The following is a 121,896-nucleotide window of genomic DNA, read 5'->3' as shown; positions in this document are numbered from 1 at the left end:
CATTTAAATTAAATGTTCAATAAACACCCAATTCCTTATCTCCCACTCTTTCTTTAATAATAAAAAGCCAAAAACTTTGGGTAATAACACACAACTTGAATTGGGAATGTAAACAATGAAATTCGGGAATTTTAAAATTACCTTCTCTATAGCAGTGTTAAGTAAGTGATGTTGCACATATGCCTTATATGAAGACTTATATTTATGAAATTCTGAATGTGCAAGGGTTTGAAATATAATATGAACTAGATGAGATTATCTCATTAGGGCTTCTGTTATGGAATTATTAGGAAAACAGGTCCCATGTGATCCTGTATCTAGGGCTCTTACGTAAGAGAGAACCAAGTAGATTTATCTTCTCTTATCTGACTGCTTCTATGCATTGTATAAGCTTTGTAAGATCAGCTTTATATTTTCATTATATTTTTCATTTACATTTGTAAATTAGCCTCTGTACTTAAATAATAATGCTTTCACCTGTACAACACCTTTTATTGGATAATCTCAAAGTCTTTTATATGTGTTAATTATTTAAGCCTCAACACTCTGCCAGGTAGACAAGTATCATTACCATCTCTGTCATACAGAAGAAGAAACTGAAGTGTAGAGAGAGAGATGAAGTGATTTGCACAAGGTCACCTAGCAAGTTGGTTGCAGAGCTTGCAATAGAACCTGCATTCGCAGGTGCTAAATGTTAGCCCATGCCAATTATAATGAAATGCAAAATTAAATAGAGTATTATTTACTGCCCAATTTTTTTTGCTGCACACATCGGAGGTTGAGAAGAGAAAAGCCACACGATTCCACACTTCTTTGGGTTTGGTTTACAAGGGGATGTGGCAGAGAATCAAGCAGGGAAGGAAGGCTGCATCTCATCTACTTTGCTCAGCTGATCATAAGTTACGATCAGCTGGGAGAAACAGGGAGAGGATGTAAAAAATGTCTTAAAAGCAGAGAGGCAGGCATGCTAGGATATTCTTCATGAATGAAAAAAGCAGTAGGAACCGAGAAATAAATGGATCAGATATATAGGGATAGACTGTAGTAGAGGTACAAAAACATTAATAGCTGTAAAAAGAAAAGGAGTACTTGTGGCACCTTAGAGACTAATGAATTTATTTGAGCATGAGCTTTGGTGAGCTACAGGTCACTTCACTGGATGCGTTCAGTGGAAAATACAGTGGGGAGATTTATATACATAGAGAACATGAAACAATGGGTGTTACCATACCCACTATAACGAGAGTGATCAGGTAAGGTGACCAATTACCAGCAGGAGAGCTGGGGGGGGGCACGGGCGGGGAACCTTTTGTAGTGATAATCAGTAATGCTGCCATTTCCAGCAGTTGACAAGAACGTTCTGAGGAACCGGGGGGAGGAGGGAATAAACATGGGGAAATAGTTTTATTTTGTGTAACGACCCATCCACTCCCAGTCTTTATTCAAGCCTAAATTAATTGTATCCAGTTTGCAAATTAATTCCAATTCAGCAGTCTCTTCTTGGAGTCTGTTTTTGAAGTTTTTTTGCTGAAGAATTGCCACTTTTAGGTCTGTAATCGAGCGACCAAAGAGATTGAAGTGTTCTCCGACTGTTTTTTTAATGTTATAATTCTGGACGTCTGATTTGTGTCCATTTATTCTTCTATGTAGAGACTGTCCAGTTTGGCCAATGTACATGGCAGAGGGGCACTGCTGGCACATGATGGCATATATCACATTGGTAGATGTGCAGGTGAACGAGCCTCTGATAGTGTGGCTGATGTGATTAGGCCCTATGATGGTGTCCCCTGACTAGATATGTGGACACAGTTGGCAATGGGCTTTGTTGCAAGGATAGGTTCCTGGGTTAGTGGTTCTGTTGTGTGGTTGCTGGTGAGTATTTGCTTCAGGTTGGGGGGCTGTCTGTAAGCAAGGACTGGCCTGTCTCCCAAGATCTGTGAGAGTGATGAGTCGTCCTTCAGAATAGGTTGTAGATCCTTGATCATGCGCTGGAGAGGTTTTAGTTGGAGGCTGAAGGTGATGGCTGGTGGCGTTCTGTTGTTTTCTTTGTTGGGCCTGTCCTGTAGTAGGTAACTTCTGGGTACTCTTCTGGCTCTGTCAATTTGTTTCTTCACTTCAGCAGGTGGGTATTGTAGTTGTAAGATTGCTTGGTAGAGATCTTGTAGGTGTTTGTCTGAGGGGTTGGAGCAAATGCAGTTGTATCATAGAGCTTGGCTGTGGACAATGGATCGTGTGGTGTGGTCTGGATGAAAGCTGGAGGCATAGTAGGTAGGCATAGAGGCATTCCAGTATAGGGTGGTGGTTATGTGACCATCGCTTATTAGCACCATAGTGTCCAGGAAGTGGATCTCGTGTGGACTAGTCCAGGCTGAGGTTGATGGTGGGATGGAAATTGTTGAAATCATGGTGGAATTCCTCAAGGGCTTCTTTTCCATGGGTCCAGATGATGAAGATGTCATCAATGTAGTGCAAGTAGAGTAGGGACGTTAGGGAACAAGAGCTAAGGAAGTGTTGTTCTAAGTCAGCCATAAAAATGTTGGCATACTGTGGAGCCATGCGGGTACCCATAGCAGTGCCGCTGATTTGAAGGTATACATTTGTCCCCAAATGTGAAATAGGTATGGGTGAGGACAAAGTCACAAAGTTCAGCCACCAGGTTTGCCGTGATATTATCAGGGATACTGTTCCTGACGGCTTGAGGCTTGAATAAAGACTGGAAGTGGATGGGTCATGACACAAAGTAAAACTATTTCCCCATGTTTATTCCCCGCCTCCCCCACCCCCACCCCCACTGTTCCTCAGACGTTCTTGTCAACTGCTGGAAATGGCCCACCTTGATTATCACTACAAAAGGTCCCCCCCCCGCCCTGGCTCTCCTGCGGGTAATAGCTCACCTTACCAAGCTTATGCTCACGGCTGCTACTCTGAAACCTCAAATAAATTTGTTAGTCTCTAAGGTGCCACAAGTATTCCTTTTCTTTGTGCAGATACAGACTAGCACAGCTGCTACTCTGAAACCTGTCCTTAATAGCTGTGTGGTCTAATGGCCAGTGCATAGGGGCTAGGTAGTCAGGATTTCTGGTTTCTGTGTTCAGATCTGTCACTGTCTCATTATGTGATTTAGGACAACGTAGTCTCCCATTTACCCCATCTGTGCAATGGCTATAAATAATGCTTACCTCTTCATTAATTAATGTTTGTGAAGCACTTGTAGATCCTCTGATCAAGGATGCCATAGAAAGGCAAGTTATTTTGCAAATTCCTCCAGTATGGCTCCAGTGGAGCTGAATTCTGCATGAACAATGTGCAAATATAACTGAGAAAGGGCTTTTGGAACTTGCATAACGTAAGGCTATTGGCTGTTCCCATGAGTTCTAGATTGTGGAATATTAAGTGCATCTTTGTTTGGGATGCTGTGGGAGGGTCTTTTCTTTACTTTCTGAAAAGGAAGTTGGAAGGATGACAGGCCCTAGCTTCATTACGGGCTGCTCAAAGAGAAGAAAGAGGCACAAAGAGAAACAAAGCATTTCCAGAATCTAGGGAAGACAGTGGTCAACTTAGATATACAGTAGAGGTGACTATGTTCATGGCACTAGCTTCTTTTTTCAAGAATACAGCAGAATAAGATCTAGTGTGTTATGACTGATGATATTTGCTTGACTGGATACTTTTAAAGGCCTGTTTGCTTGCTCCATACAGTTGCATTTCTTTATTCTTGCAGATCAAGAAGCTTAAACTGAATTAATTAGGCTTCCTCCTGGTGTGAAGGTAAATGCATGTTCTAAAATCCATAGAGGGTATCTCCAGTGGGTAGTTTGACTCCCCCCATAAAATGTGAGTCATGAATAACTAGTAATCTGCACTGAGACAGTTGCTATGCCTTGATGAATGGAAGAGTATGTTTCTGCACTGTAGGGGTAGCCCGGTGTTCAGATTATCAGAGGTTGTATGGGCAATAGAACTCTACATAGACTTAACCCAGTTCCTCATGATCTCTGTCAGAGGGATTGTGGGTAGCAGGGAACATCATTATAAATCTCTGGAATTCGCACTAAGTTACAACTATTTTAGAAAGCGGGATTCTTCAGCATAGTGGATAGACTCCAGGAGATATTGCCCAGCTATGGTTACTTTCAGTCAAGCTGATTGTGAAATGTCTGACCAAAATAGCAAAAAATTAATTTGGAGCCCATGTCCTAATTGACAAACATCCTATTCTCAGAGTCTAGGGAATTTGCACCTACTTACACAATTACTGAGTGATCTAGATAAAGCCTGGCACCCTTGTGGAGATAGTGCCCAGAGTAACTAGGTCAAATCTTTCTATTTCCAGAAGAGAACCAGCCCAGGTGAGTGCCCTGGACAAGTGTCTCTTTACCTGCATGATCCTAGGAATTGTAACTCCTTTTAAAGTTAATGGGAGTTTTCCCATTGATTTCTGTAGGAGGAGGATTGTTTCTGCTCCTTCTGTAACCAATGGCAAAACTTTCATCATGGTTAATAGTTCAGGAATAGGCCCCTACTCAGGAGCATGTGACAAAGCTCTTCCTATAGCTAAATGTAAAGCCCAGGACTTCCTTGCTGATGAATTTGCTTGTCCAGAATGTATCTAAGCAGAAGTGAGACGTTAACACATTTGGCTGTTCCTGTTCAGACTTGTGATTCATTTGAATGTTCTCTTCTTTCTAGTCATAGATTAGTCAGGTTTATTCTTCGTTGGTTCTCTTGGGTAACTGCCAGACCGTTAGCTCCCCTACTCTGGAGTAAGGATCTATTGAGCAATGTATCCTTCAGTGATAGATACTCAACCTGCAGTTCCTGTAGTCCGGTATTCAACTCTCCTCTTCTGTCTATCTAAACTGCAGCACAGCATCCTGGGAGACGATGCCTATTTAAAACAAAGACCCACTCCAGTGAAATCCAAGGTCCTGAGTCTGCTATGCATGGGACTCTGGTTCGCTTCAGTGGGAGTGTTGCAAGCTGAGAGTTCGAGTTATCCCCATGGTACCTGAGTGCCTCACAAACATTCATGAATTTATCCTCATCACACCCCTGTGAGGTAGGGACATATCATCCTCCCCATTTTACATTTGGCAGATAAATGGGTATATAGTTTTGCCACTAAAACAATGCAAAATTCCCATTGATTTCAATGGAACCTGCAGGCCCTGTGTGTTGTGCCCAGGGACGGGTGGCAGAGCCAGGAACAGAGTTCATGTCAGCTGACTCCCCAAAATCACCTGCTTCACTACAAAGCCTTCCATGTTACTGCCATGGTTTTATTTTACAGGTCTGCTTTTCTGGTGGCACTTTGATTGGATTTAACAGCCAAGAACCACATTTTTTAAAAGGTATTAGGTGCCTAATGATACAAATAGACACCTAGTGGGAGTTTACAAAAGCACCTAGTTGTCTAACTCCAATGGGAGTCAGCATGGGTGGTGTGTGACTGGTTGGCTTGGGTAGGCTAGCCCCAGCCCCACCCCTTCTGCCTAAGGCCACCAGCCCCGCCCCAGCGCCAGGTGGGCAGCGCAGCCCCAGCCCAAGCTGGGGGCCACAGCACAGGGGAAGATGAGCAGCAGAGTTGGGCCAGGAGGGGGATTAGGGGCGGAATGTGGACTGGGCCGTGCCTCGCTGTCTGGGGAGGCTCAGCCTCCCCCAGCCTATGATACCCACCACAAGTGTTCCCTCTAATTTTTTATGTCCATGTGCAAAATGAAATTTGCTATGTGCATCAATGTGGAGGTGATGTGTGGTGGGGGGTTTGGAGTGCGGGAGGGGGCTTGGAGGTAGGGGCTAGGGCAGAGGGTTGGGTTGTGTGTGGGGGGGTGAAGGTTCTGGCAGGGGTGTGGGCTCTGGGGTGGGGCTGGGGATGAGGGGTACTTTTTCAAATCCTATGATGCACCTATCTTTGTCTTTAGGCACCTAAATACCTTCAACAAGGTAACCTTTAACCTTTAATCTAGTCCCAGGAGGCTGTGTAGGTCTTAAGGTTTGGTTAGGTCTGGTACATTGGCTGTATCCTTGGTAGTACTCTCCTTTCTACTTGTACACATGCATAAAAAGTAAATTAAAACAGGCTATACTTTCTCTTAGTTGGCTTTGCTGGTTTGCTTTCACAATGTCCAGTGTTCCTTGGTATGCTTTGTTGCATGAATTTCCTTGCTGTGTTTATTTTATAGACTGTACAGGCTGGAGCTTGAATTCTAGGGAGTTTGCTGAGCGCAGAAGTTGTTTGAATGAGACCACCTCTAAATTCCTGTATGTTTTATGTGTGGTCATTCTCTCTCTCTCTCTGTATTTAGGGGCCCATCACCATGGCACCTCTCCTTCTCCTGCTCCATTAAAGATCCCACGGCACTTTTCTTAAGAGCTGGATTTTGTCCCACTGCCCTTGGCTACCAACTCCCCCACCTCTTCCATTGCTGCTCCTGCTAAATTGGTTAGTCTCTAAGGTGCCACAAGTGCTCCTTTTCTTTTTGCTAAGGGGCTGATACCTACTCCCCAGAGGTGGCCGCATTTCTATATCTGGGATTGTGGCGACTTTAGGGGGCTGGGCCCACTTGCAGGAGGAGCGGCTCCCCTGGATGCTGGGGCTGCCCCATGAGTCCCGTGGGCAGGACTAGGGCCGGGCCGGGCCCGCCCTCTCTCCCTGTCTTGGGGCCGGCGGCAGCGGGACCCTGTGCACTGCTGCTCCCGGCCGGCGGGTGCTGCTGTGGCTGCGGCTGCGCCTCGGCCTCTCCCCGCGTCCTGGGCTCGGCGGTATAAGGCTGGGAGCCGGCCGGCGGGCGGGAGCTCCGGGTCCGAGGCGGGAGGAGCCGGGCTGCGCTGCGGGGACTCCCTGCAACACCCCCCGTCCCTCCGGTCCCCTCTACCCGCAGCGGCGGGGAGCCCCAGGGCGGGCCGCCAGGCAGCCGGCCTTCCCCCGCCGGAGGGAGGGACCTGGGCGAGCCCTTCTCCGGCAGAGAGGAACCGGCTTCTCCGGGGCGCGGGCTGCTCCCGTCATCTCTGCAGCGGGCGGCCCCCGCGGCTTCTGCCCCTTCCCTCCGCCGGCCCGTCTGTCCCCGGGGGCTGCTGCTGTGCCCTCCCGCAGCTCGGGGGAGGGTGTCTCGCACTGCGCTGGGTTCTGCGGGGCTCGGCTTTCCTGCCTGCAGGCTCTGCCGCTCCCCGGGCCAGCGTCCGGCCCGGTTCTGGTCTCGGGAGTTGTTTTATTTTTTTAAATCCACTTTCCAGGGGAAGACTGGAGCGGTCTGTTGGTGGCTCTGTCCCCTCCTCCCCTTCCCTCCCCTCGCGCTTGCTTGTCCTCTGCAGCGGCCCCTTTGCACCCCCCATGAAGCCCTCGGGGGCAGACTTCCTCTGAAATAGCCGGGCTCTCTTGGAGGGCAAGGGAAAGATGCAGGCGAAAGGCTCCCGTGGTGCCCCTTCCCTCCGCGCTTTGCCCTTTTTGTTCATTGTGGCAGCCCTCCTAGGGCTGCTGCCCTTGCTTCACAGCCATGGCTTGCAGCCTAATCCGATGCTGGCCTCTGAGCCACCCCACCACTACCCAGCAGTTATCAGTGGAAGTGAACCTGGGGACTTCACTGCAGCCCCTCTGGATGTCTCCCAGGAGATTCGCCCTCTGACCAACCACACCAGCACTGGGCACGCCAAGTACCGGAAAGCCTTCCCTGTCCTGGGCATTGACTACACCCATGTGCGGATACCGTTTGAGATCTCGCTCTGGATACTGCTGGCATGCCTCATGAAACTGGGTATGTTGGCACCACTTCTCTGCATGCGGTGTGGGTGGAGGGTATGTATACAGTGCCCAAACTTGCAGGCTTAGGAGTTGGGACTCCTGAGTTCTCTTCCTGATGAGTATCCCTGTGATTTCGGGGAAATTGCTCAACCTTTCTATGCTTTCCACTCTGTAAAATGGATATAAAACTTGCTTCATAGGGGTCTTGTAAGATTTATTGGTAAAGGTCTGAGATCCGTGAATGAAATATGGTATAGAAGTAGCAACTGTTGACCATTCTGTTACAAAGAAATTCAGATGGATCACTTCTGTTTCCTTTTACAGCTGAACCTCCCTATTGAGGAAGGATGGTCCAGTGGTTAGGGCGCTAGCCTGCAACTTGGGAGACCTGGGTTTAGTTCCTTGTCCTACCACAGACCGCCTGTGAGATCTTGAGCTAGGCACTTAGTTTCTCGGTGCCTCAGTTCCCCACCTGTACGATAGGGATAATTGCACTTCCCCTCTCTCAGGTGTGTTGTGAGATAAATATATTAATGATTGTGAGGTACTCTAAAAGTTGGGGCGTATAAGTACCTAGATACCCTGGAGAGATGAGTATCCCAAACCGGGTCTGAGGTACTGAGGTTCTGACGGAAAATCTCTCAGAACTTCTGCAGCAGGATTAATACCAGTTGAATTCTCCAGAATGTGACGTGAGCACACTTGGTCCTATTGCATGCCTAGATTTCAAAGCTGGCTTTTGACTCTCAGTGTAGAGGTCAAACTGGCCGCTCTCCAACTTGTGATGTCTGTTTATATTCTGTCTTCATGCCAAGAGTGCAGATGAAGCGTCTGCCTGTTCCTGTTTTGGATGGTCATGGGCAGAAGGAGGAGACCTGCATTTCCTTTATTTTGTTCCTGACTCTTACCATTAATTATTTAAAACCTAACACCTCTAGAGGCTCTTCTGTAGTGCTCTGTAACTTGCTGAATCTTACACCAGGCTCCTATCAGACTCTGAGAGCTAAAAGAAAGATTGGTGCTTGTGCTGGGAAATCTCATGGCTGGCTGTATCTGCCCTGGTTCTGGTGTAACAGACCCCAAGCACTGGACTGATAATTCAGGGCAAACTGCTGATTGCTGCCTGAGATTATAGAAATGTCTTCTCCTCCCCCGCCCCAAAGTTGGTGTGGAAAGGGAGTGTCTGTGTAGACATGAACAGCTTTTAATACTTTCCTGTGGGCCTCTCAACTTTTTGTTTGAATCTAGGGATATAAGTGTTAATCTTTAGGCCCAGAAGACAGAGTGGTTAGAGCAGGTATTGAATCGGGACTCCTGGCTTCTGTCTTCACCCCTAACTCTGACACAAGCTGGGCAAGTCTTTTTAAGTGCTCTTAAATATCCTTAGAAGAAGGTGCCAGACAAATAAGCAATACCGTTGCTTTTCTCTTCGTAGCCATAGTCCCCTCTCAGCTGGCACGTGTTCCATATGTTAAGTAACGTGTAGTAACTGATTTCAGTTACTACACTGCATTTACAGTCTTCCTTACCTCTGTTGGGTGGAATAACGAGGAGTCCGGTGGCACCTTAAAGGCTAATAGATTTATTTGGGGATAAGCTTTCATGGGTAAAATACCCACTTCAGTTGCATCTGAAGAAGTGGGTTTTTTACCCACGGAAGCTTATGCCCAAATAAATCTGTTAGTCTTTAAGGTGTCACCGTACTCCTCGTAGTCTGTATCCACAAGAACAAACACGGCTACCCCTCTGATGCTCTATTGGGTGGGGAAATCAGAAACCTGTATGTGCTGGTAGAAGCCGGGGCAGGGGAGGTTGCTGTTTGTTCTGGCCTTTAGCCACACACAACCCGGTTTCAGTCCTGTTAGTGTGTCTCGAGGCATGCTTTGTGGTTGGTGTGCAAGATGTGAAACTGGTGTTCGCAGGTGAAAAGCACCAGGACAGGCAGCAGAAATACCCTGTAAGGAAATATGATGTGCTGAGGGTGGGAAATGGGGTTAGGAAATTTCTAATTTCCAGTAGGTTTGCTGGCTGCCTTCTTTTGTGAGCATCTTCATTTGTCCGAGTGATCTGTAGTGGCTATGCAGAGGCTGCGACAGGGCAGTTTCTGCAGAACTCTACATTGTGGGTTAGGGCTGTTTGTGCTGTTTTAAGGATGTTTTTAGTCAGTAGCAGAGCCTGTCGCTTCTCACACATCGAAGGGATTGTGAGAGTCTGGGGTACATGTTTTAGGAGGAGAACCAGTCTTGCAGCTTTTCAAGGGTGTCTGAGAACCCATTGCAGGTAACTGAGGTGTACTGTGGAGTGCTGGGGGGACAGCATATACCGCAGCCTAGGTTACCTCACTCCTGTTAGGAATTCTAGCTGTAGAGCAAAGATAGAACATCCTCTTCCATCCCCTTCCTCTTCCTTATTTCCAAGGCTTTTGATGCTGGGTCAGATAACTGTCTTAGTGTGTTTCTGGGTCTTAGCTCATAGTTCCCGTTTTCATCCCTTAAACTAGTGGTTTAACCATATAATCCAATGTCTTCCAAATGAATGAGTTGCTAAGATCATTGCTGTGGTTGTACCTGTTAGAGCAACCTGGCATCTGGGGCCCCCTGGGAGGCCGCGAGCAGGTTTCAGGGCGTCCGCCAAGCAGAACCAGTGCTAGACTTGCTGGGGCCCAGGGCAGAAAGCTAAAGTCCCACTGCATGGAGCTGAAGCCTGAGGCCCTGAGAAACTTAGCTTCACAGTGCCCCCTGTGGCATGGAGCCCTGGGCATTGCCCTGCTTGCTACCCCCTAACTCTGGTCCTGACTTTTATAGTTGCTGTGGCACAGGTGGGCTGTGGAGTTTTTATAGCACGTTTGGAGGGCGCCTCAGAAAGTAAAAGGTTGAGAACCCTTCTGTTAGGGAACATGTCCCTGCTTCTGGGAGGAGCATGCTTACTGGCAGTAGCTTACTCTTCACTCCTTGTGCCACCCCTATAGCTCATGGTGTTCTGGCTGTGTAATTCAGTCTTCAGACAGATAGGCAAATCTGTAATTGTGGGGGCTGATACAAATCAATGCAGTGGAATCTAAAATGACAGGACTTGGGAGTTCCAGGTTTGATTAACCAGACCAAGGATTTATCCTCCAAACCTTTCATGCTTGCTTTCCCCACAGAGCCTAATATGAAGTGAGGGCAGGATCGGAATAGCTAATAGCAATAATGCTTAGCGCTGTATATAGTTCTCTTTATTTTCAAAGCCCTTTGCAAACTTTGACTTATACCTGTGAGAGCCCTGGGTGGTGGGTAAAAATATTCCTGCTATTTTACAGATAGAGAAACCGGTGCAGAGAGTTTGACTTGCCCACAACCACACAGGGAGACGCTCCGGGAGCTGGGATTACAACTCAGGAGCTTCTGTTTTCTAGTTCTGGGTTTAGTCCATTGGACCAGGCTGCCTCTCAACTGAGGCAGGGAGTTGGTGATTGAACAGCTAGTCTGAATAATCATGCCTGGGCTATTGCAGAGCTCCGGGGGACAGGATTAAAATCCTGTGAAGTGCTGTTCTGGATATCTATAACTGGCGGCAATATGGACGGGCTGCCAGTGGGAAAGAAGCTGAAGAGCTTGGGGTAAAAATTAATGGGCCGTTATCACGGTCAACAGACCTCAGCTATTCTGTCACATTCCTCAATCTCCCCCCCCCCCCCTTCCTGATTTTAAAAACTCCTCTCTTAAAGGAGTCCCTTGGGGAATCTTTGTATGGTGGTTTAATCTGTGCCGAGCCAGCATTGCAGGAGCCTCAGCGTCCTAGTTGCTTGGCCTACCAGCCCAGTCTTGAGGCAACCGATTCCTTGGAATCTCAGGCCCATGCACATTGGCTGACCTTGGCGTGCTCTTCTTGTGCCGTGCTTCAAAGAGCAGCTATCTTGCAAATTTCAGTTACCTGCCAGCTTGTGAGAATGTAACCGGCACTAGAAATGAGTGCTAGTGTAACACAAACACACTTGTGGCCGTGATCTCCACCAGCCATGGAGCACCTGAGGCTAGGACTGATGCTGACTTATTTATTAATTAAGAGGCATTTTAAGATAGAATGCTCAGTGAAATGCACCGGAATAGGCTGTGGGGATGTAAGTTGAAACACCTTTTAGGTCCCATTGAACATGCGGGAAATGTGTTGTAACAGTTTCTCTTCACTTGTCTAGATGGAACCATACCATGGTTTAACCATAATAGATTTTGGAAGCGTTACACCCGTTATCTTCATTTGGGAGCTTGGTTATATGGAATTAGTTGTATTAGTGGAAACTGAATTATTGTAACATAATTTGCCATGTGGCGAGTTCAGTTGTGTAGATGGCCTTTGATCACCACCCACTCAGGAGGAGATGGGGGTAGCAAAGCTTCTAACCAGCAATTCTGCCGTGTAAAGAATCCTCCATCTGTGTGAAGCAGGCACAGATGATTTCCCCTGGCTTTCGCACTGAGTATCTGGTAGGGCATTTGGGGTAGAAATTTTAAAACTGTTGCTCACATGGCCTCACTGAAGACAAAAATGGATTCTTGTGCTGTTGATTCACCTTCTCTCCCACTCACCCTTTCATTTTCTTTCACGTTTCTCCTAGGTCTTTCTTTACCCCCTGCCTGCTTACAATGCTGTTAGCTAATGTTCTCTTAGTGCAGCATCAGTTGGTAGTACTAGAACCGCCTGTGACTTCAGAACTCAAGGTTAGAGAGAGGGAGCTGACCTTCAGCGCCAATGCCCCAGGAGACAGGCATGTAGTTCAGACATAAATAAATATCTCCCATTTCCACTGAAATGGAAAGAATGCGCAAGGAATGCAAATAAAGACTTACTAACGAATTGCAGTAATAGTGTCATGGCGTCTCTTTTCAGTGCCAGTCTATAGCAGAATAGCCCAGAGACTGGCAGTCAGGCTTTTCCTCTACCACAGATTTGCTGTTTGGCCGTGGGTAAGTCACTTCACCTGTGTGCCACACTTTCCCCACCTGAGCAGTAAAAATACGTTGCAGGAGTGTTGAGGTTTAACTGTGTCAATCAAGCACTTGGAGACCCCCGTTCTGTTTTATAGAAGTGCAAAATATTACTGCCCTGTGTTGGGAATTGTCCGGGTTCAAGGTGTGGCAGCATGTCAGATCCTTTCTCTCTAAGCCTTCCATGTTGCACTGAAGAAGGCTTTGGATGTGAGCTTACAAAACTTTTGATCCTGCTCCTGGGAGCATCTTTGTCCAAGTCACCTTGCAGGTCTAGAGGGCAGCAGGAGTTACGGCCTTTCGCGCCTCTTCTAAGACGTAGCTCAATGACAGTCAAGCTGTACTCTGTGGGGTGATGCTTAGATGTCTCCTCCATGCTGAGAGTCCCTGGGAGGCAGTACCTGTTGTTGGGTATGCTCTTCCACCTTGTCTTTCTCCCTCTAGCATGTGAGACCTTAAATCACTAGCTGATGCAGCCCTCCTGTTTGGTTGGAGCCTGTTATAATTACTGAGTCATCGCTGGTTTTTCTTCACAGCACTTGGTCTTTCTGAACGTCTGGGTCAGGGTTGTCTGGTCCACAACAACCGCTACACCAGCCTGTCTCTTCAGAGCAGCAGACATCAACCAATACTTCAAAAATATCCATGTAATTGTTAGCTACGTTAAATTAGCTGTAAAGTGATCTGAGCTGAGCATCTATTATTTGGAAAAATAACACTTTGCAGGCTTTCCTCCTGTTCCATGTAGACCTATAGACCCCGTGTTATGGATAATAGTCAGTGTGCTGTAGTGGAATTAAAGACGTTTCTGATGTCTGTTAGGCTAGGCTTCTTGGCCCATTTACAATATGCAGGACGAGATCTATTTCAGTAATCCTATGTTACTGTCTCAGAAATGTCACTAACTTCAGCAGACCGCTTCCTGCAATGGCATCTGATTCCTGCAGCCAAATATTCAGTGCTCTTTTTAATTCCTTTTCAAAGTGCCACATGCACACCTATGACACTGTAACAATGAATAAAAAGGAAGGAGGTTCCTGCCCCAAAGAACTTGCAATTTGAGCTAGGAAAAGGACAACAAAGTGACAAAACACAAGTGGAGTTAGAGGGGGATAGGGTAAAAGATCACAGGATATTTTTGTTAGAGCAACCAACAAGACCGGTATATTTTTGCAATGGATGGGCTTTTCAAAAGTACCTAAATCTCCCACTGTCCATGATTCTAAGGCTCCTAAGTCACATAGGTGCTCTTAACAATTTTACCCTTTGGTTCCACATACCTAAGCCGCTTCTGGAAATGGGACTTGAGCACTTTTGAAAAGCCCACACATTATGAGAAGAGGACCCAACAAGACGTGTGTATTGGTATTTATTGTATCTTAGGATTTTTCAGTGTCTAAGGTTTGAGGATGAGATACCACAGTGGGGAGTGTGGTACAGATACCTACCATGGCATAAGAGGCTGGAGTAGAAACCAGTGTGGGAGAAGTTTGGCTGAAAGACATGAATCAAGAGAAGAATGAGGCTGCATAGTGCGTAGGAGTGGGGAAGGTATTCTGGGCCTGAGGGCAGGCATGCCAGAAGCCACCTACTCACAGGTGGGAGGAGACCCGGGACATTCTGAGGCATGGCAGAGCTTATGCCGTGCAGGCGTGGGGAGCTTTCACTGTTACTGGACTCTGAAACCAAAGATCCAAGAAATGCATCTAGTGACCAGTTTTCTGTCTTCAGACGAGCTCTCCTCATCATGACAGTAACACAGGTTTCTTTAAGAAGGTATCAGTCTTATTCCTAGAAGAATTACTCTTCCTAGAAGAATTTAGGGAGCTGCTCTGAATGTCACCACAAGCTTCTGACCAGGTTGGAAGCAGAGCTGGTTTGCTTGTCAGTGGAATGGTGAGCAATAAAAGAACTGAAGCACAAATTGCTCATGTTGTTGTATTGGCTGAACCAATAAGAGTATCCAGAAAGGAGGCAGGAAATGTGACCAGTGAACAGCAAGCCAACTGCTGCCATGATGCCTATAAGGGACTCGCCGACTGGCCAGAAACTTGAGAGAAAAGTAGTTGGAGACAGTGATACCTACTTAATTGTATGTTTATCCCTCTCCACCATTTTTGTTTGCTCTTGCCCTTGCAGGGCCCCACTGTTTGTCTAGTGAGGCTCTTGGTGGCAGGGGAGTTTGTCCCCATTGACTCCAATGGAGCAAGGCTGATTTACACTAGCTGGGGATCTGGCCCCATTGAAACCGGGACAGGTACATGTCAGAAGGGGCTGGACTCCATAAATTGGCCCTTGCTTAGTTTTAGAACTACCACGTTTGCCATGGGGCCCCTTTGGTTAGAAAGACCCAAACCAGGTTCACTTTGAGATTCCTTGTGCATCCTCGGCAGATTGTTGGAGCCTGGGGGTCTCATCCTGGTCTCGTGGGTAAAGCACAGACTGGGGATCAGGAGAGCTGCGTTCTGTGCCAGCTTGGCTGATTCCCTGTTTCCCCATCTGGACAATCAGGATAATACATTTTCTGCCTGGGTATTGAGGCTTGATTCATGAACATGAGTAAATTAATTCTGAGGTTCTTGTCTGGCTGGTGCTATAGAAGTGCAAATTATTCTTAATTATAATAAACACTCTTTTCAGAAGCAACCGTGTTGGTCTTTCTCGCTTCCTTATCTGTGAGTGATCCTAATGCACACAGCTATTTCTTTCCTGCCTTTTCATACAGTTTGCCAGCGTGACTGAGGTTTGAAAAGGAGATTGGCCATGGCCTTTTTTCTTTTGCTTGTCTGTGTGCTGCTGGAGCCTGGACAGAAGAACGATCCAAACAGTTTCCTTGAGGGAACTGAAGAAAGTACTAATGCAATTAGGGTGTGAGCGGTGAAAAATTCCTCACATGAAATATGGGTTGTTTACAGAGTGGGAAGAACATGAGCAAGTGTGTAAATGTATCCTGTACCCCCCTGGAGAGCACTCCTCAGGGAGCCCTAGTGTCTGCTAAAATATAATCCTTATCAGGCTACACCTCAAGACCACTCAGAAACTGAAGCTAGTGTGGAATGTCCTAGCCTGAAGCTTCCTCTTAATGAACAGGTTGAGGGCAAGTCACAAAACTGCCCAAGGATCTACACTCCCTCCCAGTACGTTTCTGGGTGGAATTCAAGGTGTTGGTATTAACCTATAAAGCCGTAAATGATTCAGGGTTGTGGTTACTAGGGTCACAATAAAGGTAATTAACTGTTGGACCAACTTACCTTGGGACATGGCAGATTCTCAGTCACTTGCAGTCTTTAAACCAAGACTAGATATCTTTAGATATGCTATTGCTCAAACAGAAGTGACAGGTTTGAAGCAGAAATTATTGGATGGGGTTCTTTGGCCTGCATTATGCAGGAGGCCAACCAAGATGACTATAATTCTCTTCTGGCTTTAAAAACTATGAATCTGAGATCTTCTGCCCTACTGCCACAACTGTGATCATCAAAGGCACTTGCGCTAGCATTCCCTAGCAAGTTAACCACTGTTTGAGTGCTGGTAGGTACACTCCAGATAGCATCTCTAAACATGGTGGGTCAGGGTATGAAGGCCAGATTAAGTGGAGAATGGAGCAGAGGGGAAATACCAGTTATCTATTGGCACCAGTACTGAGGGAGGTAATGCTGTTCTCATTGGATTGTAAGTAGGTAGAGATCTTGGATGCTGAAGAAATAATCTTCTTTCAGAGGACCCACTTTTTTCATTTAAGCAAAACAGAAATTCAGCAAGTGTTTTGTTACTGTGTTGAAAAATAGGCTTGCCTTACTGTAACCCATTCCCCCCTGAAACACATCCCTTCCTGGTGTGAAGCTATAGACTTCTCCATAGGAGAGTGGCCCCAAAATGCTTTCGGTAATGTGGTAAGTTCTGAATCTTGTGAATGTAGCTGGTCCAGTGGCTCGGTGAATGGATTGTGGGTACTGAGGGAGGAAACGTTAGAAGCAAACGATAATGAGGAATGAATTACCGCACCAGTGTTGTAAACATTGGATTCTTTCACTCCCCGAGGCTTAATTTGTTCAAATAAAAACTGAAATCCATCAGGAATATACTGTGAGAATGCAGCCTTACTGAGTCTACTTTATGTAGCACTAGTTAAGGAAGTACTCCCCTTCTCCAACCGGTCCCTATGAAAAGGCCTTAAGCACTTGTTTCTTATCTCTTAGGGCAGGGGTGGCCAACCTGGGGCTCTGGGGCTGCATGTGGCTCTTCCGAAGTTAATAGGCAGCTCTTTGCCTAGACACCGACTCCGGGGCTGGAGCTACAGATGCCAACTTTCCAGTGCGCCAGGGGGGGGCGCTCACTGCTCCACCCCTGGCTCTGCCCCAGGCCCCCACTCCTTCCAGCACCCTTGCTCCTCCCCACTTCCCACCAGAGCCTCCTGCACACAGCAAAACAGCTGATCGCAGTGGGAAGGGAGGGGGAGGGGGAGGCACTGGTGGGCGGGGCCACTAGTGGGTGGGAGGCCCTGTGGGGGAGCTAATGGGGGGCTGTTGACTTATTACTGTGGATCTTTGGCAATGTACGTTGGTAGATTCTGGCTCTTTCTCAGGCTCAGGTTGGCCACCCCCATTTTAGGGCCTGAATCTGCTTCTGTTGATTTCAAAGGGATCATAGGGAAAGGCTCCCAACAAGCCCACTTTAGGTACACCAAAGTGAGGAAAACACCCCTTAAAGGAGCAGGGAGGTCTTGACTGTTGACTGACTTTGGAAGCCCAGGATGTGGTCTGCACCCTGCTGTGGTACATTAGGCATGTTGCTTATCCTCCTTGCCTACACGACCGTGTGCTGTACTGTGTTCATGCTGGCATGCGAATGCCTTTCAGTACTGTAGTAACCCCTGTGACTAGCATCACTCATGTGTATAACCACACAGAGCTATATGTTAGAGAAGGCATGGTCAAATAAATGCACCTTGCACTTAGAGCAGAGAGGATGGTAAGGTTTGTGATGGTACTTAGTTCCTATGGGAGTTCATTCCACAGTCTTGGTCTGGCTACTGAGGAAACCCATGTAGTGCCTCCATTTTCCTCCTCTGTAAGATGGATATATTATTTACAGGGCCTTTGCGGCAATTGATATTTGTAAAGTGCTTTGAGATCCTCAGGTGGAAAGTCCAACAAATGCAAAGTATTATTCATAACTAGAAGAAAACAAATGCATTTCCCTCAATTAGGAGTGACTCTCAGGCATCACAGCATCCAGTCTTCTGTGTCACCAGGTAGGCGGTGAAAGTTGCAGTACAATAAGCTCCTGGGGACAGCTCTTGTATTCCCTTTAATGGTGGAAAAAAATAATTTTGCTAGCTTTACCAAGCCCACGAGGGACATGTTTGCTAGAGAAAAATCCTTTCTGCTAATCTGCAGTGGGATTTTTTTTTTCCAGTCTCAGAAATATTCCCAAATTGGCAGTCACTTTTCTGCCATACTAAATCTTAGCGGCAGACCCAAGTGAAGTGGCAGTTTATGAGCCTGATGCATGAGGTTCCAGCAGCACAAACCTCACTGGCATACTCTTACGCAAATATAAAAAAAGGAAATGAAGGTCTTTCTCTTTGGGAGGCCTCTTTCCATTGCAATCTGAATTCCTTTGGGTTTGAAACTTTAATTCTTTTTTGCATAACCCAAAGACTAAATGAATGGAGCCAGTAGTGATTCTGCAGGTCACCTGTGTGTGAAACTGAACTGGCTCTCTCCTAGGATATGTGTGTACCGCAATCATGACGTGTGAATGAACGCACCTTGAGCCAACATACCCAAGTTAATCTAGCTGGCTCAGGTCCAAAACCAGTGAAGACACGTCAGCGCAAGCATCAGCGCAGCCTAGCCCTGCAAGAAATCGTCCAGGGTTCCCGGCAGGTTTGTACAGCTCATGCAGCTGCAGCATCATTGTTCCAGGACCCAGGCCAGCTTGGGTATGTCCATTAGAGCTGCAGTCGTACCCTGTGATTGCAGTATAGACATTCCCTCCAGTGTGTGCTGCTGGGGATGACTCCAGGGGGCTGGTTCTGTATCGTAGCTCCTAGGAGCCCCCAGTCATGGGCCAGAACCCTGTTGTGCTAGGCACTGTACAAACACAGAACAAACAGACAGTCCCTAACCCAAACAACTTACCATCTAAGTATAAGACAAGAAACAACAGAGGGGTACAGACAGTCTGATGGGGGTGGGGGAGTACAAGGAAAGAATGAGACAATATTTGTCTGCATGATAACGGTTAATTCTGTGTCTGAATACAGCTCTAAAGACTGACCACTGCAAGGTCCCATATACCCCTCCTCCCCCCCCCGCGCCCCCCCTCCCCCCCGTGGGAGTATAGTGTGTTAGGGATTTCTGTAGGTATAGCCTGCAAAACTGCCTCTGTCGCCATTACTGTAAATGGCTCAAGAAACGGCAAGTGATGTTAGATGCTGATGTGGAATGTACCAAGTGTCTCTCGTCTCCCAGAAAGCCAAGGACCAACATGCATTGCCAATTGTGCTATTTGGTTTTTGGTCTGGGAAGCTACAGGAATATTTCCATTGTGATTCCCACCATTCCTACTCAGAGGGTAATAGTGCAGGGTGGTGGGGAGACCAATGGACTATTTCCCTAGAAGCTTTGTTGTCCACACCCTCCCACTCTCCCTCAGGACTTGGTAAATATGTCTTTCTAATCTGAGACGAGCAGTTGTGCTCTTTGACTTGGTGAGTTTATTTATGGCCTATTAATATGACTGATGCAAGTCTTATGATCCTATTAACCATTTAGGAGGCTTCACTAAGGCACAGCAGGCAGGCCTTTCTCACGATTGTAACCTGTGTTGTGCAATAAAAGACAAGAGGCCAGGAAGTGGTAATAATTCCTTTAAAAGGAGGAATAATTGGACCACCTTATTCTGTAGCTGTGTATGGAATGGTGACTGTCAAAAATCAGCCTTAGCATCCAGCGTTCCATAGCTGTTTAATGATTGTGTTAAAAGCTGCATCGTGGTGACCTTATGCATCTATAAAGGTTGGATAACTTGCACAATTTTTATTATAAAACTCCCACAAACTGCAGCCAACTATGCTAAATGATCCCTCCTAGCCTGGTTATTTGTGGCATTTGGCGCGTGTTGCTACAGTTGAAATCTGGGAAAAATGTGTGGGTCATGTCTAAAGCCTTTGCTGTACCATCATGTACCCCAACTGACATAGTTAAACCAGTTCAAAAACTGTATGTAGGGTTTTAAACAGTTTTAAACAGTTTTGCTAATCTCAGTTTGTGTGTTGGGAGTAGGCTTGGGGGACTGTGTCTGTAATGTAAATATAATTTAGTGAGGGCTATGACTTTACAATATCTGCTGTAGGAACATGAGCCTGCTTGGGTCTGACTCCTATGTTCTGTCCAACCCAGTGTCCTATCTCCAGCAGTGGAAAGAACTAGAAGCTACAAACAAAGGTGCAAGAAACCCTGTCTTGGAGCATTCTGTGATAAGGTGGCTATGGGAGAAGTTTCTTCTGAACACCAGACAGTTGGTAATGGGCTTATGTCTTGAAGAATTAAGTATCTGCATTTCCCACCCCACCAACAGCTGTGATCCTCTCCAAATTAGATGGAAATGTTCTTCTCCCTGTCTGGCCAGGGCACATCTCTGGGTGACAATTGAGACTGTCACGGTAGGGTTTTAGTTCCATATTGGCAAGTGGAAACTGCCTAGTATCTTTTTCCCTCCAGAGGTTGGCTTTTCTTCTGGTTGAAGGTGAGGTATTATGTAAACATAGGATTGGGGCCAAGAACTGCTGATTTCTAATGCTGGTTCCAATGCCAGCTCACTCTGTGGCCCTGGGTGAGTCACTTAACCTCGCTGTTTCATTTCCCCATCTGTAAAAAGGGAATGAATATCTACTCCACAGGGGAGTAACTGATTTGTTAATGGCAGGTTTCAGAGTAGCAGCCATGTTAGTCTGTATTCGCAAAAAGAAAAGGAGGACTTGTGGCACCTTAGAGACTAACCAATTTATTTGAGCATAAGCTTTCGTGAGCTAGCTGTAGCTAACGAAAGCTTATGCTCAAATAAAATTGATTTGTTAATGACAGGTTTCAGAGTCTGTCAAGTGCTCTGAAGAGGAGATGTGTGTAAACGCTTCGTGTTGCTTTAGTTCTCCCTGCCCTGAAAAATGAACAGAAATGTCTTGTGGAGTCTCCTGTTGGCAGATTATTTGATGGTGATCTAGGGTAACTCACGGAAATGTTGTCTCCTCTGTAAGCTGATCCTGGACTCTGTGTACTGCCTGACTTGTTCAACTCGCTAAATCAGTGCTGTTGAGACAAAGGTGCTATTCAAATAGTGACCAGGGCTGGCCTTGCATACGTGGGGGTGGTGAATATCCCAGCTGCACTGACGGTGGTAGTGTACTATCATCTCGTGGAGTTCGAGCACTGTAGGCTGGCTAATGGGAGCCCTGTACCAACTTGCAGCTGTCCAGCTAGTTCAGAAGGCCCTAGTTTCTCAGTTAGGGTCAGAGTGGCTGTTTCTGTGACTCAAGGCATAAGTGCTGACTGTCTGCTCTGTGTACATCTCTGTGTCAGATGACCGGGTCATGAGTTTAATCTTCTCCACGCACGCGGCTTATGTTTATCTCTTTCATCCCTCTGCTTTATCAGCCCCCTCCAGAGTCCGTTTCCTTGCCCCAAGAAGGGGTAAGCGAGCGGGTGAAAGGAGCGGGTGGTCTTGGTTTGTACTATAGCTTATTTGCCAAATCATAAGCAGTTAATTTAGGGAGGATTTAATGTTAAACCAGGTCTGGGAGGAAGTAAGGAAGGCCCCAATAATGAGCCTTCCTCCTCGCCAAGGAGACAAACAGCATGTTTGCTCTCTGAAGCCACTTCTAAAATGGTTTTATGTGGCTAGAAGAGCAATGACGTAGGCCTGATCTAAACCCTGCTCTGGTAGAGGATGGAGCAATGAGGTTCAGTCGTCCCCCCCCCCCCCGTGTCTTCCCTCCCCCGGTGTGGACTTGGGTTAGCTGAAATCTATTACACATCGATTTAAGCTAAAATAACTTCAGACCCTCTTAAAAACTGTGTGTAGCTGAGTTGGTAAGTAAACAAGTCAGGCTCTTTATGGTCTCCTGCAGGAGACGGTGCACCAAATGTGGTTCTGTGAGCTGCTCACCTCTGCAGCTCTTGGAGAAGTGTTTGAGTAACTGATCCGTCCAAATTCATTCATTACTTTGGAGGCAGGGGACCAAGGAAGCAGTCAGACTGTCCCTGGACTGTTTAGAGACATTAGCTGGTCTGGATGAGCAGCTGCCTATGTCAGGATAATAAAGTTAATTGGTGGAAACTTAGGTGCCTGTTTAGTGCTGGCCTAGAAATTTGCAGGCTTGTAAGAACAAACCACAAGTAAGATTTGCTGTCTGGTTTCCAGTGTGGGTGGAAATGGTTTTTGTTTAGTTTGTTTTTTAATTGTCTGCTATACTCTGCAGTTATCTGACTTCAGGGCCAATGCTTTATAGAGGGCTGGATGGCAGGGACAGCAATCAATCCGAAGAACTCCCTCACTCTTTAGTTTTAAACAGGAAATCTGTTTGTGTGGTGCTTTTTGACTTAGTAGTCACTAGATGTAAGATTTGATGGAGGAAAGGAAGTGAGGAGCTTGGACACTCAACGTTCCATTATTGCACTGAACTTGCTGGTCTCTAATAGCAGATCCTTTTCTCCAATACCCTTACCGTTGCTGAGTAGCTAGAACAGCAGACTAAAAATCCTAACTCTTGGATTCTGTTTCTGTCCTTGCCTTTGACCTCCTGCATGACACTGCGTAAGTCACTGTGCCTCAATTTCCCCATTGATGGAGATGGATATAGTTGGTGTTAGACTTAATTAACATTTGTTAACCACTGAGAGCCCTTCGTCTGTCTTCAGCACCTTCTGTCTGAGGATCTCAATGTCCTTGACAAACAACAAAAACTTCAGCCATGCAACATCCTTGAAGATGGGCAGGTATTAGCCCTATTTCAGGATGAGACACAAAGAGTCTCAAACCAGGTGGCATAGCTGGAATAAGAACCCAGAACTCCTGTCTCCGAGTCCTGTGCTTTAACTGCAAGACCATCTTGCTTCTTCGGATGAAGGTTGCTGTATGTTGTGGTTGGATCCTGGAAAGCTGCCAAGTATTGTTCCATCTCATCTGGGCACAACAGCCAGTTAATCCTTTGGTGGCTTTAGAAACAGAAATACAGTATCTATCTACAGTATCTAGGCACTTGTACTGCACCCATCACCATGGTACCTGAGTGCCTTTTACTGTTCCTTCAGCTGGAGGGATAGCTGCACCCTAGGGGTTACTGGAGACAGCTGGAAAGCAAATCACTCTTGGTTTGACTTTTGCCAGTTCTAGAGATCAAGAAAGTGTATACACTTCACATGTGAGGCTTTAAACATACGGAGCTAGAGTTTATAGTGTTAGGTGTAATGGATGGAGCGTGGGAATAGTCGACTTGGCCCTCTCGTCCTAGCATATCCCGCTGTTGGAAAAGGTCACAGCCACCATGTGTGTTGCAAGTGACTGATGACAAGTTACAAATTAAACACTGGTTCCCCCCCTCCGCCCTCCCCAGCTTCTGGCTTTCCATTTGAGGGGGCTCTTGGGCATGTGGCTGTTCAGCAGAAGGCCTCTCTGGCCTGAATTCTAAGAAATCAATCTCTCTGGCCTATACTAAAAGAAGCTTATGTACACTAACTTTTTTTGTTCCATCCACCCCAGCAGGACTGCCTTCCAGGGCATCTGTCAGGGCTGATTCCCCACTCTGGCACTTCGAGTGCAGAAGGTGGGGGCCTGCAAGGATTCTAAAAATTAATACTGGACACTCCAGGCTTGTATTAAACTCCCAAGGTTACAGCTTTTCTCTGACCTTGGATGGGTAGATGCTGCCACCACCCAAGTGCAGAACCCCTTGAGAGTCCAGGAAGGAGCACTTGGGAATTCCTTCCTCAAGCCCTTTCAGCCACCCCCACCCCTCCTCTGGGGAAGAGCAGAGAAGGGGGCGGGGCGGGGGGGAATCAGCTGTTGCCACCAGCTAATTAAACAACATGTGCACAAACTTCTTAAGACACAAAAATCCAATTCTGTTCTTAAAGGTAAATTTTATTGACCAAAAAAAGGGAGAAAATATATCTGGGAACTCAGGCTATTGCTTTAAAAGAGCAACTACAAGGATTAAGCACCAAGAATAGCTTTCTTGAGGTCCAGTTTAAAGGTTACAAGCAAAACAAAAGCACCTGGCGTTAGAACAGAGGAATCCACAAGCCCTAACGAAATAAAAGGAATAAACCTAATTGCGTCTTCCCAGACATTTCCTGATCTACTTACATATCTGGGGTTTTAAATGAGTAGTTTCTAGGTATGATACTGATGATTTCTTCATACCTGGCCCAAACTCTTACAGCATAGTTGCTGCCCTGTCCGCCTCTCCCCAGGAGAACTACAGACAGACAAAAGGGGAGTCTTGTTTCAATTTTAAAAAGTTCTAGCCTTCCCATTGGCTCTTTTGGGCAGGTGCCCTCTCACTTCCTTTTACCTATGAATAGCAGTGACCCTTTATAGGTAGAGCAATTGGAGAACAGCTACTAAGAGGGATTTTATAGCTGCTGGCTGGGTGGGTGTCCATAAAAGGGAGCTACCCCAACCCAGTTTCATTTATCACAGCATCTATCTGTTGCTGGTAGGGATTTCTTTCTTGGCTGGTTGACTGACCTTGTCTGCAGCATTCTTCTGTCAGCCTCTAGTCTCCGTCCGTGTTGAGACTTACAGCATGGCTACACTTGCAGATGTAGAGGGCTTTGAGTTAAACCAGCCTTCGCAGAGTGCAGTAGGGAAAGCGCTGCAATCTGTCCACACTGACAGCTACAAGCACACTGGCTTGGCCATATTAGCAGCTGTTGGAATGGCCAGAGAGAGCAGTGCATTGTGGTAGCTATCCCAGCATGCAAGCGGCTGCAACGTGCTTTTCAAATGGGGGTGGGAGGTGAAGTGTGACAGGGAGTGTGTTTTGTATGTATGTGGGAGGGGAGAGAGTGGGTTTTTGGGGGGTTGAGAGCATGTCAGCATGCTGTCTTGTAAGTTCAGACAGCAGCAGACCCCCTCTCTCCCACCCCCCCTCAGCATTCCACAGTAATGGTTGCTCTGTCTCAGAGCAGATAAGCAGCGGGCTGTCAGAAACGGAGCTTTCAAAGGACATATCTGCATTCCTGCAGCGATTCCAAAACAATGAGAAGAGTGGCCACTTGACTTAAGGGGATTATGGGACATTTCTGGAGGCTGATCAGAGCGCAGTAATGCAACACCTCATTCACATTGACACCCGGGCGTTTCAGCCAAGGGGCACCAAGTGTTAATCTTCTCGCCGAGGTGGAGCACCAGGAGCACTCTTGCCGTGGAGTCAGAGCGCTCTGTGTGCCTTGCCAGTGTGGATGGGTAGTGAGCTAGGGTGCCTGAGGCTGCTTCAATGCACTCTTCCTCGCAAGTGTAGCCAAGTCCTCAGCTCTGTTACCACAGATGAAATGGAGCCTCCCACCCAAACTCTGAGGCCAAACGCTAAATGAATGATTCCTGGGCTCATAGACGTTCTGTTCAGCACCAAAGCTTCTCCAGCCTTCTAGCGGCTTTTAAAATGCCTTAATCTCACAGCCTTTTAAGGAAAAGATCAGAGTACCTTGTTTAATTGTACATTTTTTCTGTGGTTACATCATTGTTTTCATCCTAAAGAATCCCAAAGTCCTGTACAAAATATACGCAATGCCATTGAAATTCAGCTGCTTTTGGGGTTGGAGGGCTGCCGCCAGGCAGACAAGCAGTATGCAACATCCTGAATTGAGAATGGGATGGGGGATTTTGGTCATGGATGCATGGGTAAACCTCTACCAGCGGATCTTTAGTATTCACAGATAGCACATACTCCTAAGATTTCATCTAATAGAACAGCTCACAGAAATTGCCTACATCTCAGTGTATCTTCCTCAGAAGGACAATGGACTGATTCAATTCTGCTGAGATTTGAGCCTGTTCCTCCAGGGAATAAAGATATTTTGGAACTGATGCTGGGAGCTCAAAAGGCTCGGTTGCACTAGAGAATTGGTGTCACAAGAACCTACAGTACCTATAACACCTCTCACATCTGTACTCAGCCCTGTTTACATTGCATTTGCTCTGAGTAAGGTTCATCTTTGCACTCTTTGTTGGATTGCTGCACCATTGCAGTGTCACTTTGGACATTTTGTTCAGCTGCATCGCTGCAATTGGTCCTCCCAACACCGTTCCAGAATGCCTCTCCCATGACCTCTGATCATGGCTGCATGCTCTAGAACATAGTAGATGTTTCACTTGCAAAATAAAAGCCTTAATGCTACACATGTATTTCTAAACATATACAATTGATATGTGTGAAACTTGAGAGTTTGCCTTTTACAAGGAGAAAACTGGACAAAGCAGTGGATAGTGGTCTTGTGCCGGGAACGGTGTGATAAGTACACACAATGCAGAGCAGTTGGGATGCTGCGTATGGACAGAGTTTACCTGAAATGGTATGAGCACCGCTGTGGGCACCTGGCAGTGTTGTAGCTCGCAGGGTGAAATGGTGCAGTTTCCCAGGCTCTTAAGCTTTGCATAGTCCTGTGCTAAATTTTTCTATTAAAAATTATCCACCTTCGCAACTGCTGGTGGGAGTGATATAATCGACGGGACTCCAAATCTGGCAGTGGCTGTATGCTATAGAGCTACTCTGAGCGATAGTAGACAACGTGGGGCTTAAAATGCCCAGTAGCTGCCTTTGAGCCCTATGTACACCAGTTCTCCCATTGGTGGAGCTGCATCCAGTGATAAAAACGGGCAGGAAATCTGAGCCAAAAATTCCTTGGTGAAGACAAGGCCCTTGTGATGGAGATGTGGACCAGATGCACCCTGCCCTGAAGCTGTAGCAGGGAGTGATTTCCTATGGCTCAATAATAGTGTGAGGAGTCAGCTTTTAATGTGTTGGAACAGAGACTCTTGTCTTATTGACTCAGCCATGGTCCCGCAGGCTTTTTGCTCTCAAAAAAAATGGCAAGGAGATTGGCACTCCTCCTAGGGGGCTTGTGTTGCTCTGAAAGGGGAAGATCGGCAGCCTGTACCCATTTCCTTCTGTCTAGATGGCTTGACCTTCCTCAGCGCCCAGTGAAATTCAACTGTTTAAAGACACAATCTGCCTATTCCAGCTATTGCTCGTCCCTGTGGCCTTTGCTCATTCTGGCAGCTGGAATTCGTCAAAAGCTCTGAATAACTGTTCCTTTCACATGCCTCGGGGGTGGGGAGTACATTTCTTTGGGTGGCTGGGTTACAGTAATCTACAGGAGTTCTCTCCTGTTCTGCGGTAGGTCTAAAGCTTGGACTCATTCATAGCATGAGGGGCTGGCGTGATATGATTAACATTCTTTATCTTCTGCAAAGTGACTGGGTCTGGGCAGGTCGCTTTCTCATGTGGGTTTGGTTTCTTGTAGGCGGTAAGACTGTCATGTAAGTGTGTGTGAAGTTAAACTGTATCAGGTACCTGTTAATCTGCTAATATGGGAAATGCAGCTTCCTTTAATCCATTAGCAGCTTTGTTTGCAGTAATACAAGAAGGTGTGAAAAGCAAGGGAACGTTTTATTGTTAAGGTGGGATCTCTGGGTGAGCACATTTGTGGACTTTTTGTTTTTTATTCCAGGAAGGAGTGGTGAGAGACCCAAATGAAAGAGAGGAAAAGATCATACTTTGGGGAGCTGGCAACAAATCTTCCTAGCTATTAAACAGAAAACACAATTGCATTCTCCTTTGTTGGTACCTTCCAGAGACATTCTTTTGAATTCAGTGCAAAGGCAAGACATGCCTGGTAGCTTTGGTCACGGCAAACCAGCTGGACACTTAATGTTAGCCTGGGTGGGTTTCCACTCTGTATTCAATGTTGTGAGCTCAAAGCTCAGCCAGGGTAAATCAGCCAGGGATCTGGCTCTGTGTGAGAAAAGAGAGCCCAAGGTCTGTACGTGAGCTAAATGGGAAGGTTGTCTCCTAGAGGTCTCAGTCCAGATCTAAGTTACACTGGCCAATGTGTCTTTCCTAGACTTTAGTCCAGTGCCCCATTCCGGTGTTAAGAGCTGTTTAATGAAGTTCATCAGGCAGCAATTCTGCAGACAGGGCTACCGCCAAGTATTTTTCCCTTCACCCACCCAAATCATCTGTTGGTCTGAATGTCATCAAATGAGGCTGATGTATACAATGCCCACCATTTGCAGACTGCAAATGGCTAGAAACTACAAACCAGGATGTTGACGCTAGTAGATCTTACCTAGCTACTGAAAGGGCCCACTGCATGCGGCGGTTCAGTGAGTTCACCATTTAGCTGATTGAATCTGGATGAAATAACAATTGCTGCTTAAAGAAAAGGAGTACTTGTGGCACCTTAGAGACTAACCAATTTATTTGAGCATAAGCTTTAGTGAGCTACAGCTCACTTCATCGGATGCATCACTTGCATCTGATGAAGTGAGCTGTAGCTCACGAAAGCTTATGCTCAGATAAATTGGTTAGTCTCTAAGGTGCCACAAGTCCTCCTTTTCTTTTTGCGAATACAGACTAACACGGCTGCTACTCTGAAATTGCTGCTTAGCAGCCTAGGTCAAAGTCCAAGGGCGTTAGGGAAAATTTGGATGGAGATTGCATCCTTCTGTCTGAGGGAGCCATAGGACTTTTTTTTTCTTTTCTTTTCTTTTCCTACTCCTCCCACCCCCTCAACGAGGCTTTTTGTGTTGATTCTGGCTCCAGAGCCTTTGATTGGTACTTTCTCTTGCCCCTCAACTAATGTCAGTGTTTTTGGAGGAGCAAACAGCCTGGCTCCAGCCCTCATATCGCCCTGGGGAAGGAGAGCTGCAGTGGGGGGAGAAGCCAAGAAGTTTGGAGGTGGGGGAAAGCGCGTATGTGATGGCTTCCCAAGATGATGTGGTATGGGGCTCATCCCTCTTTAAATCTCAGTTTTGGGGATGGGGCAGGTGATTGAGTGGCCTAATGTGGTTTAACAAATATAATTTAAGTGTTAAGGCCTTAACTGCAGGGTGGACATGAGCATTGGTTTTGGTCTATTGTTAGGTGTAAACCACTAGCTGTTTAGTTTCCTCAGGGCATGTCTAATCTCTGTCTCTACCCCAAAGCATCTAGGTTACTGCTGACTGCCTGGTGCTGCTGGGGTTGCATGAGCCCTAGGTCTTCCTTTGGCTTTTATTTTTCATTTCGGTGGGCTGGTTGGTCCCATTTGCCCCCCTGCCTACTGGGGGCTCTGTGAGGGATGTGGATTTTTGAGGTAGAACTCTATTAAAGCACCTGGGTATAACATTCCATAATGTCATAGGAAGCACTTTTGAATTCATAGCCATGCCTGTGTCTGGGGAAGATTAGCTAGGGGGCAGGGGATGCCTTTCAACTGACCTTTTCCAGGATCCTCTCCCCGGAGTGAAGGAGGACCCTGGAAACTCACTCAGTGTCTGGATAAATGAGTAACTGGAGGGCAGGGTTAGGGAACGGCTCTCCACCTAGCCAGGAGAGGAAGTAGTTGAGGAAGTAGCTAACTAGGAATCGGCTTTCCCTCCTCCACATGATGATCGGATGCTAGCCATGAGCTAGTAGATTAGTCTCAGATGCTTATTCCACAAACCCTCACTCCAAAATGCACAGATATACAGGATTTTAATTGAGTAATCTCTCGCATTTCAGTGGATCTCAAGGCACTCGTAAACACTAATTAAGCCTCGCAGCTCTGGGAAGTGGCAGTATTCTTATGGTGATACATGGGAAAACAGAAATGAAGTCACTGTACCCTTGGAATCAGTCAGTCAGTGGGAATAGTACTCAGGAGGAGTCCTGACTCCCAGACCCATACTCTACCTGCCAAAGACCATTCCTTCCCCCGTTGTATGACAAGTTGCTCAACAGGAGTAAAGAAATGTGTGCAATCAGAGGCGTCACCCAGCTTAGTGCTTGTCTGTCCTGCCTAGCCCAGAAACCATGTGTTCTCTCCTAGTCCGTTCAGAAAAAGAAGGTACCAGTCTAGCGGCAACTCCCCACCCCCACTCTATCCTCTGCCTTTTTAAGTTCATAGCTGGACATAGTCTGGTGGAAATTGTCTTTTCCTAATGCTGGGCAAAAAATTTAGTTGGCAAGCTCTTCGGGGAAACAGGTGCACTGGTTAGTTCATCGGGGAGCAGGCCCCTTTCATTAAGCTGGTATAGAAGTGGTAGGGGGAGTTTAAATGGGCGTGGAATACAGTGGTCTTCAAAGGGCCAACTGAAGGATGAGAGAGGACGCTGGGATTCGTAGGTGGTGGATGTAGCAGGACTGCAGCTGGATTAGGTACGTAGTTACTGTGGCAACGGAGGCTGGCCATATAAGTACCAAAATTAGGATAACTGTATTAAAAGGGGATCACGCTTGCTCCCCTGTTAAGCAGCCACAGGCATCTAGTGACTGGATCACAGTTTATCCACCTCCTAGAGTGACTCTGGTGTCAACACAGTCAATTGTACAGCTGCGCTGATCCTTTTTGTATAGGGGAGCAAGAACCTGTCAATCCCTCTGAAAGCAGTAAATAACACTGGGGGAGGGTGTTCCGTCTGGCTGCTGAAATGCATATACGTTTCAGCACTTAACCCCTCAGTCGAGTCTAGAAAGAGCAGCATCCTTGTTCATAGTCTCTTACTGCTGCTCTTTGGATGGGGTTGACCTGCCAGCTGTAGCCTCTTAAAGCGTTATGTTTCAGAGTAGCAGTCTTGTTAGTCTGTATCTGCAAAAAGAACAGGAGTACTTGTGGCACCCTCAAGTACTCCTGTTTGTTTTTTTTTCTCTCTAAAGAGTTAAGGTAGCCCTGTTGCGAAGACTCTTGGGTTGCACAGAGACCTGAGGTGTGTCTATCTTGCTGGAGCAAGTTATCTGCAGTGTCCTTCAGAAGGGCAGCCCCAACTGAGCATGCTCCGCTCCCCTCCTGTGTTAATCTATTTTCCAGCTGTTCGTGGCTTCCCCCCTGTGCTGTGTTAGGAACAGCAATGGGTCTAGTTCCATGGTGTAGCTCCGGTGAGGTGGGAGCCACAGGGTTTTGTTGGGAGTATCGCTTCCTTGCAAATAGCTGGTCTGCTCTAGGAGCTGCAGTTTTGCTGCAGACTTAACTTTTTGCTCTTCGTTCTGTGCTGTATGCATCAGCTGGCTGAGCAGAGACTGGAGGAGGGAACTGCGTTTCTCCTTTAAAACTGCATCCAGACTATCCTCCCATCAGGGGGCTAAGGGCAGCACAATCCTAGTTATAACAGCAAAGGAATAACCACAGTTAATAATTGGGAGGAGTAGGGGGGATCCTCTCTTTGAGGTCTTCCACTTTTGGTTTGGAACTTGATGACCCGGGGGTTTTAGTGTCATCCAGAAGTCACACAAAAGAGCAACATCTTCCTGTCCTTGGTATTCAGTCCTCTCTGAAAAGGGCTATTGCTGTAAAATATCTGACCTACTGAAAAGCAGCATGGGCTGGTGGGCTGAGCATCAGGATTTCCTGGGTTCTATTCCCCACTCTGACCCTGAGTCATTGTATGGTCGTGGGCAAGATACTTCCCCCCTCTCTGTGCCTCAGTTTCTCCCGTTCTGGGAAAGCAGAACGGTAACTCATAAGATGTGTCTGGAGATGGAAGTGTGTTCCCTGCAATAATAGTGGGGCATGTTATTAAGAGCACTGAGTTTAGAGAACCTAATTTTAATGACAGGTTTCAGACAATTTTAGTGGTGACTGGCTGCAGATGGCAATGGAAATTGTTCCAAATTTTGGAAGTCTGTCTACAGCCTATGTTGCCTTTCGAGAGAGAGGATAATCCAGTGGTTTACACTCTGTGACTTCGCTCCACATTGCTAGAGTGTTGGGAGGATAAACCTACTGTGTGAGGCTTTCAGATGCTATGCTAATGGAGGCCAGATAAGTACCATAGGTGGACAGATCTACTGAGAAGCGCTCTCTCTGCTCAAGCCCTGCAGTTTTTGGCAAAGGACATTGTTACAGTGCCCTGTAATCCCAACGTGCCTGACTGTAATGTAGACAGGGTGCTGTGTGTGGGAGAGGAGGATATTAAACTGTGAAAAGGTGCTGGCTCCCCATCCATGGGATCACAATTAGAGTTCTAGTGAAGTGAGGTTTCCAGTCTGGAGTTCCACTGTCCTAGACTCCTCTCTGTTCAGAAAACTGGAGTAAAATTCCCATGGCCCTTCATCTTCTGCTCAGGTGAGGGTCTGCTCTGCTGCAATGGACATAGTATTCTAGCCCTCTGTAACTCCAGTGGGAGCAGGATCAAGCCCTGATTTACCTGTGGATCTTTCTCCCTCTTCTCCCATGCTCCCAATATTTGCTCGTAGTCGGAGGATGCTCCCAAAGGTATGATATCAAAGGAAGCTCTTGAGCTTTCAAGCAACTTGCCCTTAGCTGTAGGGGATGCTCCCTTTCCTTTGTGGCTGATGGTAGGACATCCAATTATGGACATTGTCCTGTTAGTGAAACCCGTGCTGCTGTCCTCCTGCATTGTTGTCTGTGAGCACTTGGGAGCTTGAGATAGAAAAGGGAGGGTTACAAGGTAGTTAATGGGTTATATCTGAGACTCTTCATTGGACTTGGCTGGAGAGTCCAGGCTCTTAGAAACTCTAGGGCTGAAGCCATGTGCCTGACTGATACCCCATTGCGCCATGGTATGGATGGCAGTCATCAAAGCTGTCTGATTTGCAGGATCCTCATGGCGCTGGGGCAACAGCCTATGCTGGGGATGAGCCATCTTGCTTGCAGTCATCCTTCCCAATGCAGAGAGGCAGACTGGCTCCGGCTCTGTTCCGGTTCAGTTGGGCAACAACACATGTAAATGCAAATGTTAGCATGGGAAGTTGGCATTCTCTGGCTCCTCTCCCATCCCTCTTTGTTTCAAGACATTGGTTTTATGGGACTTGGAATCGAACAAAAGCAGAGAGAATATATGAAGTGCTTTTTCCTCCCTCGTTTCTTAATCTTTTCCATTAGAGGAGGGATGGTGACTGTGGGGCCCTGGCATATGCATTCTGCCTGCCTAAAATTCCTGGGCAGCTTCACTGGGACAGTGTGCTCTTCGCTGCTGAAATGTATGTAGGAACCAGACCTGTAGTCCCTCTAGTACACTGTCCTGTCTCTGACAGTGGCCAATACCAGATGCTTCAGAGGAAGGTGCAAGAAACCCCAGAAGGCACAATCTCTGTTACTTGCCATGAGAGGGAACTTCTTCTGAACCCCAGGCAGTTAGGGACTAGTGCCCGCCCGGTGTGATTTTATGCTATCTGACATAGTTGTGGATGTTTTTAAGAATAGACTTGTGAGTAATCCTCTTTTAAAACCTACCAAACTGTTAATCCCAATTAGACCTTGTGGCAGAGTTACACAGGGTAATTATGCATCATGTAAAACAGAGGTTTTGCTTTTATTAGTTAAAAACTTGCTGCTTTTCAATTTCATTGGACTCCTTGTTCTTGTACAGCACTGTGAGAGGATAGACACCCCCGTCTATATTTCTCTACAATGTCCATGCAGTGTTGCTGTCACACAGCTGCTATTTTCCAACCCAGAGGTGGTACCATTTCAATGGTGGGTGAACTGATTCCTAGATATACCATAGCTAATCAGCAGTAAAACACGTTGGAATTAATGACATAGTATCAGTTACTGTTACTGAGCTGTCTGCTGGGATTCCACCAAAAGAGTTGCTTTGGAAGTTAAGGTAGGAAATCTAGGTATTTCATAGAATCATAAAACTGGAAGGGACCTCGAGAGGTCATCTAGTCCAGTCCCCTGCACTCAAGGCAGGACTAAGTATTATCTAGACCATCGCTGACAGGTGTTTGTCCATCCTGCTCTTAAAAATCCCCAATGATGGAGATTCCACAACCTCCCTAGGCAATTTATTCCAGTGCTTAACCACTCTGACAATTAGGAATTTTTTCCTAATGTCCAACCTAAACTGCCCTTGCTGCAATTTAAGCCCATTGCTTCTTGTCTTGTCCTCAGAGATTAAGAAGAATGTTTCTCCCCCCTCCTTGTACATTCTGGAACTTTTTCTGCTTCAGCCATAATATTTAGCATCCAGCCTCTTTTGCAACCTCTTCCTGCTCAGTCTGTTGCCAGATCTGACCTGTTCCATGGCACTGGATGGATTCTTTTCAATTTGATGAGTAGCTATAATCCAGGCTATCGCTGTCAGCACCCCAAGAGACAGCACATGTCCTGCTAGATCACAATCCTGATGCTGCGTCTGACTGTGGCTGGCAAGCTGTTCGTGCATCAGTGGGTGGTGAAGGAAAAAAATAAATGATCCAAACACTGTCCATGGATGGGGTAGGAGAGTGCACAAAGAATACCTTCGAGACCGCCCCTCCATGGGCAACTATGTACAACCAGATTGCCTTTAGAGAAAGGAAGCCTGGCCCAGTGGTTAGGCCTAAGACTTGGGAGATCTGGGTTCAATTCCCTGTTCCATCATACACTTCCTGTGTGACCTTGGGCAAGTCACCCAGGCCTAGAGCCACAAAGGTCTTCCACTGAATTCAGAAGTTAGGAAACTTAAATACCTTTGTGGATATGGGCCTCAGTCTCTCTATGCCTAAGTTCCCCATCTGTAAAATGGGGATAATAGCACCTCTGTGTCCTACAAGGGCATTCAGAGTAGCAGCCATGTTAGTCTGTATTGGCCACCGAATTTTCCACCAAATGCATCCAATGAAGTGAGCTGTCGCTCACGAAAGCTTATGCTCAAATAAATTTGTTAGCCTCTAAGGTGCCACAAGTCCTCCTTTTCTTTTTACAAGGGCATTGTAAGGGTTAAAGATTATGGAGCGCTTAGAGATCTACTGATCAATAATAAATACCACCAAGCCTCAATAGCACTTTTATCTTAGCTGCAGTGGTACAAATGTTAGCTCTAGTTAAAAGATCACCTCCCATCACCATCACTCACCTCCTGCTATAGTGAGGGGCCAGTTTATGATGGTGTCCACTGTTAGCAAGCCTGACTAAAAAGCGTGAGATCCGTTTTTCATTCTTCACCCCCCATTTCTTCTCTTGTGTCACCTGGTTTGGACTCAGCCCGAATGTAGCTTCTGATTAGAAAGTTTGAGGAAAACTCAGCATAACCATTTTCAGAGTCATTAGGGAGTAAAGAAAGCGGGCATTGGCGGACATCAAGCAGCTGCATAATGCTGATGTTGCTAGCTGCAGCCATTGAACATGGCTCGTTTAACCTTATTCTCGGTGCCAAAGGGAAAACGCCCCATGCCGTTCTGTCGAAAAGCAGATCAGTCTTGCTAAAGTGATTTTATTAATATTTATACAGCGCTCCATCTTCAGATGTCAAAGCGCTTTACCAGGGAGCTAGGCTCCACTCCTGCAGTAGGTAGCACACAAGTGGGCTTCTCCCGTGGGCCTTTGCATAAGCAGAAGATCCCTCACTGCTAGTCTGTCCACATGTGAGCAAGTGTAGGTGCAAGGCCTTAGTCATAAACATTTTTAAATTGAGTGCTTGGACTTGCTCAGTAGAGCTGCTTCTGTTTGCCTTTCAGTGGCAGGCTGACAGTAAATCTGTTTAGAACATGGGGCGTCTATGGAAACTCATCAGCGTGGGCTATGTCTTCACTGCAACACATAGCCAACTCAGCGTAAGAGCACACCCATCTATCTCAATGCAAAATCCTAGCGGAGAGACAAGGCACAGCTAGTTTATTACATTGACTAGTTACATCGAGGCAAGTGCCAGGTTGGGAATGTGTAGGGTTGAGCTTGACTAACCACACAGGTAAAAACTACCTGTCCCTTGCCTCCATTAAGGTTTTACATTGAGAATGATCTTGAGTTACCAATCTCAGTGTAAAATCCACACCTTTTTTGCAGCGACAGTCCAGCCTCTGAGGTGTCCTTAATTGCTTAAAAGATCATAAATTTTAGGTGTGAGGCATTTAAGGGCAAGAAGAGATTATGCTGCATTCAGTTTTCCCTGAAGTGAATGTTGAGAATTCTGGTTGGGAACTTGAATAAATTAGGGTCTGCCTTAACCGTAACCTGACCACATTGCATCTGGGTAATGGTTTCTCTGTCTGCCTCCTTCAATGTGTCTTTAACTTCTGTTTGCCCATATGTGCCGGAACACATGCAGGATGTGACATGGCCAAGTCAGTGTTTTAATAGAAACCTCTATCTTTTGGATTTCCTTTTCCTTGATTGTTTGATTTCTCAGCACTAATGTTGACTCAGCTTTCTTGCATTTGATAGTTTTTATGGCATTTGACGTGTCTGATAGCAAGAGTCATTAGCCCCAGAGATTTTTTCCCCCCCTGCAGCGTTCTGCCAGCAGCCTAAATGAGCTTCATGCACTCCTGTGTAAGCTGGCTTGCTGTTAATGCTCCTAGCTCATTAGCAAATGAAGGCTGTTTACTCTTCTCAGGCATCCTGTGTGAGTCATTTTGTAATAACGCTGCTCTGCCTGAGGAGATCCTTCCCATCTGGGATTTTTCCTATGGAGACTTCCAAAAATAAAATAAATCATAGAATCATAGAATATCAGGGTTGGAAGGGACCTCAGGAAGTCATCTACTCCAACCCCCTGCTCAAAGCAGGACCAATCCCCAACTAAATCATCCCAGCCAGGGCTTTGTCAAGCCTGACCTTAAAAATATCTAAGGAAGGAGATTCCACCACCTCCCTAGGTAACCCATTCCAGTGCTTCACCACCCTCCTAGTGTCCACCACCTTCCTAATATCCAACCTAAACCTCCCCCACTGCAACTTGAGACCTTGTTGTGTCATCAGCTACCACTGAGAACAGTCTAGATCCATCCTCTTTGGAACCCCCTTTCAGGTAGTTGAAAGCAGCTATCAAATCCCCCCTCATTCTTCTCTTCCGCAGACTAAACAATCCCAGTTCCCTCAGCCTCTCCTCATAAGTCATGTGTTCCAGTCCCCTAATCATTTTTATTGCCCTCCGCTGGACTCTTTCCAATTTTTCCGCATCCTTCTTGTAGTGTGGGGCCCAAAACTGGACACAGTACTCCAGATGAGGCCTCACCAATGTCAAATAGAGGGGAATGATCATGTCCCTTGATCTGCTGGCAATGCCCCTACGTATACATCCCAAAATGCCATTGGCCTTCTTGCCAACAAGGGCGCACTGTTGACTCATATTCATCTTCTCGTCCACTGTAACCCCTAGGTCCTTTTCTGCCGAACTGCTGCCGAGCCATTCGGTCCCTAGTCAGTAGCGGTGCATGGGATTCTTCCGTCCTAAGTGCAGGACTCTGCACTTGTCCTTGTTGAACCTCATCAGATTTCTTTTGGCCCAATCCTCCAATTTGTCTAGGTCCCTCTGTATCCTATCCCTACCCTCCAGCATATCTACCTCTCCTCCCAGTTTAGTGTCATCTGCAAACTTGCTGAGGGTGCAATCCACATCATCCTCCAGATCATTTATGAAGATATTGAACAAAACTGGCTTCTGCCCTGTGCTGCAGCAAAAAATGATTTACTTCTGAAATCAGGACACCAAGGAGCAGCAATGGTCTCTAATGTCAGTTTCGTTCATTTGAAATAGGCTGCTGGAATCAGCTTTTTTGGGGCTGGGACCATCTTCCTGTTTGTACAGTGCCTGTCATCATGGGGCCCTGGTCCATGACTGGGGCTCCTAGATACTACCACAATACAAATAATCAGTGCTTAATTTTGTGCCAGGGCTTGGCCATTAGTAGCCCCAGCACCGCTGGGCTTGCCACCTCTGTTATGAAAGTGTAAATAAAGAAAAAAAAAGGCCTGAACCCTGACATGTCTTTCATTACAAATTAAGCACTGCAAATAATTAATATTTTACCTGAACTAGATATGCCCAATTCCATATGCTGATATCCATGTGCGTCATACATCTAGATTTGCCCGAGATCAGCATTAACCTGGGCCAGGTATTAAATTTGGATTGTTAAAATAAATAGAGCCCTGACTTGATTTGTTATGTGGCATTTTACAGCCAGTTCCATGTCTTTCTCTTACCCTATTTTGTGCTTCCATAGCTTACATCCCAGAGGGTCCCAAAGCACTGACCACGCATTGTACAGACAGGGCTAGGCTTCAGCAGGGGCTGAAGAGCACACAACACAACAGTTTAGAGCAGGAAGTGAAGAACACGCGATCCATTTGAAATCGCAGGAGGATTGGAGAGCAGCAAAACAGCATCTGTGTGCCCCAGTGAACCCATGCTGGGTTCAGCCCTGAGATGACAAATAGCTTGTATAACCCTTATGCAACACCGTCAGCAGTTGAGCAAGCCCATGCGTTCTGTAATTTTCCCACGTGGAAACTACCAGGCCATCCATGCAATGCTAGACTGCTCATGTTCCCCTGAAGGGAGCAGAGATCTAAATTGTTGTTCAGTCCTGGGAGGCTGGAAGAGAATTGGCGTTGAAGCCCAGGGCTGTGTTCTGGACAGAAGCTATTGGTAGCAGAGCAGGTTCTGCATTCTCCTCTGCTGGTTTTTAAGGTCAGGCGTGACAAAGCCCTGGCTGGGATGATTTCACTGGGAATGGGTCCTGCTTCGAGCAGGGGGTTGGACTAGATGACCTTCTGGGGTCCCTTCCAACCCTGAGATTCTATGATTCTAATGAGCTCTGCCGGACAAAGCAGCTGGAGTTAGTGATTCTGTCCTTTGTATGTCGCAGATGTATCACACTCCCACCTGCGCCGTACAGCACACAGAGCTTGAGAGAAGACAAGAGCTTCTAATGAGGCAGGGGGAGGTTCCCTTGGTAACAGCAATGAGCAAATGATGTGAATGGGTGCTGGGGAACCTTATCTCTGGTGTCCTGTGCCTGCTTCACTTAATGGGAGAAAGATGTACATAATTTTCTCTTGAACGATCCCCACCCAGCTGGGAGGTGAGGATGCTGCAAGGTTTTATAAAGCCTGCTCTAGTCGTTTTAATATTGGATTAGCCTCTGCCTTTCAGAGGGTGGCAGTCCTTAGGCTTCAGAGTAGCAGCCGTGTTAGTCTGTATCCACAGAAAGAAAAGGAGGACTTGTGGCACCTTAGAGACTAACAAATTTATTTGAGCATAAGCTTTTGTGAGCTACAGCTCACTTCATTGGATGCTTAGGCAGGGAATCCTGTTCCAATGGGATGATAATCAGAAGGCCAATTGTCACCTTTCGCCTCCTGCCCAAGAAACACCTTGGCGCTCTTCACTGCATGAACGAGGCCCTGCATGCTTCGCAAAGCTCTTCTGGCGAGCTTGCTGCTTGGCACATGCTATTGGCGTAAACTGTACCGGAAAGCTGCCTTGCCCCAGCTGATATGGCTGCTTAGCCCTTGAGGAGCAATCTGCCTCTGCAGAGTTCCTCTGGAATAAATCCTCAACCCTCGCAGCTTCACTCAGAGGGTCCAGGCAGGTAAATACTATCCCCGCTTTACAGATGGGGAAACCGAGGCACGCAGACACATGACTTGCCCAGAGTCTCACAGGAAGTCGGTGTCGGAGGTGGGGTTAGAAGTGAGGTGGTGTTAGAACTTTGGCCTTGCTTGTGTGCCACAAGCCTGCACTGCAAGGGCCGTTCTCTCCCACTCACTGCCCTGTCTCTCCTTTCTCACATCCGGCCTGGGGCAGTCTGAGGGTGGGTGTGCTCTCCATTCCAGCAGTGGGTACGCTGCTGCCATTACTGTCTGTTTTTTACCCCCTCTCCTCCCTGCGATGAGCTGGTCTAATGCTCCTTGCTTTCCGTCGTTGGCGGGCTGAGGCTGGTAATTGTCTCCATGGGATCACAGCAGTAGCCCGGTAGAAGTAAGCTTTCATGCGCTCTTTAAGAAGAGAAGAAGGTGGGGAGTGAGTGTGTTGAAATTCAGCGAGATCAAAGGCCTAATTAATGTGCAGCCCATGTAAGTTTATTTTTAGGGCTTCACAGAAAGGCTGTAGATGTTTAATTGGCACTGGCACATGGATTCTCCAGATTAATGGAATCCTGAGAGCGAAAGAGACAAAGTGAGAGACACTGAATTGCTGGGGGGAGAGGATATTATTCAATCCTTGAACATATTTAGCAAGTGACACCTGACTGACTCACTGTGGATTTCTTGCAATGCCTGTAGCTTAAGCCATGATCTGGCTAGGGCTGATGTGCATTGGATCAGAGTTTCTCAACGAAGGTCTGTGGACCGGTGCCAGTCCATGGGAGCCTCCTTGCTGCTCCCTGAGATTTTCCTGACACGGTTTAGGAAGGCAGCAAGCTGGTCCCTGGTATCAAAAAGGTTGAGGAACACTAATATCCTATGCAGTGGAAATACAAACCTTTTCAATCCTCTGCTTTAACGCCTCTCCTGGGAAACAGACACGTGTATTAAAGAGCGACACGACTTCGGGTAAGTGAGAGATGTGGCTGTGTCTGGTAGTGGCAACGGAAGCGCCAAAAGCCGTGTGTCCTGTAACTAGCCGGGTCAGGGACCCGGGTATACTCCACTGCTACCCCTGCTTTTTGTGCAAGGCAGAAACCAGGTTGGGATTTTAGCCTTCAAGCCCCAGAGCCTGGTTTGCAAAGGTCCGATCATCCGCAGCTCCAGTCAGTTCCTGAGGGTGTGTCTGGGCTGCAAGTCTCAGAGCCTGGGTCAGCTAACTTGGGCTTGGGGGACTCAGGCTGCAGCTTTAAAAATAGCAGTGCAGACATGTGGGCTTCTGCTGGAGCCCAGGCTCTGAGACCCTTCGCCCCTTATGGGGTCTCGGAGCCCCAGCTCCAGCCTGAGCCCAAATGTTTGCACCGCAATTTTGTGGGTCTTTTACTACTGTGTAGACAAATTCCAATAGCGCATCACCTTGGGAGGGGCCTGTTTCCTAGGGTGGGAGGCTGAAGCCAGTTTAGTCTTCATGGTTGCATTTCTGCCATATTTTACTGCCTCAGTGTGCCTAATATAAGAGCTGAATGATTCCCCCCACTCCTCCCTCGGTTGCCCGCTAGCAGACGCGAAAGGCAGGGGATGCTTTTTCCTCCTCTCCAGATCCTCCACCACCTTCCGTCCCCTTCAGACTCTTAGATTGTATGTGACAATGGCAGGTCTGGTGCATGGTGATTAATTGCAGCTGGCTAACAGTAATTCCACTGGATGTGCCTTCTTGGCAGCTGGTGCCAGAGGTAACCGCATGGATCAGGGGACTAGCAATGGGGTTAAGAGCCTCTGTCCTCCAGGTCTCTGGTTAAAAACCAGGGCTGTAGTGACCAGATGACTGTCTGGCCTGTGTGACATGAATGAGACAATGGCCAAATATCCACCTCACGCAGATTTACTGTAACTGGCACCCCTGGGTCCCCTCACTGGCTTCAGCAGAGGCCATGGACTGAATGGGCTGAATAGACCGAACTTCCCCCTCACGGATGGACAGTTCCACACTTGCATGTGCTTCAGATTTGAGGCTCATGGGCAGGGCAGGAAGTTTGCGCGGCCGCAACCTTTGCCTTCACTATTCTGTTCTCTGGGGCTGTCAACCCTACGTTTTCTCCCAGCGCGAAAATTCCCCCATTTAAAAAACGTCCCTTGGTGCTAATGCCTGTCTCTCACATCCCCCGCCCTCCCACCCCCCCAAAAATATCGCCAATGCGCTGGGGCTGCTTCCTCCGACTAAGGCACTCTAACAGGTGGGGGTGTGCAGGAGCCCCTCCCCGAGGAGCAGCCAGTTGGCACTGGTGCGATGGTCGTTCTGGGCCGAGCCCCCTGAGAAAGGAAGCCGGAGTGTTACGCATTTTTCCTTCCCTCCTTCGTTGAGCCGTAACTCTGTCTGAGCCGTAACTCTGTCTGTCTGCAAATGCCCCTTCTGCTGTTAGAGCTTTGCAGCATCACAAACCCCCTCGTTCAGCCCAGAGCCCAACCCCAGACTGGCTAGTTTCACGTCGTGGGTATGGAAATAACCCCTGCCCCATGTCGGAGCTCTGCAGCCACTCCCTCGCTGTGCAGAGGTAGCAGTTTGGAGGTGGTGGAAGCCAACATGATTCTAAATCTATTTCCGTCCTTTAGGCCTGTTCATTGTAAATCCTATTAACCTGGGGGTACATGATTCAGTCTAGTGATCAGAGCAAACTGCTGACTCACTGCTTGACCGTCAGCCGTGTGTTCGAATTTGTGCCTTAGCCGTCCCAGCACCAAAATCGGGTGACAGCAGCGGGATGTTACTGCGGAGCAGAGGCTGTGTCAGCTCCGCATTCCCAGGTGAACTAGGCACTTGCCATCCAGATCTGCGTTTGCGCACGCCGCAAGATGCTTGCGTTGCACGGTTGGCTTGGAAGGCAGGAAGCCCCGTCTGCCTGATCCACAAGCTGCAGATGTCCTCTTCCCTGTGCCTGGCTTGCTAGTTCACCTTGCAGCTAGGGCACCTGCAGAGATGAAGCTGGGTTGGGTTTTGTTTCCCTCCCTTAGGCAGGTGTTAAAAATGTTACTAGTCTCTCTCTGCTACCTTAATTATTACTTTGAAAAGCCTATCAGATGTCTGCTAGCCAGAGAACTAAACCTGCTCCTGGAGAGGAGAAGGGTCCTGAGATCCATGACAGGAGTCTGTCCCAAGGCTCCGGCTCTCATATCTGTCTCTGACAGGTAGGGGGTGGATAAATTTCAAGTCCCTCTCTGTAGCCACCTGTAGGTTCCCCATTTTGGCCCCCAGAGGGGACAATGTGTCCTCTTTTTCTCCCCCACCCCTCTGGGGCCCTTTAGCCCGAAAGGCTCCTGCATCCTGCAGGGCGTGCTATTTTTTTTTCTTGAAACTTTAGGTGATGAGGTGTGGGGAGAAGAAAGGGGGTGAAGGGGGGTCATCCTCCCCCCATGATAAGCCCTCTGAATATAACAGAACTGACCAGAGCCTTGTTAGCTTTCCTCAAGCAACCGCAAGGTGAAACCATGGGCAGTACCAGAAGCACTGGGGCTGTGTCTCTGCAGATTCAAGAGGAAAGCATTATGCTGGTTCTCATTTGGAAAGTTATCTTTGCAGCCGTGTAAGAGCTGCAACTTCTTATATATTTATTTGTAGTGCATGGGCCAGGACCCCATTGTGCTAGGCTCTGTACAAACATACAACAAAAAGATGTCCCCTGTCCCAAAGAGCTTTCAATCCATGTAGAAAATCTAGGTTCAACGATTGATAACTTAGACCCCTTCCTTCACTGGGGAAAGCTTCCTGTTTGCCACGTCACCAAGAACAGATGGTACAGCCACGAGCTCGGAAGAATGAAATGGCCAAGCTGCTAACAAAAGGATGGGATTTCTCATTTAAAATCCGCCCCTGTTCCAGGAAACTGGAGGGTAGCATATGTGCCTCGCGTCTTAAAAATAAAGCACTGGGTAAAACCTAGGGAATTGCATCAGTATCTGGAAACTTGGTTGAAATGATGGTTTAAAATAGGATTATAAAACACCTCTCTGGAGCACTGGTTGGATCTGGTGTAATGATTCCTACACCAGCAGAAGGGTGTGCTGGGTCTAGGCATATAGTGAGCTCGCATCCTGCCCTTCTTCCCCTATGCCCCAAGGTGAGGATGAGTTCGCAAGTTAAAAACAAGTCCCCGACTCAGCTCCCAAAACAAAGGAGTAACCCTGGTCCATGAGGATGTGTTGCCAAGTTCTTCATGTCGAGCGACCTTCCCATCTCTATGGTGGAAGGAGCTGGATGTTTCAGCTAGTTTCTGCTGCAGAGGGAAGGCTAAGGAGCTGCTCTGACTGGCCTCAAAAGAGCGGTGGATCTGCCTCTGAGTCAGTGGCCAGTGTCTGTGCTAGAGGTGATGGGCTCCTTGAGTAGGAGACTGGCAGCCAGGGGTATTAAGGGTGTGTTGCAAAAGCCAACTTGTGCTGGCCTAGTGTCCTTCGTAGCAGCATTGTGTGGGCAGCGTACTCTCCACCAGGGGCATATTTGGGTATAAGCTTTGTAGGTCTGATGAGCAGAGCTGTAGCAGTCAGCAGCTTGAGCCCTTCAGACTAGCAGTGGTGGAGTGTGGGGCAGCGCTGGGGTGGCCGTAAAGCCACGCCATTAACAGCTGCTACTGCCCGTGGAAGTTCATAGCTTCTTCTGTTCCCTGGCCTGGAAATGAACAACAAAGATCTGCCGGGTCATCTTAGTCCATCACCCTCCTATCTGAGCCGCTCACGTACATTTGTCTGCAGCTCTAAGGTACGGCAGTGCTAATATCCCCATTTTACAGCTGAGGCACAGAGATGAAGTGACATGCCCGAGGTGTCTGAGTCGGTGGCAGAGTAGGGAATAGACTCCAGGTCTCCTGGGTCCCAAGCCAGTGCCTTAGCCACAAGACCACCCTTCCTTTAATCAGCAAACACATGTCTCAGTTGTTTGATGCTCACTGTCATAGGGGCGGGCTGCCTGTTGTAACATGGCTGCAACTGTCTTCTCTCACCTAGGTTTCCATGTGATTCCCTCTGTGTCCAGCATCGTGCCGGAGAGCTGCCTCCTCATCGTGGTGGGGCTGCTGGTTGGGGGACTCATCAAGGGGGTCGGGGAGAGTCCCCCAATCCTGAAGTCGGACATCTTCTTCCTCTTCCTCCTCCCGCCCATCATCTTGGATGCCGGCTACTTCCTGCCCCTGCGCCAGTTCACGGAGAACCTGGGGACCATCTTGATCTTTGCAGTGGTGGGGACGCTCTGGAACGCCTTTTTCCTGGGCGGGCTGATGTATGCCGTGTGCCAGATCAGCGGCACTGGCCTGGGTCACATCAGCCTGCTGGCCAACCTGCTCTTCGGCAGCATCATCTCGGCAGTGGACCCGGTGGCGGTGCTGGCTGTCTTTGAGGAGATCCACATCAATGAGCTCCTGCACATCCTGGTGTTTGGGGAATCCTTGCTGAATGACGCCGTCACTGTGGTGAGTGAAGCACGTGTCAAGCTGCTTGTAAGGCCCTGGGTTTGCTCTGGTGGCAGAGCTCCCTCGAGGGCAGCAGAGTCTAGACTGGAGGGCAGCGTGGATATGATTGGATTAGATCAGTGGTTTCTAAACTGGGGTTCGCAAAATGTTACAGGGGTTCTGGGGGGGGGGAATGGCAAACAGAGCTGTCCCTAGGGACCCTGGACAGCCTGGGGCCAGCAGCCCAGGGCCCCTGGACTTCCAAGAGCTAAGCAGATCAAAGCAAGCATATCATCACACTGAGGAGATTTTAAATTTCAAGACTCCTTATAAGAAATGGAAAGGGAGGGGGATATTTTTTGCTGTTTTTAAAATTAAATAGGCAGCTGGTGGTATTTTTAAAATTATTATGAAGAACAAGTTTAAGCTTTGTTTTAATGTGCGTCGGACTGCTCAAGACCCGAATGCTTCTGTTGGAGGAACTCTTTGATTTGGCTTCTTAAATACCTTCATGCTGTTTCACATCTGATATTCCTGGATGAAACATAAGAGCCTTGTCTTCTAACAGGCTTATTCCAAGTCATACAAGCTATGAAAGTGAGATTGTGGAAGAGTTTTGTCATTTTCATAATGTAATAAAAATACTGTAATGATAATAATAAATAGTGTGTAATAAGCATGTCATAAAAACAAATTTTATATTTCCAAGATCACTGTTTTTTATAATTTATACTCTGGTAAAGGAGAAAATCCCTGGAAATACTCATTTTTAGGAGAGGATTTGTGAGACTTGACATTTTAGTGAAAGGGGTTCACAGGTTGTTAAAGTTTGGGAACCACTGGATTAGATGCTTTGCTTGCTAAACCCTGGCATATGACTTGCACTAACTTAGATCTCCCCTTAGACTCTGGCTTGGAAGTGGATGGGGGGGGTTAGCCTGGGGTGTGTCTTGCAGCTTGTGTAGAGGTGCTGAAGCTTGCTGTGCTCTAGCTAGCTAGTGAGCAGTGAGGATGTGGTGGTGCAAACTTCTGTGCAGGCTGCACAAGTGAGTGCATACGGGGAGGGGAGGGTGTCAAGTGAGCTTGTGCAGTCTGTGCCACCAGGTCCTCACTGCTGTGTGCTGCAAATCTGGTGTAGACATAGCCTGAGTTACATGTGGGTGATGATACTATTAGCCCATCCATAGGGCTTATCTGGAGATCTCGGGTAAAGCATGTCGGGTGCGGAGGGGACTGGGTAAGTGAGTTGCCTGAGGTCAGTGTCGGGGCAGGAGTAGAATTCGGGTCTCCACTGGTAGGGCTGTATGCGTAAAGTGCCTAACCCAGCATGGCCCTGACCCACAGCTGGGGCTCCTTGGTGCTGTGATAATAGCAATCATTAATAGTAGTGTCCCCCACAACTTCCGCTCCCATTACACACCTCTCTGCACTGATTCCTGGCAGCGCTGATGCGCTCTGGTCGGGGTGAGTGGGCAGCGGATGGGGGCAGCTGGGTTGCTGGGATCTTCTGCTGTATGGTGGAAGTGATACATCTATCCCTCTCTGCGGGCTGCAGCTGGGCTGGAGAGGAGCCAGACCGGAAACCGCCTCTGATACACACGCTGTCACTTGGTAATGAAGCAACCCAGCTACACTGTCTCCCACCCTACCCCAAAGGTTCCTCAAGCTGGAGTTTGCTTGACTATTTTTAACTCCTGTTTCTTTGCATAAAGTTGTACAGTTCCTCCCTGGACCCCAGTCTGAGCAGGGCCTGATGTGAGCCTTTCACTGCCCAGGGCAGCAGCGTCTTCTCTCCTTTCCTATCCCCATCCTGTAGCCTGCTCTGACCTCTTCATCTGGATAGGTCAACACTGCCTGGGATTGGTGGGCTTTTTGTATTGGTTTAAACTTGAGAGAGGACATGCCTGGTTTAGAGCACTCAGCCAAGCCTCAAATTCCTCCCTCCCACACAGTGCTGGAAGATTTATTTTAATGTCTCTAGAAAACTCTGCTGATAAGGGCCAAACTGCAAGCCTGGCTAAACTCTCCCACAAGGTCAAGGGGTGACCTGCTTTGCTGTGTGCTGCTGCCTGGATAGGCAGCCCTGGGAAAACCTCTCCCAGGGCTGGGCTGTGCGTGGGCTCAGAGGCCCAGCTTAGCTGGTGCAGGTTTATTCTATGCGCTCGGGTCTCACCCATCTAGCCCGAGCTCCCCAGCAGATTGCCTGTGTACTCCTTGCCCCAGGGGATAGGCTGGGCTTGCTGGTGGGAACAGGAGTCGAGCCGCAGAAGATCTTAGTGCCGGTTGATCATGGGAGAGAAGGGAAGGGTGTGGGGATGTTTAACACTGACCGAAGGGGGTAAATATTTGGAAACCATTCAGCAGTTTGCTACATGTATAGGCATCAAAGCTCACCTGGGACTTGGCATTCGGCTCCGAAGCGTTTCTGGGACCAGACCGTCCGTCCTTGGGGGCTAGCCATAAAAAGTGGTCTGCGAGGATCATTCAGGGGACTGGCCAGGCTGGAGAACTAAGGTATCTCCGAGTCCCTTCAAACAGGATATTCTGAAACCAGGGTCGGAGCCAGTTCTGACACCTGCCATCACTAGAGAACCGGTGTCAGAGCTCCTGGCTGTGGAGATCTGCCTCCGGTCAGCATACCCATGTCTGTGGCAACATGGGTGCTAATCCTGGAGCGAAATCAGTGTCTGAGTTGTTCAGTTCCAGGGGATAAGCTGGGCTCAGCTGCTGCTTGGGCATGGGACATGGTTCTGTAAATAAGCTGAGAATGTGCTGCATTGCTGAGCCCTAGAAATCTGGGTCTGCTCTTGCTCTTGGCAACAGAAAGCCCTCGATGCACCACCCACGCACGCTCCCGCCTTGCGTTAGGTGTGGCGTGCAAAGAACATTTCAGGGGCCTTCGGTTGTGTGGAGGAAGCGTGGCACCAGTCATGGCCTGTGCATCCGTCAGAACGTGAGGTCTGCCGTGGCCTCTGGACCAGGGATGAGAGTCTGGGGAGACTCTTGCCTTCCGATTGCAAGAGCATTCTAGCAACCGCTTAACTCTGCATTTGCAAGAGACTGCATTTGCATCCTTTCTGGGGGTCTCTCAGGATGAGCCAGCGGTTAGGCCTGTTAAAGGAGGCTTCACTTTCACTTTCAACATTTAGTTTTATACAGAACCGTGTGCATGGCCCCTTACGAGCTTCCATAGCTCTGCCTGCCTGCCGCTTGCCATGTGCACACACCCAGGGAGCCTATCTGCCCTGCCCTTCCCTGCAGCCTGGGCAAAGTCTGGACCTGGGGCAGTAAAGGGATCACGGGCCAACTGTCTGCTGGGCCTGGGTTGCTGTGTTTTTGCAGTGCTGGTCATTGCCTTTGTTCTCTTGCAGCCGGCCCTGCAGCAGGTGGGCAGGCGCGGGAAAGGAATGGGGTTTGCTGACCCACCCTGGGCTAGGCTGGGCGTATGAGATTTCTGGCCCTTCCTGTATTGGGGAAGGGCCTCCAGCTCTGCAGATAGCAACTTGTCTAACAGGTTTATCCCTTTGTTGGGTGCCCAGGTGCGGCTGACTGACTGGAGGGCGGGATCATGGCTCTCTTCCATCCCCAGTTTATGCAGGGCAGAACCAGCCCCTCCCAGGGGGACCTGTTCGGCTGCTGCAATCATTGCGCTTAAGAAGCCTTCCCTCCAGAAAGTTGTTTTAAGAGCCCAGTTCTGAATAAACAGCTCGACCTTTCAGGAGAAGAGGCTGTAAAACTGCAGCCCAGTGCCATGGAAACTGGCGGAGGAGCGTCGCCAAGCAATAGAAAGGAAAGAATTATCAGGATGCTCTAGCTAAGTGGAAGCTGGGGTCTACATCCTGACTGATGCTGTACCCACCCTGGCTATCAGCATGATTGCCCCACACCTGTGTCCCAGGTGTGAAATGAAAGAAAAGGGATCTGCGTTAGCCTGGCCCCTGGGCTGCTCTAGAGCACTGAGCAAGGAGGTTGGCTATAGATGGGTGACTGTGATGGAAGGCTCTTGGGGGCAGGGTTAAGGTCCCGTGGGGCTAAGCTACACCCTGGCCCTGAGGGGGTTGTGTAGATAGAGACCTGAAGAGGAAGAGACTGGCCTTTACTGTAATCTTCGGGGCAATAGTCTCTTCTGGCGAGATGCGGACGCTTCCCCACAAGCCTGCGGCAGGGAAGCAAAAGCAGCGTCCCAGGAATGAAGTAGGGCTCTGGGCCTGGGTGTTTCCAAGGGAAATCCCGGTCCAAGGGCTGGCTGTGAGAGTGCAGGCGTTGGCTTGCCTCGGTGTCTAGAGGTTAGTGCTACAGACAGCAGAACGCCTCCCCCTTCCTTGTAATCTTCTGTGCTCCTTTTGGGTACAATGGCTCTTACTGTATGTCCCTTCTGTCCGCTTCAGAGCGTGGGCTGCTCAACAGCCTACCAAGGGTGATGAGGAAACTGATGGGCAAGCAAAGAGAGAGGAGTCGTGCCTGTCCCGCTGTCTGCCCAAGACTCTCTGCCCCACAGGCTCTTAACTGCTCTTGCTAGGTCGTGGGGAAGGCACCAGCTCTTTGCGTGCATGGCGGCCTGGTGGTAAAGTGCTGTTCCAGGGCGAATGCTGCAGCTGACGGTGCTTAGCCCATTGCTCTGCTGCGGCTGACACAGTACTTGGAGCTGAATCCTGTAGCCCTGAAAGTCATCTCGGCTATGCTGGGTTTGGCTCATGGATCAGCCACAGTGTGCAATGAACTAACCAGGCAACCTTGTGCCTGCAGCCAGATAGCCGAACTTGAGCAGGGATTCTTGGATTTTGATGGTCTTCCACTTGCTGTTACAGTGTGCAGCCCACAGGAGCTTCTGACTTTTCAATCTCCATAGCCCGGGGGGACCCCACCCTTAATCTGTCTTGTCCGTTTTAGACTGCGAGCAGGGCCTCTGTCTCACTGTGCTAGGAGCTGTACAGACACAAGGAGGCCTGTGTTGCAGTTGGCGCTTCTGGGCCCTCCTGGGATACAATGAAGTGAGCTGTAGCTTATGCTCAAATAAATTGGTTAGTCTCTAAGGTGCCACAAGTCCTCCTTTTCTTTAAACAATAAGAGCTACGAGGCTTGCTTTGGAGAGCCATGCTCCCTGCAGGCAGGGTGCTGAGATCAAGGGAAGCACCAGCGAATCAGAAGGGAAGGGAGCCCGTAGGGCTGGTTTCCCCCCTACCCTTTCCCAGCTGCTGCGTCCCTAGGGGTGTTGGTGTGTCGCACGCAGCCGAGCGCCACTTGCTTTTGCATTTGATTTGATTGAACAAATATTCCAGGACAGCAGTTACCAAAGGGTTTGCGCACAGCAGGGCGGGTGCTGGCTATGGAACCAGGGGCTTCGCTATGTTTCCTTGCCATGTCAGAGACTAATGCTTAGTCCCTTTGATGCAGATCTTGTGTTGGCAGCCTCTGATCAGAGCTCCCCCCAGGGGGAGAGCCCACCCTCCCTGCGCTTCACAGGAGCATGGCTGGCTGCTTGAAATCGCCCCAACTCTCTCGCCCTCCCCTCCCTTTCCAGGTGCTCTACCACCTCTTCGAAGAGTATGCCAACTTCGAGCAGGTGACCGTTCTTGACATCATCCTGGGCTTCCTCAGCTTCTTTGTGGTGTCCCTGGGCGGCATCTTCGTCGGCGTGATCTATGGAGTCATTGCCGCCTTCACCTCCCGCTTCACCTCCCACATCCGCGTCATTGAGCCCCTCTTCGTCTTCCTCTACAGCTACATGGCGTACCTGTCGGCCGAGCTCTTCCACCTCTCCGGCATCATGGCGTGAGTACGGGCTGGGCAGGACCGTCACGGTCAGCGCGCTGATCTGCTCTCTGCCCGGGCTTAGTTATCTGGGTTGAGCTGCGTTTGGCCTGGCCTGCACTAGAAAACTAGGTCAGCATAACGAAGTCACTTGGGTGTGAAAAATCCACCCCACCCCCCCGAGCAACAACCGTAAGTCCCTGGGTCAACAGTGGGGTTCTTCCTTTGACCAGGCTACCTCAGAGAGGTGGGTTATTTACAGTGCTGGGAGAGACCTATGCCGGCGTAGGTAGTGTCTAATACTAGAGCAGTGCAGCTGGGCCACTGGAGTGTTTTAAGTGTATACGCACCCTAGTGACATAACTAGGGATGTAACAGTGGTCACGCTGGATCAGACCCCTGATCCATCTAAGCCAGCATCCATTCTCTGATGGCGGCTTCACAGGAGGGTGGAAGAAATCCTGCAGTAGGCAGCTAAGGGATAATCTGCCCTTGGGGAAATCTCCTCCTGACCCCTGTTAGAGCTTGTGTTAACCTGACACAGCAGGTTATGATCCCTCACAGCGTGCTCTAGGGTTTCCTGCAATAGCTCCAGATCGTCTTGTTCTCTGCAGAAACCTCCAGTCCCTCTTTGAATCAGGCCATGTTCTTGGCCCCAGTGATACCTGCTATGCGCTTGCCCCAGTTGATTCTGCTAGTGCAGGGCCCTAGCATAGACTTGCTGAGCTGGGGAAAGCCTGTGTTATTTCAGTGCAATGCACCGACATCAGGGGTTTGCACTACAGCAGCGATCCTCAAACTGCGATCGGGACTTCATTTTAATGGGGTTGCCAGGTCTCACTTAGACTTACTGGGGCTCGGGGCTGAAGCTGAGGGATTCGGCCCTGGGCGATGGGGCTCAGGTTACAGACCCCCTGGCTTGGGCCAAAGCCCTTGGGCTTCAGCTTTGACCCCTTCCCCACCCAGGGCAGTGGGGCTCTGGCTTTGGCTCCCCAACCCGGGCAGTGGAAATCAGGCAGACTTGGGCTTCACTCTCCCCTCCTGGAGTCAGATAGTAATTTTTATTGTCCAAAGGGGATCGCAGTACAATGAAGTTTGAGAGCCCCTGACCTAGAGGAACTGAACTGGAAATAGGGTGAGGGTGGTTAACCATTAGAGCAATTTACGGATCCTCCCTTCCTGGCAATTCTTAATTCAAGATTGGGGATTTCTCTAAGGCCTGCTGTAGTTCAAACAGGAAGTAATTCTGGGAAGTCTCAGACTAGTGACCATCGATTCCAAGGCCGGAAGGGACTGCTACGAACTGTATCACCATGATTAACCGAGTGCGAATTTCCTGTTCGTCAGTCGGGCCTACGGTGGTCACCAGCAAGAGCCAAACCCTGCAGAGGATCAGAGGCTTTTTCAGGGTTTTAAATTGCATGGGGACAGGAATTCAAATGTCCATCATGTTAGTTCCAGAAGTGGAAACTGTCCTGGAGAGTGAACTTGAGGACGGACCACTTAATTCCTTCTCAGCAGTAATCTTGTTCTGCACTCAGGTAGCACTGTCATCAGAAGGCCTCCAGGCATGTTAGATGGGGAAACTGAGGCATAAGAGAAGTCTTTCTCAAGCTCACACCAATCAAAGCTAGCAATAGAACCCAGCCTCTTGCTCCAGCGACTCTAGCTCTGTGGCAGGCCTGTAACAATAGGCATGGTCAGTTTTGCTGCTCCATTCCTACCCGTGGACGGATGCTGAGCCCCTTAGAGTACATCTACACTGCGAACCCGCGGCAGCGAATCTCAGAGCCCAGGTCAATTGACTGGGAATGTAGGGCTAAAAATAGCAGTGTAGACCTTTGAGCTGGGGCTGGAGCCCAGACCCTGACATCCTGCCAGCGGGGAGGGTCTCAGAGCCCAGGCTGCAGCCTGAAAGTCTATGGTGCAGTTTTATAGCCCTGCAGCCCAAGCCTTGTGCCCCGAGAGTCAGCTGACTCGGGCTAGCTGTGGCCGTGCTGTGAGTCTTTTATTGCAGCTTAGCCCGTACCTTTAGTGATCCTGGAGAACCTGAAGAGTTTGCTTTTACTGCAGGTGGCTTGAGCTCTCGTTGTGTTACACACACTAAGGCTGCTTCTGCAACCTCTCCTGCCCTGCCCTTGGGGCTAGAGAGAGGCCTTGCCGCCTCCTTCCCCTGCCTGTCACTCCTGCTGTGAATGGAGCCTTATCAGCTGCATTGTGGGCCTGGTGAGTCACTGCAGTGCTTTGTTGCCAGAGAGGCCAGCATGCCAGATGCAGCATGCTGGGCACTCTGCTAACAAAGCACCTCTGCCTGGCAGGGCTGAATTCCAGCACCAGCCTGTGTCCAGTCAAGTTCCTGAGCCGTGCCCTGCCCGGGAACTCCTCTCCTGCTTTCCTTGGTGGCTCCAAGTAGCTGCAGGTGGGTCCCGGACTCCGGCCCCACCTGCACTGGTGTTTGTCCTTCAGGCTGTGCAGCGCTGCCTTTCTCTTATCGGGTCTCTGCTGACTGGCTGAGCTGTGATAAGCCAGAGAAGCCCTAAGGTGCCGCTGAGGCCAGTGCTGCTCCCAGGGCAAGGAGCTGATGGACAATCCTGCTGGGTGCTGGTTTCCATGGGTGTATTAAGTCCTCTCCCCTCCTCCTCCTCCTCCCTGCAGGCTCATCGCCTCCGGCGTGGTCATGCGCCCTTACGTGGAGGCGAACATCTCCCACAAGTCCCACACCACCATCAAGTACTTCCTGAAGATGTGGAGCAGCGTCAGTGAGACCCTGATCTTCATCTTCCTGGGGGTCTCCACCGTGGCCGGCAACCACTACTGGAACTGGACCTTCATCATCAGCACGCTGATCTTCTGCCTCATCGCCAGGGTGTTAGGTGAGGTGCTAGGGCCTTGGGGACTGCCCCTTCTGGTGGGGTCGCTCTCACGCAAAACCCCCGGAGCTGGAGAGCAGCGGTACTGCCATGTGAAGCTGGCTCCTCTCGGAGCCCTAGATAGGGGCTGTTGCTATTCTTGTCCTCGCTAGGTAGAGCACGTTGCTGGAAGGCTGCAGTTGTCTGGTTTCTAGGGAGCATGCAGCACTGCGGAGGGGGGCTGGGAGGAGCCTTTATTGGGGCTTCTGGCAGTGCCAGGCTGCATTCGCGCCCCAGCACTTCGCCTCTGGAGGGCTGGGTTCCAGCCTGCCTCGGGTCACAGGCTGAACCAGGCTAGGGGCCAGACTGGTCCCTAGACGCCACTTTCCCCCTGTTAGGAAGATCCCACCCAGTGCTCTCCCTTGGGTGAACTGAGCACTGGATTGACTCCCCTGGAGCCCAAAGGGGCCTGTGCATATCCACAGAACAGGAGCGCACGCCCCGTCGCCATTCCCTTCTCTGACACTGCCTCTGACCTGGGCTACAGAGCCCCCCTGGGGGAGGCTGCTTAGCCTGCGTGGCCCCTTCCAGCCCTCAGGCAAGGGACAGTTGGGATTTTCCTTTGTAGACACTTGTCCATGGGGAACTGGACTGAGACCTGCCCTGCCCAAGCCCTGAGCAGCCTCCAAGTGGGGGTATCTGGCTACTGCCAGCCTGGGCTGGGCTCAGACCCGTGACAGGTTCTAGCACAGGCTGTACCAGACAATATGCTGCGTCTAGAGGCCGGGGACTAAGATGGTTAGAGCTTGGGGGTTGCAAGCCAAGATTTGGGATGGGGGAGAGGGACCCTCACAGAGCATGGGGGTTCTAGCAGTGTCAGCCTTTTGCTTTCACTGGAGCGCTCTGTGTTTCACCCCTTCCCCCAATGGAAATGGTTTGTGCTGCATGTGACCGGTTCTGCTGATGGAATAACATGGCTGGTATCTGTCAGGGGCTGACCGGCGGGGTGGGACGTGTGTGTGTGAATGTGACTCTGCTTGTGTAACCTGGAGGAGGTCTGTTCTGTCCTCCCTGCTTGCTCTCTAGGTGTCCTGGGCCTCACCTGGTTCATCAATAAATTCCGCATTGTAAAACTGACCCCAAAGGACCAGTTCATCATTGCCTACGGTGGCCTGAGAGGGGCCATTGCTTTCTCGCTGGGTTACCTCCTGGATTACAAGCACTTTGACATGAGAGACATGTTCCTCACAGCCATCATCACGGTCATCTTCTTCACGGTCTTCGTGCAGGTAGGTGGAACTCCCCTTCCTGGCCTTGGTGCATAGCCAGGTACCCTGACAATGTGATGATAGGAGTCAGTCAGGAATGTTGTTTCCCTGGCACTTCTGGCTGAGGAGCAGATGTTGGGGTCCATGGCTGCTGTCAAGGATGAGCTGTGGGACAGCCCAGCGACCCACCCTGGCAAGGAACTCTGGACGTTCCTCACTCTGCTGTTGACTCACTCCATGACTGTGGGCAGATCCCTCCCACTCTCTGTGCCTCCGCTGCCCTGTCTGTAGAATGGGGTAGTGACACTTGTCTGCCTTTGTCCAGCTCTTCGTGATCGCTGGCTGCGAAACGCCACGTGTGCTGAAGATTTGTCCCTTTGTGAGCTTCGTGATTCTCAGCAGCTTTCAAAGGTCATGATAAGTCCCGAGTGACTCCAGCCGCTGCCTGGCATCACCTCTGTGCTTCGGTGTCTATTATAAGGAAAGGTCCCCCTATAATGTCAGCCTCCTGGGGACCAACCGTGGGATTCCCATGGCACAAAGGGACAGGAGGGTGGCTTGCACCTCACAGACAGAGGGGTACGACCCAGCTAGAAAATATACGGCCTGATTCTTATCTCCAGTAGTGACAGTCCTAGGCCTTGGAGGAGGTAGAAGGGACCTGGAGTGCCTGGGTCCATAGTGTCATGTAACAGGACTGACTCCAGAGGGCAGGGTTTGCTCCAGGGTAAGGATGGTGCCACCACCAGGGTTGATGCCAGTGCTTCACGCTCTCAGCTGGGTGAGGGTTCTCACGGGGGTATAATCTCCTCCCTAGGGGATGACCATTCGCCCCCTGGTGGATCTGCTGGCTGTGAAGAAGAAGCAAGAGACGAAACGCTCCATCAATGAAGAGATTCACACCCAGGTAATGGCTCTCCCAACCCGGGGTCCCTCTCTGGCGCTGCTTTCCTGCGCTTCTCTGCCTTAGTCCTCTTCTGTTTCTGCTACCCTGCCCCAGAGGCTGTAACCCAGGTTGGCATGCAGAGCAGGCGCTGCCTGTGAGCTGGTATCCAAAGTAAGGGGGGCTGTTAAAGGACTGTCGGTTTTTAGTGCACATTCTCTAACCGAGCAGCCAGTCAGGATAGGTCTGTGCTGCCACCCAGAGGCCGATCCTCCTGGAGCTGTGCCTCAGTTGAGCAAGGTTCAGCATGGCAGCCCACCAGCCCTGGGTTAACTGGGAGGGGTGGGGAGAGAGGTCTGGCCGGTGCACACTCCCGAGGCTGAACACACGCTTTTGCTTTGCGCCCTCTCCAGTTCTTGGATCATCTCTTGACTGGCATCGAGGATATATGTGGTCACTACGGCCACCACCACTGGAAAGACAAGTGAGTGCGGCTCCCGTGTGTGCAGGCTTTCCGACGCCGGCAGGCGTGCGGGCGGTGGGGGGAAGCTGGGGAAAGAAGCCAGAGTTTTTTAGATGCGGCCTAGCAAGCTCAGGTCCCCCAGTTCCCGCAATGCCCTGAAATCCCGCTCCGCCTCATTCCAGGAACCCATGGTGAGAAGCACAGGGAGGTGGTGCAGCCGCACGGAGCTATGCTGTGCCAGAGGCCTGTATTCCCTTGTCCTCTTCCCCACACCAGCCAGGATGCCCTCTGATTCCACCCAGCCAATTGCAGCCCAGAGCACGTTCCCAAACTGCATGGGAAATTCAGCTTTGGCTCTACCTCCTGGCTGCCTGCTCTGTGTAGTGGGGTTGCCAGAGAGCATGGGGGACTCGCTACCGAGTGAGGGAAGGATTTGCCAGGCACGGGAGGGTCAGCACTGGCAGCAGGGTGCATCTGTGCCTTTGTTTTTTTCGCCGCGTGACCCAGCAACCCTCTGCTGTGCTCAGTGGATCCGATGCCAATGCTGCAGGAGCTGCACTGGCCGGTCCTGGGTAGCCCTCTGGCCTTGGTGTCACCTGTAGCTGATGGGCATGTGCAGCTCTTCAGTCTCTGAGGCATACTGGGGCCCTGGGCACGGGGGGAGCGTGTCTGACGCCTGGGCCCAGACTCCTCCGCACCCAGAAGCACCGAACCCTTTTGATCTGCTGGGCTCGCTGGTTCTATGGGAAGACACAAGGATGCTGGGCATGACGCTAATCAAATGGGGTGGGGGACTTTAGAGTCACTTCCTGACACATCTCCTTCTCTCTCCCCATCCCCGCACCCTGGGTAGGCTGAATCGCTTCAACAAGAAGTACATGAAGAAGTGCCTGATCGCGGGCGAGCGGTCCAAGGAGCCACAGCTGATTGCCTTCTATCACAAGATGGAGATGAAACAAGCCATTGAGCTGGTGGAGAGTGGAGGGTTGGGCAAGATCCCCTCTGCCATCTCCACGGTCTCCATGCAGTGAGTACACCCTGCTGTTTGCTTTACAGGGGTAGCTAACTTCTGTCAGCGGCTCCCACTGGCTCTAAATCCCTCCTTCCCGCCGTTCTGCTCAGCCTCCTCTTCCCAGTGCCTCCCCGCACGGCTGCCATAAAGCCCGGCTTTGAGGCTCGCTTCCTCCCTTATCTTTGCTGTCTGTCTGTTCAGGAACATCAATCCCAAAGCCCTGCCCGTGAAGCGCATCCTGCCAGCGCTGTCCAAGGACAAAGAGGAGGAGATCCGGAAAATCCTGCGCAACAACCTCCAGAAAACCAGGCAGAGGGTAATGACCCGAATCTAGCCCCAGGCTGCCCCCTTGCGGTTCAGCCCATCCCCTTGGGCAGCTGGAGCCCGTGTTGCATTTCCTACCCACCCGTTAGTGTACTTACCTGCCTCGTCCCCATTGTCTACCTTCGCAATTCCCGGTCCTTTCCTCCCCTTCCCTAGTTAGGCTGTACCGAGGCTGAAGTGGGACCCCCACTGACCTGAAGAACCACACAGCTGGGCTGGAGGTTGACTTGGTGTGGGGAGGAAAGCTGGCCTTGTGGTTAAGGCCCTGGTTTGGGACCCAGGAGATCTGGGTTCAGTTCTCCAGCTCTGCCACCGTCTGTGATGTGGGCCAAGTCATGGCATTTCACTGTGCTTTGGTTCCCCAGCTGTAGAACAGGGAAAATAATCCTGCCCTTGGCTTGTAAGCTCTTGGGGGCAGGAACTGTGTTTTGGTGCAGCACAGGGGGACCTGATCTCAGCTGGGGCCTCCAGGTGGGAAGGGTCAAGGGCTTCCAGAGAGAGCCTCTCGGCTGTGGAGTAGGGGGCAAATGTCACCTGTGCTGCCTTGCACAGCCAGAGGGGAGTGGAGGAGGGAAGCTGCTGTAGGAGAGGCATTGCTGAACTCTGATCATGGCTGGGCTATTGTAGCCAGCCAGGAGGGTGAGTGGGGGTCATTCCTTGGGGGCTCCTCGGTGAGCTAGGAGCACCAGTCTCATTGGTTTTTGTGATGAAATCTGTGGACTTTTGCGGCCAGCTCAAGAGACGTGTGGAAATACCATGCTGGGAGTTCCTTGGAAACCTGCCGACAGCTCTGTCCCTGTGCTGGGGAACATGCTCAGCTTCTCACACGGCAGGATCCAGGGCTCTGCGACCGAGAGTGGGTGCGTTGCATGTTTCTTACCCTGATCCCTTTTGGGTTCCTCCTCAGTTGCGATCATACAACCGGCACACGCTGGTGGCCGACCCTTACGAGGAAGCTTGGAACCAGATGCTGCTGAGGAGGCAAAAGGCTCGGCAGCTGGAGCAGAAGGTGCGCTGGAGAGGCGGGAGCTGACAGCTGGCTGCTGGGGCGGGTCAGGGGGGCATTTGCACAGAGCATTTCTCACTACCGCTGAAGGAGACGTTACAGGCTGGGCCCAAGTGGCAGCCAGTGAAATGTGGCGACCCTCCGTGGCTCTCCTTCCTGACAACGGTGGGGTTTAGGGCATTTAAGTAACCCCGCCAGCTGTTCCTAAGGTGCGTCCCTCACCAGAGCAGCTGAGCCGGCCCAGAGCTCCTGCTGCTATCTCTGCAGCTGGGAATGGTGCATCTGTTTCCTGTGGATCCACTGGGAGCCTCACTGCTTCTCTTCGCCCCATCCCCAGTGGGGTGCTGCCCACAGCAAGACCCCTGTCCTGGCCCTTTAGAAATGTGAGCTCATGCCCGCTTTGCCTTCTGATTTCAGATAAACAATTACTTGACAGTCCCAGCACACAAGCTCGACTCTCCCACAATGTCCAGGGCACGCATCGGCTCAGGTATGTGGGGGCTTCTGGAGGGGGAGGGTAAAAGGTGGCTTGGGATGACACGGGAGACTTGGTGATGGGGTGTTGCTTACAGCAACTGTTCTGCTGCACTTGTGCTGATAGTGACCCCTTCTGCTCTTCACACTTCCCTTTTAAAGGCCAGCTCTGGTCATGATGACACAGTCCCCTGCAGTTTCCTGTTCCTCTTGCTTCCAGACCAGCCTTGCTCAGTTCCCAGTGTGACAAACTCCCCCTAAAATCTAGCTGAACTCCTGCTGCCCCTCGCTTTGGCCTAGCCACATTAGCAGGACAGCGCAGGGGGAAACTGCCACGCCCACCAGTCCAGGCCCCCCCCCCCCGTTAGTCCTATGTGTCGTTTCCCCCTCTTCCTCCCCATCCCCTTCTCCTCCCCCCCAAAGCATGTCCAACACTTTGAGGAACACTGTATTGGCAAGGTCTGAATCAAACACCCAGGGAATAGAAAAGAAACCCACATTGCCGTTTGGAGTGAGAACGTTAAGTATAGAGGAAATGGTCAGAAATGCTGACCGTTCCCACCCATGGCCACCAGGGGGCAGCCTTTCCAGCTGTCTGGAGCGAGCTGTTCCTGGCAAGGTCCAGTTGCTGCCGCATAGGTGACCCACAGCTGTTCGGGGCCCAGTTCCCGGGGTGCTGAGCTCCCACTGACTTCTGTTAGAGTCGGGCGTGCTCAGCACCCTGAAGATGAGGCTCTGAGTCTGCCGCTGAGCCTCCTGCTCGGGGAAGGTGTCATGCATGCAGCTCAAACTGGGCCCTGTAGGCAGGGACCATACGCTGTAGATTCCCATACGCTGTCCCGAGCCCCAGGCAAAGCAAATATTCTTGGGACACTCAAAAAGGTGCATGCAGCTCAAGCCCTGTTTTTACATAGCCGGCATCTGTGCTGAGCTAGCAGTGTCCTCTCTCCTGGGCTTCCTAGCCAGCCGGGTGAGTGGGGCTGCCTTAAAGGGTCCCGTCTCCTCGGCGTTTGGTTTTTTTAAGCCTTGAGTGTTCGCTCTTTAGAAAGTAAACTCTGCCCTCGCTCTGGGCATGAGGTTTGTGACGATTTATTGCCATGTATAAAACTGTCATCTCAAAGCGTTTTACAGACCTTGACTGAAGCCTCAGACTTGCCTGTGTGGTCAGTCAGTAGTATTGTGAACTCTTTTTACGTACAAGTTAACCGAGGCTAGGAATGGGCCAAGTGACTTGCCCAGAGTCTCAAAACGCCGGGAATGAACCCAGAAGTCCTAACTCCCATTTCCCCAGCCCTCCACCCCACCCACCAACCAGTTGCTCACGCTCCCAGCAGTAGAAACAGATCCCAAGAGTCTGTACTCTGAGTCCCCCCCCCAGCCCCGATTACTAGATCATATTCTCTTCAAGAGCTGGGAATAGAACCCAGGAGTCCTGACTCTCATCCCCCCCTGCCCTAACCACTAGACTCCACTTCCCTCACACTGTTTTTTAATGAGTGGTCTAAGAAAACTCCACCTGGCCCTCTGAGTGAATTGAGGGCAGCTGTGTGTGGTGCTGAGATGGTGACTGTGTTCGCCCCGCTCCCTCTCTCCAGACCCGCTGGCGTATGAGCCCAAGTCGGACTCGGGGAACCTACCTATCATCACGATCGACCCGGCCTCACCCCAGTCTCCGGAGTCCGTCGACCTGGTGAACGAGGAGCTGAAGGGCCTGAGCCGCCTCCCACCCTCGCCCGAGGAGGACGAGGAAGGGCTCGTGATGCACGTGAAGGAGTCTTCCTCCCCGGGCACTGACGACGTCTTCACCCCAGGGGCCGGCGACAGCCCCAGCAACCAGCGAATGATGCGGTGCCTGAGTGACCCTGGGCCTCAGCCCGAACCTGAGGAGGGCGAGCCGTTCATCCGCAAAGGGCAGTAGCAGTGGGTGCATTGCCAGATCTGGCCTGCAGGGGGAGCTGCTTGCACACACACGGATTTTTATTTCCCATTGGTTCCCCGGCGCGACTCTCTGGGTTTGGGAGGGTGGAATGGGGCTGCTGCCCGGGCAGCGCTGCCGAGTGAGCGTTGGCTGTGGCAGGTGAGGAATCCCTTGCCCAAGCGGAGGAGAAGACCCCAGTGACTTTCAGCGAGGAGGGGAGCCCATGCATTCCAGCCTGGTTCTTCAGCTTTCATGCGCTGCCCTGGCCCGCTTTCCCTTGGTAGTGCCGCGATGCTCGCTGAATGCGGGGGAATCCCAAAGGAGCCCTGCTCGACAGGAGCCTGTTTACCAGCAGAGTTGGCTTACCCAGGCACTTCGCAGCTGTTGGAGAAACTTCCCCCAAGGGCAGATCTGTGCTGTTTACCCTGCCCCAGATGCAACCCTAATCTTTACCAACTCAGGGATTGTTGCAACGTGTGTGGCTGTGGGTTACTCCCCGGACAGTCTGCGTGAGGGAAGCAGGACTCTGGGCTTAGCCTCTGCCCAGCTTGGTTACCCGCTGTAAGTTCACGTCCCTGTCCCAGAGCCAGCGCAGCAGCCTGCCTTGCTGCTGAGGCTGTTGTAACCAGAGGGTGACCCTTAGCAGAGGAGCTGGAAACCCCTTGCTGTTCTGCTGCAGGTGCTAACACACAGCCCATCTCCTTCCAGCAGCCTCAAGGGTGCGCGGCTCACCCTCTCCCCCAGCTCAGCAGGGGCCCAGCTTGGCTTAGAACTGCAGTCGGTGCTGTGGCCGCTGTCGCCTTGCATTGGCTGGTGCCTCCATCTGCCAGGCTGTCGCCCTCCCCCCCCGGCAGCCAGATTTTTAAATGTATTTGTTCAGGGTTGGGGTGAATGCAGCATTTTAGGTTCTTCAATGGGGGGTGGGTAAAACCCCCATATAGCTAGAGGGGGTCACTGTGGTTCCATGCCCTGAAAGTCTCCTTTTGCTCTGCGTTCTCTCTCTCACTTAAAAGCTGTCGCTAGTAATCTACTGCTGGGGAGCTTGAGCCCCAGCCCATCCATCGTCCCCTCCAGGGTCAGTCCGTTGTGCTGCGCACTCCCTCCCTATTCGGGGCACAGTCACTGTGTAGAATGCCCTGACCCCCACCCCACTTGGTTGGGGACTTTCTGATCTGATGATCTAGGAGTCCACCCACCCACACACACACCCCTCTGTATAAAAGCAAGGAGCGTTTCTGAACCAAAGATGGTTGGATGGGTTTATTGTACATAGAGAATGCGCTTTTTTTCTTTTTTTTGCTGCGGATATTTTCTTACCTGGTGACTTAATGAATCTGGTTTGGGCCTTGGGACGTCCAAGCCACTCCCCCTGCCTGGCTGGGGATGCTTCCTCCTTGGCCTCACACTGCACTTTTTTTAATGTAAAGCTTTAATGGCCTCTGACAGGCAGGGAAGTCTCTCTGCCAAAGGGGAAAGTCCAGGGAAACGGGGCCATGGCCTCACAACCGAACAGGCTCCAGGGGTTGGGGTCTGTAGAGTGTTCCCAGAGCTGGTAGTCCTCCTCCCACACTGATGGACTTGTTCATGGGCATCTCTGATTGCTTCCTGGCATGTAGTACAGCTTCCTGCTCCAAACTACCCCCTGGACGGTGCCATCCCCACCCCTGTGCTGCTGGTGGGCCGCTTTCCTCCCATGCTGGGTGGGAGAATCTGGAACTGGCTATTGCGACGCTCCCCCTGTCCTGGGAGTCTGGGTCTAGTTTTCCTGGGCTGCAAAGCTTTGCTCCCCTCCTTTGTATTCAGAGAGGGGCTCCTAGGTTGTTAGTGGCCGGAGGTATCCTTGGGGCTGCCCGTCAAGGGGCTGTCACATAGAACAGCTACTGCTTTGGGGCCGTGTATGTAAAACTGGGGCCAGGGGGAGGCAGGCATGGGGGAGGGGACGAGGGCCCAGGCTGTCCATTCTGGAGCAGGCAGAAAGTCTTCAGTTCTTGAGACCCCGTGGGTGCTGCCCCTCCTGTCGAGGGCACTCCAGGGCGTGCCGCAAGTTTGGCTTTAAGGGCACCTGCCACCTAGCGAGCCCTTCTGGTGCCTGTCTTCCTCCAGCAGCACTTAGACAGCCCCGTTGGAGCGCTCTGCTCTGTGCCCTGCGCCGTGCCTTTTAGCCACACGGTGTCTGCCTGCGCAAACAGCATCCTCCTAGCCTGTCTGCCTTTAGTAAATGCTGTGTGTGTGTCCAGTGACTTGGTGGGCCTGGCTGGGGCGCATGCCTCAACCCAGCCTGCTCCATCTGTGAATCCATTCCGCCATCCAAAGAGCGAGCCTCCCGCACGCCTGCTCACCCAGCCCGTTCGCAGGGCCGGGGTTAGGGGGCGGGCGGGCGGCGCGGTTTTCCTCTGACGTGCAATATCTCTCTGACGCAGGGGTCTCTGCAGCTCATGGCTTCGGAGCGCCCAGAGGCAGGGAGTCCACAGGAATGTGCCTGTCTCTGGGGGCATGTGCAGTGCTCTGCCTCCGGAAGGAATAATTAAGCAATGAAAATTCTCTCTTGTATAAAACACCTGTAAAGAAGATCTTTTTTCATGACTATTCTAATAAATTAATGTTAATTTTTAGTGGTTTTCATTGACCTTGGACCCTTCCACCCTCTTCTCTAGAAGCTTCCAGTCAAAGACCTCAAAGCAGCGCTTATAAGTAGCCATCCCACCACCTTGCGGGTAGGTAAGTACTATCCTCCTGCAGATGGGGAAACCGAGTTACCCTGGCTGCACTCTGCCAAATGCTAACATGGTGAGTCAGCAACAGGGCTGGCGCTAGGCCCTCCTCACTCCTCTTCTCTGCTTTAGCTACTGCAAACCTTCCCTTTAATAGCTACGACCAGATGGTCTGCCTGGGGGTTGCATCATTTATCTTGCTTCTTCCCTACCTCTGGAATTGGAGCACTACGCTGAGCCCCATCACCAAGGGCTGTTGATGCACCTAAGATGAGCAGTAACCTAGAGCATCCTTGTCATGCTGCAGCCGAGCCTGGCAGTGCAAACCCAAAGCTAGTAGCAGTCTAGGGCACTTCCGCTTGGCATTTGCAGAACCCACTCGCAGGCTGGTTGCTGCCGCTGTTGCTTGCGGAGCGAGGCCCATAGGGGGTAGTCCTGAGACCGGGAGCATTCCCAAAGGATGGAGGAGGCAGGACTCACTTGTAAGCGTCCAGGGACACTGATGTTCATGGCAGGTGGGTGACACAGCAGGACACTGGCCTGGAGGCAGATGGAGTTCCAGCCAGCAGATGGCAGTGCACATTCACGTGTGGTCTCTCTTGGATGCTAGGTGGGCAGACCGATGCTCAGAAACTAGGGGCCGTCTGCACGCTCCCTAAACTGGGTTTAGGAGGACAGATGGAACTATTTTTAGGGCGATCCCTAATTTTCAATGCAGGCAGCCCTGCCACTCCAAAGGATCCAAACAAGCTCTTTGGAGTCTGTCTCCAATCGCCTGGGGCCTGAATTGATCCTGGCTGTAGAAGGCTGGCTACAAAGCATGTGGGGAGTTGGGCAGATGCTGCCGAGGGTTATTACTTGTGATCTAGCAGCCTCAGCTGAGAACATGGCCCCATTGTGCCAGGCGCTGTACTCATCTGGAATCAGACAGCCCCTGTCGCAAGATGTTTACAGGCACCCAAGACCGAAGACGTCTGGGCGAGGAAGAGAATAGTTATCTTCCCTTTACTGAGGGGGCAGCTGAGGTGCAGAGAGGTTCAGTGACTTGCCCACAGTCACACAGGGAATCTGCAGCAGAGCCAAGAAATGAGCCCAGATCTGTGTCCCAGCCCCGAGCCTCCCTTAGCCATGCCACCATCATCCTGGAGTGCAATATACCCTCTCCCCTCCTACTGGACAGCTCTTCTCCCGGTGTCAGGGGGGAGATAGAGGCAACCCCAGCTTCATGTGGCTATTCTGTCTAGAACTCAAACCCCACTCGGTACTGGCCAGCAGAGTTTCCTAGGGTGTATCCCCCTCTGCCTGTTGTATCTGTCTCGTTCTGCTGCTGTCAGGTGTGACAATGCCAAACTGGCCTGTGCAAAGAGAGATGAAAGGGACGCGCCCTTCCAGTGGGGCTCAGTTGAGTTGAGGCTCTCAAACGGAAGAGCCAGCATGTTCATATTGGCCTTCTGCCTCCAGGCAGGGGCTGTCTTTCTGATGAAGTGCTCAATCCTGGCTGTCCAGAAATAGAACGTGGGGCTCCTCAGTCCCACTCCAGTGGCCTCTCCGCATGGATCATTTTGACCCTGATTCTGCCCATGTGTGGGCGTGGCCTACAGGGAGTTGTCTGCAGTAGACTCCAGTCTAGTGGAGTTACATAAATCATCAGCTGCCGTACCAGGGGAAAAACAAAGATCAAGGCCTGGCAGCAGACACTTGTTCTAATGGACCCAGGCCTTAGGTTCTAAGTTTTGTCGTAAAGTATCGTATAGTGCTGGAGGGGTCGGAGCAATGACCTTTTTCTGCTGGAAGTCTCTCTTGGGGCCTGTATCAGTTGAAGAGAGAAGAATGGACGTGTCTCTAGCTCTGTCTCTCAAAGCCTGTTTTAAAATGTTAATCTAAGCTGCTCGGTGCCTCTGTGTGGGGAAACTGAGGCACAGAAGGGCAATGACCAGCTGACCCAGTAAGTCAGTGGGAATGGAGCCCAGGAGGCCTGACTCCCAGTTCTGTGATTAGGCACAAGGCTAGCCAGAGCCTGAAAGGAAAAGAGTGGGTCCAACTGAGTAATCAGGGACCAGAGAGGTGGAGTCAAGGGGAGTGCTGCCCTTGTCCTCATGGAGTGCCGGAGCAAGTCCTCGATCCTTCTCTAGGGCTGTGGTGACTGTTCCCCTCACTCTGGCTGTGACAGCTGTGCTCGGGCAGTGGTACGAAGCCAGATGGGACCTTGCTCTGGGGACTGGATATTTCTTCTTTCTCCCCCTGCCCTGTCCTGGCAGCCTCCTGGCTGCTCTCCCTTTTGGTTTGGGTCAAGGCACTAGTGCTTTGGTTACTCCACCGGTTTTCCAAGTGTCGCGCCCAGCTCCCTCTTACGAAGGTGCCCTGACTCATACGCCCCGGGGTGGGGAGCCTTCTGGAATCTGCAACAAGCCAGGCCTGGCTGTTTGCTGGGAGGCTGCTTGTATCTCATGGGCTTAACAGGAGGGCTGGGGGGGGGGGTCTGGCCTGCCCTGGCAAAACAGCTTGCTGGCTCCAGGCCTGGCTACCCCTTAGCCTGGTCTATCGCTGCAGAGCCTGTGCGATATTCACTACCCCTAGCCTCATGCCCCACCCTGGTGCCTGTGTGATTGTGTCTCCCCCGATTTGCACAATGAAGGGGAAGGACAGACTCTCCTTCAGTCCAGTGTTAAACGAGCAACAACTTGTCCTGGTGCTCTGAAGATTCAAGAAGGAGGTGCTGGGTCAGAAGCCTGGACAGAACCTGCATGATGGAGGATCCTGGTTCTGGGTCGATCTCCGCACAGCTGTTGTACGGGTAGTACCCACCCCCACAGCTTAACTGCCCAGGACCTTCTGCTCCCCTGGGTGTGGATCTATGAGAACTAGCTCTTCCTAATGAGCGTCAAGGCTGTTCTCTGCCACCCGATACTGGCCCCAGCAGGCACCCATTGGCTTTGTTTGTATGGAGCATATGTGAAACAGTGGAGGATTCTTGGGCCCATGTCTCTTTAAATAGATGCTGATGCTAATGGGGGTGTAGAGAAGCTGGGGCGGGATGCTGGTGCATGTACATAGCAGCCCCCCACCCTGGCTGAAAGGTGCTGTCACTGACTTAGCGTTTGTGCACCACTGTAGCCCCATAAGGAAATCAAATTGCATACAGCTGAAATACACCCACTTCTAGGGGAAACTGGGCACTGTTAACAGCCCACAGCCCAACAATTTAGGATAGGAAGTGAAACAGCTATGCTTAAAGTCTGCCGTCAGATCCTTTGCAAGCAGATGCCTCTGTCGGCATGAGGTCCCCCAGCACTGGTTTGGAGAGAGAGGGCCCCCCCAGTTGAAGGGCTATCCCCACTGTGAGTAGGGCTGGTGGTCTTCCATTCAAATAGTAAACCAGCCTGCCCCAGGTTAGCTGATGGCATCCACGATCTCCCACCAGGAGCTGGCATAGTTGCAGGCTCAAACAGCTCTCCTCCTAGCAACCCTACAAGCCCTGGGCGAGGCATTCGACACTGAACAGGAGGAGGACGCTGACCTGGTCTGCCTTATTAAAATAATTAGCTCTAATTGCCCAGGTGCTGATGAATGTTGAGCTTCCCTGCTGGAGGTCTCTGGCATGGCTTTAATTGACTCTCCTCTGTGACATGAGCTCACTATGACAGGGGTCAGCAGTCCCTGGGGAGGAGTTGCTGCGGAAAGCTGGCCTGGGAATGGCTGGCTTGTTCATGGGACCCATGATGCATTCTGACGCTGGGTTCCAGGAGCCTTCCTTCCACTTCCCTGTGCCTTTTACCCCCTCCTCTGGCCCAAGCTAGGGGCTGTACAAGCACAGAACAACAAGTCCCCTCCCTGAAGAGCTTACAATCTGTGTAAGACACTTGTGTGTCATAGGCCCTATACTGCTAACTGCCTGGGGAGATTCTCCTTCGGGTCAAGGGGCAGACCCACCTGCTCCAAACATGTGTGGGCTCTGTGAGTTTTTGTGCCAACAGCAGGGCCAGTTCGGGGCAGCCATGGTGTGCGGCAGAGAGAACGAGGAGTTTCCTGGCTGGCTCTAGGCTCGTTACAATGGCTTTGGAGCAAAGGGCTCGGGCTGTGGGACGGGAAGTTGCCATGGCCAGAGGCCCAGGGCTCTATGGAGGTCAGGGCCTCCCTCCTCTGCACGTGAGGAACTAGATCCCCTGCTTTCCCTCTGGGGAAGCTGGGACCCAGAGAAGCAGAGACCTGCACAGCAGGTAGATACAGGAGCTCCAGCTGTCATGCCCGGGCCAGTCCTGCTGGGCTCCTGGTTCAAGGGTCCCGGAAGAAGGTGGCTAAGGCAGGGGTGAGGTGGCTCATTGCTGGACCAGCCCCAGGAGGCTCCATTCAGCCTCCGTTCCCGCCTCCTCTTTGCTTGGGCCCGGCCATTCTAAAGTGAATGCTGGTTTGGGCTACCTCAGCCTTTGGGGGCCCAACCTGAGCTACGCAGGGCCTGATTCTCATTGGTGCTGAGGCCTGTAATCAGGGGGGGCCCAGCCACTTCCATGGTCTGAGGTGGCTCAAGCAGGGAACCAGGAAATGTGAGACTCTCCCCAAGATTCGTGGCCAGGCTTAGAAAATTCCGGGTCTAGTCTCTAAGCAGTCACCGAGCTGGGTTCTGGGGGTGCATTGGCCGCTGGGACAGTGGGCCCTGGGGTGCCCCGGCCTGGCAGCTCCGTGATGCAGGAGGATACTGTGCTAGATGGACTGGGTCTGTTGCAGGGCAGCGGGCACGCTGGGTGGACAGTCCATCACCGTCGCTACAAGCCTCTGCCCCGCTGGACGGCTGACCCGCTGCCAGGGGTGAAGGTGAGGGGGGATGGTTTGCGTAGCACAAGCACCTTGGCTCCCCCTCCATGGAAACTCGCTCCAGCCCTGGAAAGAACCATGCCGCGTGGGCACGTGGCCGATGGAAACACACACAAACCCGGGCTGTTTGCTCTGCCAAGGGCAGGCTGAGATTGTTCGTTGGCACTTCTAATCTCCTGCCCTCTTCAACTTTATTTTCTGTCCCTTGCACCTTAAAAGGGCCAACAGCAGCTTGGCGTGGGTCTGATTATTTTTTTCCACCTCCCAGCCAGAAAGCAAGGCCGACGTACAGTGCAGGGCTTGGTGCTCTCAACACCACTGGGTGGTGCAAGCTGGGGGTACTGGGATGATGCTAGCACGGGTATTGATTGCAAGGGATCTCACCCCACCCCATACCCGGTCAGACCTCAGTGCTCTATGGGGAACAGCTCTCCTGCTACAGAGGAAAATCTTCCACTGGGGGCCCGTCCTGCCTGTAGCCCTTAGGGGTGGGGTATGTTAACTCTGTATTCACAGGCTAGGCAAAAGAAGCCAGTGGTGGCTGGGGGGAGCTCCTGGCTCGGTGCTTGGGAGGGGTGCGTCTGACTGGTTGAGCCAGCCAGGCAGCCCGCGCTGGGGGGGAAGAGAGAGGAGCGGGTGACCTGTTGCAATGAAGGGGGCAGAGCAGGGCGGTAAAGCTAGAGCATTGCACGCCTAGCTCCCAGCCTGTCCTGTTGCAGAGAGAAGGGTCTTGGCCCTGCGAAATGCAGCTCTCAAAAGGCTGGCATTGCAAACCTGGTTCTCAGACTCCTGCTCCCTCCCCACAGATGTGTGGGGCAGGAGCCACCCCATGGAAAGCCTGTTTCCTCCTTCCCTTGGCCCGAGTCTAGCCGGGTCAGGACAGGTCAATAAACTATGCCTATGCTCTGCCCGTCTGCTGCCATCGCCTGAACAGCCACCAGCAGGAGGGTGAAAGGCTGGTGCTGGTGCCGGAGCCCGATGCTTAGCTCTGACCTGGCGTTGGCAGAGCACTGCGGCTAGCTCTGGGGGTTGAAAGGGGACCTTGCCAACAGGACGGGGCCCAGCTGGAATGACGTTTCCCCCACACATGCACACACACAGGACTGAGTGGCTTGTCTAGAATTTTACTTTTCATTGCAAAGAAACTGGTTTGTGGGAGTTTAAAAATTCTTCTGGGGAGTGAGAAACTAAATTGGTTAGTCTCTAAGGTGCCACAAGTCCTCCTTTTCTTTTTGCGAATACAGACTAACACGGCTGCTACTCTGAAACCTGAAACTTAACGGCGAACCAAGAGGGTGGCTGGAGGCTCTGATTAGAGATATTAAGGCCAGCCGGGGATCATTAGCTCCTGGTGTCTGACCTCCAGCAGGGCACAGACCATCGCATTTCAGCTAATTGTCCCTGGGTTTGACTAATGCAGACTTCAACCCACTGCTTATCTCTGCAAACTGAGAAAAAGGGCACGTCAGAAAGTCAGACAGCAGCCCTGCACGGGACAGTGGTCAGTTCTCAATGTCCTTTCTGCTTAACCGCTTTCTCAGTGTTGGCATTAAGAAGCATTTAGACCTTCCACCCAAGCCCAGGGTGCTGCATAGACACCTAGTGAGATGGGGCCTGCCCCCATGAAATTGCAGTCTGAATAGACAGAGCAGAGAAAGGATGGGAGGGAAACTGAGGCAGAGAAGGGGCAGTGACTTGCTCAAGATCACACAGCAGGTTAATGCTGGAGCTGGGAATAGAAACCAGGTCTCGTGGCGCTCCTTTGGCAGCTGGCGGGGTGTGGGAGCGGGGCTCGTAGGGGAGGGGGGCATGGATTAGAAAGGCTCTGGAGGGGAGGTGTCGAATCGGGGGGGTCGAGCACCTTCTGAAAAAGAGGCGGAGATGCGGATTCTCGATCTGCTGGCAGCTCAGTCAGGCATGACAGAGGAAATACCCTGGGATCAAAATTTTCAGAAGAGGCCAGTGATTTTAGATCACGAGGTATTAGCTTGGATGGTATTTTTCAGGCATGCTGAGCCTCCTCCGCTCCCAGGGGGGGGGGGTGCTCATGAGGTCTGAAAATCAGCCCCACAGGACCAGATTCTCACAAGTGCTCTGCATGTTGCGTGCTGACCTCTACTCATCTGGCTGCAAGTGTCCTAGAAGGAGCAGCTGGGTGCTGAGCTCTTAGTCAGGTGCCCACATGGGTGCTGCGCACTTGAAAATCTGGGCCTAGTGCTGAGGGTTTCGGTCAGATTTTCAAGATGGGCACCCCAAATCCGTGGCCACCTGGGCTTCTGTCTCCGTGTAGACGTGTGTTCTAGTGGTGGAAACATAGGACTAGAAACTGGACAGACCTGATTTCTAATCCTTGACCCCACCTCAGTCTGGGGCTTGGAGAAAGTTCCTCCACTTCTCTTGTTTCCCTACGTGTGAAGTGACCTTTTCTCCTAGGCACCCAGGGCTGGCCTGAGAAGGGAGAGAACTTATGGAAGGTGCTTCGAACAGAGACAACATCCTACCGTGTGTAAACACAGCAACACTGGATTCTGAATGCAAGCCCAGTGGGAGGGCGAGGGGAAGCTGATGTTCCCATTTCAGAACAATCACCTGTCTGTGTTAGCAAGCCTACCTGTAAACTAAGTCTAGATCCTCTCTTGCAGGCAGCACTTGTCTTGTCTCTGGTGACAAGAGCACAGGGCTGGGAGTCAGGACACTGTTGCCACTGGCTCCATCTGTGAGTTTGGACAAGCTACTTCCCTTCTCTGTGCCTCAGTTTCCTCACCTGTCAGAGGTACAGGGTCTAACAGAGCAGGAGACTGGAAGTCAGGAGCCATGTGGGGGGGTTGTTTATTCCTGTCTCTGCCACTGACTTGCTTTGTGACCTCGCCCAAGTCACTTCACCTCCTTGTGCCTGGAGAAAATGCCTGCAGGTGCTGTGAGGTGTAACTGGCTGTTTGGACAATGCAGTGATATCGAAAGGTAGGGACTTTGAGAGGTCATCTAGTCCAGCCCCTGTGCTGAGCCAGGACCACTGACGGGTGTTTGTCTTAGCTATTCCTAAAAACCCCCAGGGATTCCACAAACTCCCTGCGAAGCCTGTTCCAGAGTTTAACTACCCTCATTGTTAGAAAGTTTTTCCTAATATCTAGCCTCCATCTCCCTTGCTGCGGCATAAGCCAATTTCTTCTTGTTCTACCTTCAGTGGACATGGAGAACAATTCTCCAGGTCAGAGTTTCTAAACTTTTTTATCATTTCTGTTGCTCTCTTCTGGCCCGTCTCCACTTTGTCCAGAATTGGACGGAAGACTCCAGCTGGGGCCTCGCCACTGCCATGCAGAGTGGGCCAATTACCTCCATGTCTTGTATACAACACTCCTGTTAATACACCCTAGAATAATAGCCGTTTTCGCAACTGCATCATATTGTTGACTCCTATTCAATATGTGATCCACGAGAACCCCCAGATCCTTTTCAGCAGCACTATTGCCTAGTTAATCCCCATCGTGTAGCTGTGCATTTGATTTTCCCATCCTAAGCATAGTACTTTGCACTTGTCTTTATTGAATTTCATCTTGTTGATTACAGACCAATTTTCCAGTTTGTCAAGGTCATTTTGAATCCTAATCCTGGCCTCGAAAGTGCTTGCAACCCCTCCCAGCTTGGCGTCATCTGCAAATTGTTACAAGCTTACTCTCCACTCCATTATCTAGGTCGTTAATGAAAACACTGAATAGTACCGGACCCAGAACAGACCCCTCTGGGACCCTGCTAAATACACAGCCCCACCCCAGGGCCAGCCTTAGGATTTATGGGACCCTATGCAGTATTGTTAAACTGGTGCCCCTATGCAGCCCAGGCTCGCGTGTGTATTTTAGATAAGGGTGGTCTTTTGAAGGATTTATTTTAAAAACTATGTCTGAAGATCCAGGTGTTTAAAGCTAAAGATGAATACTCAGATTGGGCATCTAAAAATCTATGCAAGGAGTTTTTAGAGATGTGATTTTATAATCTTCAGCAACACACTAATGAAATATTTTTAAAGCAAATTTTAAACTAAGGTCCTCTTAGATTAACATGTTCTGAGTAAATATTACAGTAATGCCCAACTGGTTTTGTCAGTAAATTCGGAAACTGACAGTATATACGGGGGGGGGGGGGGTTAGCAAATGCCTCTTAAATGGCTTCAATGCCACTTGAACGGCTCTTTAACAGTTTCAGTGTTGTGCTAATAGGCCTGGCAGGCTGGAGGCTTTTTCATTTTTAAGTTCTAGATCCCCTCTGGAGGAAGACTCACCAGGCTGCAGCAGCCTGCTATGGTGGGAGCTTGCAGGAAGGGTCAGAACAGGGATAGGAAGAGGCAGGAGGGTGGATACTAAGACTCAGGGGTGCCCCAAATTTTCAGGTGCCCTATGCAGCCGTGTATGCTGTGTATGCCTAAGGCTGGCCGCTTCCTGGGAGCTGCAATAAGTGCCACCGGGACCCCACACCCCAAACCCCCTTCTGCACCCCAACCCCCTGCCCCAGCCCAGAGTCCCCTCCTGCATCCAAACTTCCTCCCAGAGCCCACACCCCCACAACCTCCTACCCCAGCCCTCAGCCCCCTCCTGTACCCCAGAGCCCACACCCCCCAGCTGGAGCCTGCACCCCAGCCCAGAGCCCCCTTCTTCACCCCAAACCTCTCATCCCTGGCCCCACCCCAGAGCCCACACCCCTAGCCAGACCCCGGACCCCTTCCTGCACTCTGAACCCCTTGGCCCCAGCCAGAGCCCCCGTCCTGCACCCCAAACCCTTCATCCCTGATCCCACCCACTCCCAGCCCAGAGTCCATACCCCTCTCGCACCCCAACCCCCTGTCCCAGCCTGGTGAAAGTGAGAGAGTTTGGGGGAGAGTGAGCGAGGGAGCGAAGGGGGGGTAGAGTGAGCAGCGGCGGGGCCTCAGGGCAGGGGGCGGGGCAGGGGTGTTCGGTTTTGTGCCATTGGAAAGTTGGCAACCCTACTTGCCACGGGCAAAGCTCCGAGGTGCTTCCGTCAGGAGGATCCCTGCTCTGAGAAGCAACTGCCAGAGACAAGACGGCCAATGCTTGCTGCGGGCCAGGAGACTGGGCCCGTATCCCTAGTGAGCTGGGAGATTTCACAGGCGTCCAGCTCAGCGGCTGGCAAAGTCCACCGTTCCCTGGTGCAAGGGCCTTCCTCCCGCTGAAGGCAGGGGGGGCGGGGGAAGGAGAAGAGAAGCAAGCAGTCACACAGGTGCTTTGTGTCTCTGCTCTCGCTTGGCAATGAGCTGATGGCAAGCAGCCTGCAGGCAGAGGGGTGTGCCGTCCCAGAAAGCTGGTGTTTACACCATGGCTTGGCGAAGTTGCCCTGGGAGAGAGACACAAAGGAGGGTGCGGACAGGCCTGCACACCTTGGCCGAGCGCTGCAGGGGTGAGAGGGATGGCACCGTCTCCTGGAGCCCCTTAGGCCAGGTCCCCGTGGGTCCTGGGGACACAGCACTGTCGCTTGTTCTGCAGATGTGGGGTCTGACCCTGTTCCCTCCACCCCAAGTGGGGTAAGGGTTGGGCCTTTGGATTTCTCAGGCACAGTCCACAGCGTATCGTCACACGCCTGCACGGTCCCTCCCATGTCTACGTGTGTGCCCTCTTGCACATCCACCTCCATGCCTAGACCCACCGGTGTCTGCACGTGCAGTTACCGTAGGAACAAAATGAAACCGGCTTTCCAGGAATCCCAGTGAAACTGGAGAGCCCTGCAGAGCACCTGCTGGCTGCTAGTGACTTCTCCGCCCCTGTGGCGTCTAAGATGCGGCAGTAGCCCCTCGTTCGTGGAAAATACACCCCACCAAAGGCCCGATGCGCTAGAAGCGGCAGCCACCAATGGCTGGGACCATCTCACCCCACCCTGAGCATTAGCTCTTTCCATAGCACTTTTCAGCCCCAATGATAAATGAATGGGGTAGCTCTAGACACAGAGAACACGTCTACACTGCAAAGTAGAAAACCCCACAGGCCAGGTCAACTGAGTCGGGATCATGCTATGAGGCTACACATAGCAGGGCTGATGTTCCCACTCAGGGTGGAGCCCGAGCTCTGAGACCCGCCCCCTCGCCGGATTTCAGAACCCGGGCTCCAGCCCAACTGGGAACATCGACACCCCCATGTTTCACCCTGTAGCGCGAGCCCCGATCAGTTGACGCAGGCTCTGAGCCTCGCTACTGCGGGGGTTTTGTTTTTTGCTGCTTAGAGATTCCCAGAGCACACCTTCCCACTCTTTGAAATGCAGCCATTTCTGGGGTGGAACCAGCCGCTGTTGAACAGTGTACAGTACTGCTATAAAACATTTTAGGAGAGGAAATGATGAATACCAACTGTATCCAACTGAAATTGCAAGAGGAAGAATATTGTCCCTACTGGAATTTGTCCAGGCCACTGGAGTTAACATTGCTGGGATGTCAAAAAGTCCCAGGAGACCTTTCACGCTCAGGAATCCATTTTAACACCCAGCATGAAAGAGGCCAGCTCCGAAGTGTAGCACAACAGCCTAATGCAGAGAACGAGAGGGGAAATGAGCCACCTTTGAGAGGGGGCAGGCATGTCATTTAATGCACAGCTGGAAAGTGCTCAGGTACTGCCCTGAGGAGAGCAGGCTCAGAACCTCCACAGAACAGACTGGCCATCAGCTCGGTCTCCAAGACTGCGCCGGGGGAGCGAGAGCAAAGAACATGCTGCTCTAGACGGGCTCCGGGTCCCAGGAAGAGCCCATCAGCTTAGGGGGGTTTCTGGGCTTGGCCTTCCCCTTGATGAGCTCCAAGCTGAGTATGGAAGAGAGGGTGAAAGACCCTCCTCTCCACTTTGGCTTTGACACAGCCATGCAGGCCTTGGACGGAGCCTCCAGGGCCAGGCTTGTGGGTCCTCCTGGGAGCCACAATCCACCTTCAGGGCAGATCCCATTACAGAGAAGAGAAGTTGGCTGAGCTCGGGGTGGGTTGGTGGATAGTCCCCTCCCTCTCCTTGCCTGATGCTGAGCAGACCCAGTGCACTGGCTGGAGCCTGGCCTCCGTCTGGCCACCCGGCAAGAAGGACAATTCCTGGGGCAGTCGTTATTTTAGGCCAGCACTACCCAGCTAACAGCCCTGGAGACTGAAGCCTTCTGTTTACAAGGCACGGTCTCCCCGACCCCCTCACTACCCAGCTCAGCCCTGGTCTTGAGTAATGGCCTCTTCAGGGACGAGAGCGGTGTTCTAGGCTCCCCACAGCCCATTGCATCCTGGGTCTCTGTGCTGAGATAGCCGACTAGAGGGACAGTCTGGTGGAGACACTTCGCCTGGGCTGAGACTCCCCTTCACATGCACTTTGAGGAAAGAGGAGAATCTTGACCAGCTTTCTCCAGCCCTGCCCTGGCCCGGACTCACACAACAATTCTGGCACATGCAAGCTCCCCCCTGAACTCACCCTCCTCCCAGCCCCATCAGGCCCTAGGGAATGACCTGGTTGGGAGCACAGAAGCCAGGCAAAGAGTAAAAAAAAAAAACAAAAAAAACAACACATTAAACTTCTCTGGACTTCCAGGCCTGGGGCTGGGATGAGGCTTCATCTGCAGGAGGGGAGCAGATGTGACCTGGATCCGGCCTTTCACAAACTGGTTCAGCTGGGCCTTGCCGGGTGGAAGTGTGGTCTTGTGGCTAAGGCGGGAGGTGAGAGTCAGCTCTCCTGGGTTCTATTCCAGGCTCTGCAGGTGAGTGGCGCGTTTTCCCAGGTGTAAATGAGATCATAAACATCTACCTCTTAGAAGGGGCTGGGATGCCAAATGAAAGGCACGCAGAGAGCCCCATTCCCTACAGGGTTGTTAGAATGACACCTTGGAAGCTTTCAGAGTAGCAGCTGTGTTAGTCTGTACCCGCAAAAAGAAAAGGAGGACTTGTGGCACCTTAGAGACTAACCAATTTATTTGAGCATAAGCTCTCGTGAGCTACAGCTCACTGGAAGCTGAAATCTCTAAATGAATTTGTCCTTTGCCATTCATGCAACTTGTTATTTCATTGCTAATAGCTGGGTTTGGGCTCCAGCAATTAAGTTACGTCCTGGTGCGTGGGCATGAGCCAAGGTGACACCATCCTCCCCAAGCTTTTGGATGCTTCTGCTGAGAGGCTTTATTATTTTATAACAGGAGAAAATGTATCAGACTGGTTGTATTGGTAACTAGTAAACATAGGACCAGCAAAAAGAACGAGGAGTCCTTGTGGCACCTTAGAGACTAACAAATCTATTTGAGCATAAGCTTTCATGGGCTAAAACCCACTTCATCGGATGTATGCAGTGGAAAATACAGTAGGAAGATAGATATATACACAGAGAACATGAAGAAATGGGTGTTGCCATACCCACTATAATGAGAGTGATCAGTTAAGGTGAGCTGTTATCAGCAGGAGAAAAAAAAAACTTTTGTAGTGATAATCAGGATGGCCCGTTTCCAACAGTTGACAAGAAGGTGTGAGTAACAATAGGGGGAAAAATAAGCAGGGGGGAATAGTTTTAATTTGTGTAATGACTCATCCACTCCCAGTCTTTATTCAAGACTAATTTAATGGTGTCCAGTTTGCAAATTAATTCCAATTCTGCAGTTTCTCGTTGGAGTCTGTTTTTGAAGTTTTTTTGCTGAAGAATTGCCACTTTTAGGTTTGTAATCGAGTGAGCAGGGAGATTGAAGTGTTCGGTTTTTGAATGTTATAATTCTTGACGTCTGATTTGTGTCCATTTATTCTTTTATGTAGAGACTGTCCAGTTTGACCAATGTACATGGCAGAGGGGCATTGCTGGCACATGATGGCATCTATCACATTGGTAGAAGTGCAGGTGAACGAGCCTCTGATAGTGTGGCTGATGTGATTAGGCCCTATGATGGTGTCCCCTGAATAGATATGTGGACACAGTTGGCAACGGGCTTTGTTGCAAGGATAGGTTCCTGGGTTAGTGGTTCTGGTGTGTGGTGTGTGGTTGCTGGTGAGTATTTGCTTCAGGTTGGGGGGCTGTCTGTAGGCAAGGAGTGGCCTGTCTCCCAAGATCTGTGAGAGAGATGGGTCATCCTTCAGGATAGGTTGTAGATCCTTGATGATGCGTTGGAGGGGTTTTAGTTGGGGGCTGAAGGTGATGGCTATTGGCGTTCTGTTATTTTCTTTGTTGGGCCTGTCCTGTAGTAGGTGACTTCTGGGTACTCTTCTGGCTCTGTCAATTTGTTTCTTCACTTCAGCAGGTGGGTATTGTAGTTGTAAGAATGCTTGATAGAGATCTTGTAGGTGTTTGTCTCTGTCTGAGGGGTTGGAGCAAATGCAGTTGTATCATAGAGCTTGGCTGTACACAATGGATCGTGTGGTGTGGTCTGGATGAAAGCTGGAGGCATAGTAGGTAGGCATAAAGGCATTCCAGTATAGGGTGGTGGTTATGTGACCATCACTTATTAGCACCGTAGTGTCCAGGAAGTGGATCTCTTGTGTGGACTGGTCCAGGCTGATGGTGGGATGGAAATTGTTGAAATCATGGTGGAATTCCTCAAGGGCTTCTTTTCCATGGGTCCAGATGATGAAGATGTCATCAACGTAGCGCAAGCGCAGAGCACTAAACCATCCTATGTATTTTATGGGGCACTCATCTAATAATGAATTGGGTCATGCTTGTGTGCACTGATGCTCTCTACTGGATGGAATCGGAATGCCTTGGCTGTGTGTCATAGGCCCTGTACTGCTGACACTTAAAGGGGATTGTCCTTTAAAGTTCAAACGGCAGCGGCATCTGCTTTGAGAGCAGGGTGATCTGAGCTCTGCCCTCTCTGTCAACATGAAATTGTGGTATGCAGCAGAGTGACACGTTCAGGGGCCATGTCTTTTTTATAGAAGTACCATTTTAATCCTTTTGTTAATTGTTGCCAATTAAGGCCCTGATTCAGCCAGGTACTTAAGCACATGCTTGACTTGAAGCATGTAACTAGTTGATGTTCATTATTATTATGAATTTGTATTATGTACCTAAAATTAGACACATGCTTAAATACCTTGCTAAACTGGGGCCTGGATGTTGCTAGAGTGTGTGATTTGGTTGCCTGCATGTTTAACCCAGGAGAGCGGACGCAGAGACAGCAGAGTTGGCATTCCCAATTCCTAGCAATTTTCTGGTAGGCAATTCCCCCCCCCCCCCCGCCGCCACTTTGCAAAGATCTCTCTGGACGGGACAAACCATCCACCCGTCGACTTGGGCTTTTCCACTAGGCAGCCTCTGCCTGTTGATTTAATGAAGCTCATAGCATTGATTTCATGGCTTTATGCTTTGCCCTCCGAAAAGGGCCTGTGGCATTGTCCATTTAACTGGCATTTTAGACATGCCCTGCCTAGCTCTTCCCCATTTCTCTGAACATCTGACCTGACGAGGCTCAGGTCCAGAATCCTCTGTTTCGGTGGCAGCTAAGCCACAGTCGGTCGGGGTGGGAGGGGAGGATATTTCATTAACTGGATCAGGAAAACCATGAATTCAGGTCTTTGCAGGTAAGTTGGAGCCAGACCCTGTTACCCTTCCTTATCCGCGTTGTCTCACAGACAATATTGCCAATGGCAAATGTTCACAAAGCTTGAGGCTGGCCTGCCAAAAATATGAGATTGGTTTACAGATCATGATTTTTGTAAGTTGGGTTCCTTTTATTTGCCTTCCCTTTTTCTTCTTTCCACCTTTTAGGTCGTGCTTGTTTCATGGTTTCAGGCTTTTCTCTGCAACTATGTGGGCCAGAAACTTTGTTTTTAAATGAAAGCCAGGATGCTCCTGACTACAGCAGCTGCGGCTTTAAGAAAACCTGTGAAAAAAACCCACAAGCGTTGGCAAGACTGCGGCGATTGAAATGGGCTTAGGGCTCGGGTGCGTAAGGATTTCAGGATCAAACCCTGCACTAGGAAATGTGTTTCATATTGCTTGTGCTCGGACGCATCGCTCTGCAAGTGTGAAAGCCAGCGCCTGCTCTCTGCTGTGGACTTGGGATCACTGCCGTTCTGCAGGGACAGCAGGTGCCTGGTCTTTGAGAGTCCTCGTTTGACGTCTTACGCACTTTCCTGGGCACGTCCAAGGATGGGCCCAAGTTCTTGCCGTTTTCAAAGAGCTGCCCAATGGCCCGAACGAGCTGTCAATCAAAACACCTCTATGGCTAAAGAACTGCCCTGAGCCCTTTCCATGGTTCAGCTAGTCCCAGTGCTGGTGAATGGCTGCAGCTTGAGACAATGTCGGGTGATTAGCCATCGGAGTTCATAACCCCGCCATTCTGAAATCATACTTTGCACTTCTCCAGCACCTTCAATGAGAAGACTTTTCCCCTCAAAGGTGGGTCAGTGCCATTAACCCTGGTCTACAGGCAGGGTAACTGGGACAGGAAGTGACTTGCCCGAGGTTGTACAGCAAATCAGTGACAGAGCCAGGGCTTCTGACTCCTCATTCTCTGCTCCAACCATACTCCTTCCCCGAGCAGGAGTAGAACATTCATTTCCTGGCCCCTAGGCCCTGGACCAAACTACTGGATGTGCTATGCCAACTTCATGCATGAATGCTGGCCATGTACAAACAAGCATCCCAAGGCAAGGAGAATTTCCCCAGCTTGGGTCTTGCATGGGGCATCTCCCTTCGCAAATGAGTTGTGAATGCCCATTACTATGCTTTCCTCTGTACTCTGCCACTCGCCTTCTCCCTGGGATGCGTGGGAGGAGAGAGGAATCCTTGTGAGGGCCATCAGGACCAAGTCATTGGATGTTGCAATGGTACATTCTGTTTTGATGGCGTGGTGTCTTTCTTTGGGCTGTGCTAATGGTGGCTTCCAGGGCTCTAAGCCAAAGCCGGTACCATGTGCCCACCCTTCTGCTTTCACTGTCAGAGCCAGGTGCCCCAGAGAAGAGCGTTTGAGTCACTTGTCTTTGTAGAGAAGTGTTAAGAGTGAAACACCAGCGTTTCTTAAGGGATCGTGCTGAAATGTTGCCTGACCACTCAGCCTCCCCAGCCAGACGCACAGCACATTGTTTCTTTTCCTTGAGAACCAAGAGCAACAATTCTCCAGAATTACTTGTAATTTCCTGTCCAGCTGGGGCTTCCTACAACCCCAGCATATCTGAGCATCTCACTACCATGAATGAAATCAGTCCTCACAGTACCTCGGGGAGATAGGAAATTGCTAGTTATCCCCATTTTATAGATGGGAAACTAAGTCATGGTGAGATTAAGTGTCGTGGCCAAGGTTGCACAGTGAGTCTGTGGCAGGGCTGGCCACCGAACTGAGATCTCCTGAGTCCCAGGTCAGTGCCTCAGCCATCGCCATCTTTCACACGCACATGCCCACATGTGATTTCAGCTTGAATCTCTTTATTAGATTACTTTTGTTCTCCTTATTTCCCTTAAAGTCTCCATGGGAAAGCCCAGTGGGGGTGGTGGGGGTCTCTGTAACCTGCTCCATCTTTTCTGCCTCCCAAAACGGCAGCTGCCCCTGCCTATCAACACACTTGTCTGGCTTTCAGTCTGCTGGGCGAGCCAGGCAAGTCACTTCCCCTTTCTGGGCCTCCATTTGCCCATCTGTAAAATGGGTGTGATAAATAACTCCTCCCCCTTTGCCTTTCTTGTGTGTTTTGATTGAGGCTGGGCCTGGCTTGTGCTGTGGGTCGGTGCAGTGCCTGGCACAGCTGATCTCGGCGGGGTCCTCTGGCTGCTGCAATAAGACACATTTAGAGGTCTCTGCAGGCAGGAAACGGAGGGATTGGTGGCTCTCTGGGTGTCGGCTGGGAACAACAGCAAAAGGATTTAATAAAAGGAAAGCTGTCCCCACTGCGATGCCGGCGGAAGAGGGCTTCAGGGAGCATGCACTGAGCCCTGCTTTGCTAAGGGGGCGGGAGGGCATAGGGACAGGCCCCATCCCCAACTGGGAGACGAGACAGGAACAGGGAATCAGCTGCTTCAGTGCAGGGGGTCTGTCCTCTGGGCTTCCCCGTGTCCAACATCCAATCGCTCCCAGCCTGGGGCTGTTCCTCGGCCACCCTGCCCGGCATTTGGGTCGCTGCAGCGATGGGTGAGGGCAGAGCCGCCATCACACCAGCCTCTCATGGGGCAAGGGAGCTCGGCTCGGGGGCAATAACCTTTCTGAAGAGGACAGTGTACGTCCCTCCTTATAGAAAGCTTCTGGATCCCACCCAGGTTCTTGCTGCTCGGGGCCAAGGGGCAAGGCGCTGGTCTCCTGCTCTGCCAGCTGCGGTCGTGGGCTTTGCGTAAGGGTGGCAGTGTGCTAACAACCGTCAAAACTTGGCACCGAGCTGCCCGATGCCAAGCATCGCTCCCAGCTGCTGTCTTGGCAGGAACGCTGGGGCCTGTCCCAGCAAGAGCTAAAAGCAGGCGGGGTTACAACTGGAGCCAAACCCCACTAGCTGGGGGTGGGGTTGTCACAGGCTCGTATCCTGTGTGATCGGGCATAGCCGAGGGGGCCTGGCAACACCCGTCCACCCGTCCACACCTGAAGCCTTGCCAAGCTTCATTGCTGACAACCCCAGCCCCTGAAAGCAGCTTCAGTTCCATGGGAGCCCCTAGTTCAGAGGAGAAGCTGGGCTCAAGGCTATTTTCCTTACACGGCGGGGCCGAGAAGAGGGTGTCGCAGGCTGGGGCGAGCTGTCTGTTCAAACAGCTGACGGGTGGCAGCGGGATCTTAGTGGAAGACCCTGTCACATTTCAGCGTAACTGCACCTGCATTACTCGCTCCATGGGCCACTCCAGGCAGGTCTCAAGCCATCACCTGTCTCTGGGCAGGGACCTTTGAAGGTGGCGTTTGAGGCTTAACAGCTCTGTGAGGCCCCTTGTTAGCCCCCCTGCCTCTGGCAGCTGGGTGTCAATGCCACCAGCCTGTCAGCCACTCGAGCACCCCCCTCCGGGCTCGGCCAGCCTGTCTTTGCCTCGCGGGGGAACAATCGGAGCATCCCAGTCCCCTTCGAAGAGTTCGCCTGTGAAACCCACCTCCTGACGCTGGCTACTCACGGGAATCCCAGATCCTCTGCTCCCAAAGGAGCTGGGTACCCCAGTTTACCAGTTGGCACCAATGGTCCTCTGCTGTGATATCGCCAGCCTCAAGGCCAGCGCCTGGGCCTTGCTTTCTGTCCGAGGGTGAGGAGCAATGTACGGCCAGCAGTTATAAGGTACCCCACAGCTCTCTCTAAGCAAGCACAACCATCGCAGAGACAATATTACAAGCAATGCAGAGTTGAACACACACGAACCATTCCAGCAGTCACCCATCCATCTAGTGGGGCACCAGCTGATCAAAGTCCTTCCAATCTTTCTGCCCCTTGGACCGAAGGGCCTGGCCGTTTGCTGGATCAGACTGAAGGCCCTGGGTCAGTTCAAGCTCATCCCGATACCAAAAGCCTTTGGCTCCTCGTCTGTAGAAAGCCCAGCTTGCCCCAGCCTGTGGGAACCACTCCACTCTCAAGAATGGTTAGGCTCAGTAACTTAATCACTCCCCTCCCCTCCCAAGTTTTTAGTTCCCGGAGGAGCAGCGGTCACCCTTCCCCACAGAGCAGAACCCAACCCTACATCAACCAGCCAGAGACTTCATACAACAGCCCCCAAAGACACTGTCACAGATCCCGCCTGACCGAGCCCGGTTCACAGGGCACCAAACCAATCGCAGGTGCAGGAGGCTTCCGTCTCTATCAGTCCAGGCTGGGTAGGATTGGACCCCGGGGCCATTGCTGTGTGTCCACAAAGTTCTGCAACCCCTTCTGAGCGCCAGGCAAAGCACAGTGCCTGGGAGAGCTGAGTGTGAACTGGGGAGCCAAGGAGCAGGTCTGCTTAGGGCGCTGCGGGCTCTGGGACAGGCACAATAGTCACGGCGTGGAGGTTTTGCTGCGCCTGGGAGAGCTTGTAGGGCCGAGGTGGGGCCGGCACCTTTCCTTGGGGAACAGCGCAAGGCCGGTCGCTGGGCTCCCGGTGTCACCGGGAGCTCGTCATGGAAGCAGTGAGTAAAGACGCCAGCATCGGGCTCAAAGCAAACACCAATCTGCAGGTTCAGGGCCCAGTGACCCTGCCGGCTGCCAGCCAACGGGCATTACACAGGCGGTGCCCACCCGGGACCCAGGGCTGAAATAAGGAGCAATAGCGGCCCAGCCAAGCTCAGTGCCCTTACAGACTCTTGAATCGGAAGCGAGGCAGGCACTGAGGAATCGCTGAAGCGAACCACGCAGCGACCTTTCACTCCAGTCACCGCAGCCTTCCAGCACATCCCCCCGCGGTGAGGCTGGGGGCAGCTTGCCCAGAGCGCCCAGGACGACAGAGGTGCATTTCTGTAGGGCAAGGCAGCTGAGAAAACAGCCTGGGGCACATGACAGCCAGACGGCCCCGCCCCCCCGATGCCCGGCCCCTCGTGCAGCGTTTCGCACCAGTGCAGAGCGAGTGTGACGTGCCACCCTGTCAGCATGGCAGCGCCTCGGACCTCCCTGGCGCACTCATTTGGCAGGGGTGCAAACGACCACACAGGGCGCAGGGCATCGGAGGTTTGGGCCCAGGGTTCACTCAGTGCCCTTTAAAGCACTGGAGGGAGGGTTGGGCCTGGGGTGAACTGCCCCACTTGTCTACCCGCCCACGCTGCATCAACGCCCAGTGAGCTGCAGCCCTTTTATGCTGCCCTAGCCAGCTCAGAGGGGCTGTAAGCCCCACCCTGCCATGGAATACTCCTGGCACAAGAGCCCAACTCTGGGGGTCTCAGAGCCCACATACCCAGCGCTGCACCCCCAGCCCATAGGGGCTGTTGTAGGAGCAAGCACTGGAGGTCTTGGGGCAGAAGGGAGAGCGGCTGAGGGTGTCAATACCCCAACTGTTCTGGGTCCCTGCGGTGGCCCTTGGGCTGAACCAGCTTCCGCATGGGGGAGGTGCAAGTTGCCCCCTCCTTGCCAGCCCCGTCCAGCTGTCGCACTGGTGCAGGGATGGAACTGGGTCTCACTCTCTGCAGCGATGGCGGGGGCTGCCCCGAAGGCCTGCCCACCTGTGATTTACAGGTTGTACAATTCACCCTGGCCGCAGCCCCATCAAACCCACCACGGCTCTCTGGGGCTTGCGTAACACAGAAGAGGGAGCTAAGGGCAGTTTCGCCTGCAGGAGGGGAGCAGAATTCAGCCCAAGGCCAGGGAGACGGCTCCGTTCAGTGGGGCGCCTGGAAGAAGGCGTGAAGACAATAAAGCGGTGAGCAGAGTGGACGGGGCAGGAGGTGGCAGGGTCAGCTGACCGAGAGGCAGCTCAGGGTTCAGAGGGGAAAAGGAGAAGCTGTGGAGGGCGAGAGGAAGCCAGCGAAGGGGCCCGGTCAGAGCGGTGGGAGTGGAAGAGGCTTTGAACAGCAGGGTTTGCGTAGATCAGCCCTGACGTGAGCCCCGTCCTGGGAGATGCGGAGCACCTGTGTCTCCCACTGGCCCAGTGCTTGCTCCGGAAGGTAAGTTAGGCTCCTAGGTGGTGCCAAGGCCAAGTGCTCCCAGCACAAACGAGCTCCAGGTTTGCTGCCTAATTGGCGAGTGTCACTGTGACAAATGGGCAGAGATTGTATCCGTTAGCTAATTAAGTACGCCTGGCAAATATTTACCTGGCAGACCCCACTCACTTGCTGCCTTCGTTAGCTAATGGGCTCATTCATTCAGCTTAGGTCAATGCTTGAAAAACAAACGAATTATTAACGGCTCCAGAACCGCCGTTTGGAATTGGTGCTGACGTCTCTGGCAGGTACACGTAGCGACTGCTGATGCTGCAGGCAACGTGTGCGTGGAAAGGACGTTACGGGTGGGACCAGGGATGGACCTGGCCCCAAATCCTCCAGAGCTGCTCACCCCTTAATTCGGGGGTGGGGGGAGCCAAATCCCAAATTGGCATCAAATCCAGACTTTGTGGTTTAGAGGACAGGAATTGGGGCCTATCCCACAGAGTTAGGAGCCCTCTAGCTCAGGGGTTCTCAGGGTAAATTTTTTGGTGGCCTCAGAGTGTGTAACAGGCACCTATGTAAGAAAAAGTCCCAAAAGCGGGACTGTCCCTATTGAAATGGCACATTTGGGCACCCTAGCTGGTGGCCACGCTCACGCTTTTCCCTAAAATACTTAGTTGGCTTTAGGAGAAACAAATAATAGGCACATAGACACGTTTAAATCATTGTACTTTCTTTATTGCTAGCTAGTGAGTCTATTGCATGTTTGTTAATATCACTTTTCACAACAGATTTACTCAGCCCTGCCAAGCCTGGGGACAAATTAACTCCTAGATGGGGGGTCGGAGTAGGTAGTTAAGGCCAAGGGCGATCGAGTTGGGGGGTGGAGCGGGGGAGACAGTGGGGGGCCAGAGTCTGAAGCCCCAGAGCCCAAAGCCCCAGAGCCAGAGCCCAAAGCCCCATGGCCGGGGGACGGGGATGAAGTTTAAAGCCAGGTGGCCGGAGCCTGCTGCCCCACTGCCCCTGGGACGGTGGGGAACTCACCAGGTACCGGCTCCTCCAGCATTGTGCCCCAGCTGTCTCCAGAGGGGGGCAGCGCCCAACCCCTGCTTGCAGCCCCAGCAGACAACACCAAGGTGGTGCATCGAGGAGCAACGGGGGTGAGGGGCTGCTGCTCCCCTCCCCCAACCCCCAGTCACAGCCCAGGAGGCTGTGGCTGCAAGAAAAGCCACTGGTGGCCACAGGCGGCCACGGTGGCCACATTTGAGACTGCTTCTCACGGGCCTCTCTCTCTGTCGTCTGTTGCAGGAGGCATGAGAATGCTGCCAGGTTAGTGACATAGGTCGGTAGCCGGGCTCGTATGTTGGTACATAGGGAATAACCGTGGCTCTTGGGTAGCGATCTGTCAGCGTGGTTTTCCCTTAGTCTTCCTGCTGCGTAGAGAGCAAGGACCCAAGAGACCCCGAGCAAAAAGCAGGGAATACAGAGCTCAGGGAAGGCACCAGCCTGCCCCAAAGCTGCGTTCATAGGCCTCCGGCCTAGCCCTGCTCCCCCTGAAAGTGACACAGAGCCCCGAACTAAGTACCGAGCATGCAGCCGCGTATGCGTGCATGGGGCTTTGTTCGCACCAATGGCCTCTCTGGAGTCAGCACCACTGTGCTCGGCTGCACTTGCAGGAGTGGGGCCAGATTGGTGTCAGCGGGCACAGGACTTCCTGGTGGCTGACGCTCAGGGCCAGTTAAAGTGGCGGGTTCTTGTCCCCAGTCAGGCTCCTTCATTCACTTCCCTGGGAGGGAGGGGGGGGTCATGCTGTGCAGCTGCCCCAAGGGAATAATCAGGGAGGCGCTTTTGGAGGGGCCCCTAGGAGACTTGCTTCCCCAGAGCTCTCTGCCCCGGGGTTGGCTGTGGCAGGAAATGCAGGCCGCCCAGGAGGACACCAGCGAGCACTTAGGGAAGGACCTGGGAGTGTGACTAACTATGGCTGGAGCTGTTACATGGGCATCAGGACAGGGTCCACTTTCCCCCACCTGCCTGCTTGTTCGCTTTAGTCTATGGGCCCGGCCGCCGGGGGATCGAACATGGTCTGGGAGCCACCAGCTCCCTGCCCCTTTGCATCCGTACGAGCCGCGTTCAGGCAGCCTGGCCTAAGGCGCAGGTGGGTCCCTCTCCCATGTTCTCGGAACAGGCAGTACCGACTGTCTGATTCCCTCGGGAGGCAGGAAGGGCAGGCTCCGAGCCTCAGCCTGGAACACGAGCCACAGCTGAAGCTGCTCCGGCATGCCAGGGAGCGGTGTGATCAGTCTGTCTCCCTGCTGTTTGCCTGGGCAGAGCTGACGCAGCACCAGTGGTTCCCCCCTCCCACCCCAGGGCCCTGGGAACACCCCAGTGCAGAGGGAAGGAACATGAAACGGATGGTCAGTGATGACACCCAGCATGGCTGTGGGTCTGAGTAAGGCTGGCACCGGGGGACAAGAGCCAGCCTGGTGTGTTTGTTACAGGAAGGGTGCATGGAGGCTGCCCATCCACTGCCAGCTGCAGCAGGCCCTGCGCACCGCAGCATTGCAGCGGGTTTCACTGCACCAGAGGAATGGGGATTCAGGACACCCGGGCGTGGGGGGTGCACAGCTGTGCTTCCAAGGGCCCCCTCCACTGCAGTCTGCTAGGAGGGCAGGGGCAGGGCAGGTGAGGGGTAAGGCCAGGAGCCCTCAGCTAATCCTGTGTATCTCAGCAGCATGGTATAATTTCTCTCCTGTCGAGTGGATGAGCCCTGGAGTTTGGGGGTGATTCCCTGACCAAGACAGGGCCATAGAGAGAGCCCCGGGATTACTGCCTGGGTAAGGAATCCCTCGTTCATTGTTTGCGTGAGCCCTGATGGACGGAGAGCCTGACACCTCTGCCTTGTCTCACAGCAGCCTGCATCGCTCTCTCTTAACAGCAGGGGGCTCTGGAAGACAAAGGGCAACCGGGGATCCCCGTTCCCACCAGAAGCATCCTGCAGGTGCCCCCAAGCCAGTCCCCAAGATATCCATCAATACATGGACCCCACCATCATCTGCGGGTTGCCAATTCCTGAACAGTCAGCGGAGGTGTTTGGTGTCATTCCATGACCCTGCATCACTGCTCATGCTTTTGTAATAACACCTTGCACGTTGGTAGTGCCTTTCATCTTAGGCTGTCAAAGCCCAGTACAGGCACTCATTAAGCCTCACAGCAGCCCTGTAAGTATTATCGTCATCATCATTCTTATAATTTCCACTGTGCAGAGAGGTAAACTGAGGAACAGAGAGGTTGAAGTGACTTGCCTAAGATCACAGAGGAAGTCAGTGCCAGAGCTTATAATATACAGAAACTCAGAAATTGTCTCGCCCTTTCCTGCCACAGTAAACACACTGCGGTAGCCCAGAACAAGTTGTGTGCGCTAACCATAAACCAGCATGGTCAATTTGCTCTTGGGTCACACCGGAGCTAGCCATGGTAACTTCTGCTGTGTCCCATCTCTAGCGCAACAGAGCCGGTGTCGTACATTTGGCCTCTTTTTGCTCTGAAACAATCTCTCTTCCAAAATCTTAGACCCCCTGGAGATAGTGTAACCCAGCTATCCTCAGGAATCATTTAGCTCCAAAGTATTTGAGAGGATGATTAGATATACATCAATCTAAGCAGGCACTATCAGACAGTGGGAATTCACCCAGTACTGGGGGGAAGAGCCCCTGATAGCACCTGTATGACAGTAGTATTTAGAAGCTCCAGCCACGATCAAGGCCTGCATCATGCTGGGTACTGTATATGACAGACAGGCCCTGCATGCAAGAGCTCACACTCAAAATAGGCGAGACAGACACAGGAAGTGTGTTGTTATCCCCATTTTACAGATGGTGAAACGAGGCCCAGAGTGATCAAGTGACTTGCCCAAGTTCACACAGGGAGTCAGTGGCATAGCTGAGAATTGAAGCCAGGTGAGTCCCTTAGGCACAAGACCATCCTCCTTCTCTGTGAGAGCAGCTGTCTCATTCTGGTGAGGTGGTGACTCCCCCTCTCAGCCAGGGGCAAAGTACAGCTGCTGGCAGTTTACACAGGCTGGTGGAAGGTGCTGAAATAAGCATTTTCGGCGCAATTTGGGCAATCCCATCTGAAGCAGGACCTTGGCCATAGTTATGTAAAAGCGCTTTGCTGATGCTCCGCCAAAGTGCTGACAGCGGGTATCTCCGTTTGTCCTACTTGGGCAGGTGTCGTTCCTACGGGACCATGATGGGGGTTGAACCCAGCACAACCGGTGTGGATTGGGAGAGGTTTAGCAGTCTGAGCACAGGAGTAGGAGTCAAGTACTTGGGGTAGGGGGCAAGTCTCACTCCCCTTGGGAACGTACCCTCTCTGCACCTCAGCTTCCCCACCTCTACAATAGGGGCAAATACTGGCCTATCTTACAGTGCTGTGAGTCTTTAATTCGTTCAGCTTTGAAAAATTAGGCCCCAGAGACCAAACTGGAGAAACCATTTCCACAGAGTGAGAAATAAATGATCCCGGTGAGAGATCAGCAAAGGGTTTCCCTTGGGGGCAATTTTGTTCTTGCTGCCTTAAAAAACATCTGCAAGGAGAAGGGAATTGTGGAGACTTGCAGGAATCAGAGAGGAAAGCTCAGGGATTGTTAGTGTGAATCCACAGCGCTCGCAGATGTGGGAATGCTGCCACAGGCCAGGTGAGCTGAACGCACATCAGAGGCTGTTATAAGAAACTCTGCCCCAAAATCAGCTCCTTCAGCAAACAAACACACAAATACCACGGGAAGCTGCAACCTTCTGACTTTGCCTTATCCTCCGAGCAACATGCATTTGCAAGGCTTCTGCAAGGAGGTAGGAAGGAAGGGGTCAGATGCTGAAGAAGACCTTCAGATGGCTTGTTACCATGATCCCAAAGGGACCAGCCCAGCATGCCAAGGAGGAACTGAATTCAGGTCAGCAGCTCGTGGGCCAGCCGAATCTTGGTGTGCTACTTAGCAACAACCTCACACCAGCAAAACAGGGGCCCACTATCTACAACAATGCAAGAGTCTTCTCCAGCCAAAGCAATTCATGTGTCACCGGTAGGCCACTATATGTAGGTTGGATGGATGTCTACCAGCCACTAGAATGAGAGACAGCTCCTGGCGACCAACGTACAAAAGCAGATGGGCTGCCTGTCCAGAGAGGTACGGAGTACTTGTCAAGTCTCCTCAGCACATTAAGAGCCAAAGGTTGAATAGTCTAATGCAGCAAATGAAGAGAAGTCCAGGCAATTTGTGTGGGGGAGGGGAGGCTTTGTCCCAAATCCAGAACTATACTAGTCATTAAATTATGGGAAGCTTCAGTTCATATGCAGATACGCCCACACCATGCTTAATGTCCTCCCCTTGCAAATCACATCTCTCCATTCTGCTGTGGCAAGATCTTATCAGCATCACTTTATGGGAAGAAGGCCCTGGAGTTCACTGAGTGTGAAATTCACCACTGTGCCAGGGGCTGGCATACAGCACAGAAACCATTAAAGTCCTTAGTGATAAGCAGTGTATATAAGACTTGTACTGGCCCCCTGCATGCAGTTGGGTTTTTCCCTCTGTGACCTCTAGGATTTTTGTGTAGCTGGCTTTGACAATAGGGAGGTGAACTCTGAGGTCTCTTCTCATTTATTCCACCCATCTGAGATCTTACCCGCTCTGAGGCTGAGGTATCCTGATCCTAGTGATTCACAGAAATCCTGACCAAGCCCAGGTGAAAATCTGGATTGAAAATCTGGCCTGTTTCCATAATGGAGGACACAGTTCATCTCAGCGGCACCTTTGGAACCATTTGAGGGAATTCTGACCCCATGGCCTGCTCCAAAGTCTACCAAAATCACGGGAACGCCTCCCACTGACTTCAATGGGCTTTGGCTCAGGCCCCTCCTGCCTAGATGCAGAGCAACCTTTAGAGCTTAATAACACGGGCACCTTCCAAAGTGCTTTATAGCCACTAATTAACCAGACCTCACAACACCTAGGTGAGGAATTTGTGTGTTGTTATCCTTCATCTGACAGCCGAAGCTCAAGGTTACACCATGAGTCAGTGACAGAGCCGGCAACAGAATCTAGGCCCTGCCCTAACCACTAAACCACACTCCCTCCCCAAGTCATGCTGCGCCTCTCACAGCCCAGTGTGTGACTAATGGTAACTTAGATGCTTTATTGGTCTGGGGGCTTGTGCTCACAGGTGTTTTGGTGGCATGACTGGCGACTGCCATGCACCTGTCTCTGCTGGCCCCTTGTCCTCGCACACCTGTTATCCCTACCCCATTGCAGTCGACTAAGTCACAAATTGGCACAGTCCCAGCTTGTGAGCTCTCTGGGGCAGGGGCTGTCTGTGTTATTTGTTTGTACCATGCCTACCACAATGGGGCCCAGATTTCCAGTAATCAATATAATTATCCTCATTTGAAGCTTTCAGGAACCAATGTAACGTAATTTCTCTCCACTGGTAAAGCAGCACAAGGTACCGATCCCACACTCTGGGCTCTTGGTCGTGATTTTAAAAAATATCACCGTGTCAAAGCTTAATTCAAAAAGAATCTGAATGCTTTTTTTCAGGTACTTGTTGGCCAATTCTTCCAGTGATTTTTAAGCCCCTTCATTCTCGGGGTGTCTGTGAGATTTAAGGAGTCCCTGGCTCCTTTAGTCAAGGCACTGAAACTCAACAGGGAGATACTTATATAATGGACTTTACTGACTATGTCTGCCCTCCGGGTGAAATTCACCCCAGGACAGAGGTCCCACTGTGGTGTTGGAGTGGGGCGTAAGTGACGCAGTCTGTTGTGTGCATAAGCTGCCTATCCGCCCTTATGAGCTGCATCATTGTTCTGTACACTAGCATCTGCAGTATATCTGGGAACCCCCATAAAGGCCGTGATGCCTTTGGAAACGTGACATGCGTTCACTATGAATAAACAGGAGCTATCTAAAGAGATCCGTTTGTTAAGGGAGGTTTCTGACACAGAAGCGAGAGAACACTCCACCTCCTAAATCCACATCCACCACCTCAGAGGCAGCTGTGTTTATACAGAGGGTGCCCTGTGCATTAGCATTAGATCTTGGGAAATCACTCCCAACGATTTGTTTGGGGAGGACCAGCTGTACCTTGATAAGAGACCCGTTGAGGGAATTCGAGGCTGGAGAAAGGTGCCAGACCATGGCTCAGATACCCACATCCTCTTTTCATTGGCAGAGGAGATAACAACACGGGCAGTAGGAGTGCAAGCTTCCCACGCGCAACCCAGCTGCTAGGCCCTGGCCCTGATCCGCAGGAATCGCTTCCAAGAGGGAGAGGGTCACACAGTTGTCTTCACGGCCCATTCAATCTCTGACCTCTCCTGCGACTGCCCTGGAGGCATCGCTATTGGTGATTTTAGCAATATAGACACCTGTGTGCTAGGAATCGGACTGAGACCCACCCTCCTCCTCCCAGTTCTGGCACCATCCCACAGAAACTTTCCTCCTCCGCCCTCTAGTTCCATCCTCTACTCCATCACCCGGTCCCTGATTTGGAGGTTTCTCTGCTGCCTTCTGCCTCCAACACCTTGAGGAGTCCATGTTTGCTTATTTGGGTGGAGCCTTTTAGATGGGACAAAGCCACGGTCTTGACTAAAACTTTTAACATCCCTAAAAAGGGGCCACTGCCTCTTCCAACCCATTCTAACCCTCTGAACAAGCCAGTTTCTGCCCTGGAGGCGTTCCAGTCTATGTCTAGCAAAGCCCCATTTAGGAAAATTCCAGAGAGGCCCCAGAGAGGCCTCCAGCTCACCCACCCACCTGATTGCCACCCCAAAAGCCACCCAGTGCCTATCCAGATGATCCCCTGCCATGACAGTGGAATCTCAGCATCCCTCCTGCCCACCTGGTCAAACATCACACTCTTATTGAAAGAGCAGAGTAGGAGCTTTTCTCAATGAACCCATCCATTGGAAACCCAGTTTGGAATTCTTTCTCGGCTATTTTCCTAACCTTAGACCTGCTGGGGCATGTTCCTCGCGCCATCTCAGGCTGTTTCCAGCAAGACCAATAATAACGAAGCGAGTGCGTCTGCTTTCTGCACTTCCTGGTGGGAGCAGATTTAAAGGCAAGGGAGCTGACCGCTGCTTATGCTTTTCAGGCAGCATTTAAGTCTGTAAAACTAATAAACCTTGTCTCCACTCCCCTTTCCTCACTAAAACTACCCACTGTCACTAATGATGGCACAGACCCACCTGTGATAGACCAAGGTGCCATAAACCACTGGCATTTTAACTGCTATGTTGTCAACGCCTGTTCTGAGCACATACACACTAGCCAGGTCATGGCAGTCTCAGTATTACCGGACATTTCATAATTTTACTGCATGCTGCCCAGCACACAGCCCAATCATAGCTCTCAGCATCAGCTCTGCCAGTTGGGTGCATTTACTATAAATAGCAGCAAAGATGGGCTCCCAGTTCCATTTACACTCACCAGACACCACTAACTTTACGAGGGGCAAAAACTGATACTTTTGAGGTTCATTTATTAGGACAACTAGTACTCAGTAGGTGGCTAGTGCAATCATTACTGAGCAAGAACGAAATTAACCCTGACCTCTTTTCTGCCTCCTGCATTCTTCTCTCTGGCTCTTTTGGATAATTCAGTTATCAACCCTAACTATGGAGCTGTGTATTCCAGGCTGTGTTTAATTTGCTCATTCAACCAGCCAGCGTTATCTTCCTCGGTTCCCAGAGCTCCTTGCTCTTTTCAGAAGCCCGTGGCAATGTGCATCTCTTATGTAATCAACTGGACATTTCTTTGCACCACCCTTTTTCTTCTCATCAATAATCCAACCCTCCGTCACCTGAGCCACTGTCCGACGTCTTAGCTTGTCTCATCTCATCACGTCTTAGAGGCAAATTCTGCTCTTCATGAATGCAATGCCCAATCTGTAGGAATCATGGGAGTTGAAGCCACATCAGTGAATCTGTCCACTGGCTCGCCTTTCCCATCACATCCAGCACAAACTACAGTACTTGTCTTCATTTTTAGGGCCTATCTTCACCTTAGCTATCATCTCATATACATGACAGAGCTGGCAGCTCTGCCTCCACTCCCCCAACAATGCCAGCGTGGAGCGCTCTTTGGTCTAGCTTGTGGTCTTTCTCCCATGCTAACTTTATGTGTGGGAGGAGGAGTTCCTCATAAAAATCTTCAAGGCCACCTTGTTGTGCTCCAAATCCCGCCTTAAACCCTTCTGGGTTGTGATGCCTACAAAACATGCAACAATAGCTAGGCAGTGGGTGCTGTGACTGCTGTTGGTTCCACTGATCGTAACTGTTTCCCTGTTAGCGCGTGTTCCTTCCCCTGCCCCCGCAACCCCTATCTGTTCATCGTATCCACCTGTTGGCTCTTGTCTTATAGTTTGATTGTAAGTTAAATGGGGCAAGGACTGTCTTTTTGGTATATATGTGAACACTGTCTAGCACAAGGGACCCTGACTGGGCCTTGCAGGTGTTATCTCAATACAAAGAGTACAAATAATTTTGATGTGTGGATGGGAACTTAGCCATGTTCTTGATCCACAGTAGAGCTTTGGGAAGTCCAACGAGCTCCACATAGCCAGACTCTGAGGGAGCCCCAGACAGGCACAGGGGACTGATTGAAAGATGGGGACCTAAGGCTTTAGCACAGATCAGAGACACAGTTATCTCCACTGTAAAATGGACCAGCACTTTAATCACCTTGGGTGTCACCTGCATGGTGAGCAGGTTCCTGGAATGTCTGAAGCTGCAGGGCAGATGGACATTTAGACTGTATGTTCCCCCAGTTAGTGAATGTGTCGGATTTTCAGTTTAATCAAATGCTGCATGCCTTTGCAGCGCCATCATAGCATATAATCACCAACTATAATAATAACCATTATGATTAAAGGAGGAATTTCAAAAGCACCAAAGAGAATTAAGAGCACAAGTCCCAATTATTTTCAATGCAATGTGTGCTCCTAAATCCCTTACGTGCTTTGAAAAATCTTCCCCATTATTCTTCCAGGCTGAGATTTTCAAAGGCACTTTCAGGGACATGTGGGTGCTTAACTCCTTTGTTCCAGAACTGTGCAGCCTTCTTCCTTCCCTCTTTTGAATGTTTCCCATGGTAGCTTTCTCAGACAGCAACTTGTCTTTTAGATCCTACTAGAATGCCTCCTGAGTCCACCTTAACCATGCCCCCACAGCCCTCTTCAATTCTCTATCCGAATGTGATGAAAGCCATGCTTAATAAAGCCAGAGTCTGAAACGCTACAGCGGAATTGGCTACCTGCTTAGACTTTATCATAAGATAACAGCTTCTGTGGCAGGACAATGCCAGACTAGACAAAGCTTTAAATGAAAACTATATAGCTTTCATATATATATATATTTCATATATATATTCAGCGTTACATGCTCTACCTCTTGGGCTGGGTTGGCGGCAGAGCTGAAAGGGTGGAAGTGTATAAACAGAGGTGCCTCTCTGGGCAAAGGTTTTATTCTCACGTCACCGTTCGTTTCGTTTCAGGTGGTTATGACTTATCATAAAACACCATGAACCATAGGCAGTCACAGGGCTCAATCCTGCCCTGAATTACACCCCAGCAACTCCACTGAAGTCAAATGGATTGCATGGGTGTAACTAAGAGCAGGATTTAATCCACGGAGACAAATTTATCCGCAATGTAGCAATGGAATGCCCTAGGACTGTGGCTGACCCGTAGCCAGTCTGCAGTTAATAACTCTGAAGCAGGTGTACTTGTGCTCATAAGCAAAAGGCAGCAACTATCATCCCTGTTTGATATGCAGCCCTCTGTTCCCAGTGCTAGGGAGCCTCTTGGCTGGAAGGGAATGATCAATCCCATCACTCCATCTCAGCTCAGGGATGAGCTGAGTTCCCCATGAAGTACAGGACAATGCTGGTGTGACGCAGTAGGGAGGGGGGAGTGTTGACCTGGGAATGTGGCAGGGGAGTTTCATCTGGGATGGGATACCTGAGAGCCTGTAACCTGAGCCAGGACGGGGAGGGGAAAGGTAACACCTCTGCCCAGGAAACTGGTCGAAGGCTGCAGGAGAGAGCCTGCTGGAGGGGTTGTGGTTTCAGTTTTGTGCTGGGTGGTGGAATGCAGGGAACCCCAAGGCTGGGGTCTAAGCTCCCTGCCCCCCAGAAGGACTTGACTGAGGGGTCCTGGTTGTACCCACAAGCTCTGTTTTAGGCTGTGTTCCTATTGTCCAATAAACCTTCTGTTTTACTGGCTGGCTGAGAGTCTCAGTGAATCCCAGGAAGAGGGGTGCAGGGCCTGGACTCCCGCACACTCCGTGACAGCTGGTTCTTTCCCTCTCTCCCTAAAGAGTGCCATATGGCCCCTCAGTCTCTTTCTCCTCTCTGGGGCTGGGTGTAATCTGTGCTGTGAGGTGTGCAGACGTCATGAGCAGATAAGCAATATTTTGACACTTTTAGGGATGCCACTGCACCCAAGAAACTAGCATTTGGAGTATCACAGTGGCATCCCAAGGTATACTTAATATTGCCTCAGTGTGTGTGTGTGTGTGTGGGGGGGATGTACTGGGTGATCTCTTGAGGTCACTTCCAGCCCTACATATCTATGACTATCTTCTTCCATGAGCAGATGAGCCATTTCTCATATTGACCCATCTGCTGGAATAGCCTCCCATATCCTGTGCGCCTTCATTTCCCTCCTTCCCCAGCCCAGACCTTGCTATGGATACTACCCCCAAACCTTAATATATTGTAGTAAACTGCATAAATAACACTATGGACATCACGATCTTTCACTGTTGCACCCTTCGTTCTTCCATACCCACTTCCTCCACCCTTTATTGCTTCTCACTGAGGAAATTCCAGTTTCCATTGTAAGATCTCTGGGACAGATCTTCCCTTGTTATTTAGCTATAAATTCCACCACTTGCAACTCTGGGGCTGCAAAAATGGTCATTTTGAAACGTGAACCCTCTGGAATCCAGAAATAAAAATGTACACATTAAAAAAAGGTTCTGAGATGAGCCAATTCTGAAAAGAGAGAAAAACATGATTATCTGTGTGAAAGCAGGGCCTAGAGGTCCCAACCAAGTTTGAGGCCATTGTGCTAGGCGCTGTACAGTCAGAGCCAAAAGTATTCTCTGCCCCGAAGAGCTTACAGTTCAAGTTGCTGAGCCTGCTAAAACTTACACATGTTGACTTCCGAGTAACTAAGCCAACATGGATTCCAGCCCGTGCCAATCACTATACCACTCACTAAGAACAGCACAGATCCACCCCGGCACTCTTGTAGATTCAGAGATTTTAAGAGCAGAAGGGATTATCATGCCCGTCTAGTGTGACCTCCTGTGTATCACAGGCCATAGATTTCACTCAGCAATTCCTGCACCTAACTCAACAACTTGGGGGTGAACTACAGCATGTCTTTTAGAAAGACACCCGGTGTTGATTTCAGGACTCCAAGCGATGGAGAATGTACCGCATCCCTTGGTAAAATGGCTCAGTGGTCAATTAACCTCACTTTTAAAAATGTGCACCTTATTTTCATTTTGAACTTCAATTACCTCAGCTTCCTGAGAATGGATTGTGTTATGCCTTTGTCTACGAGATTAAAGAACCTTCTGGTATAAGATATATTTTCCCTGTGTCAGTAACTGTAGACTGCAATCAAGTTGCCTGTTAACCTTCTCTTGATAAACTAATAGAATGATCTCCTTTAATCTCTCACCATAACGCATGTTTAACTCCTCATGACCAGCACTGTAGATGATGGCTCAAGCTGAAGCTTCTTCACAAAATTCCTAGTTGGGGAGGAAAGCTATGCAAAAGCCTTGAAGCCATGGACTGAAGTAAACAGTGCATTGCCATATATTTAGCAAATGTCATAAAATGCAAGGTATTATTATGACCGTGCAAACCACAGAAAGTCAGGGGGCAGGAGAAGATATACTTCCTGGACCGGAAAGCTGCTGAATGTCTAGACCCAGGGGACAGATGGTTTAGAGTAGGGTGTCACTGACTTCCCCCTGCAGGTAAATCAGCACCGAACTAGGACCTTGCAGGGTGATTGGAGTGGGGGAAAGAGTGACTCTCCCTAGCACCAGTACAAATAAACAGCTGGGCCCTGTACGCTCTGTCAAAGTCCTGGGTGGCTCTGTTGTTCCCAGCTGCTGTTGGTGTCCCCATGAGGGCACCACCCCAGTCCCCAGATTCCCACACACCCCCAGTCCCAACTTCATTCCCATTCTCCCAAAGCCCCCTCCTCCAAAGCCCCCAGCTCCAGCTCCCCCCTCCCTCCTCGAGATCCCCTCTAATTCCAAGGCAGTTCTAGCTCCCTCCGGCCGGTGCGTGTCCCTTTAAATCCCAGCCTTCTTGCCCTGACCAATCACAGACGGGATCCCCGTCCAGCGACGGGGACAAGCCTGGCCTCGGGCCAGAGCCAGCTTTCCCTCTCCGTCTCCTTGGCTCCGCCTTCCCTCCCCCGGCCCCGGCCCGTCCCGGCCCGTCCCGTCCCCCGATTGGCGAATCTGGAAAGCAGCTCCCCCTCCCGCTCCTCCCTGCGGCCAATGAGAGCGCTGGAAGGAGTCGGAGCGCTGCGGGGATTGGTGGCTGGGCCAGGCCAATCGGGGTGCGGCGGGGCGGGTATATAAGGCGGCTCCGGGGGCTGAGGTGACCGCAGTGTTCAGCGTAGCCGGCGCGCAGCGGAGGGGCTTTCGCGCGCGGCGCCGGTTCACACGGGTTCCCCTCAGCAAGTTCCCCTCAGAATAATTGCTGCTGCTGCTGTTTGTTTTTTTTTAAAAAGCCCCTCACTTCCGGTTGCTTTCTTGTCCGCTTCCGGGTGACTTGAGCTCGGCTTCCGGTGGCGTTTCCCAGGAGCGGCGCGGGGCGGGTGGCGATGCTGTCAGCGGGGGCGCCCGGGGCTGGCGGCTCGGAGCGGCCCGGCGGCCGGTTCAGCGTGCTGAGCTGGGAGCAGGTGCAGCGGCTGGACCAGATCCTGGGCGAGGCTGTCCCCATCCACGGCCGGGGCAACTTCCCCACCCTGTCCGTGCGGCCCCGCAGGATCGTGCAGGTGAGGGGGGGCGTGTCCCTCAGACCCCCGGCGGGGGGGTCCGTGCTGGCTAGAGCCCCCCCCCCCCGACAAGGGGGGGGGCGGGTCCCTTGCCATGCATGGTCCTGGGGAGGAGGTGCCTGGTTCCCCACTGTGCACAATGCTGGGGGGAGGGGTGCCTGGTGCCCCCACTATGTATGGGGGAGGGGGTGCCTGGCTCTGCACTGTGCATGGTATGGGGGGGGAGGGACCAGTGGCTCCCCACTGTGTGACCACAATGGTGGGGAAGGAGGGGGGGTCCCTTGTGCCTGGTGCTGGCAAAGGAGGGGGCCTTGTAGGCCCTTCTGCGACCCACCTCCCTGTTAAAGGTCACCCCTATCCTGTAGAAGTGTGCGGTGGCTCCTGCCCAGCGTTGTTCACGGGCTCTGCTGCAGTCCTGCGCGCTGGGCTGTTGGAAGCCAGCAGATCGGCTAGCTAAAGCTGGTTTCAAAGGGTGTCCCCCCCCCCCCCAAGCACATGAGCATTGTGACTTGGCAAAGGCCGCCTTCCCATGGGAGCTGTTCTGACCCGCTCCTGTTTGAGAAACTGCCATGGGGGTGGGAGGGAGCTGGGATCTGCAGAGACCCAGTATTTTCTGCCAAAGGGTGTCTCCCTTTCCAGAGCAACTTGTGTTTAAATCCCCCTGCTTGATGGGAGACCAAGTGCGTGTCTGGGCAAGGGCAGCTCCTCCATAGCGGCGCATGCTATGGGGCTACCTGAAACATCTCCAGTTTTTCTAAACCAGCTGGTAGGCTTCCTGTATAGGAGAAGGAGGTCACCAGAAACTTTAGAGGCCACTGTTGACTCACTGATTTTTTCGTAAGTAGTTTGTGCAGAAGTGTTGGACTCTGCCCTGATGAGGCTGCACTCAGGCTGGTCCCGCGCTTGCTCTCGCTGTCTGCTTATATGGGGCTTGAAGTCTGCTAGCAGAAAATAAAACTGCTGAGACTGTGATATTCAGTCTCTCACGCATGGCATCTTGCCACCCAGGCTGAGGAATTCTCCAGCTGAAGCAAATACTTCTACTAGCCGAAGCGAAGATAGTAGATTTTTCGCTCTGCATCCATCTCTTACTATGCAAGGCCTCTGAATCTTGCTGCTGCCTCGCCCAGACTGAAGCATGTGATGTACAGAAAACCGAGGGGTCATCACAGGCAAAGTCATTCAGAATTGCCTTCGTATTAGATTCCCTGTATCTACTGATATTCTACTGCATCTTGGCTTGTCCCTTGTCTTCATGTTGACATTTTCCTGTTAACCTAAAAACTCCATCTTGGATCCAGGACAACATGCATAATCTAATATCTTATTCATGTAAATTTCATTTAGAACTGCCACATCAGTAGAGGGCAACATGGGACTACATTACTGCACATACTAAAAACAGATGTTTGTAATAACTAAATTCAGACTCCATCAGCCCAGGTTAGCTTCTGTAACAGGAAGGCTGTGAGAAGCTTTACAATAGGATAGATGCAGCAGGTACTGCAAAAAATGCACTCATGGCCACCTCAACTAGTCTGTGAATTAGCTGAGCCTTTTTTATGCCGCTTAAAGCAATACTGTTCAGCCTCCCTTGTCAGAATGTCAAGGAGATGTTAAGTGTCTGGATTTGTCAATGTAAATTAATGCTGGGACCCGATGACCCCATTCCAGACTTCTGAGGTCTGAATAATAAAAGCGAAGCTTTAGCTGTGTAAGGACAAACTGATGCAGTTAGTATTGCTCGCACAGTTACACCACTTGTATCGCAGTGTCAGTAGACATTTAAGAGAATGTCTTCTGTTCCATTTTATTATGGGCGGATTTAGGACCACTAGGGACTTAATCTATCGTTTGCTCCATAGGTAACTAAAACAAAAGTAATGCTTAATGTGAAAGGATCACTGTGAACTCAAAACAAGTTGGAAACTGGCTTCTTTACCAAAACACTAGATTAAAAATGAATTGTAAATATAAGTTACTTCTCACTTAAGGCAGAGTAAACAGAATATCAGCTTGTCCAATGATTCAAGTGGTGCCAACTGGAGTTTCCCAGAGCTGCAAAATCTGGGTTGCAAAGCTTGAAGGGGAGTGCATATTTAAACTGTTGGCATAAAATGCATTATGCTGCACAGAGCCACTTGCACACACGTCCACCTAGGAGCCGGATCTGCTGCTTGCTGCTTCCGGGGCGCAGCATGGTCCGCGGTGCTAGGACAGGCAGGAAGCCTGCCTTAGCACCTGTGCTGTGCCGTTGACTGGGAGCTGCCTGAGGTAACCCCATGCCCCAACCCTGCACCTCAAGCCCCTTGTTCCCAGCCCTGAGCCCCTCCAAACCTGGAGCTCATTCCTAGCCCCACCCTGCAGCCTGCACCCCAGCCCTGAGCCCCTCCCAAACCCCTCATCCCCAGCTCTGTTGGGTCGCAGGCATCAGCAATTTTCTTCAACTGGGTTGCCAGAAAAAAAGTTTGAAAACCACTGCTCTATGCCATAATTTAATCTTCCCAAATTAACAGGGATTGGTTACCATAAAGTTGTAACCAGTGTGCTTTAATATGACACTTCTTTCAAATGGAAATAGCAGCATTCACAGCTTAGTAGAAAGGCTTGACATTCATTTGAGGGCTTCAGGAGATGCAGAGCACTCAATCTCCTGAAAATGAAAAGATTGAACACACGAACAAGTGCCCCATGGCTTGGTGGTCTCTGCATTTGCACTGTGGTGGATCCTTGAGTCTCCATTTGTGCATCAGGTGCACACATCTTCCACATAACATCCTAATACGGTTGCTGGTTGTCTAGTTCAAGTAAGCTGCTGCATATTCACGGAAGGGAGGCTTCTTCATTCCTTAGTAATGACTCATCAAATATAAAATCAAGCATGTTGGCTTCTAATTAAAAAGTCTATTCACAAACTGGCTTTCACAAGAAACTAATCTAGGATTTCTAGATCTCTAGCTCTTGGAGTACTTCACTTAAGTTTGGAAATTGATCAAGTGGCATTTGAAAAATGCCTTTTTTTATGCAAAGCAATGTGACTTCGGCTAACGTAAAGCCCTTAAATTCATGCTAACTCAGTTGGACTTTCAAATTTTGTTGAAGTGCATATGTATGACACGAAAGATTTAATGAAGCAAATGATAGGAAGCTATTAGAGTGCCAAGCTTGATTTGTGTAAAGTAGTGGAAAGCTGACATTGGCAGAAGCCAGATATCTAGCATCAAATGTTCCACCAATTGTGAAACTTAATACCTGAACAGTAACTAAACTGGAGTGAAACTTTCTTCCTTTAGTCTCAGCTGTGTAATAGCTGATTAAAGGATGTTTACAATCTTGCCACTAGCAACTTACGGTAAATACTGAAGACAGTAATTCTGACCAGGCACGTTGGCAGTCTCAGCGTTTAGGTCTGAGTAATCTGAAACAAGTAACCTAAAAAGGCAGCCACTTTGTAATGCTTGGTTATATATAACCAGCTACTCTCATGATGTAGAGAATACCAGGCCAAAATGCAGGCCGGTTTTGTTTGGGCCTGCCATCTGATTGTCAGAATTGCTCAGCTGTACCATATATAGTGAGGTACTCTGTACTACTGACCTGCTTCTGATGAAACTGACAATCCTCTTAGGAACACTTGTCTATCTCCTCTGCTTTATCCTAGTGCTAGCAGTGAGTAATAGATTTCAAATGCTCTTCTCGCTCTACAGTTGGGACAACAGATCCTACTACTTGTATCCAGCCTTCTGCATGGGCAGGTATCCTTTGGAACAGTGTGGTGTGATCCATGAGAGACTCTCCAGACATTTGAATTCTCCTAAAGGCTTGGTTCAAAAAAATTAATAAATTCATGGAGGATATGTCCATTAGTGGCTGTTACCCAGGATGGGCAAAGATGATGTCCATAGCCTCTGTTTGCCAGTAGCTGAGAATGGATGATAGGGGATGGATCACTTGGTGATCACCTGTTCAGTTTGTTCCCTCTGGGGCACCTGGCATTGGCCACTCTTGGAAGACAGGATACTGGGCTAGGTGGACCTTTGGTCTGACCCAGTCTGGCTGTTCTTATGTTGCCATTCTTGTCAATGAGAAATTCCAATTTATTTCTATTGGAGCAGGATTGTATTGTTAGGCAGTTGGACACATAGCCAGTGTTCTACCTTCGTGGGCTGTTAATGTTTTAAACTCTTCTGGCCATGGGCGTTTGGACTATTCAGAGAACTGCAACCATAAACCCCACTGAATTTCAGAGAGCGGGGATATTGAACCATGGATCTAAAACTTCTGTCTTCTAGGTCTTGGGATGAATCTTAAGCCAGCCGGGGTCTGAGTTTCTATTACTTGTATACAGCAAAGATCTCCGGTTTGAGACTTTTAGTTTAATCCAAACCCTTCTCCTGATACTGCATCAATCTTCTTCACCTATATCTAATATTAGACTGACTAGTACAAACTGTAGTCCCCACATCATATTCAAAATAATATGTACCTGGGGGAAAAGACACAATTTTGTATCTGGTCTAACGTGGTCACTGTGATTGACCATAATTGGTATGAAGTTTCTTACTTTGTACTCTGAACTTATTTGAATCTATTATAAACAAACAATTCCTAGGTAGAAAGCATTCTTTGCCCATTAAATGGGAGATGGAAATGTCTACTCAGTATGTGAAAATGAGCAACCTAACTATGCACTGTCGCGAAATCTGGTGTGAACTTACTCCTAACTACTTAGTTGGATCTAAAACTAATCTACCTGACATGTTGGTAAGGGTGCATGCACTAGTGGGTATTTGACATCTCTAATAGTAGATGGCTTACTCGTTCCCTGTGGCTTGATATGTGAATCTTAAAATTTGGCAGTGAGTCCAGGCAAATGTCCAACTTCAGCTACAGTAGCTCCTGCCAGAGAGTAACTAGGAAATGCCAGCATAAGAACCACATCTTGTAAAAATCACAAGTGTAAAAAAGTTGTTAAATTCCGTGTTTTCCAACATTCATAGCTTTCACCAGGATACCCTCTACTTGCTTGAAAGTGCAGTTTCAGACTTGCAGTACCTAGCCTTCACAAAACTAGCTGATATAAATTAGTGTCGTTTTGATACCATTAACCTTCCAGTAAGTATTGGTGGCTCTCCAACTTCCTGTTAAACTTAATCCAAAATGGAATTCTTAGTCTAGTTCATGGGTCTGACTCTTATTGGTTAATAGGACACCCTCTCCAGCTGGAAAAGGAAGAGTCACAGTCAATAACTGCAGTGGAGCATAGCTTAAATTGTTAGATTAGTTGAACTCTATTTTAAAAAAAACTTTACTAGACTGGAACTGGTTCCAGTTACATTCAAAGCTGTGGCTGAACTATTTGTTCTGGAATAATCCTCTTGCCTGTTGGGCCCAAACACGTCAATTTCAGGAGCACATTAGGCAAATCAAGTTGAAGTTTAGCTTTTGTTTTTTTTATTCTGAGGCTTTCTTTATGTTGGTTTCACAGCCTTAATTTTCAACTTTTTGTCTGAATATCTTGATATTAAAGGAAGATGACGAATGAGTCTCTGCCAAAGTACTCAGTTTGAGGTCCTGACTGAGTTTAATATAGAGCTCAAATCTTTTGCTAAGAGGAAGTTACCATCCTCAATTGCTAGCTGATGTCTGGAATAGGTAGTTCATATTTTATGATCATAGGGTTATTTCACCCTAATGCATGTTTAAGTAATCACGAAAGTGATTCAGCTTCATATTTAACAAAGCTTCAGAGGTGTATTTGTGGGTGTGTCAATATTGAGGAGGCACGATTAAAATTGCTCAGGTAACACCTGTTAGATTAAAAACTGCTTCTTAAACCTGGCAAGGTGTCAAATGCAAAATACTGACACACTGGAAATTATTAGGATACACTTACCAGTTAAGACATGAACTTGCATACTCATGGCAAGTGCATTTTAGCAACTGTAGCTTCTTAGTTTGCCTTTAATGAGTCTTGGCAAGGTTAGGGAGAACATCTTCTGAAACATGCTACAGCTACTCTAATCAAATAAAAAGTGGGACGTCACTGTTTCTGCATTTGGGCACTTCTCCCTGGATCAGTTGCAGTTCCAGATTAATGGCCAAAACTGTTACTTAAGACTTTTTTATTTGATAAGAATCAAGAGACTTGAGGAAACAGATCTTGCAATGAACCTGCTCAGACAGTTGCTGCCTGGAGATAATGGGGTGGGAGCAGTTAACCGCTGTAGGACAGAAGCAGAAGTACAGATGTTCACTTTCTGCCAGGAGCACTTTAATGTAAGAACAAGCAGTTGAGGCCCCTTTTAAATCCTGTGGCTGCTGCAAACACATAGCCTTTGAAGTGAACATTTCTCTGTAGCCTTTGTCTCTGGAGTACCTCCAAACTTCCCTGTTTGTAATAGGAATGATAACCATCTCCTTTTTGTTATGCTGGCATGACCTACTTCAACATGCAAGCCCAATTTCAGTTCTAACATCCCAGTCTAAGTACTAAAGTAGTGTTCTATATAGACAATGACTGTCTGTGTGTGTCTCTCTCTCTGTATCTCAGGTGGTCCGCAGCCGTCTGGAAAAGAAGGGAATTGCAGTCCATAATGTCAGGTTGAATGGCTCAGCAGCTAGCCATGTCCTACATCAAGATAGTGGCCTGGGGTACAAAGACCTGGACCTCATTTTTTGTGTGGATCTGAAGAGTGAGGATTCTTTCCAGCTAGTTAAAGATGTGGTCATGGACTGTCTCCTGGACTTCCTCCCAGAAGGAGTAAACAAAGACAAGATCACCCCCATGACTCTGAAGGAGGCATATGTGCAGAAGCTAGTGAAAGTATGTAATGAAACAGACCGCTGGAGCCTTATATCACTGTCCAATAACAGTGGGAAAAATGTGGAACTCAAATTTGTGGACTCTCTCAGACGGCAGTTTGAGTTCAGTGTGGACTCCTTCCAGATTATATTGGATTCTCTGTTACTATTCAGAGAGTGCTCAGAGAACCCCATGTCTGAGAACTTCCACCCCACAATCACTGGGGAAAGCATGTATGGGGACTTTGGGGAGGCAATGGACCATCTCAGGAACCGAATCATTGCCACCAGGAACCCAGAAGAAATCAGAGGTGGTGGGCTTCTGAAGTACTGCAATCTCCTGGTGAGGGGGTTTAAGCCCAAGTCAGAAGTAGATATGAAGGCGTTACAGAGGTACATGTGCTCCAGGTTTTTCATAGACTTTTCTGACATTGGAGAACAGCAGCGGAAGCTCGAGTGTTATCTTCAGAGTCACTTTGTTGGGATGGAGAGCAAAAGGTATGACTGCCTGATGACCCTACACCGAGTGGTGAATGAAAGTACAGTGTGCCTGATGGGACACGAAAGGAGGCAAACTCTGAACCTCATTGCCATGCTGGCTGTGAGGGTGCTGGCTGAGCAGAACATCATCCCAACAGTAACCAATGTGACCTGCTACTATCAGCCAGCACCATATGTCAGCGAAATAAACTTCAACTACTATGTCACCCATGTGCAGCCCCTTTTGCCTTGCAGTCACTCCTACCCAACATGGCTTCCTTGTAACTGAGCATGGACAACACTCTCTAGGATCTGTAGTCCAGGCTGCTCCCTGGCCTTGCCAGCCTTCTGGAAGAACTGTGACAAAAGGCAATATACTGGACTCTTTCTCAAGAGTTTTTTTTTCCCAAGTTTGTTGGAACTAGCTGTCTGCTATACGCTGTGGAGATTGGATGTGCAGTGTTATGGAAACTGTAGATCTGAAATGTTTGCAGGAAGACTTATGAATTATGTAGGCAACAGGGGAGTTAGGGGGATTGTAGGGTTAGGCTAAAGGTAAAGCTGCACTGCCCTGAAATGCAAATCAGTCTGAATTTCCTTTAGTGCAGGAGGTTTTAAGGGTTGTGCAGACTCATGGTTTCTGAAGATAGAAGCCAGAGTGGCTGATTCCTTTGAAGGACCAAAGAATCCTGTTAAGTGCCTGTAACAATATAAACACAATTGTACTGTAAACCTTTATTTTTTTATTTTTTTTGGCAGGGGCTATGGTCCCCAAGTGCTTGTGTGGGGATGTCTTGATGAAAATGTGTTTTTGTTTTGGATGGGAGGGGGTCATTTGATCATTTCTCGTAACATAACAGATGTTGGATTGCAGGTGACATATTGCGAAGGCTTTTGGCATGGCTTGCTGCTCGTGAAGGACTAGCTAATAGTATCTAATAGTAGTCAAAGCTGAGTTGCACAGAGGTGGGGGTTGGCATTGAATGTAACATGAGACACTGGGGCTGGGGAAGAATTGCATTGTGGAGAATGCTGTGCAGAGCTTTATGGAGATGGGAAGCAGTAGAGGCCTATCCAGTTAGTCACTAAAAAGCTCCCAAATCAGCAGTGCCAAAATTTTCAGCAACTTGTGTACATAAACAGTAAAGCAAAGGATCTGTTTGGGAGTCTGCCCTTGGTTAGACTAGTACAAAGCTATGTCTTCTAGGGAATTTGAAATGCTGCTGCTTTTTGGCATGCAGTATGGTTTCAATGCACAAACCAACCAGTGGCCAGCTGGCCAATCTGGGAAAGACCAGGCTTGTCCTGAAGCACAAACCAACTATTGGCTAGTCAAACCGTTGACCATAGCAGTTGCTTTTATGTAGGCTGGAGCCAGTTTTAGGTAAAATGCTTAGAGCCCTGTCCCTCAAGTATTAGATTCAGCTGTAGAGTCCTAGCAGATTCTCTTGATCCTAGCCTGCCTTGGCTAGAGAATAAATCTTCCTTCCTGTGCCCTTGGTCCTTTTGTCAAAAGCAGCCTGTTTTTTCAGCTACACAATTCCACATCTGAGCAACAGATATGAGATTACGAATGTAAAATGCTTAGAAATGAAACATGACTTCTTTTGTGCAAAAAAAAAAAAAAAAAACTGTCTTTTTAAAAAAACCACAACAAACCTTTGTCTGAGAGCATTTTAGTGTCTCTTAGGCAAATGTTCTGCCTTTGAAGTTGTGGGGGTGTGTGTGGAGTACAAACAGTCCTGCCCTGAGATGTCTGGACTGCTTACCCATTCTTTTGCAACATCACATTTGAGACTTAACGATGCATGGGTTTGTAAAGCTGGTACAGCTGAGACATCAGGCATCTTCTCTTCAAAAAGATAAGTGCGCAGCTCTGGGAGTAGACAACACTAGTCACTTCATGGTGCTTCCTCAGAGGCTAATACTTGACTATTTTTACTAACTTGTTTTCTGGTTATAAAACTGTACCACAGCTGGGCACATTGAACAATCTAATAAAGATTAGATACTTGGAATATGTATAACCAGAATTTTACCTTCAGGGGGGAATGGGGAGGGAGGGTTGGAGCTTGTGCATGCACTTCTCTGAATACTAACAGGCTTAAACAAATCTGTTCCAACTTTGCTCCTTTCATCTTTATCCAGTAAGAACAGGGCCCTGCCACTACCTGTCATAGTTTGTTAAACCTACTGTGACCTCATGCTCTCAGACTGTACAAGTTTATTTACACAAGTAATCCTGATACAGCTTATGGGGTAAACTCTGCTACATGTAACTTCTTGATGCCCAGAGCCTGCTTCCTGTGGCAATGCCTGACATAGGGGGGTTTCAAATTTAGTTTTTCCTTGTGCTGAAAAACTGGTTTAAAGGATGTCTTTTGGAAAACTAACTAGGATCTCTAGACATGCAATCCTCACTCAGAGACTCACTTTAAGGGGAGACCTGGCTTTGCATTTTTTATTAAACTTACTATTAACACAGCTGATCTGTAGCATGCTGCACGTTTTTCTTTTTTCGGGCAGGGAGGCTTCTCTCATACTCCTTACCACAAAGTGTAAAGGTAGATGCACTAAACTCTGATCTTTCCAGGGCAGTGACAGAACTCCCTCTTTCTCTAACAGAATGTAAAATTTCCCTACAGCTAAAGGCTTGATGGGGAAAACTTAAAAGAAGGCTGCACTTTTGATTTGTGGAGTGTGTGGGGAATGGGAGTGGTTGATTCCTTGCAGGATGAGATGCTGCCACTTGTAGAAAATCTGAAGATTCCAGTAGTCTGGCACTCTTAATTTTGTTTCAAATGTACATATTTTCCCCCTGCATCTGTATCACTTGTCATGCAATGGACTTGACGTAGACTCACTAGATTCTTTAGAATCTGTTACAAATAAATACAGTGTATTAAATTCAACAGATTTGTTGTTTACTTCACACACAAGGGTAGGTAGGGTAGCTTTACTATTTCAGACCCTGCCCCCACTAAAAATGACTGATAGATCTACAAATTGGATGAGTTGGCATGAGATTGGAGGACTGTGTGCACAGTCCTTGGAATTTAGGTTCTTTTAATCATGGTGCCTAAACGCTCCTTGTTTGCACTTCAGGCAGTTGAGTCCCTAGAACAGAGCCTACTCAAGCCTCTGGAGTAGGCTCTGTTCATGTGGCAGGAAGAGAGAGAAGCATGCCAGCACCCAACAAGATTTTTCTACTTCAATATAGTGCACCATTCCTTCCCGAGCTGCTTGTCAAATCACTGGCCCTGGGAGGGTGTTAACGGGCTAGCAGTAGTTGGTAGGGAATAGTTTATCCCACAACATTTGGCCTCTGTGAAAATTGTGTGGGGAGTATTTAAACACTGCTGGGGGCAATCTTACTAAGTGGCAGCAATGGACTGTAAAACACTGACAGAGCCTCAAGTGGGTAAATTGCTCAGCTGCTACAACTAGATGTGTAAACATAGTCTTAACGTCTTGTGGGGTAGACACCTTAGATAGGTGCAAACTTTCAAAAATGCTTGGCTCCCCTCTGGTCACTTGAGTTTAGCTCTCACTATTGACCTCTCCTCGGGGGGGTGTGAGCTGTTCTGAAAATGCTGGCACTAATCACCATGCCTAGCCAGCTGTGATACTTCCTTAGTATGGGAAATCGAGCTAGAACTGCCTGAAGTTCGGTTACAGTAGCCATGAACGGGATGGCATCTCCAGCAACAAGAAACACATGCTTTTCTAGACCAAACACCATGAGGCCAAATCCCGTTTGTCCTAAGTCCAATGTGGCTGCTGCTATTGGGCTGGCACCAGCCTAACCCAGGCAGGAATGCACCCATTGCTGTCCCTCTCCAAAGCAGGAGGAGTCTTGCCCTTCTTCTACAGCTGTTGGCTTCTACTGAAACCAACTCCTAGCCCTGCCTCTTAGGATACTTGCGCACTGCTTACAGCTGATGCATCTTGTTGGTATGTAACTTTCATGAACTAAAACTTCATATCCCCTTCAAAACTCCTTCTACCCACCCCAAGTGTGCCTTAGCTTGCAGGGGCTGGGGAGAATAGAAAGTCATTTTAAAAGTGACTCTTTCTAGTTCCCTTTCAGGTTGTCTTCTCTATGCTACCCCTAGGTCCCACAATGACTGTGCATGAACTAGTGAATAAGCTGCCTCTCTCAATTGGTGTGAGCCTGAGTGGAGCAGCAAAACTCCTGACAGAGTTGTCAGGGCCTTTCATTGTTGGAGCGGATCAAACTATACAAAGGGATGCTGGTGGAAAGTACTAGTTATCAGAAAGGAGCTATCAATGTTTACAACTGAGATTTGGGTCCCTCTTGTTTAACCAAATAAAAATATATATTTTCTCAAAACGTGGGGTCTCTTTCTTGCTCTGAACAAAGAGAGAGGCATGCTACAGCTGCGAGTGGGTTGTATTCAAATTGTGTGCATACCTAAACTCTAGTAGTGGCATCTTAGTCCTAGCTCGGCCATGGGGGACACAGCAGTTCCATTAAGTCTTAAAACACCTGCTCTGGGCTTAATTTCTCATTTATAAAGCGATGTCTTTCCTAGTGCAGCATGTAGAGCTAAATTCCCAACAGTGCATCAGCATCCAGGGCCATGGGAGAGCCTCAGTTTTGCAGGGATATGGATGCAGCAGACAATCCAATTTCTTGCTGACCGCGTATGCTGGTGTCATAATGCCACGTGAGGAGATGCGGGCCAGCATGAGCCATATGGTTTGCAAGGGGACAGCGGCAGTCCTGGTGGCACAGGCTTGTTCTGAAGAACCTGTTGCTTCTTGACCCTTGTTAAGGGCTTTACTCCCAAACTGGCTGCTGGCTTTTCCATCAATAGTAGTAGGTGGCCCTAAGCACCCCTCCCTAGGGCCATCAGTTTGCCATAAAACCCCCCTCCGCCTCTCTCCATTTGAGGCAGCTGATGGTAAATGCCTTTGCTAAGAGGGCTGTAGGTGTTCCCTCTGCAATCACCTCCCTCTTTTTTGGCAAGGCAGGGCTGGGGCAGGGCTTTCCGATTTATAGACTAAGATCTGAAGTCTGATGTGCCAAGCTTGCGACACGGGAGCTCAAAAGAAGGTCCCAGAAGTTCTGAGTTGCTTCCCTTAAGCTACTGTCACCACTTTGCAGAGGCAGTTGCAGGCCAACAATGAGCCATCAGAACAGCCTAAGCTGCTGCAGTAACGTTGGCTGGATGGCAAATATAAATACAGATTTGTCACCCCTACTCAGTGATGTTTAAAGGGAACTCACTGTATTTAATGAAATGGAGAAGGCTTACTGGATAGCCGAGGCCCAAGAATGAGAGTCGGATCTGGCGACTCTTCCTAGCCCTGCCACGGATTTTATGTGGCCTTGGCTGAAGTCATTTAACTGGTTTCCCCATCTGTCCATGAGATAGGATTGCCTAGGAGGCAGGCCTGTTTTGGCGCTCCAGGTCCATAGTAGAAAGTTACAGTGTTTCCGAGGGCTTGGGCTGTACAATCTATGTTCATCAAAGTGCCTGTGGCTGCTGTTTCTGCCGTTGGAGGGGACAGGTCCCAGGAGGTGATGGTCTGGGCCAGGCATCTCAGAAAATGAACAAACAGCGAAACCCGGGAGTCTTGGACTGCCGCCAGCTCCGTGTTTTAAGGACACGCAATCTTGTAGCTCTCAGCTGTTGTCCCTAACCTTGGAGTTCAGAGGGTGTCACCCACTTTTATTAATGCCTGCAATTAAGATGCATTTTGAATGCCGTGACAGGACTAATCTCTGTAATTAGAGGTGGCAATTAGCTGATCTTTTACATTACACTGCAGTTTCCCCTCTAGCCACGCTGCCCCCTTGTTGCTGGTGTGATGCTGGGGTGTTAAATGTGCTAATGTGAGAGCACAGAATGAGACCAGCCTCTGTCTGTGAGGCTCCTCTTTCCATTTATAGCTGTGTTTAGGCGATCCGGCGCACGGAAGCTTTGCAGCCTGCCCGATGCCAAGCACAAGACAAATGTCTCATTGATCTGCAGATACGAGGAAGGCAGTTTGTTCCCAGCGGACCCAGGGCAGCAGGGATAGGACAGACGACGTCACAGAAGTTGTCTGTCCCTTGACTGTGTTCTTGAGAGTGTAGGCAGCTTGCCTGATTAATGCTGTCCAAGCAAAGAGCCTGATTCTCTGAGGTACCGAGCACCACCTCCATTTCAAAGTAACACATATGCAGACGATAACTTGCTCTACTGCTGACTGGAATGAGCACATCTTGTATTCTGGCATCCAGCCATTGGCTGCTCACTTGAGATTATAGGTTAGGCTGAATTCCCACAAATGGGATTTCATTTTATCCTAGCATGGGCCCCTGGGAACACTTGAGAAACTGAAGGCTTGGCCCGTGGTATCTTCCCATTAAGATCAGCTGTAGAGGCGGTGTTCACCAGCACGTGCCCTCTGCTTGTAGACTATTTGCCCTGCTTCCCTTACTCTACTGGGGATATTGTTTCTTATGGCTCTTGCACCTGCACCTACTCAAAGATGTTTAGGCTCCTAACTTCCCGTTGGTGGCTTTTTTTTATCTCCTTTCTCTGAGAGAGAGCCACAGTTGGAGATGAGCTGCTGCACAGGGAAGGCCAGGGCTCTGAGATGGCACCGAGGATGTTCCCTCTCCTGTGCTTAGCTGGCTGGCTCATGCTCAGGGTCTAACTGATGGCCATAGGTGGGGTTGTGAAAGAACGTTTCCCCAGGTCACATTGGCAGTGACCTTGCAGGCTTTTTGCCTTCCTCTGCAGCATGGAGTGCAGGTCGTTTGCTGGGATTATCTGGGTACACCTCACTTAGTCAACTCCCTGGCATCTCAGGGGCCTCAGGTATTAGCTCACTGCATCCGTGGCACATAATAGTTAGTCTCCTGTGGGCTGTAATACTTTGATCTAATTTCCATTGTTGGGTTTTGTGTGTGGGTGTTCATAGAATCATAGAACCAGGGGGTTTGAAGGGGCCGCAAGGGTCATCTACTCTAATCCCCTGTGAGTGGCTTATGATATACAGGTGGTCAGTCTAGATGGTCCTTTCTGGCCTTTAATGCTATCTGGGCCCTTGTGCTTGAAGACCAGACACAATGCCTGAGATCTTCCTCTAGGAGGACCCAGCCTCACCCTACAGGTTTGTCTTGCATGGGGGGGCTAGGGTTGGGAATGGGGATGCTTCCCTCTAGGCTGAGCCACTGACTTGCTATGTGAAGATGAGCAGATTGCACGAATGGTTAGCTCAGCCAAGCTAGTACTCCTGCTCGGGAGTGTTATTTAAAACAAACCAACAAAGTAAAAAGCCCTAGATCAATTTGTCTCCTGCATCTCATGGGTAACCCAACTACACAATACATGCTAGCCAGTAGACAGGTTATACTTTCAGCTCATCCATTGTCTTGGTTTTTGGCCCCGGGAGAGTCTCTTCGCTATTCCGTTCCTCAGTGACCCCGTTGGGAAGATAAGGACAACGATCCTTACGGAGGTGGGGGAAGCGCTCCACAGGGGCTAGGTGTTCTGAGGGAGCCTTGGTTTTGGAAGCCGGCACGTTGACGGAGCTGGGCCAATAGGAAGGTTAAGACGAGATGTGATAAGCTGTCCCCTGCTGCGGTAATGAGAGGGAGCGTGCGTTTTCACCCCCTCATGCTAAACTCCGTCCTCAACTGCTCCTAACTGCCTATGAAACTTCTGTCCTCCAGCACCATGCTCATCTCTGCCTAAAACAGGACTGCTCTCCAAGAACACTGACCTGGCATAATCACTGTCCAACTTGTGTTTGTTTCCAGCCGAGCAATCCTCATGGCCCGATCCTGGGAGGGTCCGCGGGCAGGCTCCTGACTTCTACTGCAGTCAGTGGGGTTTGGGAGCCCTCAGCACCCCAAAGGATCCATCCCAATGCCTACCGCTCCGGCTGATCCTTGCCCTGTCGTGCCACCACGGCATATTTACATTTCTTATCTTGGCAGTGTCAAAATGTGGTTTCACTGAGAGCAGTGTCACCCTGCCTTGGTTGCAAAGGGAGCAAGTGGTGTCCTGAGTGGTGTTTGTGCGGCCTACATTTTGTCTCTGAGCCTGAGGAGGAGTTGGATGGGTTACACCCCTTCCCTTCCCCCCCTTCCCCCAATAAAGCTAGCAGGGTGGTGGACTGTGGCTGGAACATCTGATTACTTTAAGCATCCTTCTTCTAATGTGCAATTATATGTTGCTTCTGCTTGAAGTCCCTGTTAAATCCACATATTCACAGAATGACTCATGTAACTACTGCTCTCGTAATGAATGCTGAATGAATTCCTTAAAGACTGGACATAAGGTTAATGTGCTACTTACCAACCCACCGCCCTCCCTTCCCCCCATTTTCAAATAGCAGTGGTGGAACCAGCTGAGCCAGTCCCCCACCACCCCCACCCCAAACAGCAGTCAATGGCTCATACTGTAGCAATTCCGGTATACTAGCATGGAAATGGCAAATTGCAAAGTACAGGTCACCAAGGGTATAATTACACTTAGCAGAGGGGTTTTCTCATTGCTGCAGCATAGATCTTCCGAAAGCATCAGCCTTCACTCCATGAAAGGATAATTGTCTGCCTGAGTCCATTTTTAGTCATTGAACTCTTCGGCCAGGGCTGCAACCCTGGCAAAAACAACCCCTAATTCTCGGCATGGCTGGACAGGCATAAAGCAAGAGAGTTGCAATGTAATTTGCAGCATTGGATCTACGTTAACGTCCGTGGGAGTTGTGGAAAATCTGTGCTTCCTTGAAGGCTTAGGGCCCATGTTTCCACATCTGTCTTGAGGGCTTTGTAATGTACCTGATGGTTCTTTCTTGCAGAATTTGGTCTTTGAACCAGAAATACTAACTCTGGGCCAGAGTATAACTCTGTGATACCTTAGCACGCACTGAGTAGAGCCTTAATCCACTAGTAATCCCAGTCAGACTACTTGTAGTGCAAGGTACTATTTAACATGAGTAAGGACATCGCAATCTGTCCCTTAATGTCACTTAGAGCCCAGTCCTAGGGTAGGGCCTCATACAGTCACATCAGTGGAAACTGAGACAGCCAGCATCTGGCAGGAGCAGGCCTGTTGTTACTATTATTTAGTTTATTTATTATTTGTATTCCGGTAACACAGAAGGATCCAACCAGATCAATGCTCCGCTGTGCTAGGGGCTGTACAAACATAGCGTAAAAGACATGCACACGAGCTTATGATCTGCATACCCGAGCGCAGGGAGAAAAGAAGGATGAATATTGCTCCCTTGGGGCCACAAGGCCAGCAAGATGAACTGCCTTGTCCAAGCCACTCAGGGAACCTGCGGCAGAACAGGTCTTCTGAGTCCTAGTCTGGTGTTTAAGCTGCAGCCCCAACTTTCCTCTCTCCTTGAGCTGTGGAGAATAAAGAGCCAGTGAAGTTCAAGGCTTTGTTTAAGCAAGTGGAAATAAGGCACTGTGAGTTGGTCTGTGAGGATTTGATTTGGGCCGTAGCTTTTATCCATCTAGTCCATTGTAGGTATTGATCTGCACCGGTCCCTGAAGTGTCTAGTCACCCACAGGGGCAAGTGTAGCCAGAGGACCTCAGCCCTATGAGTGTTGGGAAGCTGCGGAAATAAAGGACTTTACAAAGGATCCATGAAAAGATGCAGGGTTCGGGTCTGCTGATCTGATTCCCCGACACGCTGCAGATGGGTAAGCTGAGTATGCAGCAGGCCCTAGCAAAGGAAGCAGGAATTTCATCTGTGTGTGTTGATGACAAACTAGCCATCTAGTACAGAACCGCTCTGGCTTGGTGATAGGCATCGCTTAGACACGGACAATACCCACGTCTCAGGCGTTTGCAAAACCACTAACGGACATGGAAGTGGCAGTGTATCGGTCAGGCCCTGACTGTGGACAGTAGCAGTTACAGGCACTTTGGTCTGTTAAGGAGCTGGGTGCATGTGGGGGCTGTGTTTGTAAACTAGCTCCACAGGCTTTTTGCCAGACTTCTGCTGGTCACCTCTGGGGCCCGTGTTGGGTGGGGAGAGCTGACTTTCGAAGTCGACTCTAGCCTCGGCAACCTGTTCAGGTCGATTAGCCATCTCCTCCTCTGCCTCGCTTCTGTAGAACCCGAGCTGTCTGTCACGCGGAGGCCCCTGCAACCAATCCAGCAGCACCGGATCCCATGCTGTGGGCACACGCCCAGCCGCTGCAGTCCTGTCCACCTCTGGCTCCAGAGTGCCATGGCAGAGACAAACCTTCCTAACAACAGCTCTGTGGTGAAAGCTTCCCATTCCATGCCCTGGAGACCCGGAGCCCTACAACCAAGTGGGCACACAGAGCTTGCTGCCACGGGCAGGTACCGTTATTGGTTCTCAAAGGCAGAAGGGGCTCTGGCATAGTTGGGGAGGGAGTGGGCCCTCATACATTGCTTTGGAGGGAGGGAGCCCCTCAACTGCTAAATGACAGGTTTCAGAGTAACAGCCGTGTTAGTCTGTATTCGCAAAAAGAAAAGGAGGACTTGTGGCACCTTAGAGACTAACCAATTTATTTGAGCATAAGCTTTCATGAGCTACAGCTCACTTCATCGGATGCATACCGTGGAAACTGCAGCAGACTTTATATATACACAGAGAATATGAAACAATACCTCCTCCCACCCCACTGTCCTGCTGGTAATAGCTTATCTAAAGTGATCATCAGGTGGGCCATTTCCGCACAAATCCAGGTTTTCTCACCCTCCACCCCCCCACACAAATTCACTCTCCTGCTGGTGATAGCCCATCCAAAGTGACAACTCTTTACACAATGTGCATGACAATGATCTGATGATCAGATGATCAGATCTGATGATCTGATCATCAGATCAATGATCTGATGACAAGTGACCTGATGATCACTTTAGATAAGCTATTACCAGCAGGACAGTGGGGTGGGAGGAGGTATTGTTTCATATTCTCTGTGTATATATAAAGTCTGCTGCAGTTTCCACGGTATGCATCCGATGAAGTGAGCTGTAGCTCACGAAAGCTCATGCTCAAATAAATTGGTTAGTCTCTAAGGTGCCACAAGTACTCCTTTTCTTTCAACTGCTAAACCAGCTCTAGAGATAATCCAAAAAGTCTGAAGGCAGAGAGCTGGCTCGCCCTCTTGAAGCCATGTGCACCTCAGTGGTGGGTCATAGTCACTGGAATGTGCCATTTAGCAGTTCCGCCTTTCTGGCAGAAATTCAAGGAAATACCCCACGGCGGGGCATTGACCCCTCCGAGGATCACAGCCAACTGGCTTCACTCATGAGCAGAGCCAAGCTAGCGTCAGGCTGCCTCCCTGGCTTGCCTCCTGGGTCACTAGCCAAGCTCCTTGTTTGCATTTGTGGAAAAGCTCCAGCTTACCTGGCTTAGTATTTTATAGGGACAGCCATCAATTGCACACTCTGTTCTTCCCGTTTAGCAAGTACTGATGGGCTAAGGCAGCCAGGGCCAGTTCAAGCAGCACAAAACCGCTCAGTTCCGGCATTAGACTCTCAACCAAGAAGGATTTCTGCTTCCCTTGGTCCGCTAGGTAAGGGGAAAATGTTATCAGTTACAGGGGGCTGTTGCTATCTCTGCGTGGCTAACAAGGCCAGCTACATGCTCAAGAATAGGACCAGGGAGGGATGCTGGTTTCAGTGCAGCGCAGGCCAGCAGAGGAAGGGGAGATGTTAGGTAGCGACGAAGCAATGTTTTTTCTCTTCCACTTCATCGAGTTGTCCCCGACGGGAAACTTGAGGCAACAATTCCGTTTTCCTTTTGGAGGTTGGCTATAGAAATAGGTCACTTCCAGCCCCAGATGGTCCATATCGGCTAATAGTCTCAAGTATTGTAACAAATCCACCACCAGTGACCAACTGCCGAGCTGTTGCTATTCTGTACCCCACGGGCAGCGACAGCGGGCAGAGAACATGCAGACCCTCCTGCTCTGTGTGGATGTTAAAGAGCTTCAGGCCATTTTAGTCAGGGCCGGAGATTGGGCTGCTGTCTGGCGTGCGCTTAGTAGCAGTGATGTTCTAGTAGAGGCCCCACCTGAGACCAGAGGCCCATTGTGCCGGGTGCTGCGCATGACAGAGTGAGAGACAGGCCCTGCCCTGAAGAGCTGACAATCAAAATGGACAAGGCAGATAAAGGTGGGGATGGGAAACAGGCAGGGAGAGGTGAAGTGACCTGGCCAGGATCAAACGGCAGGTACGTGACCAAGCCAAGAATGGAGCCTGGGGTCCCGTCTCCCAATCCAATGGCCAACTTACCGGTTCACGCGGCCTCCTAACTGGGTGATGGCTAGCTGCTGTGTTTGGGGGCCTTTGGGCCAGGGGTTCACTTCAGGCCGTTATAACAAGAGAGAACATTTGCCAAAGCAGGATCTGCATTCAAATTGCAAACCTTCCTTCCATCTCCTGGTGTTGTGGGGTGTTGGGAACACAGGGTGAGCTGGGTCATGCTTCTCTCTACTTACAATACCAAAGGAGTACGGCTCACTCTAGGTTTGTGTGGGCGAGAGGAAAGCAGGCCCGACCCGCGTTAGCTGTCACTTGCATAAACCTTCGAAGGCTGGAATTCAAACATTATCCTATAATTGAGGAAAGCCACCCTCTAATTAGCCTGATTGGAGTCTGCTGCCTTGCTGTCTTTCATCCTTTCTTCTCCAGTTTTGTTTCTCTTTCTGGAATCCCGGGCCGCTTTTCCCTCCCCATTGCTGGAATTCCTTTCATGTTTGTTACCTCAGCAGGTGTGGCTGCGATTGCTTCAGGGGGACTGATCACGTGGCCTCCTCCAAAATGAAATCTAGCCTCCCATTAGGAAACTGAAACTTTGCAGGGAGCTCTGTCACTCTTTGCCAGCATCACTGCAGGGCTTCTCCTGCCCTGCCAGCCATGGTTTGCCGATGTGTGAAGAAGGAAGCTTAGTGCTGCAGAGAGGTGCAATGCCAGACCAGCAGCCCAGGCTTACCCTGCAGCCTTCTGCCAGGGTGCTTCCGTCTGGACCTATACCAGGAATAGTTCAATCTCCGCAGTGAGGATTTCAGATAAACCAGACAAGTATGATCACTAAGATGGGGAAACCATTTCTGTATGGAGAGTGTTAATCACAGAATCAGAGGAGTGTGATCCACTTACTTAGTTATGTAGGTCCCTATCAGCATGGTATGTGAACATCTCACAGATGTCCAAGGATTTATCTTTCCAACTAGGGAAGAAATGTTATCCCCATTTTACAGATGGGGAAACTGAGCTACAGACTGATTGAATGACTTGCCCAGTGAGAATGTGACAGAGTCAGGAATATAACCCTGACTCCCAGAGTACCAAGCTAGCACCTTAACTGCAAGGCCATCCTGCCTTCTCCAGGGGAATTGGAGGGGAAGGGAATGAAGTTAATTCTTTTGACTCTCTCTGATAAGCTGGCTAATTTTCCACAAGGGGGTCCTCGGTAGATGAGATGATAAATTTGAAGCACAGGAAGCAACTGGTGTCCCAAAAGAGTCTGGGTTTGTATTCTATCCATCTGATTTCTTAGCGAAGCCAAGCTCAGCTCTATACACAACATGCTCCACTTCTGAAGATCTCAGCTTTTCCTTATCATAGAATATCAGGGTTGGAAGGGACCTCAGGAGGTCATCTAGTCCAACCCCCTGCTCAAAGCAGGACCAATCCCCAATTTTTGGCCCAGATCCCTAAATGGCCCCCTCAAGGATTGAATTCTCAACCCTGGGTTTAGCAGGCCAACCCTCAACCCACTGAGCTATTGCTCCACCTCAAACAGCTGGGAACGCAGGCCCCTTCCCTATGAAACCCATCTCTCTCACTGCCTGGCCACCCTGGACATCCCAACTGCTGGCTGGCCCTTTAAATCTGGGAAGGATCTTGCCATTAGGAAGCTTCTCCAGATAGTCAGCCTTTGTCTTTGTTCAATTGCAGCCTCTTACTCCTATTTACCCCAGGCACCATTCCCAGTTACTCCCTTTGGGCCTTAGCCTTCCTACGCCTGATCTATTGCCACAAGTCCTGAGCTCACACTCTGCCCTTCCGAGGTGCCATGTGCAGGTCGTTGGCTCATTACAGCCATGTGACCTTCTCAGCTGTTTCCTTTGTGGGTCTCCGCATTTCACCATAGTCGGGCTTCTCATGCAGGCTGCGAGGGGGATCCTAGGACACGAGCTTTGGGGGTTGGAAAGATGGCTCTTTCCTGTAAATGGTTCACAGCTGGAGCCCGTGGGCAAAATTTGAGTAGGTGCCACTGACTTCAGTGAGAGATGGTTGTGTCTCTCTGCACGCAAGGTGTGGCTCTAACAGCTTGGGTGAAAGGGGATGCTGCTACTTCTGGCACCCACATGGTACAAACTCCAGTTCAGCAACAGTCCCAGGCTCTCCCAGAGGTTTGTAAGCTGCAGTCAGTGCGGTGAGTGCCCAGGGGGTCTGATGACACCACCCTGAGCCATGGGGCTCAGACCTGGACTTCTTCAGTGTTTGAGAGGATTCATAACTGGTCATCAGATAAGCCCTTCTGTGCTGGAAACCTCCCATTCTGGATGCATGGATTGCAAGCAAAGCTGCCTCGGGTGCCTGCCAGAGCTCCCTTCCTCCGCCTCTGCCTGTCCGGCTCGCTGCAGGAGAAGCATAATCTGCTCACCGGCTTCCTTCACGCTGGGTATTTCTGTGCTGCTGACTGCTTTTGCTGAGGACCCTACAGTTGGCGGGGAGCTAGCACACAAGAGGGCCTGAACTGGAGAGATCTGGGGAGATTAGAGCAATGGGAGACTCAGTCTAAATCAACAAGCAGCCCTGGCCCTAGGAGAGGATATGCCAGGACGAGACCTGTCGTAGTAAAGTGGTTTTACTTCCTTGTCTTAACTGTGTCCCAACATCCTCATTCCATGTCGTGAAGCCCTCCAGCCATTGCAGGGAGGGGAAGTGACCGACACCGGAATGTGGTTTTTAGGAATGGGAACACCATGTGGAAAAGTCTCAGACCCCCCACAACCTGCCCAAAGGGAGTATGCATACTTTGGCTGCCACCGTATTCACTTTGTGCCCCATGGGCCCTAGCTGGCCATTTGAGAATCCCCTGGTGTAGGGAGCTTTCAAGGGATGTACAGCAGTATAGCCAGCTCCTAGCCTGCCCCTCCCCATCATGGTGTAGACAGGAAGATAGAGCGAGCCAGCACTAGGTCAGTTCACAACTGGCAATAGGGTCCCACAGAGAACTCTGCCTGTTGGAGTAAATTAGAGCAGCCCCAAAATTGCTCTGACTTACACCCCTGGGCCAGGGCCTGTGCATATTCAATGGGGGCAACAGAATGGTGTGATTTGCACCCTGATGTCCTCCCCATGGGTGAGCACAGGAGAGAATTTATTTAGAGAGGGACTTTAACCCTGAACACACCTGGGAGCCGGCATGTGGGCCTTGGTCTGTGCACATGTATCTTGTAAGCTATGTGCATATGCTGATGGCCACCATCTTAGCTGACCCACCAGAGACTGAGCCGGGGACCTCTAGACCTAAAAGCGGTAGCTGCGACAGCTTCAGCCGCAGAGCCAGGCTTTGCAGCTGGGGCTGTAACAGACTCGTCTCCTCGGGGCTCTTTCCACAGCTGGGGTTCATGGGCATCCCTCCCGTTCTGTGCCCTAGGAAACAAGCGAGGCGCTGGGAAGGCCCTGCGGAGCAGTAGCTGAGCAGAATTGCAGCCAGCCATCTTGGTGCTTCCAAAGAGGAATCGTGTTGATGGGAAAGAGAGTGAAAGCAGAGAAGTCCCGCGCCCCTGGCCGGGTGAGTTAGGGGGATGTCAGTGTGAGGAAGCGGAGATGGAGACGGATGGAGAAGGCTGGAGCTGAAAGCAAAGCAGGAGACAGAATCCTAAACTCCCTCCAGCACCAAGTCAACCAGGGCCATGCCCAGACTGCTGAAAGGGGTGCAGTAATCTGGAAGGGTCGGGAACCACCGCTCTGGAGCATTAAGGAATATCCTCACCTGAGGC

At 50.3% G+C, this 121,896-nt stretch overlaps 2 protein-coding genes across 2 annotated transcripts; both read left to right on the top strand.

Moving 5' to 3' along the window:
* The first annotated feature begins 6,768 nt into the window (after window positions 1-6,768).
* SLC9A1 (solute carrier family 9 member A1) lies at window positions 6,769-63,207 on the top strand. The gene is made up of 12 exons (XM_084609623.1): window positions 6,769-7,751; window positions 44,208-44,668; window positions 50,169-50,419; window positions 53,054-53,271; window positions 54,334-54,536; window positions 55,333-55,422; window positions 55,812-55,882; window positions 56,715-56,888; window positions 57,075-57,189; window positions 58,105-58,206; window positions 58,621-58,693; window positions 60,273-63,207. Exons 1-12 carry the CDS (start codon window positions 7,394-7,396, stop codon window positions 60,593-60,595), a joined length of 2,439 nt encoding a protein of 812 aa, XP_084465749.1. The 5' UTR covers window positions 6,769-7,393; the 3' UTR covers window positions 60,596-63,207.
* Window positions 63,208-98,257: 35,050 nt separating this feature from the next.
* On the top strand, window positions 98,258-108,832 carry TENT5B (terminal nucleotidyltransferase 5B). The gene is made up of 2 exons (XM_084609657.1): window positions 98,258-98,636; window positions 105,190-108,832. Exons 1-2 carry the CDS (start codon window positions 98,463-98,465, stop codon window positions 106,207-106,209), a joined length of 1,194 nt encoding a protein of 397 aa, XP_084465783.1. The 5' UTR covers window positions 98,258-98,462; the 3' UTR covers window positions 106,210-108,832.
* Window positions 108,833-121,896: the final 13,064 nt, after the last annotated feature.

This window comes from Lepidochelys olivacea, assembly GCF_965140295.1.
Source record: "Lepidochelys olivacea isolate rLepOli2 genome assembly, chromosome: 19".
Lineage (NCBI taxonomy): Eukaryota > Metazoa > Chordata > Testudines > Cheloniidae > Lepidochelys > Lepidochelys olivacea.
This window is presented reverse-complemented; position numbering and strand designations above follow the sequence as displayed.

What these genes read in the sequence shown, in the direction of transcription:
- SLC9A1 (XM_084609623.1), top strand. Translation starts at nt 7,394, where the DNA reads ATGCAGGCGAAAGGCTCCCGTGGTGCCCCTTCCCTCCGCGCTTTGCCC. An exon ending in CACCTCTCCGGCATCATGGC is followed by an intron (nt 50,420 to 53,053) that starts GTGAGTACGGGC and finishes TCCTCCCTGCAG; the next exon opens with GCTCATCGCCTCCGGCGTGG. An exon ending in CAGGGCACGCATCGGCTCAG is followed by an intron (nt 58,694 to 60,272) that starts GTATGTGGGGGC and finishes CCCTCTCTCCAG; the next exon opens with ACCCGCTGGCGTATGAGCCC.
- TENT5B (XM_084609657.1), top strand. Translation starts at nt 98,463, where the DNA reads ATGCTGTCAGCGGGGGCGCCCGGGGCTGGCGGCTCGGAGCGGCCCGGC. An exon ending in GGCCCCGCAGGATCGTGCAG is followed by an intron (nt 98,637 to 105,189) that starts GTGAGGGGGGGC and finishes TCTGTATCTCAG; the next exon opens with GTGGTCCGCAGCCGTCTGGA.